Source organism: Lepidothrix coronata, unplaced genomic scaffold (assembly GCF_001604755.1).
Source record: "Lepidothrix coronata isolate B3197 unplaced genomic scaffold, Lepidothrix_coronata-1.0 Scaffold194, whole genome shotgun sequence".
NCBI lineage: Eukaryota > Metazoa > Chordata > Aves > Passeriformes > Pipridae > Lepidothrix > Lepidothrix coronata.
Window position 1 is genome coordinate 592,116 of NW_016690374.1, and position 144,179 is coordinate 736,294.

Consider the following 144,179-nt stretch of genomic DNA (forward strand, 5'->3'; position numbering starts at 1 on the left):
GAAAGCTGAGAAATCAGGGCTGTTGGGTAATGCAGAGGAGAGGCATTACAGAAGGCAGAGGAAATCATAGCAACGGCTTTGTGCTTCCGACCAGGACTTCCAAGCAGTTTAAAAGGCCATCCAGAAAGACTGGATTTAATTTTATTATCAAACAAGTTTACCTGGCTGCTGGGTACTTGAGTAAAGTGAGTGCTTCCCATTGATATTCTCACTACCCCCTGCCAGGAGTTACTGACCTTTCCTGGTCATATGAATTAAACTACATAAGAAATTAACTGAATCAATCATATACAACAGAATATATTCAAGAAGTCAGCTCAAGGATCTGGAGCAAAGGATCTGGAGTGGCTAGGCAAACTGGTCCCCACATTGGTGACAGTGTTGTAACCGTGATTTCTGAATGATGATAAGGGACTGGAATGTCTCGCCACATTCCCTTCAGGTACAATACTTTTTGACCGTCTTGAACACTAGAAATATTTTGTGAAATGTAAATAGAAGACTGGATGGACAGTATAAAATGTGTCAAAATTGACAGTATTTTCAAACTTTTTCTCTGACATTTTGGCATGAAACCAAGTCTATAACTTAAGAAAATTATATTTAAATAACCATTACAAATAATTTTAGAACAGAATTGTAATGGAAAATTTTATATTTACCTTTTTAATAACACATCTTGAATTCATTGTTTAAAATTTTGCAAATTTTTTTAGCATAATAACCTAGTTTAGTTTTCACTCGAGTTCAGAGATGCAGGTGGATACTGACTGCACAGGGGATAAATTTTTTTTTCAGGGGATAAATCCTCATGTCCCGAAAAGACACTTGTTTTAACCAAAACCATCTGGAAATACTTGCACTTATTTTAACTTAGGTTTTTCCTAGTTATCTAAAAAGATCACACTGTACTTGCTTAAACAAAACATTTAAAAATGCAGTTGTCATCTATTCTATTCCTCCTGTAGCTGAACACTTTGTTGTTTTATAATAAACGGTGACATTAGTTCATATCATGTGATTAAAAAGGATTCATCACACATTAGAGCTCATAATCGCAGCCTATAGTCTCATTTTAACATTTCTCACTGGCATATCCTACTTGACCCTGCTTACTGCAGCACTTCTATTATGCTGTCTAAAAGGACAAGAGGACTGAACAGAAACAAAAATGCAGGGGTGAACATTGCTTTCACACTCACAGCTATGTGTTCAGTACTGCTATAGCTCTTGATGAATAGAAAAAATCTGGAGTCTGGCCAACACTGCTCGATAGAAATCTCCATCTTCCAAAAAAAATGTCCTGATGTGTTTAAAATAAAGTGAGCAGTTAAACCAGTGAGCAAGAACTTTCTTTGACAGAAATATAGAACACCACTCAAGACAACCTGATTTAATACAGTATCAGCTTCATACTTTATGCACTATCATCACTGTTTGGTGGTGTTTATTTTCTTTCTTGGCACACTGGTAATGTATGATGAGGATAATCAAAAGATCTTTTTGTCTAGGTTTGTAATAGGTAATACAGTGTTGATGTATTGCTTAGGAAAGAAAGCAAGCTATAATAAAACAAAAGTGTACCTTCATGTCCCAATAATTTTGTTACACATGGCATGCTGATAACATCATGCAAATAGTTTTCATGTCTCTATCTGAGTGACACGAACAACTAAACCATATCTTTCTTGTTTTAGCTTTTTTTGCTATATTTCTTTTAGGAGATGTGTATATCAAAACAATGTGAAAATAAAAGGTAGTGAGGTGCTGTCTGAAGCTGAGCAAAACAGTTTAGCTAGAGCTGAACTCCTGGCAGGTTTGTGCCACGGGCTCTTGGGGCCAGCAGAGGGGCAGGGAGGCTCCTGCTGGTGCTGGAGGGCAGACAGATCTCCCTGCTGGGTCTGACGGAATGAGGGTTTTGTCTCCAGCCCACAGGGCTCCAGCGTTCCCCACACCGGTGCCACAGTCTGTTTGCCTTGTTTTACACCAAGAGCTTACCGGTGGAAATAAGGTGAGGAAGCCCAAGCTCAAAAGAGATCCCAACCTGAGGTTTAGCCTGGACATTTCTGTTTCTCTGCTACTTACAATCAATTATCATTATTCATCATGTCCATACTGCTTTGTTATGGGCTCTGCCACTCACCTCTCTATGGCAAACCTGGTTTGAAGCACTGTGGGCAGTGTGTTCCTGGTGCCTCAGGGCTGGGGATTTGGTCTAGGCTTTTTTTTTTTATTTTGCAGGTTTAGAATAGCCTTAGGAAGTAACAGGTCCAAATGAAAGCTGTTGGCCGAGTGCATGGTGTGGCATGATGGTGAAGCAGCAAATGTCCCTCTGTCCTCATACCCTATTCTGGGCCCCAAGTATGGTCACCTGCACATTTCCAAGCTACACCTCTGGCTGACCCAATTTAACTCATCTTCTGAACTGAATCTTCTCCAACTTTGCTGAAATCCAGGTGCTCAGTGATGGCCGATGTCCACCCAATGGCAGTTCCTCTTCCTGAGGAAAAAAATCCCAACCAATCTGAATCATAACACCTCAGTTTCTTCATTCAAAAACCCTACTCCATGGCATATTACTCTTCTCTCAATTGCTCAACTGTTTTCTTCTGTGACAAAGACACAGTATGTTCTAGTGTCCTCTTTTTTGCTTGGCAAAATCAAGCTAGGCTCAGGCTTTCCTCAAATCTCTCACAGCCCTCAAAAAATTATGTATACAAACTCCCATGGACAGAAAACCCACATGACAAATCCAAGAGTACAAAGTATTTTATATCTCCCCTGGGGGATATCACTCAGGCTTTCAAAATTAAATAGAATCTTCTCTGCTCATTTTGCAGAAGGTGGTTATCCCACCTGGGACTTTTTTTCCCCCATTGTTTAACATATTTTTCATTATATCTTCTAAAGTTTGTTTTCAGGTCTGCCTTACGGTGGACGTCTTTCATTCTTCCTGTGTGGCTGATGATACCATGTCTTTGCATAGCTTTCATGGTCCTGTTGCATTTCAGCTCTCCTCCTACCTGGATCCAGCCCCATGGCCAACAGCTGCCATACCTTTTTGCTTGCACTTAGGCTACAGAGTGTGCATAGGGTAACATGTGAATAGGGTCCAGTGCTGGAATTAATGTGACTATTCCTGCAGCTGTCAGAGGTTCCCTCCCCATGGGAAGGGAACCCTTTCTCAACTCCTGCCCACCAAAACCAAATCCTTTTGCTGGCTATCACAAAGATCTGCTGTTTCTTCCAGAATCCATCCCCCATTGGTGCTATTTTACCATTGAATCAGCATTTACTCAGGAAAAGTAATAGTTAAATAATTAAATTACTGTTTCCAGCAGTATCTAAGCACTTACTTAGAGGTAATTATTATGCTATCCAACCTCTCATACTCTGTAGCACCCAGGCAAGGAAAGGGAATTTGTTTTTGTTTGTCCACAGCCATACAGAAAAGTCTTAGTGCAACCAGCTCAGGAAACTCAAGTTCACATGGGCTATGACAACAACCAATTGTGATATGGCTATTAACACAGAAATATCCCTCCATGATAGCCTCTTGATTTTGACAGGTCAGGATATTATATATTTACATCTATTACATAAAGAAGCAGATGAGATAAAATAGAGACACTGAGTTATTTGTGTTACTTAAACATGTCTGTGATGGGATTCAACTTGTCTAAGTTTAGATGAGAATAAATCTAGACTCCTTTAGAGTCCATACCGAGAGACAGGCACTTCTGCAGTGTGATTGATTCTCCTGATTCACTTCAGACAACCACACTGGGCTTTGCACATCAGAGAGCTGTGCCCCCAAACTGCCTGTTTTCTTACTGAATTTGGAGGGAACCGAGGGGGTAAGTTGTGATGGAGAGGCAGCATCGCAGGAAGGGGCTTCCCTCCTCACAGCCCTTAATCACTGCTCTGTTAACAGAGTAGCTACTGCTGTCCTATCGATTTAAAACACTGAATGATGCTCTACTTCTCTCACTCCAAGAGCCATCTCAGTGTTGTGTTCTGGTCTGAAAAAAGGACCAGAGGTGCAATGGTTTTTCTGTGTATCTTCAAGTCACAAAAAGTATCTGTTATCCAACTATCCTCCACCTGCACGCACAGGAAGCCTGGAGCAAGTGAGGCTGAACCGATGGGTGGATTCCAGCAGGCAGCAAAGCACCAGCTTTTAGAGTAACTTCTTCCTTTCATTCCTTTGGAATGATTTTATCTAGAGTTGTTTCTTCAGCTTTTGATGTTGTGATTGTGGGTGTCTGTGGGGCTCAAACAGAGACAATTGAAGGTCACAAAACCCACAAAGCACCTAGAGTGATCCCACTAGCGTGCACCTTCTTTTTATTGCAATAAAACTCTCTTTTCTGATGAAAAGCATTCCCAGCCAAGATGTGTTTCTCCATAAAACGTAGAATGAAACATGGGTAAGGCTTCCTCTGGCCTTCAGACTACTTGTTCAGAACTCCATGGCTGTGGGCATGGCCAGTTTAGGCCAGGAATTTCTCTTTGCAGAAGTACAATCCCCTTGTGTGTGAGGGAGGATGTGGTGATGCTGTGTACAGGTTATCCCAACTCACCTGTGAACTTTCCCAAAACTGCCACAAAATCTGAGATCACCGTCCAAGCCTGCCCACAGTATGATGCTCCCAAACATGCTCCTGTTCAAATGTTTCGCCCGTGTTCATGGTGCTTGGTCCTCAGTGTGGTGCTCCCATGTAACTGGTCCATTTTTCTTATAATGGCGCTCCTGCAATGGGGTGCATGGTTCCTCAGCATGGTGCTCCTATGTCTCTGCCAGTGAAAGAGAGCTCAGCCCCTGGCTGCTCATGAAGGAAGTGTCATGAAAATCACTTTTTCATGAAGTGGCACAGTACTCACATTAGGCTGCAGCCTTTCCCATTTCACACCCAGTCACCTCGCCCAAGATTTGGTGCTGACTCCCAACCTCTCCTTCCATGCTGAGGGAGTCAAATGTGAAATCATCGCTGCACGAGTCAGTCCTCCTTCAGGCCAGGTACCCACACACCCCCTGGCTGGCTGCAGGTCTCCTGCAGTGCTCTGCTGCCTTGCTTCGTTTTGCTCTTGTCTGTCACACAGGAAAGAAAAATGTATAGTGTAAAATTCCTACCACCCCCTAACTGCTTTATAATTTTATATTTTTGTTTGAATTTGTCTGGTTAACATTGGCCCTGCTTTATTATAGCACACCCATATGATTGGAAACCAGCAGCACTGAAAATGAAGTTTAGGCAAATAAGAGAGTTGAAATTAGGCTACTGTTTTCCCCGTCATTCTTAAATGACATTGATTTCTTTTGCTTGTTAACAATACTATCTAATTATTGTATCTCATTTCACTCTAATATGAAACTCTCTGGGACCTGCATTGTCCATGTTCCTGAGTTTTCACAGAGTTAACAAAAATGTGGTTACATCAAGCTTTCATTGTATGTGGTGTCAGTGATGTGCTGAGGGCTTTGTTAGGCACTGGCTGTGCACGCGCCCACGTGACCGTCTCAGACGCTTCACACAATGGCATAAAAAGGGTCTCGTCAGCAACACCAAATTTGTCAAAAAAAAAGAAAGAAAAAGATTTCAAACAACTGTCTTCTGTTGGAAAAGCATATATTTTAGTAGAAAGCTCTGATGTATCATTTGTATTTAGTGCTTTTTTGCCTCACTGGGAAACATGCAATGGCTGCACAGTGGTCTGTCTTCCCTCATGTATCACCAGCTAATTTGCCTGGCACTGCCAGTGAGATTCTTTTACAGCACTTGGAACACTGAGTACCTGAAAATTATGTTGCAAATTAGTAAAAATTATGAAGTAGCATTATATATAAGCTACCTGCCTGCTGACACATATTGTTTCTTCTGTAAAGATGACAAACTTGAAACCCAAGACTTATGGAAATCAAACCTGGCAGACACTACACAGTATACAGTAAACAGAGTTAATGTTCCTATTTACAGAAAAAAACCCCTGATTTCTTATTGTAACTGAGAAATAGAATTGCGTATGCCCACAGAGCTACTTACAAACCTCATAGAAGCAAATGTCACTGCTTTCCTTTCCTGCAATAAATACCTCCAAGTCCTTCTCAGCAGGGCTGCTCTCCATCTGTTCACCCCCCAGTCTGTATCGATACTGGGGATTGCCCTGACCCAGGTGCAGCACCTTGTATTTGGTCTCACCTCGTGCGATTCCCATGGGCCCCCTTCTCAAGCTTGTCCAAGTCCCTCTGGATGGCATCCCATCCTTCAGGTGTGTCAAACACACCCCTTAGCTTGGTGTCATCTGAAAACTTGCTGAGGGTGCATTCAATCCCATTGTCCATATAATTGATGAAGACATTAAACTGTGGTGGTCCCAACACGGACCTCTGAGGGGCATCACTTTTCGCTGATGTCCATCTTTGCACGTATGCAAAGAAACTGCAGCAGCCCTGCAAACTGCTGGGCAGCAGCAATGGGGAGACTATTTGGTGAAATAGTTTTGGCTAGCAACCCCTTTTTCAGACCCTTTGCTGCCCAAGCTCAGGGTGAAGCCTTGGAGTTAAGAAAACTTGCTCAGGTTTCTGCTCTGTGGCAGCAACCTTGTGCTGGAAAAAGTGTTCACAGTTCCTGTCCTACCTCCTTTCCACTTTGGCTTTCTGGGTTATGCCAAGCAGTAAGGTTAGTGGTAAAAATCCCTGACACACCAGTCAGCAACTGGTCTAGTCCTAAAGGGTCCATCCAAGTGGACCTCAGTTTGGGTGGTGGTCACCAGCCAGTCAATTTGGTTTCAGGCCACATGGGTCTGCTGCAAGGATGGACCTTCTCCAGCAGACTGGGCTCCACCCAAAATCTGCCTATGCTGTAATGTTTTGGCATAGAACAGGCAGAGCCTCTAGGACAGACAGGGAAAGCATAAAATGGGCACAAGTGGGGTTCAAAGCACTGACATAAAGGAGGGGAAACCTGTGCTTTCTTCCCTATTGAGCACACCACTTATGTGTTATATTCAGTAATGGTTTCACGTACAAATTGCATAAGCCTTAAATCAGTAGTGTAACAATTTGGAAAAGTTTAGGTATTTCTTTGGTTTGTTGGCTATTGGGTTCACACCACTGAAAAGAGAGTAGATGTCTTCTCACAGAGTCTATTTCTGATCACCACAGTTCCAGGGAGGGATGTGTACCTACAGGCTTAAACTACCATGGAAACAACTCTAAAATGAGATTCCTTACTTGATGAAGGATGCACTTGTATTTTCCTGAGTTTCATGCATCAAACATCAAACAGCTGATGCAGAATTTCCTTTTCTTTTTTTCTATGTCGTCACAAATTATCTGCAGGGAAAAAATATGAGTTCCTCTTTCAAAATCAGCATTCCTTAGCCAGGCTTTATCCTATTCACACAAGACATAGTTCAGTGTGGGATGAGCCTAAAGAGCTGCCTTCTAAAAACTTCATAAACATGATTATTTTTTCACTTATGCCACATCAGCTAAAGAAATCTGCTGCCTCTTATTCCTCTTAGAGGTATAGTTTAAGATACACTGCTGCAAGACAGCAGCACCTTTGGTGTTTCTACTGAAGAGGAACAGGTAGGGAGTGTGGGTGGCCTGGTGGGCAGCAGAACATCTCCAGAAGCATGCAGTGGGCAAAAAAGCAATCATGACTATGTTCAACAAGCTTTGACCCTTGAGACAGACAAAATAGCCCTTGTTCTCCATCTGAAAGATCTGCTGTGTGCTAGACAGAAACATGTCAAGAGCCATAACCATTTCTGATGTGCCCTCCTGTCACATATTTCTTGCTCTGACTGCAGAAGCTTCCTTCTGAGGAAATCAATCTTTGTTATTGTGCATCACGTGCATCTGCCATTGACTAAGACGTGCCCTCACAATAACATCTATCACTTAGCGTGTCCATAGGAAATCACCTTTCACTCAGGGTCTCTGTATGAGTTGCTTGTGGGCTGAAAATGATTTGTGAAAAGATTAGTTTTCTGTGCCTGAACTCCCTGTTGTACTGAAATAAGGTTTTTCTTAGAAGTTGAAATATTGTCCTGATGACAACACTGGATTTTCTTCAGTTAGACCCAATTACTAGGTACCTTGCTGGGCATTCTGGGATAGGTCCTCCCATTGACCCTGGCAATTTTTCTAGCACCTTTCTTAACTACAGATGGAGAAAGCACAGGACTTCATTTACAGAGTCCAAACCATGACTTGCTATAGTCATGCTCTCAATTTGCAGAGCCAGTAAAGCTGTTTCAAAGGCCTTCACTGCTGTGTTAGTTATCTTCCTGAAACAAGAAGCTTGGATCTTTTGATTCCTCTAGCAACAGTTCAGCAAAATGATTGTCATGAACTAGAAATGACAGGTTATAAATGCTCATCTTCAAAATCTTTTTGAAGAAAAAGCAACTCAAGCCCTTAAAGGCCTCCTAGCACTCTCCCTGATACCTGCATTTTCTGTGCTTCCACCACAGGAACTCTGCAGACAGGGTACAGTGGTCACCCTGTGACACCAGGGTGGAGCTGCCACTGCTTCAATGATTGGGACCTTTTCCCATAGGACATGGGAATTACTCTATTAGTGAGAAGGAAAAGGAGCAGGCAAACACTAGAGTGGGCTGTTAAGGTGTTTCCCAGGACAGGCACATCCAACTCTGCCAGCAGCACAGCACCTCAGCTCCCAGCCTTCTCCACCAGACCAAATACAGCGCCCATCGGTGCAACTCTAGTCCATGGTGGCAGTGAAGATCACAGTGGCACCAAGAAATCTTTTTCCTCCTGGTAATTTTCATCTCAGAAGATGACAGCAGCATGACATAGCTCCCCCTTAACTCAGGAACCTCCTTCCCTATGCTGGTAATGACTATGCCTTTAGGAAGGCAGAGCACAAAACAACTCAGGTGGTCTGGTTTCTGAGGCCCTCTTTGCTCCCCTGTTTCTCCCTGCCCTGCAGAAATCTGTCCCAGGGTGCTGCTGGAGGAGTATAGGGAGGTGGAATATTTGCTTTAAAAAATACCAACAGGAGAGAAGTGTCACTTCCTCACATTTAAAAAAAAATAAATTTAAAGAAGCTATAAGTTATTTCTGTGATGCAAAAATACATCCACCCCTACCTAGAAGACTTAGCACTGCTCCTCTCCTCCAAGATCCCATTCCAGTGGGTTTCTGCAGAGTAACAAAACACTGTGAAGGGACCATTGCTCTTCTCATTGATTTTTGTTTCTTTTGCTCAACAGTTTGTACTGACATCCCTTGTTATTCACTTCCTCCCTACTGAGTTCAAACAGTCCAAATCATTCAGCCCTTCTCCCAGAAAATCCTTTTCACATCTTTGCTAGGCTCCGATTCCTAGAAAGTTCAATAACTGCAGCATGAAAGCTGGCCCCTTGTTAAACTGCGGAGCCACCAAGGAATTTCACGGGCTTCTCTAGTGTTCTGGCAATGCACTGAAACTTAGCTCACTGCTTGCCTGTGGTTCTGGAGGTTCAGTTGATGTGAGGAGTTGCTGCTCTGAACCTCCTCCTCTCTTCATTTGTGGGATTCTCCAGTTGAAGCTGGACAAGAAATCACATTATATCTTGACAAGACACCAATGACGCTGATGAGAATGTCCTCCCTTGCGAGTGAGTGCACTTTTTTAAAAACGTCAAAATACACATTGGACATTGCCTCTGGGGATGAGGTGGGATTTTATTAGAAGAAATACTTTTTGCCTGAAGGCCAGCAGAGATGAGTGCTTCAGTGCAATGTGGTCATCTCTCTGGATGAAGAGTCATACATAGGTATTCTATAGATATGTCTTTGAAGAATATCACTTCAAGTACATTGGCTACAGGAGCTGTCCAAGATACAAGAACATTTACATGAACAAGCCTGCCCATTACAAAAGATGCCTGAGCTCCTATCCTCCAACCAACTCGAAATGAATGGACACACCAGTAGAGAATTCAAATTATCGCCTTTTAAGTTCCCTCAGCTGATATTAAGGCCAAAGACTGCTCTTCCTCCTGTTCTCTTTCAAAGCTTGTCTTTTTTTATTTATAATTTTTTAAAACTTTCACCTTTAATCCTGCTAAGGTCACTGATCCAGCCAGAATTCATCAGAAGGGGGGGAAAGAGGAATAAAAAAAGCTTTATTTCTTAAGTTAATAGAAATCACTTTCTGTATTTATTCTTTTGATTACCACAATAGAGTTGCTACATACTAATGTAGGTGTCACATCTGGAGCTGGAGAAAAGACAAACAAAAAATACTTTAATATGTAATGAGGAGGGAAGATTTTTGGGATTCATTTTTTTCCAAAGGTATCTTCAAGACTGATCATTTTGCAGTGATGGTGGGCACCTTCCTTTGCCTTAGTGACGCAGCTTTATTCTGAGCTTTATTTCTGAGCTGAAGAGCTTCCTCTTCACTTCTGCGTAAGGTATTTAAAAAAATATTAATTGAAGACTAGAAATGCAAATACATATTTGCCTTGTATAATGCATGCTGAAAGCAGGAATAATCTTCATGACTACAAGCAATCTTCATGACTTACTCAGCAAACATACTGTGAAATATTTCATATTTTATACCACTAAAGCACTTTCAGTGGTTTTGCGCAAATGAAATGTCAGCAGTTTAAATTACTCAGATGACAAGGATGTTCCATTTCCTTTCCCAGAAAGGACACAGGTTTTGTGTTTAATAAAACCAGAATTTTAGTGTAAAAACAAAATAGAGGACTTACAAGTACCCAGGCACATTGAACATGACACAACCCACTAATACTCTGATCACTTCCCTCCTCTGTGACTGTGAACCAGGAACAATTATCTAAATAAATAAATCAGCTAATAAATAAATGAAGGAAAAAGTTGCTAATAAACCTAACTCTCCTTGTACTGGGGAAAAGACCCATCCTTGAGGAGTTCTTCTGGGAGAAACCAAACCACCCTGCTCGTGTTTGGGAAGATTTAGCCACCAAAGCCTTTTTTTTTTTTAATGTAAAGACTCAAACCCCGGAAACAACAGGCACAGTTTGAAGGAGCTTGGTTTAATGCTAGGTTTTGTTGTTTCCAGACCTCACAAGTCCCAGCCACTGTCTTCTACTTGACATCCGTGGGATTTGCCTTCCAAAGCCTTCACCTCCTGCACAGCTGTAGGTACCTGGCAACAGAGGGACACACATTTTCAGTATCTGCTCTTCTGTCAAACTCTCACCAATTCAGGCCAAGGTATATATGTTATATTATCATATAACATAAAGATTTAAACTTGAGGAACAATTCTAGGAAGCTTTCAGCACTCACATCACAAAGGAATACAGCAGCTTTGTTGTTACCTTGATGTTGTCCCCAAGGCAGAGTGGCGGCCAGAAATGGCCCTCACCAAGAGCCACTTCTCCAGGAAATGCCACATTTCAGAGAAAGCAAAACTCAGATATGTTTGAGTCCCATGGATACTCACACCCCTGGAGTCTGAAAAAGTACTTGAATAAGAAATCAAAGTTGAGCTGTATCTTGTAATTTTTTTTTCTATTTGCTTTTTGTGAACACCTGCAAAAACTGCTCTGCTCAGAAGTGTTTCCAGGGCTGCCACCAACACGAGTTTACATGGGTAAAACCATGCTTCATGAGGGGAACAGCAGAGTTTGGGCAGTCATGCCATAGTTTTTCCCAGCTATGACAAACAAGAGGGCTACTGTATGGCTCCTTGCCAGTAGCCACCTCTCACATCCTCCTGCCAGCAACAGAGGAAATGACCGATTGTGTCCTTGAAGCATTTTTCCAAGAACTCTGTGATCTTCAAAGATTTTCTCCTTTCAATTCACAAAAAACAAACAAACAAACAAACAAACCAACCCCCAAACCCCAAAAAAACCATAAAAGTAAAAAAGCACACTGGAGACAGAAAAACATTTGATGAAACAATTAGAAGTGCCACAATACCTCACGGGTACCTGGGACACAATACAATGAGTTAACAACATCCTTCCCTAGTGAAATTATGCACTTGCAAATGTGCCATGACTGCTATACCAGTGGCTTTACTCCATAAAGACATTAGTTCTTGGGTGAAGAAGTATTTTCCAGACATCTGTATTTGGAAACAGCAACACATCAATATCCTGAAAATAAAAACTAGTCAGACTAAACCCTTTTAAATACATATCTCATTTCCACATCCACCGACGGCGTACAGCAGTTGCTGGGTGAAAACCTTCGAGCCAGGCTATGTGGGAAGTTGTTAAGAGGTGTCACAAGCTGAGAAAGCCTCACCACAGTACATATTAACCCTGCAACTTTTTAAACCCCATTAGTTGTTCAAAGTGGATACAGCCAACCTTCTCTGTCCTGTCTCCCAGTGAATTTACTTACTCCCCTTGCCCACCACTAGCTTGTATAGTGGTCATCACATATGTCTCCCCCTGCATCCCAATGCTCTTTATTACACTACTGTCTCGCTCAAATCCATTCTGGTATTTTGCCTTGGAGAACTGGGTGAAGAGCTGGGCTAGGGAGAGGGGAGGCTTTTGTAAAGGTAATGTTAAGGTGCAATTATGCCATATTGAGGAATCATGAACTTGGCTCATGCTGTAGTCACACATTTACCACCACAGACCAACAGCAAGGAACTCTGAAGTGATGGGAGCTCCTTGATAGCAAAGGAAAGAGCACAACAGACACCCCATGCACAGTGCAGGTCCTGCCCTGACTGCGAGCAGGAGAGGGGGAGCACTGCCCACCAGTGCCCACAGCGAGCTGGGGCCCTGCCAAGGCTGAGCTGCTTGCCAGTGGTTGCCAGCTCCAATGGAGTAGCGTGATGTGCAGGCACTAATCCCCACATCATCTCTGTGCAGCTGTGAAATGCCTGCCGTGCTCACGGGTGTCCACAGAGATGCCTCATCAGCGTCACAGACACTAACACCAGCCCAAGTTTTGAAGCAATGTGCCCCATTACATGCTGGTTCCAAGCATCTGTGCCATGGCTCGTGTGCTGAGGCTTTCAGCTTTCAACACTTCAAATTCAAAAGCTGCCAGAGGAAAGATTTATTTCTCATTTGAGAAATGGGAAATTCCCACAGTTAACCGAGCCCTGGGTGACAGTGTGTCCTGTGCTGCGACCACACTCACAACCCTCATGAGACACACACAAACCCAGTGGCTTAGTTCTAACTCTAAACAAAAGGTAACTCAATCTTTAATTCTTCCAAAACATCATTAACCTTTGCTGTTATAATCCAGAGACTCATTTCACATATGATGACCAAACACCCTCTTAAGTCTCAGTAACTTAAACTCCCACTCCACTTACTCTGCATCATACTCAGTCCTACATGTAACACGCATGACATAATGCACAACATGAGCATAACAAACTGAAAAGTGAATGTTTAAAAAAATGGAAATTAAAATCTTTAACTGCCACTCCTAACACTAACAGACAAAAACGGGAAAGTGTAACAGCCTTCTATATAATAAAAAAGGTCAGCAAAAATGGATATGAGGTGAGTGCTTATCACCACTCATGCCTTTTCCATCTCGTACACCACCTCCTTTTGGGACTGCAAGGTTTATAGACCACCTCTTCTGTTTTCCCCACCTATTCACCCAGCCTCTCATGGGGCAGAATCATAGATACCAAGAGAAAAAATTTTGCTGCATGATAGAATCCCACTGTGAGTACTTTAAAGGTAATTAATATTGTACACATTGAAATTATACCACAATTTTTTGTTCAATAAAAATTAACTGTCATAATTTATGCTTAGTTCACTAATTACAAAAAGCTCCATTTCCCTCAATGAATGAGCACAATTTCTTACAAAAAGAAAGATGACTAACAAAGTAAATTTATTTTCTGAAAATTGCATGATTTTTTCACTATTTCTCACACTGAACTATATTTTCTGTGTAATTTGCTTACCACTGCTGTCTAATTTCCTTAGTGTTTTAAGGCTACTACTTCACCTGAGAATTGTTCAAGACTCGATCTCAAACCAAGGAGATGCAGAGCACATGCTGGCATGACTGGAGAAATCAGGAAACCCCTGCCTGGACTGAACTGCATTGCCAGGACCATCTGCAGGGCTCTGTGTGGAAAGAGCAATATAGTCCCCACACTACGCTTCTCAGGTGAGCTCTGTCAGAGCTCATGGGGATGGCCAGAACAGCCAAGGTGCCACTTCACACCCTCTTAAGGGGGAAAGCGAGGGCAGGTTTTTGATACACATCAATAACCTGAAAGCTGTGTGCCTGTGTAGAACAAGGCATCAAATACTGTCCTGCATAGCATGTATCTAACTCCTTGGCACCAACCTTATTCTAGTCCAGCTGCTGACAGTTCTTACAAAGAAAAAGTATTTGCCCTGAATTCCTAATTATTATAAAATTGCATGTCTTTATTTTTTCAGAACTAAGGTCTTTTATTGCATTCTGCATCATCATTCAAATAAAATGCATACATTGAACCATGATGCATACTTGACTGCAGTATCTTTGCAGCTTACAATGTTCAATCTGAACACACGAACCACTTGAAAAACATTATTGCTGATGATGGAATAGCTCCATCTTCTGGAATAAAAGTTCTGTTCTTGGAAACCATCTTTATATTTCCAACACGGATCTATATGTAAAAACTTCTATTTCAAAACCTAACTTGGATATTTTTTCCCAGATGAATCTTGGATAGAAAATGGGAGGAATTTAGGACAATAATGTGATTTCTTATAACCTTTAGAAAGCATTTTTTATTTCCTAATGATGCTGAAAATGTCTATACATTCTTCAACATGCCACACTAAAGACTGACGTTACTATTTAAGAAATAGTTTTAATCTGATTTTGAGAACCAGAATTTAAAATTCTGTTTAAGACAAAACACTCAACAAATATACTTAACTTTCAGCTTCCTGTTAAAAGTTTGCAGTTTTACAAGAGTGTATTTGTGGTTAAACACTGTTGTAATCAGGGAGCAATTGAAGCCCCTGCTGAAGTATCTGAAGTCTGAACTGTAGAGAAGGGGCTGCAAGTGATCCTTACTGCTATTTATCAAAACACTTAAAGGTGCATTTAAATGAAGAATTTCAAGTTACGCACATGATGCATTTTACACAGGTAGTTAGTAACAACTCCCATATGTAAAATTTAACTTATGGTCAATTCAGGTGCTAAAAAAGCTGGGGACACCAGAACAAAACAATGACTACAATTCGTGATTTCATCACTTTTATGTATCGTGGGCACATTCTATGGGTGCTGTTTGAAAAAAAAACACAAGTGTTAATGAACTAAGTATTCACTCACAGAGGGAGAAGTGCATTGAAGCTGTTAGTGATCTACTCACTGGTGCTGCGTAGTATTTCTTGATTTCACAGGAAGGGTAATGCCACCAGAAAGAAATGAAAAATTAAACATGTACATCTTCATCTCCATTTGAAATAGTAGTATATCTAAAATTAATACATACTCACAGACACACCAGAATAGCAGAAATTTAAATAAACTTGCTTAACAAAACAAAGCAACTGAAGCTTTATTTCTCCGTATAGAAAGATGCGTCCTTATGTGTAATCCTCTAAGCTAAGGAAAAGGAAAAAGCCATGCAGCCTCTGCAAGAAATTAATGCTCGGGCGGTAATATATATACATAGAAACTTTCTCCTTTAGTAGATGGCTAATGCCATTTAGGAGAGACTTAAACTTATGACTACTTTATAGTAGAATATTCTACTACATTTTTTTCAGTACAATAGCAAACCCATTGCTTGAACCACCATATTGTTCGCATCAGTTAAATAAGAGCAAATAACAAAACTTGAGCAGTTAAATGTGTATCTGGAAATAAGACTACTTATGCAAAGTAAGTACAACAAGAGGACATAAACAAACAAAAGGACTTTTCTTCAAGAAAAATTGTCTTTCGACTTTCTGTAACTTCACATCTCATATGGCTTTTGAATGGAGGCATTAGTTAAGAATTTTCCCACCCATAGTCAAGTATTGCCTGTATTTAAATACAGCAATGCAAGGACAAACAAAGGTTAAAAATTTAGCGTACCGTATTACTTCATGTAATACAGCAGAGAACCCCTTTTTCTAAGGCTACAAAGGACAAATTTACATTAATATGAGGTACTGGCAACTATGATTGGAAAAGTAAAGATGAAAAAAGATTATACAGCATTGTCATCAGACTTTTTTTTCTTTTTCTTTTGTTCCTTTTTTTTTTTTGAGGGGTTTTTGGTTTTAGTTTTCTTTTTTACAAAATACATGTCTTGATGACCCCATGCTCTAAGCTTATATTCATTTATTTGTATATATATTTTTTATTTGTAGGGGCAATTGAGAGAGAGTCACAAATAACGAAAGGACACTAGGGTTTTAATAAGGGCAACAAAAAATGTTTTCACCAGAATAGATTCACATTACAGTACACCAATATTGACAGCATTCTCTTTTGTCTGTTTTTGGTACATAAGATGGAATCTCTCTACATAACCTCATAAGGCTTCAGTAACTAAAAAGTAAAAAACCTATTAGTTTACAATTCATTTAAAAATTCTGAAAGACACAGCAAGTTCTAAACTTTAGTAGTGCTACCCATACACAACCATCCAGTTTAAGAAGCTATTAAAAGAGCCTCCTTTCGTGAGAGCTTCCAACAGCAGAGTTGTGCAACATGGATGTCTTGTACTACAAGGGGGAAAAAAAATACACATGGCACATTCTCATTCATATTTTGCAATGTAAAAAGTTACAAACATATCTAATCAAATAAATAATAAAAAAAGAAAATCTGAAATGTGTTTGTTATGTATCCTAAAACCACTACACAGAATAATGGAAACTTTCACTCACAGACTATTTACATGGTAATACCCACATTAGGGTACACACTGCTACAAAACTCATAAAACAAAGGGTAAACTTGAAATGTTTTCCATAGTAAAGGTCTAGCAGCATGACTATATCTAATGCTGTTTGTTTTCTTGACAGTTTTTTGGAAGTTTGTTTTAATCTATGTCTTCATCCAGTTCATAATTGTCTTTATCATAAATATCTTTTACTAAAAGAACCCGTACGAGCATATTTTCCAAAGTGTTGCGGTCCAGTGAAGTGGCAGTGTACCAGATGGGACTCTCCGCAGAGACAGAGCACTCTGGTTGCAGATAGAACATGTCTGTCCTCTGATTCAGATTCTGTGGGCTACAAGGAGGTTAAAAAAAGGGGGTTAGAAAAACAGCCTCACAGGACAAAACAGAACACTAGCAATTCCAAAATCCTGATCAAACAAAACTTTAACTGCACCTAGGCAAGTTACAGTGTGGAGAAATGCAGTCTTGCTCACAGAAGGAGCCATGGCCAGGTCTGGCCCAAGCCCAGTCAATCCCACATCCTCAGAGCAGCCTCAGAGTCCCAGTTGCCTGGGACTTCGCAAGCATACGAGAGACCACAGACTCTTCCAGCTTTCAAAAATCTGCACATCCAGGACTTGTTAAACCAGGAAGTACTTTCCATAATTTGCAAAGAGGCCCAACACTGACATCAGTAATTGCTCGCACAATCACTGCCTGATAAGGCTATCTCTGAATGTAGAGCCTGGGGTTCTCTTGAAAAATCAAGGATGGTAGTTCTGAGATGCTCAGAAATACAACAAGCTAAAGTTCCCCCTCCTCCTATTTTACTTAAAAGGTTGGTTGTTATAAATCTTAAGCACTTAATTCCTTACCAACTATACTATGGAGTTCGATCCAGCTCAGAAACATCCTCTAAGCCACTAGAAAAGGTTCCTTTAAGGAAATTCTAGCATTTTGTCCATTTAGGCAAGTCTCAGAAAAGAATTTTCAATTCTGTATGTGCAAATGCCCACTCATGCTCCCTCCTTCACAAATGCTGTAGATCTCAGGAGTCAACTCCATTTCATGTTTCTTCAGTAAAATTAAGAATTTTTACCAGCTCACCTTCCCAAACTAGCTGATGAGATTTTAAGTATTGCTCTTCACCTGCTAGAGTAAATGTTGGCTTATTCTGCTCTCGCATAAATCAAATTAAGAGTCAGATAAGAACCAAATATGAATGTTTAAAATATTCTAGTAATATCTGAACCTCCTTCCTACTTTCTTGAAAAGCCATTATTTTTATAGGAACAAGCAATCACAAAATCAATTAGGTTGGAAAACACCTCTGAGATCATTGAGTCCAAGCTATGACAGAACAGCACTGTGTCAACTTGACCATGGCACTAAGTACCACATCCAGTCTTTCCTTAAACACTTCCAGGGGTGGTGACTCCACCACCCTCCTGGGCAGTCAATTCCAATGTTTCATCACTCTTTCTGTGAAGAAATTCCTCCTAATGTCCAGCCTTAACCTCCCCTGGCACAGCTTGAGACCTAATGAGACAACGATATGGTGTTCATAGCTCTGAATGAAAGCATCCTGAAATTTCAGCTGCAGCTGTTCACTGGTTGCCAAGTATATTTCAATCAGCTGGCATTGCCTAAAATTTTACAATACTTTTTAAAGTGTTAAATATTTCATTAAAATTATTTCAACAAAGATGCAAGTTGTACGTTATTAGAAGCAGAACCAGGAGAAGCAGTCTGCTCCTTTAGTTAGCAATGGTGACCAATGTGTGCAAGACAGCATGACTTGAAACCACACCATAAATGACGCTCCAAATGGCTTTAAGTGCATTCTTTTCGCCAAAGTTGAGATGTTTCTAAAAGAAAAAAAGAATTACGTGTTCTCTCTCCCCTAGTGGCTGTGTAACTCAGTTAAAAAATCCATCTTCAACTCTTTAACAACATATCCTCTCCACACCATGACAGTAGACAGTAAAGGCAAAATCCTCCTGCAACAATCAGAATTAACTGAGTTTATGAAAGACAGGTGGTTGCATTAACAGACCACAAGCTACTCTTTAATTGTTTCTCTCTATAACACAACATAATTGCACTTCCACTGATGCTGCGTGTAAGCGCTTTCTTCACCTTTAAGACTAAGATGCTGTTTCCTAATGCATGTTGGGTCTCATACTTCATTTCATTTATTGTGTTGTATATACAAGGCGATTTTATTTCTTTGGTATCACTTGCCTATATTTCCCTTAGAGCTACATAAAATCTACATTAAAATCAGTCACTTGAATGGTTGTTACAAATAATGGAACATATTTCCCAAGGAATCCCATTTTTAAGCTTCCAAAACAATTAGCTACTAAATTAATTCTGTTAGGAGTTGCCTAAGGTTTTTTTTAATGTATTAATTTCTGCTTCCTTCCCGCACAATTAATTGTGCAGATTGGAAGGAAACAAGCTATTTCTAAATTCTGGGTTACCATCCGTAGAACTGTTCCTAGGACAAAATACTACAAACATGTTTTCACACTTGGTATCTCAAAAGCATCTACATTTCAGATTCCTGATAACTTATAACGCAGGAAACCCATTGTCTCAATCCAATTGTTACTGAAGAGATGGGGACCTCACAAACAAAACCCTCAGCAGCAAAACCTACCAGATGCCTTGCTGGTAATTCTCTGCAGAGATACTTGGTGTTCACAGATAAGAAAATTGAATCGTACTGCCATTTTCAGAAGGAGTCCTTGACAATTAACATTGAAGTACTCCACTGCTCCCACATCTTCTGCCCATCTTGTCCAGATACAGAATGGGAGATTTCAATACTTTCATTTCGGTATTTTTCAGATGATCTTTGCTTGACTGCATTTCATGTTGAATCAAAACACTTCCCTTCTGCACCTGGTTTAGTCTAGACCCCTTCTGTACTACCCTGTATCATACTTACCTTTTAGACAGATAGCATTCAAACATTTTCACAGGGCATCTAGCTGGATCAGACGTGTTTTCAATTTGTTCAAATACTGGTACATCATCTTCATGTTTCCTTTTTCCAGTAGTAATTTTATCTTTAAGAAGAAAATCAACAATATTTAAGATATAACTTGAAGTTAGTTTACAATTTTCAGTAAACTTCCCAGTGCAGGCAGCCCACCACAACTATGCATATCTGCAAACTGGAAATGCCACCCACAGCCACAGCAAAGTCACAGCATTTTACAGGGAGAGCAATGGGCTCAAAGGGATCACTTAGTGCAGAGACCCTGTAGTCTCCATGGACCACACACTCCGATTAGAGATCTAGGAGCTGAGAGCTGCTAAACTTTATGCAAAGGTAAAGCTCCAGCTCAAGGCAAGATGCCCAGACATTCCTCAGAAGAACAATACTAATTTTCAACTGTTATAGTACCTTCACTATCAGCTCTGCACAGGGAAGACACTTGATATCGAAGACAAGCTTTGCTTTCCATTGTTAGCGGATTTTTTTTCCACTGTCTAAAAACAGTGCCAAAAGAAAGCCTTAAGTGCTGCTCCACAGTTTTCAGGCCAAAATATTTAGTGTTAAAGTAGAACAGAGTATTCAGAAGAGCAACAGGTGAATGTGATCCTAGCTGTTTAATCCTCCAAAGGTAATCTTCTTCAACTCGAGAGAATATTGATCCTTGGAAAAAAAAGAATATTGGAGAAAATACAATGAATTAGCCCATAAACTGGCCAGGTCCAAAAAATCAAGTTTCTGTTTACTGTGAAATGTAACAAAATGCTCATGACAGAAGCCTCTAATAAACATGTTTAATTATATGTCCATACCCCCAAAACCACCTCTCAAAGACACAGACACTCACTGAGACAGTCAATGGGAAATATCAGTGTAGGTAATTTCACAGGGAACACATTTCTGTTTAATTACAACAGCACTGCTGACATGCAGCTCCCTCATGTTATTACATAAAAATAAATGCTCAAGGGGTAATCTTAATTCCCTCATAAAAAGCATATTTTTGAGTAAATTTTATTCTGCTCAGGTAAGGCCTCCAAATAGCATACTTTCTTATTTTCTTATTACTAATGAATATCTCACATGGAAAGCAGTCCTTGACAAGGATCATTAACAGGGTACAGGAAGGACCCAACACAGAGCCTCTCAAGAGCTATACAGAGAGAAGCCAATATCAAAAAGAGAGGAAAGCATCTGGCAAGGACAAGCCCTCACTCAAGAGAGGATTGTGAGAAAGATGGAAGAACAGTTGATTCTCCAGTTCAGCACCAACATTTATCTGCTGGGGAAAATTTGCTTTCTCCATGAACTGACGATCCTCCTGAGCAGAAGACCCATATCAGAGAGTTCTCCTAATGCAGCCAAGAAAGGCTAAAATATATCACTTGTTAGCCCTACCAACACATAGCCCAGTGCCTGCCTGTCTGCTTCCTGCTGGGAAAAAAATGGACCGAAAAAAAATAAATTAGCTCAGGTAAAAACTACAGGTCAAAGAGCTTATTCTAACTTTCTCTCCTAAAAACGGATAGTTAATTTTAACAGGCAGTGGCAAAATCAACTCTTGTAGCACGGATTACCCAGAAACCAGACAAAAAGAACAGATACAGCCTTAACTGAAATCTTAGATGATATCTTCATAATTCTTCATCAGTTACTATCGCAATGCATAAAATGTTTTTATATACATATATATATGTGTGTGTGCTTAAGAATACAGAACTATTAAGAGATGAAAAACATACATCACTGAAAAGAAAATTACCATCTGGAAGTATGCTTGGTTGCCAACTTCTAAGGATTTTATTTAATTCCTGGACAAACGTCTGGTAGATTGGATCAATAAATATGTTGTCTTTTCGATTGCTTCCATATAAATACTACAGAAAAGAGAGAGAGACACAGCATTTATGATTCCAGATTAGAACAACTCCTGTGGTACAGGGTTCTTTTTTTTATAAATGCGCAAGCATTGTACTGAAAAAGAGTATCTAACAATAAAGCTATGCCACTTTTCCAATATTTAACAGTTAAAAGTTACCTCCAATATAATATATGTTGTAAATTCCTAACTGGATATGAATCATAGTTTAATTACAACTCTAACATTTTTCTCTAAGATTTCCTGTGTGCAACATTGTATCAGTGAATGGGGAGTCATTAAAAAAAAACAAACCACAAACAACTTATTTATCTTTTCCTCCACCTAGGTCTTCAAAGAAGAAAACCCCATACCTAGCAAGAGTTGGCCATATTAAATGTGAACTCCGGACAGTGACAAAAGCATCTTCAACACAAAAGTGGGAGCAAAAAACACCCCATAGTGACATGCAGCAGTGCAAGAAAAATGACAGGATGGTGCAAGGCACTTGCCTATTCTGCAATCTAATTATCTTAACCTTCTTGACTTTACAGACAGAAACACTTTTAAACCTTTACCAAGAATTACTGGCTGAGGGCTATACCAGTATTTGACATTACCCTCTCTGGAGACATTTCTAAAAAAGAGAGGATTGGCTTTTTAAATTTTCCACTTCAGTGTTATCTTTGCATGAACAAGCCTGTTAGTGAATACAATAAAAGTGACAGACAAAAAATGTACTCATTTCTGAAAATGGCATCTATTTCTGTACACATACTTGAAATAGCATTAAAGACAGCACTCAATAAACATTAGGTGGTCACGGTCCAGCATATCTTGGCTTCTTTATTTTTGCACTTAGATTTATAATACGGAAAAATGAATGAATACACTTCCTAGAAGTCTCCAACACAACTCCTTCATTTAAATAACTATTTTATACAATACATTTAACTAACTCTTCAAAGCACACTATTCCCCCAAATGTGATGTTTTTACATATACCAGTACTAGTTTCATAGAGCAATTCTAAAACAGATAATATAGCTTACTAGAAGCTTCACGGAGTCTGCCCCTCCATGAATTTTTGTTTTTCTCTGGTTTGCATTAAACACTCACACTGAATGCTGGCAGTGAAAATGAAATCAGACTGAAAATCAGAACAAAACCAATTCACACAAAAGCTTGTGAGAACTCATCTAAAAATATTTCTGTTTCCTGGTTCAGAATAAGTGCTTGGCTAAACCCTGACATCCCCAGTAGAAATCTGTGAAGCACTCCGGACCAGCAGCACTAGAGAGTCTAAAGAAGAACAGTGTCGTGTAGCAGGGGAGACTGCAGCATAACACTCAACATGCATCTGCAAACCTTCATTCCCACACTGTAACACTGTGCTCTGCTACTCTACTAACTCTAAGGGGGGCAGCAGGATTAGCAAAGGCAGTTCCCACCTAGGATGAGCTCTACCATAACTGCAGCAAAAAGGAAGGAACTGGCTGGATGGGCTTCTGAATCCCACAGAGGAGAAAAGGCTGAATCACTGCCCACAGCGCCTTCAGGCAAACATCTGCCAACTCCATCAGCCTGAATTTTGCCCAAACACCCCCATTACCAGACATACAAAGAAAACAAATCCCAAATTCCAATCTACACTGGGACAAAGAATGAAGGCCATGATGCAGCAGAGGAGCACCAGCATACTAACACCTTTTTCTAGATGAACCCTCTCTACTAGATGCCTGCCTGACCATGCGGCAACCTTTAAGTGTGATATTTTTCAGGATCAGTACTTCAGAGTTACAAGAACCATTATTGAACCACTTCTGTCTGAAAACAGAACACTTTCAGCTGCAAATGAACCTGAACTGAGAGACTGCACTATCTGACTCAGGGACTAGACTCCTGGAACAGATTTTACAATGCTTCCTTCAGGAAAAGTTATTTCACAAAATCAAAAAACACCAACTTAGGTCTTGAAGGCTCCTGGGCACTTCACCTATGCTCAAACCACATTACACCTATGAGGAAAAGCTCCAACCTGCATGTGCATTAAGCCACAGTGAGTGCAGTAATTCTGGTGGAGGGGAAAAGTACTTTTTTTACTAATCTATGGTTCCTACGTTCTCTTCCTTTGAAGAGAAACTTACTCTAAATTAGCAAAGTATTGATGATTTTTGGCACAACTTCATCCTTAAATGGCATCATTTAATCTCCTCTGAGCATCTCCTCAAAGCCTGTACCTTTCATGCAGTAGTAGACAATTTATTCTCTTTCAGGGGTACCCACACAGATGGAAAAAAAGACTAGGAAAATTATAGAAGGCAATGGAGTTTTGTTGTACATCGTGACAACTACATTGCATTTAGTGTATCGCTATCTTGTTTAAACGTGTTTCTTCAGAAGGGTAACACACACCCCAATATGTACAATTTGCCATTATCACACAGAAGATGGCTGCAGCCCTTGACAGTTCACATGCTCACATGTTTCTGTACCTCACTTGCTGTCTGCCTTTGTGAAATGCAAACTCAACACAACAGGGCATGTCTTCCTACCAGTCCAAACAGCAGTGGCACAATTTGGACAACTAATCAGGCCTGTTAACATCACCTGAATTAAACACTGGACACTAAGTATAAGCAATAATTAAGTGACCACACATTGTTCCACTAGTGTTCCAGCATTGTGTATGTGCCACACACGATAATTGTGTTGTGCCACACAAACTATGGTTCTGGAGAGCTGAAAAAAGAAGTTTTACACATAACTAGCTTTCATGACTGACAAAATAGACTATGTCAAAGGCACAAAGAGAAAGGTGAAAAAAAAACAATTTGAGTTTCATTTTATAAACACATGCCTCACTCTGTGTATTGTTTATCAGCTTAACACAAGTATTTTCAATTCAACAGAAAGATACAGAGAGACAGTGTATCATGCAAGTGCAGAAGCAGAAAGCTAGCTGAATTTGAAACACGCCTTGCAGCAATATTGACTAAAAAGCCATTGACTAAAATGAATGATCGCTTATCAAATTTCAACCATGACGTAAAAATATAAATAAACTCTTTAAAATTTTGCGTACTTGCAACACAGAAGAATTAGTGGAGATATTGTTTAAAAATATTTCAATTAAAAAATTTGTTACTTGATTCAAGTCCTCTGCCTCAAGTATGGAACAGTTTAAGTAGGATTGCAAGCCCTGTGAACAGCTTGCTTTCCACATCATATGCATTTTTTATTGCCTTGAATGAAATCTTCTGTGCTCTCAGCTCTGCTTATTCCATCTGTGTTTTGCCTTATGTATCAAAAATTAAGACATCCCCCACTTAAAAGATAAGTTGTGGAATAGCTTTTCTAACTATCTAATGATATATGTTATTGCCTTCACATACATTACATCTAACCTAACTTCCTTCTATCTTACTGTGTGTTAGACAGCCAATATAGCAGTTCCCTGCACTCTATCCTGACTGTCCACAGTCTGCAATATTCAGTAAATTAGACTCTCCCCAAAAGACACTTCAATTAGTTTGTTTCCACTATATGTTAAGTAACTGAATTAGTAAAACTTTTACAGGTCATGCCTTGTTTCATTCTGTTTTTACATTAGACATCTTTAGCAAACAAAATGAAGCACAGCATTTGGAAAAACTATGTAATTTTTGACTGCTAATTACTTGCTTTAAGCCAGCAAGAATATTAAAATTATTACAATATACCAATTTGTATTTGAGTTTTCAGGATGGGTCTGTAAACTTGCTTCCTATACAGACATCTTTCTACAATGTGATTTACAGAGCAGCCTGTGTTCCAGATCATAGCCATATATTAAGAATAGCTCCTAGCCAGTAAATCCATGTTATCGCCATTCTTCCACTGAAATGGGTTACAGTCAAATCAGCAGCTTAATTTCCCATCTCTACAGCCTCTACTAACCTCCTGAATCCCAAGACACAGATAATAGATGCTGTCAGGTGCATAGTTCTCTCCATTTGGCCTTCGAATTTCATTGACAAAATGTGTCAACCCATAGTTTAACTCAGCTGAAGTATGTGATAATAGATCTTCCTTTAATTTCACAGACTGTACTGTAAAATAGAGAAAAAATGCTACATTATACAACAGAATTATCACACAGTGAGGGTGAGATGGGATATTTTTTGGCTGGAAAGTGAGAAACAGGCTTGATGTCCTCTCCACTAACCAGTGAACAAGACTAAAATGTACTAAGTAGTTAAAATGTTAGGTTTGTATTAAAATAAACAAGGCTATCAGAGTAAAGTCTAGTTAACCAAATGCAGTAACACTCGCTAACAAATGTACTGTCATGCACAGCTGAGGATGATACAGAAGCAGCCCAAGATGCTGAAGACAATGGTGTAGAGGCACCTTCAGGGGAAACAGCAGTTTCCAAAGATCCAACAGCATAACACAAGGGTGCTAAGATGCTTGTAGGAGGTGAAGAACAGCAAGAGTAGCAGCAATTTCCCTCTTCTGTCACAGTATAAATGTACACAGAGAGGAATGTTGCAGAAAGAGCAGTAAGGCTCCACAGGATTGAAAGTCACCTTGTGCCAGAGCTCCACAGCCAGGTAATGCCAGCCTTAGATGAAGATCATTTTTCAGGAAAAAGAGTAGGATATCCCTCCCTTGCAATTTAGAAGTCCAGAAATTATGTGAATTCTGAGGTTAGAATATGAGGAAAAATAGGATGCAAACCAAAAAAATCAAAATGGTCACAGAAAGTCAGAAGATCCAGGATGGTGTTGTCCTAGATTGCATGAGAAGTGTGACACCCAGCATTTTGAACCAAACAGGGAAAACTAGAAAAAAAAGAGTTTGGCTGCTCTGTGATAAAATAATCTCAGTCATGGTGGGAACATTAGGGACATGTGACAACTTCTATTAAAAATCCCAGCTGAGAATCATACGAGTAGAGCAATTTTCCCTACCAAATAAGAATCTGGATAGCAGACTTGTGGAAATACTTACTTGATTTCAGTTCCTCTAGTTCTGGAAGCTCTTCATCTAAATATCGAGACTTTACCCAGTGCTTCCATGCATTCACACCGTACGCATATTTGAATGGAAAACTACACTCAGAGTTTTCAGAGCTGTCATCGTGCGACTGGTACTCAGACACCGCTTTCCTCTTGACTCCCTGCCGTGGAAACACAGTGGTTAACACCACCAGCAGTCACCAACAGCAGTAACACAGAACCTGGGCAGAACAAGCTGTAGGCCAAAGTACAAACTGAATGTTCGAAGAAACACACACTTCATCCAGGTGATGGTTTCTTTGTTGATCATCCTTCTACGGACAGCATCTACTTAAGCTGAGAGACGTTTCTAATTCACCTTTGAAACTGGTTCCTAACAGAGACAACAATTTTTGACAATGGAGTTGCTGTATTCGTTCTATTGTATTATGCAACAAACGTATGATGTACCAAATAACTTGATGTATTTATAGGATTTCACTGTGTTAATGCACAAGAAGCTAAAGATGCTACAAATCTATGTCAAAAGCTCAACTTTTAGGTTCAACAGAACCCATCAGTGGAAAAGCCAGCACTGGTCCCAAATTAAAGCATGTCCAGTAGTGCATATGTGGATGACATCCAGTGGATAATACTGAGAGTTTAGAATCCAATCTTAATACTAGAAAGACACATTTGTTCTTAGAAAGCTTTACTAGAAGTTGGCTGGTTTTTTTAAAGCTGCAGTATCTACTGCAATTATTGGAACAAAATCATTTCAGCTTTGTGTCAGGCACAGGAAATTATTTCCTGTTAGTGTCCTTCTAAATAAAAGAATATGGGTAATTTATTTGCAATGTCTAAGCTAAGATTGACTGAAAATAAGATCTGGGAAAATTACAAGGAAATAATTTTTTTTAAACTCTTTTATATAGAAGACGCTATAGCTCCCATTATAAGCCATGGCAATGCCAGAATTCTTCCATTTTACTACCAAATTAAACCAAGACAGCTTCGTTCAAAGTAGAAGGTAGAAAAGCATTACTAAGAGTACAGCAGGTACAGTACAAACTAGCACATTACATCAATAATTCTACCACTGTGAAGCAAAAATGGGATCAGAATTTACAAACCACACTCCTCTTAAATCCAACAGTTATCTGCAACAGACACAGGACTGAAATAATTTTATTATTTGAAATATATCAATTTACATCATAAATATAGGATATTAGATATTAATAGACAGTAACATGTTTTAGAGCGGTATGATAATTAAACTTAAATTTTGTGCTTTTTTGGATATTTTTAATAGCATGACAAAATTACCTTCTTTTTGGACCGAGGCCGTGGCTGTTCCTCATATTCTTCACCAAAAACAGGAGGTAATAAAAACTCATTTTCTGTATCAAGCTCCTCAGTTGCTGAAAATACATTACCAGAAACTTATTTCTAAACATCCTCTGAATAATACTACTTTGAAAAAACCAATGAGCTACATTAGTGTGCTTTAACATAAGGGGTCCACAAAGGCACAAATATAAACATTACCAAAGACTGGATTCTTATATTCAAAGACCTATTCTTATATTTAAAGTAAGACAAAGCTGTCAAAATGTTTATTTCTAAAAAAACCGTAGAGGACACAATGCTCAACACTTTCAAACATTATCTGAAGTCACCATGGTAGCATTTCTTACAGTGGGCTCTTACATAATTTTTTCTGCCCAGGCTGTCTTGGTATCAAGAAGTTTTACTTATGGTGAGAATGAACAGTTATGACTGGAAAAAATACAAATTAGTACATGCACTTCTGTTCATGTATTTCTATCATTTCTACTCATGGTTTATATTTTATAAAGCACATTATATTTGATTAGAAATATTAAGAACCAGAAGGCAAACTCCCTTCAGAAAAACTGGCTTTAGTCTATATTTATACAAGTGGTGGAGGTCTAGCTCATGATGGATATTACAGTGAGTTCGTTAAACAGATATATGGTAATCTGTCCAAATACTATTTACCCAACATTTCATGGGTAGGGTGATGGACTCTATTTCAAGCAGCACAGTGGAATGAGACAACATATGAACGGATTTAATGTTGGAAGTTCCATCTTTATTTATTTTACTTAAGGTGGTTCATCCCTCATTTAGCCATCAAACAATGTCTTCACTCACAATTGAATGCCTTTCTGATAGTCTGATTTTACCACCTTACTTCTCAAGACACCTCTCAAACTGGTGCGGATGAAACAGCACTCACATCCAAAGATTTATGAACTCTGCCCTAGACTAAAAAGCAGTCCTTCTCCTGCTACCACAAAGACTATTATCTCAGAAGCACTTCAGTGTAATCAATCTCTTACAGACTGCTGTTACTATTCCACTTTATTTCTTTTCTTCCCTGGTTTTCCTTTCTCATGTACCAAGCCTCACTTACAAAGACGGTTAAAAATCTAGTACACATCTGACTAGTAAACTTCCTAAAATTAAGGTCAGACTAACCCCCAGGCTTTCTTTTAAAACAGACATACAGCAAAGTGAGAAACCCAGTCTGGGCATCTACTATGGTTACCTATGGCAGAACACAAAAGGAGAGTGTCAACATTAGATACAGAAGCTACCCTGGTAAGGTATCAGTTGTATGTCCAAGAGAAGCTATGTCAAGAGGGACACTAACTGGAGCCAGAAAGAAGCATTCTTGGATCTTGGATTGATTAGGACATGGTGAAAAGAAACAGACACTGTTCCCTGCATTCTGTAGAGTGATAAAAAATGTACTATATAAAACCAAGAGCTTCTTTCAACAAAGGTCTCAAAGTAGTGATTTCGTTGCTTCAAATTCAAAGAATGCTACCTTTTTAAATACAGGTATGGACATTAACAAGATATTAAAATGTAATACAAGTGGTGTGCAGCATGACAATTGTCATTTCTGCTCTAAACCATGGAAATACCTGGCAACTAAAGAAGGCATTCATTACATTTTCCAAGACATATGCCAGCTGACTCCTTGAGTCTTCAAAACAGCTTTCCTAAATCCATGGTCAAAACAAATGATGCAGCCAAGTTCTCTGTGAAAGGTAAATTCCTTTTTTTTTTTTGCATTGTTTCAAATACTGTATTTAGAAAGATAGAAGAACTAATTCAGAAGTCCCCAGTCTTACAACAACATGGCAAAGTTTTACCTAACAGTCGCTCATGTGGATCCTGCAATCAAATTAAGTTTCTCTGAAAGGATGATTAAACAAGGTACAATGGATGCACACAATGTCACAGTATTTATTAAAATCACAGAAAAATTACCTCTTGGAAAGTCTATTTCAATATCAAGGTCTGGCTCATATGGAATATCAGGCAAGCTTATCCGTGACTCTGTTTCTGAGTTTAGTAGACTTGATTCAGCTATCACACTTGCTAAAAAAAAAAAAAAAGAAAAACTCTCATTATTTTAACCAACACAAGTGGTTCTAAAGCTGCTTGTCCTGCTCATCACCATCCTACATTTTGTTGTTATTGCAAACTCAGATTTACTTCTCCAATCTGACTTCCTTCAAACATAAAAGATACTTACTAGCTCTTTGTCCTCTTCATTAAGATGAGTCAGCAAAGCACACGTATTAAAAATCAAATACTGATGAATCTGGATCATATCAACCAATCACAGAACTCAAACAAGCTTGACAAACCTAACTATCTATTTTTCAACTTGATTCTCCCATAACAGAACAGATTTTCAAGTTTCTTTTTGTAGTATCTGTTTAACAAACATGGCAAGCAGGCAGGGAGAAACAAAGTTTGACCTCTTTCCAACTTCTGGCAAAGACAGATTTCTCCAAATTCAGTCCTCTGCAAATGAGTAAGCTCTGATGCCATATATCTACTCATTTAGCTGTACTTCACAAAAGAGAGCAAGGAACTGCAAGTGACAACTTTGCAGCACCACCAGAAATGTGCAGTTGTAGTAGGGGAGTGGCAATAGTTTGGAAAGCAAGAAGCCTCCTGGGACTGCAGCTCCACTGGCCTTTGTTCATTAATTTATCAACATTCTTTCAGACACCTGTTAAAAGAGCTTGAAAGAAACTCACAAAATTTCACCTGAGTGAAGGCAAATTTTCCTGGAAAGATACTAAAGAGACTTGAGGATTGTGGCAGGCAGAGCCAGGAAAGAGGAACAAAGAGACATGTAGACTGAGAAAATATAGTTACAGGATACATAAATTTTTATTATGAGAATAATATTGCTCAAGGACCTTTCAGTTTCACATGTTCTGTCAGAAAGTAGGTGCGCAAGAAGCTGAGAGGGAGCACATCTAGAACAGTTGAGCTGAAGTGTCCAAAGTGACACCCCATACCACAGAATGTCATGTTCAGTATATGAAGGGGAGTTGGCTGGGGAATCACTGAACGTTGCTTGGGGGAGGATGGGCATCTCTCAGCAGTTGGTGATCAATTGTACCGTGCATCACTTAGTCTTCTTGTGTTTTATTCTCTCTCTCTCCCCTCTTCACTGTACTTATTAGTGTTAGTACTACTATTATATTTTATTTTGTTTCAATTATTAAACCGTTCTTAATTCACAAAGTTTACTTCTTTCCCAATTCTCCTCCCCACCAGGTGTGGGGGAAGTGAGTGGCTGTGTGGTACTTAGTTGCCCTCTGGGGTTAAACCACAGGGCAACTTAATATAAGACCTCAGCACAGTACAACAGCACTGTTGTACTCAAACTTCCTCCACGAACCCAATGCTTCGCTTGATTCACACACATCCCCTAGCGCTCCAATGAGCCAAAACCTCACAAGGAAACTCACCGGTCACATCAGAAGCTTCCGCTTTTTCAGCATGTTCAGGCACCATCCCTGACAAGTTCAGTAGATCAGTTTCCAGAGGATCTGAGGGCACTTTTTCCCTCAGCTCTTCTATTGCTGCATTGATTTTCTCACTGCTACCCGGAGTAGTGGGTAAAAAAACTGGAACTGGCACCTGTGCAGACAGGGAGGCAGAGATAATAGAGAAAAGAAAAAAATGCTGCAACAAAGCATCAACAGTAGCCAAGACAGAAAAAAATTCTTCACTCCTCTTCTAAAAGACAGAGTTAATACAGATTAGAAATAAATCACTCAAATGTGAGCTAGCAAAAAGTGTTGACAGGTTAAAAAAGCTCAATATAAATGATTGGGAAGAGAAGTAAAAGCAGGAAAGAATACAGAAGAAAAAAATATGAGAAAATATAGGTCGTCAAAGAAAGAACAGAAGGAACTTTGAAACTTCAAACATGTCTGATTACAACTTCAGACTAACAGTTTGGACAAATCAGCATCCTGTTCTAATAGCTTGTTTGTGAACTACAGAATTTTAGGAAATCAGGGTTTTTTTTCCACCATTTGGATGAGACTAGGTACATAAGTGATAACAAAATAAACTTAAGAGTTATTTTCTTTTGCTGGTACAAGTTCAGGTTTTGGTATTTTTTCCTTTACTTTTCTTCCTTCTGTTTATCCCATGCTGCCATCCCTCCCCAACACAACTTTTTGGCTTCCTCATTACTAGAACAAATCTTGCTGTTGAAGGTTTATTCAGCAAACTCAAAGTATCAGTCAGAAGTGTTCCTTAAAAGTTCAGCAGCACAAGATTTTCACATTGAAAGCAGGCAGATAGGTACTAAAGAACAATCAGGAAATTAAGTGCCGCTGGCAGATTCTAATGCTTTTTCAATATATAGTGCTGCAGCATCCTGCAATGCTTTAGACAGACCAGAACAAGAACAGCCAACAATATGAAGTGGTCCCACACGTGCATGTGAATGGATGCAATTTTAAAATGAAGTTGAAGTCTCACTTACAGGAACAGGAACTGTTGTAGGAACAGGAACGTTTTGACTATACATATTCATAGGCACCGGAACATAGACAGGTACAGGAATAGGCACTGGGATATACTCTTTTTTCCAATCATCTTCTGTTAAAAGAAAAAAGAAAAAGGTGAACACTACCAGGTATTTAAATACATTTTACAACTGCCATTTAGGGAAAAAAAAACCCAGAACATTTGCAATATGTTCAAAGAAAATAACAGTTAAGAAAAATCTGCAATAAAGAAATTCGTAGTTCCAGCACAGTTCAGCAGTTACCTGTCTGACAAGATTTTGTCTGCATATGAGGTTTACAGTACGTGGCTTTTGTCATTGTCAAAGGCTTGCAAAGAACTGCCTTGTTCTTCATTTCTCTGTTAGGTGTTGGAGAAGGTGGTGGTGCTGAGCCCTGCAGACAAGCAAATAAGAGAACGCGCTGTTGTTCCACACTGATTCCAACATGAAGTTCTTGACTTAATGTACCAGTTGATACTTTTCATAAACAAGATATTGAAGAGGAAGCTCACAAAAGCTTAACACAACAGGACCAATTCATATTCTGTAATTTCAAGCTATTCTATATTCCTAGTAATGAGGTGCCACTGCCAGGAATGTAACATTTAGTTGTATTTTACTCAGTCAGGGCTAGCACTATGAATAACAAATTCTGGCTCATTTTCTTTTTTTTTACCCCCCCCCCTTTTTTTTGTTATTATTGTTTTTAAATTTAAGATAAAGATTTTTTTTTTACATTCTTGTTCAAATGAAAGTGCAATTTAAGCACTTTCATAACGTAAAAGTAATTTTAGCTGTAAAAAGAATTCACTATAAGCAGTATAGCAAACTATAGCATTCTTGAATTATGCTACAATCCAAAGATCCCATTTAAAAAAAAAAAAAAAGTACTTCTGAATAAAAATTCTCTAAACAATTTTTTAGTACCTAAAGTACGAACTTCGAGCTCCCCCTACTGGTTTTACAATAGCGACAACAAATACTTGGGGACATCCCATAATGCTCCAACTGCACCCTTACAGTCAAGAAGTAAAAAAATCCCCCTTGTTCCAGACATGGTTTTTGCACCCTAGCACCTGTTTTGGAACCTGATTTAAGAAACAAACTCTCAGTTTAATTCAGTCATATATATATAGGAAGACCATCCCCACATGTCCTTTTAAATACGGAAAGAAAGTGAAGTTCCAAGGGCAGCAGTACACTCTAACAGTTGTACACTTTCTAAAATATATTAAAAAATACTGTATCACACATAGCTTTGACATGGTCTTTAAAAATTTACGGACTGAATTAACATCATTAAACATAAAATACTAGAAATTTTAAACATGACAGTTTAGCCTGTCTGATGTTTCTAATTACCTAAGCAATTTTATTTTCTGTGTTTTTCATAAATATATTTATAATGCCATCAAAAAAATTTCACTTAAGTCTAAGATTTATCTTTAATGCCTATTTGCATTTAAAAGGTGAGTCAATTTTTTACTTGGTAAAAATAGGCAGTTCTGAGACCTTCCATGTGACAAATAAATCAAAACAAAACTAAGTTTCAAACAAAATACCCTAGGTTAACTGAAAACAATATTAATACTTTTGACAAGCTGACAAAAACCGAAACTGAAAATGAAGGCTGCTGCTTCACTGATGATCCCCACTCTCCCAGACAGCAATCCCGCAAAAGGTTAGTTATGCTTCCCTACTCTGCCACCTGCAGCAAAGCCAATCAGACCTTGACCACCTAGAGCATTCTGCTCTTGGGAATTATAAAATTTAAGATCTGAAGCATTATTTTCAGCCTTTCAAAGCTGAGCTACAATCTTCATATTTTAATTGGCCAGTGAAATTCTCTTCCATTTCTATACTCAATAAATACACCCAGTTGGTCTAAACATGTGAATAAGATACACAGTTTGTTGACTAACTTTTAAGCAACTCTTGAATGCATTATAGATGTAAAACAAATGGCTGATGATTTAGTTTCCCAGAAGACATTAAAAAGACGAAGTATGAATATTTTAACTACTGACGTGAAGAAGACTAAAAAACTCTGTAAATTATCATTCAAAGAGACCAATTTTTGTTTTTTAATAGCATCCCCTTAAGTCACCAAGATCTCAAGTTTAAAATATATCTAGTTATGTTTTTTATATATAGATATATATGTATGAGTGTGTGTGTGTTAAATATATGTACTTACCGTTATTTTTGTCCGGGGGGTTTGACAGCCCTGATCTAAAAGTATAAGGAAACATTTTTAGAATTGTTTTTCCCCGTCTTCAAAATCAAAGCAAATTTCAGTAAGCAACTCAAGACAACATCTCTGATCAATATAACATTAAATTAACAGCACTGATGAGCACTATATTGCAGGTGAGAACTGCACCCAAGACTTTTCCTTCACAGGCACCTCTCTACAACGGTACTGAGTCTTACACAAAGGCAAACACTAAATCAATGTTCTAGCCAGGTCTGAATACAAATATGAAAATAGTTATACAAAGAAGCTGTGTTGCCATAATTACATTAATTTAAAAGCTGATTTATATGAACTTTGCCTGACTTGCCCTAATATCATATAAATCTGCACTGAGTGTCCATCAGCAAATTTACACAGTACCTAATACCAACAGAAAGGAAAAAAAGCAGTGTGTTCCTCTTATCTGGATACTTTTATTCCATTCTCTTTTCATTTCCATTTCACTTATTTCCTTTTAATTCCTTTTAATTTATTTTTTTTCATTCCTAGTGCATTTATCTGCTCTCTGTGACCAAAAGGGATTTTGAGAAGTGTTTCCACAGAGCAAATAATGACAAACTGGAGCACAACGAAAAGAGGAAAACATTTTCTGTTCCCACAATGATACAATACTAAAGTTACACTTAACCCGAAACAGCTCAATGATGCCTCTCATGATAACATAAAATACGATAATCCCTAATGCAGTTTATCACAACAAATAAATAATTCATGCAGCTTTCAATTTTTCATTTAAAGGAAGCATCTTGTTCGACATTTATCAGCCATAAAGCAGCACATACCATAGTGTAAGTTCTCAGGTCCTTTTTGGGTTGCCAGATTTGGTTCGTTTTGTTGGCAGTAGAATCGGAGCAAACAGTGCTGATCGCAGAAGTGCTTCATTTCGCCGCGCCACTGCACCTTCTCTTTGAGAGTTCCTTGAGACTTACAACAGTCACACCGTACAGCCTTAATGCAAAGGAAGATTTTGACATTTTTAAACAAGCCTTGGAAAAAAATTATTTCTACATTTTAAAAGTTCACATTTTTAAGAGTACAGAGGACTCATTACCACTACACAGTCAAGTCTTGTTCATCTACAATAGTTATGCTACCTTCTAACTTGTGAACACAGGAACATCTGTTACTTCATTCTTCACTGTTTGCTGGGGGTTAACACCCTGAATAAATCTACTTTGTTTTAGTAATTCTTCACTAAGTTTTTAAAAATTGCTCACTTCTAAACAGTCAGCAAAAAAAAATTAATTTTATGCATCAATTTTAATTAATTCCATTGAAGCATTCTGCAAAACAAGAGCAGAAAGTGACGGACTCCTTAATGATCCTATTGAACTGAGGACAAATAGTTGTTTTTTCTTCCCCTCCAAAGTTTGGTGGGTTTAAGTCACCAACAGAATCACTTCTCTAGGTATCAAATCAGCCCTTTAGTGTAAATAGGTTTTATATTTTCATTATTTTAGTAGTCTGGCAACAATTTTAGATTCCAGTTCTTTAGTTTGTCCAAATTTCTCTCTGATTTATAAACCACAATTGCTCTCAAACTAAAGAGGGCTCCCCAAAATCTAGTTGGCACGTTAACTTGAAACTCGAACATTATCTTTCACCAGTCTACATGGTATTTCACGAGGCATCACAAGACAGATACTGGTTTTCTCCAAAATAGATTCCACTGCATTTAATCTGCCATGCTATAAATTATTATTTGAACAGTGGTGACCCCAGTTTCACATCTTCAACTAAGCAAAGAACTGTTTGCACTACAACTTGCCTCAATATTGTTTGCAACCTCCACCCTAAAGCAGACCTTAAAAAAATAAAAGCTTTATAGATGCTCAGGAATCCAAAGTAAGTCAACCTAATAACATAGCCAGAAGAGGAAGAGGGAAGTTATAATATGCAACATAAAACATTAATACATAAAACCATACACAACATTGCAGTTATCACAAGGCTCTGATGGCTAAAAAACAAAACAAATCAAAAAGAAGTCCAATTGCAGTTTTAGTGACTCCAAAAACGTATGAACAGGCCAATTAGTTCAAATTTAAAAAATAATTAAATGTTTAGTTCCTTCTCTGTACTTGAACAGTCTGGCACCACTCTCTGGCAATGTAAGAAACTAAGCTCTCAGTTGTAATTTTCAAGTATTTAAAGATGATATGTAGAGACTCTATTCTAACAGTACAACCAGCTTTAAATTGGGAGCAATTAAAGCTGCAGCTTCAGGATCACCTCATGCTTAGCATCAGGTGCCCCTGGAAGGGCAGGTATTTCTCCTCCCCCCTCCTCTATGCAGGTGTCAGCAGTAATGCTCGGTACCTGCAGGGCACACAAAGTCAGAGACCTTACAGCACTGCATTATCCCCATCCTCCCTCAAATTTGTTACATTTATCACTTGGACTTTCCACTGATGCTGATCCACAGTTCTTTTTGCAGCAGATATCTTCTCAGTGGGACAAAAGAGCAAGTAAATTGTATTCTTGGAAGGGAGTGGGGAAGAAGATGAAGTGTAGAGTGTTGCCAAAATAGTCTAGACTTATCAGTTCAGGGAAGCTGTGAATTCACACCTTTAATGTAAATGCATCTTCCAAAGCCACCAAAAGACTAAAATACCAGTAGAAAAAAAAATATGTATAATTCACTGTAATTTTAAATCTCAAGCCCACCTAACACTGATTGACAGCTGACCCATGTACAGAAAAGCCAATCTATTCTGACCTGTTGCAAGCTGCTTGACTATCAAAGCACCACTTTTTGCTCAATTTTTTCTCTCCTTCAGAGAAAGAAAAATGGGTCAAATCTTGTCAAATCCAGCAACTACAGCCTTCCTACAGCAGGGCCTATTGTGACAGGACAAGGAGTAATGGTTTTAAATTGAAGGAGGGTCAATTTAGATTAGATATCAGAAAGAAGTTTTTTAGAATGAGGGTGGTGAAACACTGGAACAGGTTGCCCAGAGAGACTGTAGATAGCACATCCCTAGAAACTTTCAAGGTCAGGTTGGATGGGACTCTGGGCAACTTAATCTTATTGAAGACGCCTCTGCTCATTGCAGGGGTGTTGGACTAGAAGGCCTTTAAAAGTACCCTAACCTCAAACTCTTCTGTGATTCTATGATTCCTGTAACTGTTTTCTCCCTTTCCCTGTTTGCTTTAGGCCTTTGTCTCTCCTGAGCTGCTACCAAGTTAGTTTGGTAAAAAAAAATTTTGGTTTGCTTCCCCATGGAAATTACTACTCCTTAGCAAGTTTGAGATTCCTTTGTAGCGATGCCTCATTTTTCATCCCTACATTTGCTCCACCATAATTCTACCATTTCCATAATCACGCTTACAGTCAGTATTATACACCCTTCCACACACTGAAGTTTCCTGCTACCTTCTTGCTCACCCACTGCCCTGACCATGACATTTAATGAAAGTAAATTAATGGTTATCATGACATTCTATGATTTTATGACTTTCTGCTTTTTCCTTCCTTCCCCTTTCCATTTGTTTTCATTTGGAATACTGTCACTATAACTGACTCTCCAAAATACCTGCCTTCAAGTCTGCTCTATCTCTGTTTCCAAAAAGCCCATCTCTACTTCCTGTGCTTCAACTGCATATTAAGTCCTTTGCAACTCATAACTACCTTTTGGTATATTTCTTTTCCTGTTTCTTCAGCATGTTCAAATGGGCATGGTGATTGGTGTAAAGCACTAATGTCTGCCCCAAATTTGGGTTAAAGAACAAACTTTTCATATGTGGGGCTTTTATTTACATTTTTAATCCTTCCATCACCTGTTCCTAAATGTTCTCAAATGGTATTAACTTGGCCTAATCTTAGCTGTCTATTACAACTTCAACTGCAATAAATAAGAAGCAAAAGATGTTTCTAGAGAGTGAATGATTATCAGAAAGGAGATCAACTGTTCTGAAAGAGTACTTACTGGAAATCGAGATGCCATCTACAGAACGGCTGAATTCAGATAAGAGAAATTCCACAAGGCTGTCTTGCTGCCTTTACCGTTTTGATTAACGCTGGCTCCAGTTTCAAATTTTACCACCGCTGACAATCACTGCTATCTGAGCTCACCAGCCACAATAATTTTTCTATGCCTCGCACTGTAGCTCCCCACCCCTACCTCTTTGCTGCAGACATCTGACCTCCACTGAATACACAGTTACCACTGTACATGCTGAGTCTAATCAATTCTCCACTGTAGCCTCGAATGACCTGTGTGCACTTCAGCTGTAGTACTTTCAGCAATGTTTCTCAATGTATGTTTAAAGAAACAGATTTCTGTGCTGTTCTCAGAACTGTATATTCTTTTTCAAGGTACTTTCAATGCTCTAGGATAACATCAAATGATTGAAATGGTCATCAAACATCAGGCTACTAAAGTCATTTATACTGAAATTCCCCTGGCATTTTTCAGATTAATATCTAAACCATTGCATGCAAGTTTAGAGGAGAATGTCTAATAACTTGGGGAGCTAACCTCAAGATACCAACAATTTTACCTCTTGTCTTGGAGCTGCATGGACACCATAGAGCAGAAACTTCCTCAGAAATTGGCACCAACTGGTAACTGTAGCTGCTGCCCAACAGATGATTAGGGCTGAATTATTGTTTTATATTTCAATGCTTCATATTAGTTTGAAAGGACAATTCTAGATAAGTCTGATTAACTTCTAACACTTCTAGATAACAGTTGTTGTGCTTCTACCATTGCTAACTTCTTTTGGCTTTTTTAGAAGAGAATTTTGGCATTCCGGGAAGTTCTCCCATAATACTTGATTATTTCTAAACATTACAATATTTTCCAGCTATTATTACATGAGAAAGATGTGTTCATAAAAAAAAGTAGACAAAGAAGATGGAGACAAACACTTGTTTAATGAACACAATGATGGTGTTAAAACATTACTAGGTTATTACTACTTATTTCTCTTCGTGTATACAGTCATTGAAACTCCAAAATAACACTGAACATTGCATAAATGAGACAAAGCTCATACATATGTAACTATTCTTTTAAGAAGCTAACAGACAAAACAGCTAATGAAGTACAAATTCGGGGAGTGGTCCTTATCTATTCAGTCTTCCTACATTTTGATCATCATCTATTTATGGCTAGGTAAGAATATGAGCTATTGAAGCACTACCAAATCTACGATATCTGGAGTGACTTTTATAAAAGTGGTGGAAGTTACGAGTAAGGAGGTAGAAAAAAAAAAAAAGACAATTTTAGCAAAAGACACAATTTCCCAAAAGTATTATATGTCTTCCCCATATAATAAATCCCAACCTTTTATAACCAAAACCCAACTACGTAAAGGCTTTAAGAAGCACTTGAAAAAAATGACCATCAACAATTCTTCATAATGAAACACTAGTTCCACTAGCAAGTGTAAGATTAAAAAAGTAGAAATATTTAACACCTCAAAATCATCAAAAATATCAAAAGTCACTAGTTACCAGAAAATCTGTTTAAATTGCCTTTTCACAACAGCATATCTAACCTTCCCATAACACTGTACCATCAAGCATTTCTTAAGCAGACTTCATGGGCCAATTATCCTTATCCCATGAATCAGGGTTATCCGAAGCCCAAGTTTTCAAGTGGTTCTCAAAGCTGAATCACAGTACAAGCTTCCATAGAAGCTTATGTACTTATGTACACTCCCAGACTATATTGTTTGCTGAATCACCAAAAGATTCTAAAGCACACCAAAGATTTATTAAGTTCTTCACCAGAAGGCACTTCTTATGCAGGGATAAATTTCACCCCATATCCCAAGTTTTAAGGCATATAGATTTAATCTTATTGTATGAAGTTAACATTTTAGTTAAGAACTTTGCAGCCAAGCTTTCTCCCCCTATTTTCACAGGAGACAAAAGAAACACATGGTCTTCAGTAGTTTTTTTTTAGGAATGTCTAACAGTACCCTACATACATTTTTCAAAATAAAGAATTTACAACATTTGGCTGTAACATTTCTGGAACCAGCCATTCCAAAATATCAGCTACGTCTTCATATTCAGTTCTTTTATGGTAGGTAGATCATCTTGAATTACAGGACTTGTATCTAGCCCTCTAACATTTCAAGTTTTTATTGCCTTCCAGGCTGTGTGCAGAGTTTTGGTACAGTGATGAATTTTGTACTGTCTTTTTGCAATTGCATCCACAACTGAAGTTCTTGTTTTGATATTATCAATGTAGCTTTCCAGGATGTTCACAACAGAGATCAAATATTTTATCCACGGTACTAATTGCAGGTTTTCATCTTTTTTCTTTCAAAAAATGTAAACAAAACCTCTTAATGTGAACTCTTTGCTGGTTGTGCTTCACAAGGTAGTTAAACTTCCAGAGATTTAGAAATAGATGCCATCTGTTTGATTTAAACTTTTATTAGAAATCCATTTGGTCTTGCTTTTCCCTTTGAATAAGCCTCTGCAGTTCAAACTGTGGAAGAGGGAAAAGGCAAAAAAGGAGGCAAAAACAGGAACAAGAAAAACTCCGCTAACCTAGTTTATTGTCAGTCAACTCAAGGTATCCACCTGCTACTAACAGTGTTTTCAACATTCTGAATACACATTTAAGAAGTTTTGACAAGAAAAATGTGGTATCAATTGAGAAAAAATTGGAGTTGTAAAGTAACATATACAAACATAGTAATTTCTTGGTTTTCTGTAACTCAAGACTTCCTTGCCAAATGAATTAATAAAATCTGATGACAGAAATGCTGCTCCTATACCTACAAAAAACTCAAACTAATACATTTGCTTATTGTATAGCAAATGGTTTGTTGAAGTAATCCATATTTGCTGCACAGTCCTTGAGATATCCTCACATGTGCATTTTTGGTTTTTTTAACTGTGGAGCTCTCGTCAAAAATTCTGAGTTACTTGCCTTGTAGTACCAGTCCTGAAATTTTTTACAGCACTCTTCACTGCAGAAATCTCTCACTACACCATCAAGTTCCTTAGTTGCTCCCTTTTTGCACAGCTGTGAGCAGTAATTACAAGAAACACATCTCAGTCCTAACCGTCTTGCAAAGTCTTGTTTATATAGCAGCTTGCAGCCTGGAAACAGATTTTAAACATTAGGAACAAAGTAATTTTTACAGAGAGATATCACAGTTAAGAGTTAAATATCAAAAATTAAATGAATACAACAACAGCTAACAATTGGGGCTTCAAACAAATTCAGGTTGCATAATAAAACTATATTTCAAGACATTTTTACCTGAATATCTTTCCTGCATAACTCTATGGTTTCCTATGATGCCTGCATCTTTTTTAACAAAACCCTATGCTGAACCTTTGCTTATCAAATCCCTGAATAAACAGTCAGGAAAAAAATACATAATTTTCTTTTAATGAAGACCCATACAGAAGCGTTGACTTGGAATTAAATTGCTCAGTTGCACATCCTCAGAATACTAGATATCCAGATTACACTACCTACCAAAGAAATACCTATCTTCATAGATCAACTTAATTTTATTACTACTTTTATTTATATTAATACCACAAATCACTTAATTTTTAAGAACGCTAATATGTACAAGATGACCTAAGAACTGAGGAGTTTCTTTAAAAATATGACTAAAAAGTAAGTAACGACCAGTACTGAAAAAAATTATGCAATAATAGGATTACACATGAAATTAGCGAAGAATTTGTATGCAATTAATGTTTTAATTTTTCTTTTCATATTGGGGTGGGGCGGAGGTGCTGGTTGTGTTGGTTGGTTGTTTTGTGTTTGGGTTTTTTTTCATTTGTTATGCAGTCATAATTTCAAGGTTGCCATAATGACAGCTATATTCTTCCATAATCTGATCCTCCCTCAAGCAAATTGGAAAAGACATTCTAACATATTAAATGTGTTAAAAGATGAATACTGTAGCTATTACTGAATATAATGTATTTAAACTACCTCAAATCTAGTGTCTATTCAGCTGATGCCTAAATCATATACCATATACCCCTGTAATTGTCCTAATTTTATAGAACAGAATGAGAAGACAAAGTAACTCTCTATATTAAACACTGGAAGGACGAGATAACATTTACACAGACCTAAGGTACTGCACCTGTTTTTATGATCTCGCAAATATCACAGGACCACCAAAGACCAGAACTCAAGTCTTCCAAGTGTCCACTCTGCAAGGGCATATGCATAGTCTAACAGATGCAGACTTCTGTACTTCCAGTACATTACAAAACTCAATATGCAACGTACATACCGCACTTCCTCTGCCATACAGAATTCAAAATTCAGTAATTTCAATTAAGTGACTTGTGCTGTTGTCTATTAGGGTTGAATTCATGTGTGTGAAACTGAGATACTACTTTTAAATCACTAAAAGCACAAGAATGTAAATGGAAACTGCAACAGACAGCATCTTCCAAAAGGTTATTGAGGAATGTTAACTTGCAATGCAACAAGCTTTGCTAACAAATTAAATTTGCTAGTAATTTCAAAACAAGACAATTATAGAATATTACACAAATAAGACATGGTAGGTAATAATAGTTTTAAACTAATTTGGATTTTAAATATACTGCTTTGAAGGAAATAACAATCCTAAAGATACCAGTGTGTGCAAGCTATTAGTTAAAAGTACCCATTAGAAGCATGCAAAATTTCTTGCCAGTATTTTTTCCTGCTGCTGTATCTCTTTATTACTGCATGGTACATCAGACTTTTTCCACTTCTTTACAATTCCAGAGATAGTTTAGCACCACAATGTATCCTCCTCTTCAGCTATGTCTTAGAAAAGCCATTCAATGCTGCATAAACGTTTCAAGGTTATAAATTAGTGCTACACCTCTACTACCAATCAGGCAACCCATGTCCACCTGGCTAAATAGTTTACAAAAAGGATTGACAAAGTTGACATTTTTCTTGGCTGCTAAACTAAAGGAAGTAAATTGAAGATGCTGCTGCTGTTATATTAAAAAAAGTTATCAGGTAAGAAATTTTCCATTCTACAGTCAAACATCTCCCACATCTCTGTGACTCATGGGAAAAAAATGAGCAGTGAACATTAAGTAAGGGGAAACAAAAAGTCTAACATTCCAGCCCTTAAGACCAAATGTCTGAAAAACATGGGTTTTTTTCAATACATCACTGATTGTAGGGGTTCTTGCTGAAGGACGCCTCTACAGCTGATAGAAAATCCATCTTTATAAAACTTGACAGTAGATTGTTACAACCGTGAAGACTGTTAAAATGGAAGTACAAAGGTTTTCTTTTGCAACATTATGAGCAAAATTCTTCAGATTTGTCTGAAACTTTTCCACATCTTTGTAATAGGTAACTTAATCTACCTGGCCAGGGAATATTTGGTTTAGCTTCAAGATCTTGTCATTTCAGACAAAGAGAAAACAAAACGCCTCTCCCTAGGTCCTTGGTGCTCTGTGCAACCTAGGATGCACATTTTTATGATAATGCTATGGTTTTGACAGGAATAGTAAGACTTTCTTTGTATGGAAAAAGGTATTTGCCTTTGACAAAACAGGTTCTGAGCTCCAACAACTTGGTCTCCATGGTGCACAATGGAAATCTTGAATCAACACAGCAGTAGCATCCATGATGGCTTTGCAGATATGACTATGAAGTGGGCTTTAAATTACAGTATGTTTCTGATGAGTAATACAAAAAGCACTGGTTGTCTGATCTTTCCAACATCAACACTAAAGTCCTGAGGATTTGGACAGCCTAACTCCCCTGGGGACTTGGGGTTCATGAGTATAAGCACTGCCTAAAACAAACAGCTGACAACCTGCAAGAGACTGAAATGGTTAATGGCTTAAACATTGTAAGATCACCAAAAGACTTCTGTCCACTGTAGCAAACTAAAAAAAAAGAGCTGCTCATCCAGCAAAGCCCACCCCTCCCTCAATATGCCCCCTAATTTGGACTGTGAAAGGACCCTGACATAAGATAAGGGGATACTATTGTCCAGCTATCCCAGGTGCAGAAGGGCCTGCATACCTGAAGCAACAAAATGGATTTCCAGATAAGAGAAGAGGCTGATAAGAGGCAAATCCTGCGGTGGAATATCTTTCTTATCATGCCAATGTCCTCCCTTACATGATGACTCTGCTGTGAAAATCCCTCCAGGGAGCATCGGAAGACATTTCACACCTAGCCTGGGCTATTCATCTGAGTTGATAGACCATAATGGACCATGACTGATGCTGACATAACAGGCAGCTGTAACTTCTTAGAAGGTGTCAGAGACTCATGGCATGTCCCCTGACACTAACCACTGTAAAACTCTCCGCCCCAGGAGAGGTACTAGGTGTTCCCACCTGAGCTTGCAGAGTATGAAATCTTTGAGTTTAGGGGGCCTTCCCCCACCCCCAATGGATCAAGACCATCACTTCAACCAATAGACACTGAAGCTGCAATACCGAGTTTCATCACTGGATCCAGCAGGTGGTGACTCCTTCCACCACTTTTATCCTTTCTTTCTCTTCCTTTCCTTATACATTCCCTTAAGTTTTATTTGTATGCTTGAACATTGCTGTATTATTACAGATGGTAACAACCAAAATGGCTACATACTTGTTTTCCTTTGAAACAAAATTGTTCTAAAATAAACCCTACATATATATATTTACAAACACTGATCATTCAGTGTTGTTTCACTCTAATACACCCCAAGGGATTTTTTAACAAGAAGCTGAGTTACCCTTCCCTTCTGGGGCGGGTATGAACACAACCCCAACATTTTGTACAAAAAGTTATGAGTAAAATCCCAAGTTCCCCAGGATTTCAGCTACAACACAAACACACAAGTTACAGTGTGACCAGATGGAAACCTCTAAGTGCTTTAAAGTGACTGAGAGAAAACAGCTCTTATTTTCAAAGAAAAGTGTAAGCACAGGTTATCTGCCTCAAGCTACATCACTTATGGTCTTTATCAAAGTTCTAACAGACCACTCTGTAAGTCAGCTGTCTTAGAAAGACCACTAAGGAGCATTTTCAGACAAAGTATCTCCAACTCAAAATCTGAAGCAGCAAAAAAGAAGTAGCTGTTTATCTCCTAAATTAACATAACATATCCTTAATTACACTATTAGAATTCTGGCTTCCAAGCAAAGCCCAATACAAAATCCATCTCTTCCAACAGTCCAGAATTTTGGTTCCCCACATAAATGGTGGAGAGAAGATAGGGATCTGAACACACCCAACAGAAGATTACTAAAAAGACAACACCCAACCAGTTCATCCAAACCTTTACCTCAGGTTCTATGTTAAGAGGGCTTCCTTTCTCTTGGCAGATCCAAGAGCTGCCAGGTCCAGCTGTGCAGTTGCCAGCACTGCAGAGTTGCCCATCGTAGGAAACCTGCTTCACTTGACTGACTGCAGACTCAGTGCGAGCAAGCTACTAAGCACCTGATTCTATTCTACCTAGCAGCACCTACCTGAATTAGAGGAAGTTCAGTACATTTCCACATCAAGCAGCTGTGAAAAAGGAATGCTGAACTAGAAATATTCCTGAGTCCTCAACACCAGTCTCTTTTTACCACAGAGAATAATATCTTTTATAGAGAGTAACTGTTCCATCCTAAAAGCAATTGGTTTTTTTACCTCTGAAAGGCTGTACTTACTAGACTATCTTTGTCCTTCAAGTAACATACAATACCTGCTGTTCTCTCACCTTGTAATAACTTCCACTGTTATCCATTAACAACTTCATCTAGAGAAGAATAACAACAGGCCTGTAGCATCACAAGTTAGGCCTTAAAGATTTCTGGAGTTATGTTCCACTCACGTTTTTCTGCTGTACCTCCCTCTGAATTGATTTGCATGCAATAGCAACCTCTTCCATACCCACATTCCCATCATCCGCTGTCTCTGGATTCATAAGAAACATCATTATCCTTAGGAAAACAATGCAATGCATCCAAATTTTGGGTCCTGCTTGGATTACTATTAAAGTAGACCTCATCCTCTTTATGTGACAGAGAAGCTGTTCCTTGCCTGTAGCTTAAGAATCTTTTATCATTATTCAATTCAACTTTTATACACTCTTAGTTTATCCTAATATTTTCTGATAATTAGATACTATCTCCTTCTGTTCTCCTCTCTCCTACTCCCACATAGTTATTCATGTTTTGCTTGTTCTTAAATCTTTCCAGGTTGATTATTCTTTCACGTTAATAAGAAGCATCTTTATCAGCTTTCTTCTTGTGCTCATAATCTCAGCGCCTTAAACTGCATCACCCCTTACCTGCAACAGCCAATTCTTCACTTAAAGAACTACCTCAAACCTCTTTAAAAGGCACAACAGTGGAATTAACACCAAAAGGATGACAATTTAACGAGGACTACTGGTGTCGAACAATGCACAAGATTTCACTTGATACTCTTTACCATGTTAGAAATTAGCTCTGCATGAATAAAAAAAATCTCAAAATTCAGCACAACATGTACTCAAAATTTAAATGACGTTACTTGAACAGTATCAGTGTTCTCCCTCTACAGACAGAAGGAAGATAAACATAATCTCTTCCACAGCATATTTTTCAACTACAAGAACACTACCAGAAATACCAAAATCCAGGTTAACAAGTTAAAAATTTCAAGTAATTTCAGAAGATATGCATCCAACAAGCACTAACTGGAAACTACATCTACACAACAAGACTCTTCCACAAGTAGACTACCACAAGAACAAACTGCCCAGCTCCTCCATGTGTGTTTGCCTAGAAGACATGGAACTACGTTTTCCTTTGGCATGCCAAAAGCCTTCACTTGGTGCTTCTGTTGCAAGGGAACCTGTTAAATATTTCGTAAGGGACTTGTCCGATTTGAATATCCTGTCTCTTTTCCCTTACTCATTTTTATCAGCAGAAAAGAATATTTGAGCTTTTACAGTAACAAAATTTGTTTGAAAAAGCCATTTGCAGCTCAAAGATTTAATACCAGACTACTAAATCAGATGATGTGGTCTGAACAACTGCACTGTGCCATCAGAGTTCCCTAACGAAAACTGTCATGGCTCCAGGGGATGTCAGGGATGTCCCATTGTACCTTCTGTCCACAGCAGTCAAAGGAGGTCATATTCTCTCAGAATAGCTCATGCACCTCAAAATCCCTCCACGTTTGACTTCCCCTTCTCTACAAACCTGACTTGTGGGAAAGCAATATATTCCCTTAGTAACAACATGACTCTTGCAATTGTCAAAGGGCATTTTTATGGATCATACATTTTATAGCATTTAGGACGTGTTTTGCTTTTCATTTGTACCCTTTTGCCAGGATATTCCAACTCAGCACCAAATAACCTTCAAAGAGAGTCACCAGGAAGCTGATATTTTAGGTTAGAATTTATCTCAAGAGAGACATGGCCAAAAGTGGTCATGAGCAAAGCCAAACTCTCTAACATGGTAGGCTACAACTGAAAAAGCACCACAGCAAGAACAAGTCATTTTAACATGGTAGGCCTCTGTCAAAAGCTGCAGAAAGGTGAGGCAATGGCTCTGTGAAGTACAAACCCAAGAGCTAGCAAAAGAAGATTTCATTATGCAAAACACTTAAGTGTGATATGAAATTTTACATATACTAAATATCTTCCCCCCCTATAACCACATTCTATACTACTTACCAATGCTTGACAGCTATCGCAAAGCAGTATGCAGTTAGCAAGTTTCAATTATACCATAAAATTTTGCATAAAAAAGGATGCTTTCCTACAGTCTTCAAAAATTTCTGTATGCTAGCCCAAATACTGTCCATTTTATTTTTAAAAGCTGTATCAGTGCCTCTAAAATAGATAGTTGATAATGTAAACTATTACAAAGATGTGTTTAAACAGTTTCTGTAGCCCTCACTTTAAAAATAATGAGACCAAACATCAGGAACAAAGTGATTCAAGCAGGCTTGATGGCAACTCCCTTCATCTAGGGGAACACAGCAGCTTGGCATAGCTTCCTTGGTCCACTGACCAGAGAAACGCAGAAACTATAACTAAGTCTTAGCACACTTCATATCACATGTCAGTTTTTAAATCAGTTTTTTTCAGTTTCTAATAACAACAAGAATTGCTATAAATTTCAGGTAGTATCTTAATTGGTTGTGAAACACTATTCTGTAAGCATCTGTATAAGATTTAACACACATTTAGGCTAATCTCAATTATCTGTAATGTTTTCATGTAAATCTAAAAATTAATCAACTAATCGTTTAATAGTATACTTTACTGAACAATTCACTGTGCAGCAGTGGTCAGTAAAATCCCACTGTAAAATCTACAATGCTTTAAATGAAGGTTAAAGACATTCTAGACATTCTCAGTTCTATAATCACTTAATTTTCTAAATTTCTTTTTCTACTTGCCAGCTTGACAGTATTTCAAAAGAGGTTATCTCTACTCAGATGAAACATCAGAATTGTCTACACTGGGTTTAATTTGCAGAATCCATAATTCCCAGAAAGTTATTAGCATGCTGTCAAGATGACAGTACAGTTGCTGGTTTCATAGCTGTCTTTTATCTGTATTATTCGTTTGAAAGGAATTCCCAAGCATCAGATAACTGAGTTACTCGACAGCTTATTGACCTTCTCCTTCCAAGAAACAGACTACTGGATATGAATCAGTGTTATTAAAATTTGCATTATAAAGTTATTAAGCCTGTGTTATTTAAATCGTAACACTTAGTTCTACTAAAAAGATGAATTGAATGCAAAATAAGTCTACAAGTAAAATAAAAATTATGGTGATACTCATCATAAAATAGTTTTATTGCTGGATTGCCAAAGATTTTTTGGCCTAGACTCTCAGAAGGGATATATATTAACAAAAACAAACAAACAAACAAGAAAACCCACCTCCAAAAACCCCAAGCCCCAATAACTTTAAGATTTCCTCAGGACTCAAAACTTTCACAGCCTATCCTCAGTTGTCACTCACACAACTATACATACATAAAAATCCACAAGCAACTTTGATTTTCTTTAGTGTACATAATATGCATCTTATTTAATTTAGATACTGGTAGTTTGGAATGCACCATTCTAGTGGCAAAATACCAGGACAGTTTAATTTCCAAAGCCTCAGCACCAGGGGAACAGATTAAACTCTTTCCAGTAGTCCATTCAGGTTGTTCATTCTCCACAAAGCATCCAACTTTTGAACAAAACCAGAAAAAACATACTACACTCTATGAAAGAATTAATAACCATCTTTAGCACAAAATCTAGGTCAGTTCTAATTATACCTTACTGTAATGGAAGTTTCAGCTACTCCCTGCACATATTTTTAAATATCTCAAAAGAAACATATAAAGAAAGAGAGTTGGAATGAAAGTGCACAGAAATACTGATCCCAGAGACTTTAATGTGGTTGCCGGGCTTTGTGTGTAAATACGTATGTATATGTAGGTGTAAAAAAACCCTCAGGTATGAAGAATATGAGCAGAACAATGATGACACCTTTAGTACTCCAGCTAGGCAGTTCTAAGCAGTCAAGAGATATTTGTCATTGATGTATGCCATTATGTATGCTTTCCCATCACTTTGCTTGAAGATAAACAAATAAGTACACTAGCAGAAATTTCAACACCTCTTTACTTCTGCTGATTTTATCTAGGACCCTTTAAAAACACATCCCTGAAATTTCCCAGTATTTTCCCTTGAGAGTTCAATTTCTTCCACAAATGCCAGTAACTTCTGTGACTGAGTACTTTCAGCTATTCCTTCTCAAATAGTGATACATTGTCTTCTGGTGAAGAATAATTGCATGCTCAAAAAAATAATCTATATTGGTGAGGTTTCTTGAACACTTTGCAATATCAAAACCAGGATGGCCTCCATATCCAACAAGTATTTGGTACTTCTACTAGTTTTTCTACTTGACAAACAGTTGGACGTGTGTCTGGGAAAAGGCCATGACACCGAAGACAAACTGGTGGTGTGTAGGTGCCTGGAAAAGGGGGAAGCAGCATCTATCAGCTCTGATGATGGAACTTCTATTTGTTGACCTCCACTCTGTCCACCAGAAGTCCTGGCGCTCTTCTTCCCATGTCAGACCTAAACACTGTTAACTCTTAGATTGCACTATTTCTGTAGCCATTGATGACAATCATTGGTTTTCCTTTAAAATACATGGTCTAGGTTGTTCCTATGGAATTTCTGTCCAGTTCAGCAGATTATTTGCATCAGGAACACATCAGCTCTTTGTCATATGCATCATCTCAGCTACAGCTTGTAGATATGTGCTATATTTATTCAAGTTATAATCTACTTAAGGGTGCTTTTGACTACTCTCTCTCTATTACTCAGTGGTTCAGACCATCACAATAAGCTGATAAAATTTGGTTTTATGATAACATTGCACATATTCACCCTCAAAAAAACAGTATTTCCTCCTAAGCTGGTAGTCCAACACTTGCAAAATTCAAGACTAGCACTAAGACATCTGGCAATAGATTTCCCCCACTTAGTAACTATATTCACACAGCAGAGACTGATTTTATTTCTTTCCTTTCTCAAATCTTCCAATAGGAAACACAAGTCCTCACTTATTTCAAGCCTCCTCATACAGAAGTAGTAATATGGTATAGCTGGCATTATGAATCTTACTAAGTTTGTTGTGATAGTCACCAGGCTTTAAAATGAGGGAGTTATTAATATTCACAGTAATACAAGCATATACTGTAATCGCCAGAAAAGTAGTTTGCTCTTGTTCAAATATATTCTGTGGAATTGTTTAATTCATAGAATCAATTTCTAGCTAGATGTTGCTGAGCACTGCAATGATACACTGTGAAGGTGGGCCTTGCTTCGTTCTTTTTTAACTCTCCAGCTATCACTTTGCAGTCCAGAACACAGCAAAAAAAACTAAGTCACCATACTCCATTGTTTAGAAACAAAAGATTGCAGAGTCCAGAGTTATAAGGGAATGGCATGGAAGGAAGGCTGCCTCCAATCCTGCACTCCACCCTTCCCCAGCTTAACAGGATCCTCCTACAAGTAAATGGGCACATCTACTGTTTAATCTGCTTGAAAGCAGAGATCTTCAGCAGGGTTTATCAATTGACAGTGAAAGCCTTTTTATTATAACTAAAGAAAAACAATATTCACCATATTCTTGAGAGATAGGTCATCCAAACCCACAGTTAAATTTCTAAGGACTTCTAAGATCATGATTAAATACCAGTATCAAAGGAGAGCTCACCAGAAGTGGAAAGGATTGGTCCTCGTTAAGACTCTATTTTGCTGTTTCTATTAAAACCATGCTTTAATGCAACTTTAAAGAATCCTATGCCCATATAGTTCCCTTTTAGTTTGTATTCTTTTTGAAAATTTGAATAATTAGTCAAAAAAATTATAGTGACAGTAATCAATACACATCAACAGGCATCATTCAAGTTATTGGTTAAATAACCATTCTAAGCCAACATAGAACTTCCACAGTTATATTAAATTTTGAAAATACTAATCAAAGAGAAAGTTTGGTATTCATCAGTGCAGTTACTGTTGGTATATACTCTGCTAAACAAATTTTAAAAATTGATTTTTTTGCGCACATGTAGATATGCATGTGCCTACATATGTGTATGTATTTATACACACACACACACTCAAGAGCGTTACTCGCTCGCTCTTCCTTAACCTGGAGCAAGTGGTGAAAAGCTCTAAAGGCAGTTCAGATAAATTAACAAGTACGTGCACTTCATTAATAATAATGATGAAGAAACTTCTGGTTTAGCCTCAAATACACTAGAATAAGTTGGTACCTTAAATTTTAACATTAAATATTATCAAAGTAAGTCAACCACAGTAGAACTACAATGACCAATACCTTAAAAAAAACCAAATACATACATACCTTCACTACAAAAGGGTCTTTTGATACCAGAGAAATTCACCGTCTCATGCAGCGTTTTCTCTTCTTGACAGTATTCACAGTATGTAACTATGCAGTGCAGTTTCTTATAATCATCAGAACATGCTCTGCTGCAGAACTGATACACTTTGTTCTAAATGCAAAGTTGCAAAGCATCATGAATAGGGTTAATGGATAAAATATTAAGGTCTGGATAGTGCAACTTTAAATAATAGTTGCCATTAAGACACAACTTGCAAAGTATACAGAAGTGCGAACACACAATGACTTCTAATGCTAAAAATTACCAAATTCCAATTAAGCTAATAGTGAGTGCTACAAATACTCTTCATTTCACGTGAAAATACTGAACGGAAAATATGCCAATCAATCTTAGCATACCCTCTTTAGATACTTCTCTCAGTTCATAGAGAAGTGCAAAAACTGAAGATGAAAGCAGATTTCAGACTTACAGCTGACCTGAGAAATTACATTTTTCTTTAAATTCCACAGATACTATATATGAACAAAGACTTCTACTTTTATCCATACTGAAGTTAAATGATATTCTACAGAACTAGGTAGATTTTAACTGAACTTTTTAAGCTTCAATACCTTATAAAATATCTACTAGAAAAATTGTACTGGAGCTCAAAGTCTAAACTTTTTAACACTTCATCATTGTCATAATAATACCAAAAAACCCCTTACCTCCCATTCCAGTACTTCTGGCTTTGAACAAAAAGAACTTTTGCAATAATTGCATTTCAACTGAATATCACTGGGAGAGACAAACTGACCATTTGTTGAAGACTGCACACTGAGAGTCTGAAAAACATAATAAATATATATACATACATCACTAAAAAAGAAAGTTACTTCTAAAATGGTGGGTTTTCTCAATTAAGCTTATAGTGTTCAAGAATTTGGGAGTTTATAAATAAACTCAGGAGCATTATGGCAAAAGCATAGCAGGTTAGTCTTTTACCTTAATTCCTTTCCTGTTGTCATCTTAGGTTTTCCAGTTTTGAATCTCTACCCTTGCTTCCACCATAATTACTTTAACTCATGTTTCTTTTACCGTACCTTTCTAATATCTATTATTAAAGGGTAAATAAATTTTTATAAAAATGAAAAAAAGTCTCCACAAACTGAACACCTGTTAATCACAAAACACATCTTTTCAGATAAATACACTTCACAGCTTGCATCATTTTGGTCACAGAAGCTCAGATAAAGATCCAAAATGAAATATTTTCAAATCCAAACGTCACCAAGGCAGATTATCAATATCTTACTTAACCATACCACTTGAAAACACAAATATTAAAGTAAAAGGCTTTCAGTGAGAAACCACACATCTACTTAGATTAAGAGAAAACCACTTAACAGTCCTAGCTAGCCTCAATCACCATGGCAGGACGATGCAATTATTAAATTTTTATACAGTTATTCAAACAATCCAGGCTTTTAAGATTGAGAAAAATACTACAGATTGCATGTACAGGTATGAGAATTTAATTCTGTAACTGAGCGATTTCTTTAATGCATTTCTGAAGCAATCAGTAGATAAGAGAACTCAATTATACAATACCAGTATCTTCCAAGTAGGTCTTATGTGCATACAGAACAGTCTTTTTGCACATTCCCTGCTCAAGCAAGAAATACTGGTGTATTACACATGCCATGTTCAAGAGGAAAAAATCTGAATCAGTAGCAATCACAGACAGTTGAAGAATCCAGAGGAAACATTTCTTACATCTGTCTTCTCAAGAAACTTTCCCACACTGTTTGCTACAAGACAAATATATTTAAAGGCAAGTTCTCTTCAGACAGATTTGTTACTACCTCTCCACCCTGTAACAGTGAAAATTCAAAACATTTCTGCTACAGGATACTTTTCTTCAGACTCTCATGTTAGTAAGGGTTTACCTACACTAAAAAATAAAGAAAAAATTGCCATGAGACTTATTACTGATATAAACCCTGACATAGGTGGCACTGCTATGGGCTAGCTAGCAGTACCAGCAATATCATTTTATGCAGATGCATTAATTCTGTGTCAGGAGTTTGCAGACATGAAGTAGTCATGCACATTTCCTAATCACAGGCAGGACCTGAGAACCAAATGCCATACAGAAGAAAAGATGACACCTTTATCCCAATGGCCCACTGGCCCTTAACAACTTTAACAGAGATGCACACACACGGTATTGCCATACTTTTCCCATTATATCCAGCAAATGACCCTGTGGTTGAGTGAGGTTTGCTACACTTTGGCTGCTCTAAATAAGGTGCTGAAGACTTGCACTAACATGGGAGCCACAAAGGTCCAACCTGTGCCCTTCTGCATTTGCAGGTTTCTTCACAGAGCAAACACCATGCTCAACACAGGCTGTCATATGGGTCATGTAAGCACCATGGAAATCCTAGGAGCTCTAGCTGAAAACTAAAAGCAAGTATACCCACCACCTCCAGTTCAGGAATGAAGGAAATGTAAATAACTAGCAGATGTGGCAACTTGTACAGAAACACTGAAGATAGAGGGAGGAATGAAGATGAAATCCTGCTTATAATTAAGGACTGCTTCTATATAATATTTTAATGAGTCAAGATGACATGGCATACAGTATTTTCATCATCTTGCCTTTCCTTTAACTTACAAGATATTTACAGTATCTTTAGAAATTATGTGGGAGTATTATTACACACAGAGAATAACACAGCAAAAAAGATCATAAATTCATTAAAAGCTTTCCCAGGTCCCCCTGAACAGCAAGGTTTTATTTATGTTGTGCTTGAACAAAGATATCTTTGAAGTCATGTAGATACATTCTCTCTTTTGAGAGCCCGTCCTGAACAACGAGAGCATGGGAAGTGCCAAGCAAAGCAAAAAATCACTGTAAAGCCCTTTTCAGCCTTCAACGCAACCAACTCAAACTGCTTTAAGTTGCCAAATTACTAATGAATAGTAGGCAGGCACAATCCAGGACTCTTCTGAGAAGACCACCATAGCAGTACAGCTTCTGGCCTCCCCCTGCCACCACAGCATACATGGCAGAAGGGTTATCCTTGCTCACAGCAACACAAAATCAAATTGTGGAAACATTTCTATACCTAAGTGTTCATGTGGAAGAACTAGTAGGCTGCCAGACTCTGGTTAGTTTTTTTTCTAGTTGAGAAAAAAAAAGAAGTCTTTGAAAGAATCAAGTTGTTCTTAATGTGAATGAGAGAAGCAAACACGTATGAGGAATCTTTGACATACTGCTATCGACCAGGACTGTTCCACATGCAAAATCAAGGGCATGAAATGAAACACGGAAGGAACTAAACACTCTCCTCATGCTCATGCACACACAGACCTTCCAGCCTGAGCATGGAAGCCTCAATTATTGTTATTATGATCAAACTTAGAAAAGTATTTTTGTGTGTGTGCACATGCGAGTCCAAGAAAGACAGATGTAAAGTATATAATGAAGAACACTTCCAGACAACCATCACAATGCTGAAAGAGAACAATTATCTAGAAACAAAAGGTTATTTGTAAGATAAAATTGTAATCAACCCTAAAGTACTGTGAACAAATTGTGAATTTAAGTATTCCAACCCATTTGTAAACTAAAAGGACTAAAATCTTTGCAGAAGGGAAGAGACACAGCCCTGCAATAGCAACTACTCTATTCTGAGAAGGATAACCCTTGAAGAAAAAATGTCTAGGAAAAACAGGTACGATAAGAAAAAGGAATGAATACGATCACAGCAAATTAAAACAACAGTTATCTCCATTAGGAAACAGTGACAAATATGGAACCCTATAGCAAATTGGACATTTTTTCAACTTAGGTTTAATGCCTTGCATGTCTCTTAGGTATAAAAGAAGCCTCAAGGGAACACCTTCAGTCCAATGCTCACATTGTGGTATACCATCCTTTCCACCTAAACACTGCGTGAATAGAACAGAGAAGCTGTTCTCATACATTAAGCTCTTACCTAATGGTGAATACATTTTATTCTTCTACATGAATATACAAAAACTATCAAAAGCTAAAACCTGACAGCGCTGTCTGAGCAAACCAACTGTAAGCAAGTGACCACCTACCTGTTCTTGGTCTTTACTGAGAAGTCACAGACTGTATGGCTGCTCAAATTAATACAATATTGAAGGGAAGAGATCTACATGCAGCACTGAAACTGCAACAGAAGCGTCAGCAAGGTCTCAGTAAGACCGGAAACCCACAACTAGCATTAACTGATCTGGCACTTATATTCAATAATGTCGTTTAATGCTGACTTATATGCAAATCCAAAAAAGTTTAGGCTGTTATTTGGCATTCACTCATTTTATTTGTTCCAAGAGCTCTTGAGGCCACAATTAATTGTAAGATCATGTACAATAAAACAGATGCTAAATGAGTTTGCAAGAAGTATTACAGATCTGTCACGGCATACTAACAATCTGCAGCTATTCTGTTTATCAGTTCCACTGACAGACATCTACCAAACTGGTTAGGATGGAAACACAGAACATGGCTACATGATGGATATCCTGGATAGGATATATTAAGGAAGCAATTAAAAGGCTGATTTGCTGTCCAGTTGACAGAAAACAGAAAAGTTCAATGGCAAATGGGAAAATCGTGTGTGGGTGTAACTGTTCAACAACACATGAGGAGGCAATTATCAATCATACAGACCACATTTGGGAAAACTGTTTTCACAGACAAAAATTGAAACATTTTCTTTACAAATATTCTTTGATCACCTAGAGATGAATCAGTACAACACATTTCCCATATGCTTTAACCTTAAGTCATATTAAAAATATGACAATTTCAATAAGTATTGAAGCATCTTCCAATGTGCCTATCACTGGCCTTGCAGTTTCTGGACATAACTTGAACAGCTAGTTTCATCCATCAACAAAATGGCTTAGGCTCTAACCTTTCATTTCAGAGACAGTCACTCTACCCAGTGACAGACCTTTACTAGTACTGTATTCAATATGAGAATTCTGTTACCACATTTAGTATAAAAGAGACTAAATTTGTTGATCTTCAATGTAAATTAGCAAGGCTCACCTCTGTGAAAAGGCTGAGGTGATAAAAATAAGATAAGTAGTGATATTGCTTTGTGTTTTCTTATGATATCAAGGAGAAATTGGTTGTTATTATCTGATTTTATACGTTTAAGACAGCAGCCAGTGTTACCATTATGAAACAGTATTTTAATCAAAGAAATTGTTAGGAGCCAGAATTATCTGCTATGTTAATTATAACTCATAAGCACGTATATACAAGCAAGTTAGTTTAATATGTAACTACTTAACACAGACATAGGCACACAAATATTTAGGGAGGAAAAGGTTTAACACAACAGCTAACCTGAAATTTAGCTACACAACTGGAACTGCAAAAGTTGTACAGTTTTCCATCAGGCATTGTGGCTTGATATTGAGGTAAAGAGTTTCGTTTACAAAAGTGGCAAATAATTTCCATACCTAAAAGAAAAACGTAGTTTACAAACAAAATAAACACAAAATAGTCGTGAAAAAAAAAAGTATTACCCTTTCCACTATTTCAATGTAAAAAGCTATGACTTGTCTGTTTTCCAGTCAGCTTCTAGAAGTCACACAAAACTAAAGATCAGCATTAAATATGAAACCGCACCTCCTTCCATAAAATTCACTAGAGCATTTTCAACTTCAGGTTGAGATCTATGACTGCTTTGCATATTGAAGAATATGTGTTTTGAGTTATCTACCAGTTCCTTTCACCTGGATTAAAAACTTTACCTAGACAACATCAATATGCATGGTAACTACTTCCTTCCTTCTCCATCTCTTGGTTGAGGAAAAAAAAATGGGGTATGGTTAGATCACATAAAAGAGAATATGAATTCATGAGCACAAAAACTACACTATTATTCTGTGACATATCAGAGCACATTATGTACAAGCATTTTTTCACAGGAGGTCTTAAGACAGTTGAAAATTGTTTTCAACACCAAGAAAAAAGGCTGGTGGGGAAAATGACCCCTCATGGGTCCATTTGCTAGTGTTCAACATAAGATGGTCTTTTTCTCTTTTGTTTTTAAAGAAGTTAAAACCCCCTATGAAGTCACATCTGCATAGACTAAGCGTAAAATAAAACCACCCACCCCCAGTCTTCAAACTTAAAAAAAAAGTCTACTCTTAGCAGTGATGAAAATCCACCATCCTTTTCACTTACTTTGTGATTTTGCATATTTTGATTTGTGTGTGTTCATGCATACAGTTGAGCAGTATGGCTCCATATATCCATTAGGTCCTATGCACTGAGTCATGTCAAAAAACCTGCACTGAGCTCTGCAGCCAGTACAAGATGTTAATTTGCCACATTTCTAAAACACAAAACAAAGTAAAACAATGATTAGTTAAAACTACGCTTGGCTTTTGACTTTAAATTATGGTCTTAAAAAAGAAAAAACAAACACAGAAAACTTATTTCTGCAACCTGCTCTTCCATCAAACCCTTCCTATAATCAACCACCTCTCATAATCACCCTCTTAAGAGCATTCGGCACTATGGTTGGGTCTCTTACTCCTAGGGAAAAGCCAGCTAAAACTATTCTGTGTAAAGACAAAACACATACACACACACCCCCTTCAAAAAAATCAAACCAACCAAAGTATCCCAACTCATTCCAAATCTCACCATCTGTGAACCGTGATAAGAGTATACAGCAAGTTGTGCTGAGTTGGAGAGTCTGAAAGAACTCTGTTCCTCTCTCCTCTCTGATAGGACAATGGTTGTTAGGAAAGAAACAGGAATCTGGCATGCCAAATATGATTCACAGAATGGGTAAGGTTAGAAGTGACCTTTGGTCCAACCTCCCTGCTCAAGCAGGGTCTTCCTAAGGCACATTGCATAGGATTGCATCATGATGGTTCATGAATATTTCCAGTGAGGGAGACTCCACAACCTCTCCGGGCAATCTGTTCCATTGCATAGTCACCCGTATAGTAAAGAAGTTATGAAGAATAAATAATGGTCCTAAACTTTGGAAAGAAAGTATTTGTACCCTCCAGTCCTCCAGGCAGGAGGAACACATTGCAGAGTTTCTATGTTCCTTATTGAAGTCAATGAGGAACTGTGATCTAGTAACAGACTCAATTTTGACATCTCTCAACACAGCAGTCAGTGCATCAAGTTTTCCACAGAATGGAACAAATGTTCTATAAAAAGCACAGAAAAGCTGCACCAAGCAGAAATACTAATGACGCAGTCAACATACAAAATCAATAGTTCTGATGTGCTACATGTATTACATGTCAGTGGTAGGCAAGTATCTCAAGCACCATAAATCAAGTTTCAGAAAAAAATATCTAGACACCTTCCCTGACCATACAAATAGTATCATGTTTTCGATAGTGATCACAGAAAATTCCTCATTTCAATAGTGATGAGCCTCCTACCAGACAGGTTCTTGACTTAATGAGCACTAGAAAAGACCCTATCATAACTTAGGCACTTTAGATTTCCTGCCTTCTGTTGAGAAATTTTGGCATTACCTCTTCTTCTTTCCCTATTCTCAAGGACTGAAGGGGGAAGCAAAGGCAAAGTATGTTTCACAGGTGCTTCACTTTGATCAGACGAGAGAAGCTTCAGAGGATATCTTTGCTCTTCCTATCTTTAACTACCTACATTTGAGAACTAGCTAAATCCAGTCTCACAGACTGCCAGTTCTATAACATGTCATCTTCCCTATAATAAGAGCATGCGGACAAAAACATACAAATACACATGCCTGTACCACAAACTGGATGTAGCACCTTGCAGAGAACAGCAAAATTTCCACATGCTGCTTTGGTGAAACCTTTGCTGTGGGTTTCCTCCAAAAAAGGGTATCTGTCAAGATATCAAGCTCCTGCCTAGAGCAGAGTATAAAGCACAACTCCGTGATCCTTCCTTCCTATCTTATTTTTTTCTGTGTACCTTTAAACATGTTACCCAGCACCTAATTATCTTCCTAACGAGCCAAAATATTGACGAAATTCACGCTAAGTACCAAAACCAAAATGCAGCAATTATACTGTTCTATGAGTCAGAGATAGTCTGACAATATACATTCATCTCCTCTGACAGGTTAATAGACAAAGAAGGGCATCAAGAAAACTCCACACAGTATCACCAGTAACAATACAGGAGGCTACATTTATAAAGGACTTGACTTCTTGGAACATGCCTAATGGACAACCACTATAAAAAAAAAATCTGCTTGCACAAACATCCTTGGTATCTCTAGAATAACCTCAAACGTAAATCTAGAAGCACTGAAGCAAACATGCTGGCAAATAACTTAACAGAGAGCATTCAGCAATATAATCAGAAAATAATGCACAGGTAAATGAAACTTGCACAAGTTCCATGTCTGAAAGAAAAATCAGAGGCCATGGTGACTTCAAGAAACAGCAAGATAAAAGTACAAGTTTAGTAAATTAATTTATACTAAGTAGATCAGAGCATAACTGGAAAAAAATCGTGTCAACAAACTACACATTTTGACTAAAATTCCTTGAAAGCTGAAATACCTTTTGCTAACCAGCATCTCAATTAATGATGCACACAAAGAACAGTGCAACAGCATGTCAATCACTTCTAAATTTCATACATCTTCAAAATTTGTTTTTTTACCGATTTTTACCGATTTCACTCTAGCTTTTTCAGACTTAAAGCAACAAGAAAAATCTTTATTAATACCTAGTAATAATCTAGCAAATGCAGATCTAATTTATCAAGATTAATAAGAACACAAATTTCCAAAAAACCTGTTAAGGATGCAGAAGATCCTATCAGTGGGTAGAAACAAAATCATAATAGCAAATCTCTCATTTTATTCTTGTCATAGCAACTAAGAAGAGTGTTCAAGCATTCCTGCATTATAGAAGTTTAAACATGCTGTTACACAAGTGAAAAAGATAGGACACTGGTGGAAAAAGAAAATTAGAAAGCCTAAAACCTCTTGAAATTTATTGCTTCTAAAATGTTGTAATCATCGTCTCCTTCAAGCTGAACATTTTTCTTGCATTTTTTATTACTCTTTTTCACAATTCCTAAACTTGCAAGCTTGAATATTAAAACCATTCTAAAGACAAAGGGTACAACACTATTATTAAAAAAAGATTAAAGCATACTTGAAAGTATTCAATCAGTATTAAACAGGTATCTCAAACATTTATGCTTTTTAATAGTCTAACTCAAAGACTTCCTCCTGTCCCATGGTTTTGAATAGCCCTATCACAAACCAAGACTTTTGTCCTGTTCTTATGAAATTTCCAGATGAGACTCTCTCTTCTCAAGGTTCTCAGGTAACTTATATTTTTACTCTCATATTCATCACTTGTTCTCTTCCATCTCTAAGAATCTGTAGTTTTAATTCCTTTCTGTAGAAAAAGTAACATTTGAGAATCCTTTCCATAAAAGGACCCTTCTAGCTGGCATAAACAAATAGAAGATTCCCTAAACCAAAGAAAACTATAGTAATACGTAGGGTCAAAGAACATCCTTATGAGGTAAGGATTTTTGGCCTGAAAACAAGATAACTCAGGAAGATAATGACAGAACCAAAAATGGTATGATGTAGGGCACTATGGATCAACTGTTCAGTGTTTTTCTAATATTAACAACTATAAGAAATCACATTAATATCAACAGAAGTTTCAAAACAAACAACAGAAGGTAGCTCTTCGTGTAACAAACAGCAGGTCAGCAGAACCTCTTACCAAAGAGAGTCATGGATGGAAAAACTGTTTGTATGTGTTCACAAGGAGACTGGACAAGCACTAATTAAAGAGATTCACCAAAAATAGCATACAGGAACATTGCATAAAGTTCAAGAGATTCCCTGACCTCTGGAGTCAGAAGCTGAGAATGCTCAGGGGAAAATATCCTAAGTACCTGCCCTGTTCTTACTCTTCCCTGCATGCCCACTTACATACCACAGGAGTCTCAATCCCTAACTGGCACCAGAACACCTTTCTCATATTCTTACTACAGTACATTTTTAATTTAGTATTTTAACCATCCTCAAGGAAAAGTGGGTGTTCAGAAAAGAAATCAAGGAAAATGTAACGCTGTTTCAATGTTGTTGATTTTACATGGCAGGAGACAAAAAGAACTTCACTGGTAGAGAGGAAAAACAGAACAAAATACCAAAATCTTCATTACTGATTAATTAAAGAGGGATCCAAAACTGCAAAACTTCCGGATTATTTTAAAAATCTCTGCTTCCTTTTTTGTTTCAGGAGTACAAAGTCACAGGATTAAATAGACTGAAGGGGACCTCCTAGATGTCAAGTGCAACCTCTTGCTCGAGGCAGGATCAGAGGTGGTTGTTCGGGACCTTGTCCAGTCAAATCTGAGTATCTCCAAGGACGAGCACTCCAAAACCCCTCAGGAGGATTTCACAACCCTTACAGAAAAAGCTTTTTCTCTAAAGAAGTTTCCCCTTGCTTTCAAGTTGTGTCTCTTGCTTCTCTTTCTTCTGTTCTGCAGCTCTAAGAAGAGTTCAACTTTGTCCTATTCTATCTACTTCCATCGGATAACTAATCCCCCTTTATGCTTCCAAGGCTGAACAAACAGGCTCTCCCAAGGTTGTCTTCCTATGTCAGGTGCTCCAGCTGTCTAAACATCTTGGTAGGTCTCCACTGAACTTGCATCAGTATGCCAATGCCCTTCATCCTGCGGAATCCAAAATTGGCCATGGTACTCCAGACGCAGTCTCAAAAACTCAGAAGGATGGGAGTCATGGGTCAAGAAAATCACTTCCCTTGTCCTGTTGGCTACACTTTTGCTGATAAAGCAGTAGGTTGCCTACATGGGCTGTGGAGTCTCCATCCTTGGAGATACTCAAAAGGATGTGGTCCTGGACAACCTGCTCCAGGTGACCCTGTTTGACTGGTAGGGTTGAGAGGATGACTTCAAGCATTGTGTGATACAATCCAGGACACAGTTGGCTATCTTTGCTGCAACCCTGTTCAACTTCACCAGGACACCCACGTCTTTTTCTCTAAAGGTGCTTTCTTGGCAGTTATCTTCCATTTCAGATGAAGTATTGGCTTTATCTTGTGCTTAAACTGGTATATCAACAGTAAGCAAAAATGACTATAAACAAAACCTGCAGTCAAGCTAGCTTCAGCTTCAAGTGTCCTTCAAAGATGGAATTAACTCAGAACCAAGTCACAAGAGAGAGTATCAAGCATTTTCCTTCTGGGAAATATGAAAACATACACACGTCTGAGGACTGTAATTTTAAGTAAAATTTAAGTAAAAACACTACCAAATTAGTGCAGAAAATTGTATCCATTACTAATTATAAATAAATTAAGTTAAGCCAGAGGCAAAATTTCTAAAGAATAATGGCCAGTGCTCTTTGAGGGGAACCTTGATGCACAGTAGTCTGACTACATGTGTCCCTCAGTACTCCACCTATATTCTGCCTTGAGATGACCTAATTTTTGCTAGCTTTGATTGCATGTTTGACCTCTTCCAAAGCACAGTCCATGGTAGATGCAGAAGTCTGAATATTCTCCTCTTATATTTTATTCTAAACTCATTCATTGTTTTATGACTTGTTGTATACCCTCTTAGAAGCTTAATTCTAGAAATAAGGTCTATTTCATGAAAGGTATCTCATGATAGATAAGACACATTATAAAACAATGTGATATGAAAACTCTTGCAAGTCACTAGATCTAGATACATTTCAAATATTCATTCCATCCACTAGGACGGTGTTGAACTCAAATGGACAACTACAAAAGTGGCTATCAAGATCCATGACAAGACATACCAGATGGATGGGATATATTCCAGAATTAAAAGAATTGTTTCAATAGAAATCCAAATTCCTTGAAATAAAGTTGACTTATAGGGTTTTTGAGGAATTTATATTCTTGCCATTATAACCAACTAAAATTTCAGGAATCTTGATCTTCCATTACATCTTACTGAAAGGAGCATGTAAGCTGTTGCATACATCCTACTAAGAAAAAAGATCATATTCCAAAATAAATGTCAGATAGTCCCATAAATGGAAGTAAGGAGGAGTTTCCAGAAAACAGAAGCAAATAAATAGTAGAAGAAAAGGTAGAACAGGATAGTTTCTAGAAGGATATGATCTGCATCAGAGATGCAAGAAACTTGGAGTCATAGATACCAAGAGGTCTCAAAAAAAATCCCCACACGACTAAGCAGGAAGAAAGGGAAAATAATTATTCCATGGTTGATAAAGATTTTGTCTTTTAACCATGGCAGAGGGTAAAAAGCATCTAACTATCTCCATTTGTAAAAGTGTACATAGTACTAGACAACAGTATTATCAGAGATTACTTAATACCAAACTAAGTATTACCTGAAGCAAACAAAACTGGTTTACCATATGAGGAAGAGATTCCACTATTAAACTATAGTTTGTACTGGCTGAAACCACAGAATTTCTCTTTAAGAGTGACCAGAAATGGGGGGGGGGGAAATTGAAGTCCATATTTCTAATATTTCAATGTAAAGGGGCTGTTCAACTCTCATAATTACTGACTTTGTCAGAGTATTTACTCTTGAAACAGACACTTGGAAATAAGAGTTGATAAAACAGTAACAACAGCAAGAAGCAGTCAATTTTGTAGTTAATTATGAAAAGGAGGACAGGAAGGACAGTTCTGTTTTAGTAGCAAAGAAGCACAGAAAAAGAACAGACACTGCATGGGACAAGACAAAGTTGAAAACCCCAGATGCTTCCATTAAAGTACTAAGTGACAAGACATTCTATCACTGCATTTGGTGGTATTTAAACCAGTAGATAACAATACACTGTACGAGACTAAGAACAAACTCTACATAAGCAATGAACTGTATGCTGCAGAAACGATACGCACATTGTCGTATACAATGAAGGCTCTTAAACCCCTGCACAGAAACAAAACAGATAAAATGAGTTTTAAGAGAGTTTCACAAAAGCAGTTGCTTGGCAAGGAGCAGAATAAGGAAGCACAACTGCCTAGGGTGGGGGGTTTTTTATTGCTTGTAAGCGAATAGCTTCAAGGGATGGCACAGCCCAGTTAGTCTCAAAGCACATTTAATAGCAAGTGTTCATGTAATCAAGGAAGTCAATCAAATGTACTTTCAGTTAGTATGGAAGAAAAATTTTTACTAGATAAAAAGATACTGCAAGCAGCCTTTCCAACTAGTAAAACACTCATTTGACTTCCATTCATCTAGTACTCACTTCAGTCCAGAGCTATTAAAAAACCTCTGAATAAATAGCTAGAGCTCCTTCCCCCCCTTTTTGACAGTAGATGAAGACCATCACTTCCAAAAAGCACCCAAAGAAAGCAAATCCCAGATAATATTCTAACAAGAATTCTAGTTATAGAAACAAAGCAGAAAAAGCAAAGAAACACCTAAAACTAGCAAGGCATTACATGCCTTTCATGGTAGAATCAAGAGCACTGTGGACTGATGAGGTCAGGAAGCAAAGTATATTTTAAAGAGGCATAGACTCAGCTTTAGCTTAGTTGAACAGCTGAAATTTGAAAGGTATGGTTGGTTGCACAAACTGAGTCACGGAATTGCACTTGTTCCCTAGAACAAGTCTGTCAAGTCTGTATCCAAATCCAGCAAATCACAACAGAACATGGAAACTTCCTTGAAAAGAAAGTTGACTAATTTTAGAGAGACAAAACAGAAACACTGAAACAACCTAAGTAGTTGTGGTTAATATGTACTTATGGCAGGCATATTTGAGGTCAGTTCTAATTTGTTGCATAGATACTGTAGTGATTCATTGGAAAATTAGTAATTTTTAAAATGGTTACATTTTCCTTTTAATGATATGGAATGCCTACGCAAAGAAATAAAATATTTCAGCATTTGCACAATTACATGGACATTTCAGATGTAATCTCATTCTCTTCAAGTGGTTTTGTTTTTTTTTGGTTGGTTGGTTGGATTTTTGTTTTGGTTTAGTGTCATTCTTTAAGTTCCTCTTGTTCCTCTACACGTAAAGAGTTTTAACCTTAGTGCAACAGTTAAAGTTTACAACCTAGCAGTAGTCATCATCTTCAGGTTTAAAAAAATATAACCACTTCCAAAAAGAGTTCTGTTGTGACGTTTTATTCAAATTGTTACAGTTACTTAACTTTTCAAGGAATGATTTTATCATTCTTTTCTCTTTTTAAAAAAAGCTTGACTTGCATTTTGTTGTCTTCACAAATGGCTGTTGTCATCGAGAAACTAATACGCTCTTGCATATAACTACAGTGAGCATTAATTAGGTTATCTTTATTAATTTTTTTATTCTTACAGAGATTATTTATAATTTCATAACTTTTTTATATGAAAGACACCTAAGCTCAGTAATCACTTTGAGTTTTAGGAAAGAAAGAACAGCCATCACCTCTCAGAAAAGCAAAACACACGATACAATATTAAAGATTATGTGTGTCTCAGTTTTAAAGCAAGTTCTGAAACTGGTACATAGGAAGCCAAGTGCATCCATCAACTCCAAAGGAGACTTAAGACACTTTAGAAAAAAACTGCTCTCCATCCCAGGAATAACACTGTTTCTTCCTCCCACCAACAGTATAAAGCAGAGGAAAGAAACCCTTCGTAGCAAATGTGTTACTTGCTGTAATCCCACTACTTGCCATTCTGAGAGCCACAGTAATTTTTATTACCCATAATTTCAAATTTTTCATTCCAATAACAAAAAAAATGTCCATGATAAATTATTGAAAATTAATTGTTCAAATCAGTGTAATATTTATTTAAAAAATTGGGATTAAGTAGATAGATAGGTACAATGAGTTTTCATTTATTACTACTACAAAGGTATAGCAATATTGATAGGTGTATGACATTAACAATATAAACTGCTTAATACAAAGCCCATACCAGTATGACCTATTTATTTTACAACTCTTTTTGTAAGAAAACATTTGCTAAAACTGTTAAGTGACAGACAATAATTACTTGTACAACATAACGCTGTAATCAAATGACAACACCAACTTTTTCTATATTATTGATTTCATTAAGTTTATTTCAGTATGTAATGACTCTCCCAAACTCTCTCCTTTACCAGTTCTCCTTTAAAAGCAGAAGAAAATATTGTTACAATTGAACAAAACAACCTACAATTTACTAATTGTGGTCCAGTGGGTTGTCAGTGACATTTTCTGAAGTCGAAATTTCTTTTTTAAAAACAGAATTCCTTGAACACATTCAATTCAAAAAACCTTAATGCAAATAAAAGTTCAAATCGAAATAAATCCCGCTAGACAACTAAATATTCCCAAATAACTGTGTCCTGAGTAACTTTGGACACCTACGGCATACACTAAAACTCCTAATTTTTGAGCAACATAGAATGGTTTGGGTTGGAAGGGGATCTTGAAGATCATCTGGTTCCAACACCCCTGTCATGGACAGGGACACTTTTCACTAGACCAGGTTGCTCAGAGCCCATCCAACCTAGCCTTGAACACCTGTGCCAGTGTCTCACCTCCCCCATGGTAAAGAATTTTTTCCCAATATCTAATCTAATCTAACCTACTCTCTTTCAGTTTAAACCCATTACCTTTTGTACTGTCACTGCATGCTCTTGCAAATAGTCTTGCCCTATCGGGAATTGCTACAGATGTCATTTATCTGGACTTCTGTAAAGCTGTTGACATGGTCCCCCACAACATCCTTCTCTCTAAATTGGCGAGTGATGGATTCTATGGGTTAAGTGGATTAGGAATTGGTTGGACAGTCACAGCCAATGGCTCAGAGTCCCACTGGACATCAGTGAAGAGTGGTGTCCTCAGGGATCCGTACTGGGACCAGTGTTATTTAATATCTTCATTAATGACATAGACAAAGGGATTGAATGCACCCTCACCAAGACTGCAGATGACACCAAGTTGAGTGGTCCAGTTGACAAACTTGAAGGACAGGACACCATCCAGAGGGACCTGGACAAGCTCAAGAAGTGGGCCATGGGAATCTCATCAGGTTTAACAAAACCAAGTACAAGGGGCTGCACCTGGGTATGGGCAACTCCCAGCATCAATACAGGCTGGAGGATGAACAGATCGAGAGCAGCCCTGGGGAGAAGGACTTGGGGGTGCTGGTGGATCAGAGGCTGGACATGAGCCAGCAGTGTGCACTTGCAGCCCAGAAAGCCAATTGTATCCTGGGCTGCATCAAAAGCAGCGTGGCCAGCAGGTCAAGGGAGGGGATTCTGCCCCTCTACTCTGCTCTGATGAGACCCCACCCGGAGTTCTGTGTTCAGCTCTGGGGTCTCCAGCATAGAAATACATCAACTTGTTGTAGTGACCCAAGAAGAGGGCCAACAAGTTGATCAGAGGGTTGAAGCACCTCTCCTACAAGAAAAGGCTGAGAGAATTGTGATTGTTCAGCCTGGAAAAGAAGAGGCTTCGAGGTGATCTAACTGTGGCCTTCCAGTACCTGAAGGGAACTTACAGGAAAGATGGGGCACTCCATCATAAAAAGCCACTAGGTTGGTCAGACAGGATTTTCCCTTAAGAGTTTCTCTTTATATCAAAAATACTCCAAACCCTTAACGCTCCAGAAATATCTGAAACCTAACAGTTAAGAATTATACTTAATCACCATTCCAAACCGGATGCACATGAGCACTCAAATAAAGCTTCTCACAGCCTATTACACTTGCACAGTACCAAATATTTCAACAAAGGAATTAGGAACCTGCTTGCATAAAATCTGCTTGTCAGAGTACACCAAAATAATGTGTCTTGATTTTAAAGGTTCTCTTAAGGATCCTCACAATAATACACAATACTTGACACTACTTGTGAAGGTTCTTGGTACTGCAAACTGCTCCTCCTCCCCAAATCAAACCAGAACATACAACTTGCTACCCATATCCTTCTCATTCTCTAATACATATGTAAACAGAAAATACAACAATATATCTGAACAAATAGAGTACATTCTGTCTTTAAAAGTTAAGTATAAATTTAGCATTCATCCTCTCAAAATTCCATGTTCACTTCATATTCCACGTGCAGTGTATGTTATATTGGTTGTGTGGGAATGTCTCAAGTTCAAAGTTAATCTCAGGCCTTTTTGTTTCTTCAAGACACAGTATTCAATATTTCTTCAAGTCTTTCCATGGCTTCTGGGCATGGCTATGTTTTTAGTATCTTGGAAACCTATCCTGTCCCTTTTGGCATAGCTGTGACAAAAGAATAATGCTTATGTTATGTTTCCAGTTACACCATTTCCAGATTTGCTCTTTACACATAGCATATACACAAGAACAGCCATCCCCAAAAGGATCAGAACTGAATGTCCAATGAGAAAATACAAATACACGAGGCAACATTAAAGAACCTTACAATATTCAGCACTGTGATGCCTCTTCTTCTCTTGGACCACTGGTTTCTTAAAAATGGAAAGAGATGAAGAAAGAACCCCATGCAATGTGCAGCACTGGGGCCACTCACATATTCAGGTTTGATTTTCAAAATCAGAAAAAGAAATTTCTTGCAAGTAAAACAGTACTGTGATATTTGAGAACACTACCCCTATAAACTCAGAGCAGAACATACCAAGCAAAAGAACCCAAACAAAAAAAACTAGAATACCCCAATGGCATATCCTCCCCAGAAATATTTAATATTTCAGAGCTATCCCATTATACTGTAAATGCTGTGGTTAACATTTAAACCTTCCAGCCAGCATTAGCAAGATGCTTCAGAGCTAAGATGGCTCTGTAATATGTAAAAGACATCAGCATCTGTTGTCTTGATTTGGAATTATTTTTAACCACAACAATTATTACTATCTTAACAATCTAAAGAATAAATTAAAAACAAACCAAGTAAAGAAAATGAAGGCAGAAAATTTAACACATGGAATGATGAGAGTAACAATATTTTTTTTAATCCTATGCTGTACAGTGGAGATTAGACAGTACAAGTACAGAGCCAAAGTGTAACCAGTTAGAGTCTTCTTGCAGCAATGTCCAACCTGTATGCTCTGCATATTTTTGAATGTTTCAACTGCATACAAGTGAGCTTTTATATCTAAAAAAAGAACTTAAAGACCAGTAAGCCTCTGTGTTGTGCTTGCTATTAATACACTTCAGATACACCCATTAGAAAGAAATAAAAGTTATTAACAGAAACTTTAATTTCAATTATATTTTCATTAATAACAAACAGGTATCGCTATTACAGCAACATTAAAAAAAGTCAGTAGTAAAAGTTCCATTGCAGCTACTTTGCCCTCATTGGCATTAATTTCATTTTTTGAAGTCTTTGTTACTTATGTTTTCTCATGAGAAGAAAAACTATGTTATTAGTAGCAGGATAAACTTAAGAAGTATTACTGTTTATTTAATTCTAATTTGTAGATAAAGAAATAATTACCTGCTTGTATTCACCAACGCAGTTCTGACAGCAGAATCTTTTTTGCTGACCATCAATAGTAAGAACATTGTTTCCAGCTCCTTTACTGGGCAAATACTCCCCACAGTGCTCACAGCAATTCATTATTAAACCATTTGCCATCCTGTATCTATTGAAGCAATGGTCACTGCACAGCTTATGAGTCATATTTTTAAAGCTAACTTCATGACGAATCTAAAAAATAAAAATAAAAATTATTCTATCACCACACAAGCACAAAGTTGCCTGAAACTAGTAGACTAGCCAGAACTCTTACATTCTAGTACAATAACTAAAACCAGATTATACTAGCTCACTATTTAAGAACAGAGATGCTTGAAATGACCATGAAATCTAGAAATAGGAATGGGTGCCTCTGTTGTCTCCAAAGTTCTATGAAAAAAATCTTGGACCCATCTGCTCTTTAGCCTATAAGGAAAGACCACAGGGAAGGATGTGGTCACTGCATATTACAGCAGGTCAATTTATGCGATTTTATAAAATGGTCAATTTGCAGGCTAACAACACAGCATATGAAGACTGGCCAGACACATGTGCTGTGTAAAGCAGTAGTCTAAACTATGGTGGGCTAGGTAACGGCATCAAGAGTAAATAAACACGTTCACAAGAATTCGAAAAGTACACATATTCTACAGATTTCTACAACCATCTGCGTTATCTTTCAAAAGATATAGTAAAAGAAGTAGGTAATACAGTAAAATCTTGACTTTTTTCCAACAGCAATTCTTCTACTGGGAGATCTGGGTTATAATTACAAGATTCTATGCCTAGTAGAACACATTATCAGCAAAAGGCACTTCAAGTTTCTGAAACAAAAATCAAATATTAACCTCTTGGTTAATATTTCTTCTCTCAGTTCCTCTTCATGAATATTAAGCCTGCATATCTTAATATCTCATAGCATAAGAAAATATTGAAAATAAGGAAATTTAAAATCTTCAGTTCTCTTATTTCAGAATATAAGTGAATATGTAATTATTGAGAAAGATAAGAGGGAAAAAAACCAGTCAATCAGACCTCAGTTAGTTTACCACAGATAGTGCATCTTGATTTATTCAAAGCTCCTTTTGAGGGATTCTGTTTATCTTCATAGAAGGATAAACATGATGTACTGCAAAACTCCTGAAAAGACTCACTTGAATCTACTTGAGCAACTATGGTACCTTTCATTGTTGTTATATCTCTGAAAGACAAAAAAAAGAATTCATGGCTTGTGTATAAATACATACATATATTTAAACAAGAACACTTCATATAAGATTCAATTCTTCCTTTCAATGCTTACATTTCAGAAGCTTATTTAGTGTACAGTTCTTAGTGACAGGATGAACACTAAGTTTAACAATGTTTTTACACTACTCTAAGTACTGCAAGTATGTCTTTACTGTGCAAAACCCTATTTTATTTTCTTTGGATTTGGGTTATTTTTTCCCCATTAAATTATTCTAGCACTAAGAACATTAATGCACCATTAGGTGCAGTTGTGTCAAACTGAATTTTATACAAAAAATTAATATCAAATTTGAACAAGCCATTTTCTAACTACGTAAAAGTTACATACTTAAGTTTCATATGAAAAACTCAGATTCATAGTAAAAAAATAATAAATGGTCTTTACTTCTACATAGCTCCACCATTTCCAGTATTAATCGAAGGAGAGAGAGAGAGTTGTTTTCTCATATTTCTGAAACTTATAAATACAACCAAAAAGTTTAAAACTCTACCACAAACTTGTCCTAAAGTTTTACAATTTAAAATTTAAAAAAGTTAATTCCACCATTAAAGTTCCACAGCACCTCAACAGTTCATGCAGTTGCCCATGAAACTGTGTAAATTTAATGCATTAAACCAGAAAACCAACCATCAATAAAACTAATTTGGAATTGAACAAACCTTTTAACCAAACTTACCTATACCATCCCAAACTATCACATACCATACATTAGAAGTAGCAGAGAGAAGAAATAAAAGCTTCCCCTTTTGCCTTCAAAGCAATAAACCTGCTATTATTGACATACAGGAAATGCCACTGGTAAAAACATATAAAAAAATTGACTGGGCACATCTGGATCACCAGCTGGAAAACACATGCCCAAGACACTCAATACCTATGACCCCCAAAATGAAGATGAGTGAAAAAAACCTAGAAAAATATATACTTGCCTAGACAGACTCCCTTGAAAATAAAATTGTACCGCCCCTGGATATTAACACTGGCAAGCCTGCCTTCTTCCATCAAGGTCAGCATATTTTGGTTTACTTTCTGGAAAGCAAGTAAGATCTGTGCTAGGGAGTGCTATCTCTGCAGTTCTCCAAAACAAAGGCAGAGCTCCCACCTCCGAGGAGCTTATGGCTTCTGGCAGGATTCCACCAGGACTCACACATGCTATTAACTTGTAAAAAAGCACATACTAACTTGCACCAAAGGAGACCAGTGCAAAGTCAAAGAGTGACACAAGACAATAAAAACTACAAACACTAGGGAAAACGCCAGGTAATTCCTATACCTTCCTTCTTATGTAGTTACAAAGGTTCAGAAGAGTGCTAGAAAAGTGGACTACAATAAAATACCTAGGAATTTTGACTTTTCAGATGGAGCTTTACAATTCTTTAAAAAAGTTTATTGTAGGCTTTACTTTCTCCACTTCAAAAATTTAAGTATTTAAAGATACATCTAAGCACAACCTCCAAAAGTCTGACGTGATAACCAAAAGACCTGACAACTACTATCATCTATGCAACCTACATTTGAGATCTGGATTTTCTGAAGTCCTCTTAGCCTCCACTGAACTGCAATCTGACAACATTACGTTTTCTTTAGTAGGAAAAGAACACAGAAGCAAGCATGGGGGATGGTACCTGGAGTGCTACCACCCAGTAGCAAAAAAAGGTGAATAAGATTGAGCTTCATAATGAAATCACACTACAGAGAACAATTTAATGCATATGTTACCTTCTACTTAACAGTAATTAACTAAAAACGGCATAGTAGTGGAAAAGCAAACACCAACATCACCTTAGAAATTGCCAAAGGTGACTTCACAGAGGTTGTCTAGAAATTAAATACAGTAAAACTATTTTAAATAACCCCAAAAGCTGGAAATAAAGTATATTCCTCATAATTTAAAAATAAAGCCTTTTCATTTGGGGCAGTTTTGTATGTAGTTTCTTACAATACACAGATTAAGTATAACTTTATCATACAGTTAGCTGATTATGGTAGTCACCAAATTACTTCTAAAAAAATAATAGTGTATAAACACATAACATGCCAACAGAAGGAGTACAGATTGCTTTTGACTAGCCCTATAGAGGAAAGGGTTCAGAGAATTTGAGTTTTTACATGTATTTTAAAAAATATACAATATGTTAAATCTTCTAGGTTTTTAGTGTACTAGGGTATGAATACACAGGATATCAACAATTTTCTATACTTTATTTTTACTGAGTGTCAAGAAGGAAAAAAAAAAAAAACAAACCACCAGTAGTTTACATCTGATCACAAGCCATTAATCCACCACACTGCACACCAAAGTAAAACTTTTTCACTAGTTTAAATCTGTGATTGAGCAAAGACCACACTCCCCAAAGCACACATTAACAAAGGCAGTCTTTACTGCAAGCCTTCTTTAGTTCAGCAAGAATTTGTCTTTTAACCAGGGCCACCACAGCATGTACCAGACTGAGAACATGAGAAAGTGCAGTAATCAGTACAATGAAAGAAAAAGATAGTACAGCTATTTTGTACATTTAACACTACAAGAACACAGTTACAGAAGACTTCTCTTTGGCAATTTAGGTTTAGCATATAGTGAAAAATTACTAGTCAAACCTAACCCATAACTTAAGAATAAGCCACTCCTAGGTATGCTTGCCACTCCCTCTGCCCACTTAAGGTTTCTCCAGCTACAAAATTGCCATAGTAGCCCCAACTTAGAGTAAAAATATAAGGCTTTTCCTCTCACCATACTGCCAAGACTGGAAGAGCTCCCAAGCTTCTTCCAGCTTCTTCAATTATCAGTTTCTCCTCCCTTTAAAGCCTCTTGATTTTGTATCTTCATCTATCAAAATGAGTGCTTTCTACATAACATAGAGTCCACTTTTTCCATAAAGGACTTCATATATGAAGTATATCTTGTCACAGGTTATACTATAATTGGACACCTTGTCTTAAAAAACCCCAACAGTTATTTTTAGTGTACTGGCTTTTAATGCAACAATTTCCCATGCTCTGAATTCAAAAGCTGGTACATTTTTTTTTTGCTACAGCAGACACAGCAAATTCAACATTTCCAAACAACATTAAAGTGACACTATATAAACTACTTATATAATCAGATTTTATATTATCAACGGAGCAACTCTCACACATGCACGAGTATCTCAAGTATTACTGGATTTAGTTGCTAATGTAAAACAAAATAAAAAACTCACTTTCTGCACATAACACAAAGTTTCTTTGGAGTGGGTTTGTGTGAAAATGATGAGAGGCAGGTAGTAGAACAAAAAAGGTGAGCCGATCCTTTCCGCTGATATGCAGTCTGTCCCTTTTGTAAAGGCTTTTTACAGTTCGCACATGTGACTTTAACCTGTTTAGAAGGCTGTTGCTGGGCAGAAGGCTGGAAAATTTGCTTAGGAAGTGATGCTACAGGTGACAAGGAATCCACACCTGGTTGCTTCTGATTCCTAGGGAAGGAAGCTGACTGAGATATCCAAGAATCTTCAAGACAAAAAACCCAAACAAAAATAAAAGTAAGTGAAGAGACATGTACATACATATATACAGAATAACATTCACAGATGTATGATCATAAAAATCATTTTTCTGTTGGAACTAACAACAGAAGAAAGATATTTTCAATTCAGATTTAAAGTAAAATCCCATTTGATGGTACCATTCTCCATTGTTACCAAGCTTCAGAACATTAACAAATTTCAGGACGGTCCTATATTACATCTAGTGACAAGTTTTGCAGACTTTGATTCACTTGCACTGTGTTTGCAAACTGGCAATTTTATCTTCAGAAAAACAATGCTGCAGTTAGCAACTGCAATTAAAAGATACAAAGAGACCAACAGAGAACATGGAATGTCTAAACCAATGTTTGAGACAAACTCTGCAAATTTGTAAGAACGTGAAGTCTTAAATTTTCATTAGTTACTTTGTTCTAAAGCTGTAACTAGTGACAAACCCTCGAACTGGGGTTCCCCATACTCGTTTCCTAGTCCAACAGCTTACAGCCAGAGAACTATACTGCAGATAGAGTGAAACACGGTGGCTCCACATCTGAGATCTGCATCCATGCCATTGATTCCTGCAAAAGTTTGTGGTTTTCTCAATAACCTTTTCAATGCAAGGAATACCAGTTAATGTGCAAACTTGAAAGGTCATGAGAGTTTCAAGTCTTCCTCAGTAGAAATCAGTGAACCTAGAAAATAATATTTCCTTTAGTTCTGGCAATACATAAATCCAAGACTCTGTGTTCCAGACTGCACTAGTCTTCCATCTGTATTTTTGGAAAATAGGTTACCATGGAACAAAGTCATCTTTGCCCAAACTTCTGTAGCATAACCTGCTACCTGAGTAACTTGCAGAACGAGAATGTAAGCAAAACATTTTTTCTAAAAGAAATACATCTAGAAAGATCATATGTTAAGTTACATGCTCCATATCTTGGCTTGGAGCAGAATATACAGTTCTGGTGGAAAAAGAAATCCCCCAATAAAATTTCATTTCTAGACTGTTCTCTGGAATTTGAGCTTTCATTCAAAACAATTATCACCAGAATTTAGGAATGTTGAGCTTCTGAAGACTGCTAATAATAAAACATTACTTAAACATGAATTAAAACTGAATAAAAACAATTTTGCATTACAAAAAACATTTATACAAATTCTCAACAGTATGTCTGTTATACCAAATAGTGTCACAGCACTTGGGACTTACAGCTTTGAATGTCTCACTGCAGTAATTCAGAGTATTCCTGGACTGTTATTACAACTGGTATTAATACCCAAATATAAGAAAGATGATTTTAAATTCTATGACTTCAGATAACAAAACCCTCAACCTACAGACGTCAGTAACCGACTATACCTCCTTCTTAAGGAACATTATCTTAGTCCATAATTGTTCATTAAGAAGACAGCATCCTTTCCTCATATTATTTTCTGAAGTCCTTTCTTTCCCCAAAGGTTTTATTAACAACATACTCTGATGTGTTACTTTAAAATTCAGTTTGGGGACAAAGTTCCAAGAACCCTTGTTAGTGAAACAAACAACATACATTCATTAGCAGGTAAAAGATAATTTTCTGGTGTGACTTTGTAGCTGTCAAGGATGTCCTAATTCTCAGATATGTAAGACAAGCTAGGAATTCAGCCATTGTAATGCTTGAGGGTAAACAGAAGAGCTGGAATAAAGAGGCGAGGGGAAGAGGAAAAGGTCACAAAAGACATTTCTCTTTAAAGAGGCTTACTTTGGAAAGCATGAGTATCCTTACTGACAAACTAAGACAAGCTACCACAGTGCTTAAAGTTAAAATTCACTTGAGTGCCCTCTTCAAACTTTTCTATACATCTACTACTTCAGATATATATAGCACCTTAACACCTCGAAGTATTTTGAGATTCTCCACCTTTCTCACAGATTTCAAGTGAAAGCACATTGTCTCTCTTATCAGGAATGCACAGCATGTGCAGTAGAGTTATATTTGTTTGTAATTCCAGTAGTGCTCAACTGCAACTCATGAAAACTGGAGTTTGCTGGACTCATTTGGGTTTGAAACTTTCACTATGACTTTCTAGTACCTCATTAAGATTACTTCAATTATTCCTTAGTTTCTTAAGGCTTCAAATGGCCATCCCTGACATTTTGTTGCATTTCTTCTTCCACAAACACACCAAAAGAAAATATTCATTTTTATATTATGCCTTATTTTCACATCTCACTTCTCAACCATGTTACCTCCTCCGCTTTAGATTCTCTGCAAAGATCTGTAAAATCTGGTTTTCATGTCCTTGAACTGAGAAGGTGTATCACACTTCCTTTGTTGATTGCTGATGAGTTTCCATGCCTCACTGCCTTATGTCTTCATCCTTCAGGTTCCTACCTGCAATACTTTATTGGCCAAGTTTATGAGGCTATACAGTTTCACGTTCAACTTCTTACCACAATGGCTTTTCAGGTTGTTCCCATTCTTTCTTATTCATTCCTGCTCTAAACTGCTATAAAATTATTCCTTATTCTCATTTGTACCATTTATTTCCAGAGCCATCTTGCAAAAATGACATCTTTTAAACGAGCTGAAAGAAATGTCATTACAATTTGGGGCAGAGGTGGGGAAGAACATGGTACTGAAGTTTTACAGAGGTACACAGCTCAAAACATTTGCATTAATAACCTGGTTCAGATCAGGGCAATTCTGAAATGCATTCTCAATTTAGGTGTTGGCTCTGTTTCTGAAGCATTTTTGAAGCACAAAAACTAGACTCTATTGAGAGAAACAAAACCTAAGTTCCAGTCCAAAGCATGTGAAACTCATCTACATGGACTTCTGTTCATCTACCTGGACTTCTCCAAGATCTTTGATGTGGTTCCCCACACATTCTTGCTGCTAAATTAGAGACATACAGATTTGATGGACAAGGAATTGGCTGGATAACTGCATCCAAAGAATCACAGTTAATGGCTTAATGTCCAAGTAGAAACCAGTAACAAGCTGTGTCCCTCTGGGGTCCGTACTGGGACTGATACTATTAGTAACTTCATCAACAGCACAGACAGTGAGATTAAGCACACCCTCAGCAGATTTACTGCAGACACCAAGCTGAGTGGTGCAGCTGATAAACCAGAAGGATAGGATGCCATGCAGAAGGACCTTGACAGCCTTGAGGAATGAGCCCATGTGAACATCATAAAGCTCAACAAGACCGAGTGCAAGGTCTTTCCTCTCCATCAGGGTAAGCCTCAATATCAATACAAACTGGGGGCTGAATGGGAAGGCAGGCCTGCAGAGAAGGACCTGGGAACACTGGTAGATGAAAAACTGAACGTGAGCCACCAATGTGCTTGCAGGGTGATTCTGTCCCACTTCTCTGCTCTGGTGAGACCCCACCTAGAGTATTGCATCCAGCTCTGGGGTCCCCTGTACAAGATAGAAATGAGCCTGTTAAAGCAGGTAGAGAGGAGGAACATAAAAAGTGACAGAAGGTTGGAACATTGCTCCTGTGAAGAAAGGCAGAGAGTTTGGAGTTGTTCAGTCTGGAAAAGAGAAGACTGTGGAGACCTTATTGCAGCCTTTCAACATATAAAGGGGGCTTATAAAAAAAGATGGAGACTTTTTAACAAGCCCTATAGTAACAGGGCAAGAGGCAATGCCTTTAAATTGAAAGAGGGTAGGTTTACATTGGACATGTGGAATAAATTTTTTACACGAAGGTGGCAAGATGGCAAGACACTGGAATGGGTTACCCAGAGAAGCTGTGGATGCCCCATCCCTGAAAAGTGTTAAAGGTCAGGTTGGATGGGACTTTAAACCACCTCATCCAGTGAATGATGTCCCTGCCCATGGCAGGGTGGTTGGATTAGGTGATCTTTATATGTCCCTTCCAACCCAAACCACTCTATCAAATGTACTGCAATGCTTACTGGGGACATTAGGTTCTAAATTAATGCATTACACAGAAGTTTTGCTGTTACGCACCTGCTGCTTCATATACAGTGGAGGTATTTAGCCCAGAGGAATAGACTAACACTGAACCTGAAGAAATCCTCCAAACCACATATATAATCATAAAATTATTTAGGTTGGAAAACACATTTAAGATCATCAAGTCCAACCATAACCCAGCACTGCCAAGTCCACCACTAGACCATGTCCCAAGCATCAGATCTATACCTTTTTTAAATACCTCCAGGGCAGGAGACTCAACAAGCTTCCTTGGGCAGCCTGTTCAGTACTGGATAAAAAACTAAGCAGTGACACTGCTAAAATACTTTAATCAAATATTCTATAAATCAAATATTTCACAATTTATTTTCAGCTTTTAAGGAAACATTCAAAATTGCAACTTACCAGGATTATGATGAGTCACAGATTCTCCATTTTGAAATACATCTCCAGCCACATTCATTCTACCAGGATTGAAAGGTCCTACACCAGTCTTGGTCTGTGAAGTCAAAGATGGGGTGTATGTTTGCAAATTAACACCAAAATTACTTGACTGCAGTCCGTTAGATACATCTCCCAAGCTGGCATTCTGCAGTGACGTTACATGTGTAATCATTAAGTTCATGTCATGCCCTTCAGTATTTTCTAAATGACCGTCACTGACAGACCTCAAAGCACCTGTTTCTAATGTAGTAACATTAGCAATCTGAATTTCAGAGTCTGGTTCTGTGGTTATACCACTATTATCTATTCCTGAATTTACCTTACTTCTTGAAAAACTGGAAGCTGAGAATTCCATTTCGTTGGTTCTATTTTTACACTCTGGAAGTCTTCGTTCATTAAAACTGGAAGCATTCTTCTCTTGTCCTTGATTTGTTTCAATGTCTTCTTCATCGTCTATAATAATAGTTTCACTTATACTACCCTTTTGAGAATTTAAGTCTTTTGGAGGAGAAAGCACTTTGCAATCATTCCCTTGAAGTTCTTCATTTTTGGATGATGTAAATGCAGTGTTCCTTTGATCTGCCACCAGTGACGTAGAATTTTGCGGAGGTTGTACAGGTTCAATAAAAACTACATCATCGTCATCTTCTATAGGCGAGTTTTGGAATTTATTAGGTCTAGAAACTAAAGAAGTCTGTGGCCCTCCAAATGTATTTCCTACATTTGCAAGACCTGCTGCCATGGTGGTATTCCCTAGCAGACTAGGAGTATATTCAGACAGGTCTAATCCTCCCAGAGGACTTGTGTCCATTCCAGATCTGCTGTTTGAAGAAAAACGAAGCAAGAACCAAATTTTAGAGTAAGATACAACTTATCAACAACAGTTATTAAAAATAACTACAGAATTAACAGTTCCAACTTTTACTTTATTTTTCCTGAGATAATGTAAAGACAAAACCAAAGTTTTTCTATGCTCTTCTTTGAATGTCTTAACATTCACTTATTTTCTAATCCTATACTAGCAAAAAATACTGCCATAACTAACATTTCACACACAATAGCTAAACATCATTATGTTTAGCAATACATACATAGGAAATAAAATTTTTGATGGTACTTATTACATTATCCTGATATCTCAGTCCCTTTCCCACACCACATGAGCACAAAATGAGCCTTAACACTGCTTTTGCTAGACTGCAAAGCATGATCAAAAGTCAGACATGCAGAAAGAAAATCTGAATTCCTACTGAATTTCATTCCTATTAGAAATGTTACAGTTTCAATATAAATACAATTAGATGATAAAAGGCTGAAGTACATATCCAAGTGCCTAGCAAAAAAAAAAAAAGCAACATCTTTCTTTATATTAACAACTTTGAAATTGAACTGATTTTCCTCCAACCACACACTGCCAAAGGTCCTTAGGTAGCCCCAAGACAAATGGAACAAGGAAGGGATATACGAAACCATTGCACATGACAGGAATAGACACATTATTGAGCAGCAGAAAGTGGATAGCAACCGTTCATTCGTAGCCACTACCACTGGTAGCTCATTTTAAGTCCACGACTCACTAAGTCATGTTCTACTGCAACTTTCAGTAACTTCCTCTCTTTTAACAGCAAGTGATGCTTATTCAGGCTCCTTCCTAACAGCTACTTTGCCTGGAGGGTTTTGTTTGCCTTTAGTAATTGCTCAGTTTGGGGAATCTGTTCTTCATAACTGTCAATTCTACCATGAATTAAAAAAATTATAAAAGTCAACCTGGATATAATTGAAGCTAAAGGACCTGAGATGACTCTAAAAAACATCTGTATCAAAAATCAGTAAGTTAAATTGTACTTGATTTATACGACAAGAAAAATGCAGACATACTTGTGTTATAATCTGGGTATGTCTTGGAGTGTACACTGATGTGTGTCATCAGTGAGCTTTTGTGAAAGGCTAGAAGCAGCTTTCTGTGCTTTTTAATAAAATCTTTATGCAGGAAAGCAAATACAAGAAGGAGAAATGCCCTGCTCATCAATACTTACCCATCCAGAAATCCACTGCAATCTGTTTACCTTAATAAGTTGCTCCAAGTGCTTTTATTTCCTGTGGGGAAACTGCTCTTGCACCAATTTGCTGCCCTTCACAAAAGTAGTGTGTTCTGAAAAAGGGTTAAAACAAATATTAGCTATTCAAAATGGTTTCTTCATCTCAACCCTCATCTACCAACTATGTTCCTTAAACTGACTTCCTTCTAAACTTATAGTTGAAGTTAAAACCCGACTTTCAGTACTATCATCCTACAAAGTTAAAGAGAACATGAGCCTCTTCAATTATTGCTGTGAGTCAAGCAGCAACAGGACTGTTAGAGATTTTCTACTCTCACATCACACTTTGAGAATCCTTTGTTTGATGCTTTATAGACAGAGAGAAAAACTACCATGTTTGGTAAAAGACAGACAGACATAACTGCAATTAAGTAATCAAACGCTAGAATTAAGAAGTATATCTCTAATACAGTATTAAGGAAATAAATGGTTCAAGTAAACTGAGCAACTGAGAATAAAAAATCTGAGCAGTTACATTTCTTTCCTTTCTATTGGGTCAACCTCCTTGCTGCTTGCAGCACAATATACTATGCTAAAATTAAGATATAAAAGGAAAATTATAGAACATACATTATAAATCTGGCCTACCATGCAATATAAACCTTGCATTGGTAATAATTTTCAGGCTGTATATATGCACTGCAGTGATGCTTAGCACAAATTCAGGCATCCATAGCTTATATTAACACATATGATTATTCACATGAGACTGAAAATGTTCAAAGTTCAAGCTACTATTTATTATCCAGGTTTTATAATAGTCATTAGGCTTCCCAGAGTTGGCAGCATTTTTAAAAGAGAGAGTATCAACTTGTGTAGTTATCTACTGTTTGGACAGCCCTTAAAATCCCTGGACAGTAAAAATGCCCAGAGGAATAAAGCTCAAATACTCTTCTACACATTTACAACATTATACAAGCCCTCTTGTCCATTAGCTGAGCAGGAGCAGGGAGGGCAGCAAAGCTGTGAACCCGATTAATCCAAAAGAGAGGCGACCACCTTTTAATTCCTTCCTATGTTAGCCTTACAGCCAAATACCATTATGTAATAGCATTTGAACTGCAATAAAGGTAACACTGAATTGGAATGAAAGAGGTTTTCTTACAAAAAATTGCATTATCAATGCAGTTGGCTTGTACCTCCCTGGAAATCAGTCAGTTACACTGAAGATTAATTTAATCCAATATTCTCTTTCAGGTATCTTACTTTTTCCCTCTAGGGCTGAGTAATTTAAAGTTAGATTTTCCTGCATCTCAGCTTTTGTTGAAAAGAATTAATTCAATTCTTAGTTTCACAGGTTTATTTCATGTATTTTCTTTCTCTACAAGGACAAAAGCATCACAGGCACATAAAGCTTTTAATAAGGTTTTAAATACACCTGAACAGATAGGCGTGAAGAAAAAAATGAGACTATGCCAAGAGTATACTTCAGGCCTGACTCAAACATTTGCTATTCCTATTTTTACAAGTCCTTAGCAGAAAGACAGACTTGGTCTGTATTACAATACACACACATAATAGGTAGCAAAGTTAAGATCCAAAACATGTATATTTTTGCCTAAATCTAATTCTTTTTCTGCAAAGCTCTTAGAAAGGTTTTAAATACCTGTATTGTTAGATATTACAAAAATTAAAAAATTTTGTGTGCTTAAGTGTTACTGCATTTATCATAAGCCAAATCTGCATATATTTCCTTGCAAATAGTTCCTTCCTCTGCAACAAAATTACCCATAAAATCAGAATTATTTTTCAAAAAATGTGCAAAATCAGGTAGCTTATTTTCTAAATGTGGTAGTAGCAAGGAGAAACACAAAAACCACAAAGGCAATGTCACAGTCAGTATTTCTAAATTAAAAACTACCAAAAAAAGAATGATTTAGAGAGTGAAAAAGAGGAGGTTTAGAATGGGAAACTGGGAAAAAACTCACACCTTACAATTGGCAACTGCAAAAGATGCTTAACAACAGAAATACAACTATTAGAACCTGTAAGATTGATTAGACTGATTACTGAATGAGCGGGTGAGATTTTGGAAGAAAAACAAACAAAAACCAACAAAATCACCAACTAGTGAGACCTGGTCTGCAGAAAATGCATGTTCAGTACTGCTGCAGAATAAGCACAAGGCTTTCTGCTGCTGCACAGGCAGCAAAATTTCATCTGGATAGAAACAGAGGCACTGTCAATATACAACAGCCCTTCCTGAACTATGCCTTGTATGTCCCTCTTAAATTAGGCTACATCACTCACCTGTACAAGTCTTTATGCTGAAATAATTTACAACCCCACTGCTATATTCAAGGCTTAATTTCTCAAATAAATAAAAGGCAAAATGCAGGCTCTTGTTTAGAAGGATGGCAACTGCTACAGCTCTTAAGACAGTCAGCTAGGTAACACTCAGGTCAAGTCTTAACTCCATTGTTGAATGATAAGTTAAATATATCATGAACTGCAGAAATTGAGGTGGGGTGTATGACTACCTTAAAAAAAAAAAATCAACTCCACTTTAACAAAAGCAGAAACTGGAATTTAAATGCCTTTACCAAGTGCCATTAGTAACACCCGGAATGAAGGTGGCAGAAGAGCACAGTCATGGTTATGTACACTTGGAGCAAGGATACAAAAACCAAAAGGAATCACTGAAATCCAGCTTAAACTACAGTTCCACCAACATAGAGCACTTGAAAAAGACATCCAAAGTAGGACCAGCATGTATAACTGCTTCCATAAAAAGGCTGTAAGCCTAAAAATAAAAAAAAGAAAACCTAGAAGACTACTTTCAAGATAATACATAACTGAGACATCTTCAAATGTGAACAGATGAATAAAATTTAGGAGACAGTATTACTCTAAGATACAAATACAGGAACAAGAAGAAAGGGACTGATTTGCCCCAGCAAAAGAACACTACTTTCTCCAAGGAAAGCACAGGATCGTAACTAAATTATTTACCTCAAAAGGTACTGTGCTACATTTAAATTCCACATCCAAACTAGAAGAAACAGCATATCAATGGTGTACTATCAGTCGCTTCCATTCAGTGCTGACAGCACATGTGAGATAATGGGAACGAGACCGCAAAGCGATAACTGAAGATTTCAGCTGCCGTTGTGCAGACCAGGGGAAGAGGGCAAACGGCAGATCCAAAAAAATGGGAAAAAAAGCCATCCCCCCAAAACCCCAAACCAATTCATCATTGAACGACGGGGACAAATTTTTACAGCACAGCCAACTGCAACCAGCTAGAAGACAGAACAGAAGACAGAAGGAAAAACAACTCCCGGTCTAACTCTGAGCCATAGTTCACATATGTTAAACATGTAATTACCCAGACAGCACTCCTGAAAAGCGTATTTAAATTCCCAGGGGAATAAAAAAAAAATTAAAAATAAAAAACCCTCATTACTTCAACATCTGACTTCGGAAAGGAGAACAACCTAAGCGCAAGGAACAGAAATGGAGCAGCTACAACAAAAAGCTCGAGAGCACAAAGGCGTTTTAAAAAACTCACTGTTTTAAGTATACAACCAGTCTAAAAAGACCCCAAAAACACTATAAAGACTGCTATCAGGAAGTCTCTGACCTACAAAGATGCTGGAATTGTACTGGGGGAGTATATTTCATATACATTTGCCCTATTTATATGTATATTTCATATACATTTGCCCTATTTATCTTTTGCTAGATGTGGTNGGCTACTAAGCTATGTCAGAGCAACAGTTTGTCTAAAATGCCAATTCTTGTCAATTTTACAAACAGCAAAATTTTCCTAAAGAATACTCAAGAAGCCTGAACCACCGCAGAAAACACAGAATAAACTCTTTCCGTTGATGTTCAGCAAGGAAAAGATCAGGGAAGACTATATCTTAAACTCTCTTTCTAGGGGTCAGGCCAGAGAAAAAAATGTCACAAAGTGCTAACACCAGGGGATTTTAGAACAAATCACTAGGGTCACGTGGCAGTCACTTAAGATTTCTAAAGAAAGGAAGCAATTTTTTATTTCAGTATCTGCAATCAATTACTTAAGCAGAACGTGAGAACAATTACCCAGACTACAATCCTATTTCTATCGGTAGATTAACTAATAGAAACTACAGCTGAATAAATTAAAAAAAAGGAGAAGCGAACTAACATAGATTTTGCAAAGCAAAGGTAACATCTCACAGGACTACTGCAGACATCTTTTGAAGGGTTCACATACCAACCCTGATTAAACCGGTATACACCACGTAAGTCTTCCAAAAGGCATTCAAACACTGTCCTCACTGGACTGCAGTGGAAACTATCTATAATAAAGATTTGAGAAAGGGTTCTCTAGGGGATTAGTAGTTATTTAAAGAGAAAAATACCATGTCTTGTTTGCTGTTATCACAATAAAGCAAAGTTACCAGAAGGGTTCCAAAATAAAATTACATAGGTCAACATACATAAGTCAACCAAAAGAGACAGTGATTCCCAATGTGAGTGGTTCCTAATTACACAAACTTATTCACAGCAGCTGAAAACAGAAACTGATTGTAAAAAACTACAAAAGGATATCACAGTGCTGAATGCTTGGACAGTGTCACAGGCAAAATTACTAGTGATAAACACAAGGTAATGAACAGGGAGCAAAGGGCAACTACAGACATAACAATTTAAGATCCAAGTTGCAATTCTCTCACTCTTTCAAATCAAAGGTACTCAATCATCAACAACCAAAGAGGAAAAACAAAATAAAAGAACAATCATGAACAAAACAGAATATATTTGTCACTATATAAAAAACATAGTTCACCACCATCTTGCTTATCATGAGATGTTCAGGTCAGTCCCTTTTCAGAGAAAGGGAAAAACAGACAAGTTCCACAAACAATTTATACTAAAGGAAAAGACTTATCATTGAAAGAAAAACAACTGAACATGCTAAATCTGCAAGAATAAAAAAAATACATAGAAGAGAGTTGCCCAGTGTCCTATAAGAACAAAAAGGTACCCTGTGAAATAATTTAGTAGCTTTAATAATCTATTACGAATGAAAATCTTTTCTTCTTAAGTATGAGAGTTACTGCTGTAGAAGGCTACAGAGGCTAGAAATGCAACTAGTTTAGACAGGGATTGGGCAAACATGAAATAAATGAACTGATGACTTAAACAGAGTGGTCCAAAGGCAACTCTACAATTCTTAGCCAGCCAGCTCAAAACCAGAACACACCTACAGAAAATATCAGGCTATAACTGAAAAGCTTCAATTCCTAGACATCACTGTTGCAAACAAGCTACTGAATTGGCTATTAATTGAGTACAGCTATTACTGTAACCTAGTAGAGGAATAATCTTCATGCATGCAAAAGAAATATCACTAGCCTCATGGAAGCTCTACCCACTTACCCAAAATCTGAATTTTGGACTATGGCTGTCAGGTTGACTTCAGTGGGAGAATGGGTGCCAACATTTGGGCAAAAATATTGAGGTTAGAGACTAATCTGGACATATCTTGACTTTTTGTGAGGCTCCACGGTTCTAATGATCAGCTCCTGACCCTGACAATTCTTCGACCATAGCATCACTTAATTCCTTAATTCACCTACTTCCAGAAGTTCCCGTCCTTATTACAGAAAATCACTTCTTACCACTTGACTTTTTGAAAGTCTGATGATTAAAAACTCAGTAAAGACTATCTGTAAAGCAGTCATCAAGAAATTGTATGGCTTAATAGTATGTTGCATGTCTTGCTACAACTCTGAACATTCATTCCCTACCCAACCAGATGTAATCCACATATCACAGCTCTCTTGGGGTACGAAACACCAACCCAGTGGTTGACTGAACGTATGTCACAGTTGACTCCAAACGCAAAGTAAACCACTCCAATTAAAAACACCTTGAAGTAGCACTTGTTCACTGCAACTGAGGCAAACTAGTAGCCCAACTATACCCACACATAAGAACTGAAAAGTGCTAGAAAAACGTAACACAAGTAGTCCAACATTTTTAAAGGGTTGTAATTTAAGCCAGCTTTAAGCTAAATCTAAATCTACTGGAGTCCAGTCTCGATTTGGGTATAGTGAATGATATATACTTTGTGTGGACAGACTCCTAGCTCTGCAAATATCAGAAAAAATGCAGTTGCAGGGCCCTTTTGGGTCACCAGATATAAAACTCTTACCACAGGCAACCACACAATAAAACAATTTTTAAACATTCTTACTACAAACATGCAGCAATTTTAGTTGCTAGGGGGGAGGAGGGGTGGTAGAGGTTGGGTGTTGTTTTGATTTGTGGTTTTTTCCTCCTTATATCCTTCCTGAGGGATATCTAGTCATCAGCTTTACCATTTTATGCTCAGATAGGCCTTGGCTACATTGTGGTTCTGATTTACTGTTAACTTTTACATCTCTTAACAAAGGTTTTAACACTTCTGCTTACTTATGCTATCATATGGCACAGCTGTTTCTGCAACCACACACATAACCAGACAAAAGTTGATCCAGCTGACAGAGACTTTCCTGCTGGAGTCCTTTCCAGCCGGGTCAGTTCCCCAAAACAAACATTTCTGTGCAAGAACACTACAGTTGTGCCTGAACATAACAAGGTTGGTGCCACTGAAGCCCCGAACTTCAACACAGAAATGCTTTTAGCAGACAGCAAAGTCATGACAAGTCGACAGCCACAGACTGAACTGCACTACCCTGACAGCAACTACTGTGTAAAACACTGCAATGTGCATGTGCCAACTGACAATGAAGCAAGCAGTGATGGACTGAATATTAAACCACAACAGACTGAATTTTAAAACACATATATATCCACTTGTCACAATCAGTAGGGTATCTGAAATGTGCAAGACTTTAAGCAAACTGAAGATATTATGTTAATGCCACAATGACCCAACTATTTTGTTAATGCCACAATGACCCAACTATTTTATCAGTCTGCCAGCTTCACACACAAATCATGCGAGTTCAACAAAAATACTTGCATGCTTCGGGCTAAACTCAAGTGCAAGTATTCACAACACCAAAATAAAACAAGGGTCTTTCTTAAACTATTATACAAGTTAATTAAAGACTCTGAATAACATTTAACATAAACCTATCAATGTATTTATATTGCTGTTTTTTCAGAACACAGTATCCTGTTCCTGAAAGCTCTTACCTAAGTTTAGGTTCACAAATCTAATTTACCTATTCTGAGTACCATCATTACAAAAGTCTGATGTCTCATTACTTCAATCTTGAGGCACTACTCCAGAATTTATTTTCCAGTAGGTTTGGACCTGCTTTAAATTTCATTCTTTCCTCAGATTTTCAAAGAAATTATACGGATTGAAGAAATTAGCTTACTGAAAGTCATTATGTAACACCTAAAATGTGTTTGTCACACAGATTTCAAAGAATTCAATAGAAAAGCATATGCAAAGACCTGTAATCCAGCAGAGACAGCAAGGAAGAACAGTAAACGGGAAAGATCTACATAGTGAAAGAAATATTTTGAAGCAGTTGAGTCGGTAAATTTTGGTTTTATTCACAAGAGAAACTATTTACACGCAACTAAAGCTTACAAACTCAGGTATCTTCTGAGCATCTCAACTGCACTGCAGTCACCAGTGTTACATATGAATGCTGACAGCTGGTTTCCAGCTGATGCTTCCAGGGACATTTGAATAACTTAACACAGCCTCTTCCTTGAGTGTTCCTACTAAACAAGTGCTAAGAAATGCTCCCTTGTATGCACTAACAGAATTAAAGTTCAGGGTTAACCTCAAACTTGATTCTGTGCAAGGCTATCCAAACCAAGCACCGATCATTCTCAAGATTACTCATCAGAGAATAAGCAATACTTAGCATGGGAATTAAGGACCAATCAAAATCATAATGTTGACTGACAGTGTATAAGTTTTAGGGCAGCCTTACTGACTTGTATCTCCCCCTGTACATACACTTCCAATGTATTTCATGGCTGTTTAATCATGAAAAGATGCTGATCAGCAAGAACACAGCACCATTGCTAGCCTTAAAAACCATTATGTGTAATGTGGTAGAGAGTAAATTTTATCTCTCTAATACTCAAGCAGCAAGACGCTGCTTAAGGATATCCTTATTATAAATGGAATAGAAAGGTGAAACAAGACAAAGAAATAAAGGACCCACAGAGGAAGTTATATATAAATGCTTATCTATTACCTATATCCAAAGGCATATCTATTTCCAGAAAAATAGGCAACACTAGACCACAGCAACAGACTTGAAAGATAACCTAAGTGGAAAAGGAGTACAGTAGCAGTAGAGCAACACCATGCTAAAGATATGAAAACAGGAAAGGGGCAAGTAAAATCCTGAAAAATAAATAGTAGAAAGTGGCATTACTATAGCATGCAAAGAAGTCAAATTCTCATTTGATGTATCTCAACTTTAAAAAATATAACATTTAATTGGAAAAACATAAATACTGAATGGCCAGATGAGAAACAGACCTCAGAACAGTAAAATTATTTAGATGTCTGGCCTGGGCAATAGAATACAGACCCTGACAAATGTCAATGGGTCACAGCACATATTTCAAAAACACGCCTTATTCTTGTTCCCCAGGGAGCAATGAAGATTAATTGAGAATTCAAATCTATGCTAGCTTTTGCTAGCATTTCAGGAGCACCTAATACACACAAATAGCATACAATCTTTCAAATTTGCCAAGTTACAAGACATTGGGGGTACAGCCAATCATATATAAACAAATAAAATCTGAAGAAACAGCCAGAGATAAGAATTTTCCAATATTTGATTATCGTGGCTGTTCAGGATTTCCCTTGTTGCTACTTATGCCCATTATGTGCCATTCTATCAATAGGCATTGCTGAGAAGAGCCTGGCTTTCTCTGCTCCATATTTTCCTACTAATTAGTTGAAGACAGCAGTAACCTGCCCCTCCAGCCTTCTCTTTAGACTGAATACACCCATCCCTCTCAGTTTTTCCTTCTCTGTAATGTGTTCCAGCCCTCTAAGCTGGTGGCCTTACACTGAGCTCACTTCACTATATCTGTATCTTCACTAGAGCAGGGTCTAACCAAAATTGGACTAAACACTGTAGATGGGTTTTCCCAAGTATCAAACAGTAGTGAACAATCACTTCCCCTAAACTGCTGGCTAAAGTCTTGCTTAACTCAATAATCAATAATCGATCACATTCACCCTGCAAGGGTGCACTATTCATGTTCAACTTGCTGTCCAACAAGACTAGTCAAAGCTGCCTTCTATCTCATTTCCTAACATTTTGGAAATGAGGACACTTTTCTAATTGTCAACGTGGACTTTTAATGCTATTCATTAGTGTTGCTTCTTATTTGGTTGGGGTTTTTTAATTTTTATTTTAAACTAGTATTCAGTCTATATTTATATATGTACAGCCCACGAAACAAGCAGATTCACAGGATAACCACCATGCCTAGAGGAACTTCACTTCTCAGTGCCTGTGGCACAAATCTTTTTTACTAATGCTTCTAAAATACTTTCTTTTTACTTTTGCCTGTGCTTAGAAAGAGGAAAAACTGTCATGCCACAGAGTTCATAAATGAACAAGTTTGTAGGTAGACCATTTTTCTTGCCTTTAACAATAACTAACATCGACTAATAGTCGCAACAATATTTTTCAGCCCTGAGAAATAATCAAATATTGGCTAACAACCAATTTTGGGCCTGGTATGGACATTAATACAATTTACTTGCAGTGATTACTATTGAATGCATCTAGTGATTCAGAAAACTAAATTTAAAAGAGTAGGTGAATATTATGCTATATGTAAAAGGGAAACCTATGCAGACTACGGTCAAGTAAACAGCCAATGAAGCTACAGTGCAACAAAGGAAAGAAAAACTTATCACCACAAACTAAAAAAGGAAGGGGAAGAAAATAAAAACAGCCACAAAACAGTTCAAGTTCTATGCTGGGAAGTGGGATCCAAGGCAAGAATAGATACGGTCAGCAAGGCAAGTATGATAGGTTTTCACAGCTGCACTGGTTGGCTGCAAGTTACATTATGCAATCAAGACTCCAGGTTATCAAACTATTTTTAAAATGTAAGAAGGTAGTTTTATTTTTAAGTAAGATGCATATTGTACTTGCTAAGGCTGCAAATCACATGCAGTCTAGGACAGGACTACTCTGGTTTTGAATTCCTACTCCTGTCTCTCACTTTCTCCAACACAACTCTTTCTGCCTTTCTCCATAGCTGTTTATGGGTCATAACAGCAAGTCCATCACAGGAGCTAACACGGTGGAAAGCTAAAACACAAAAAACAGAGTAAATGCCCTACACCTACATAGCTCTTCACCTCCAAATTTCACTGTAATGATTCATGGAGCTAAATTCACTTCCAAAGTTTGGAAAAAAAAAAAAAATTTGTTTAAAAAGCCAGAAAGGGCCAGTGTTGGTACAAAGAGAAGACAACAATGACCAATGACAAACCTAAATCAGGCTGCTTTAAATGGTCAAGCAACCAAGGATATATACTTTAAATTTAAACTCATGAAAAATACACTATACAGTATTTCTTCTAAGCCAATATTTTGTCTTTTGAGTCCAAATCAGCAATCAGAAGTGTATTCCGAGCCTTTAAAAAAAATAATCTATTATAAACTTTTCCAGAAGGGAGCTTTTCAAATCCTCTTTAAACTTTCACCTAAAAAGAAGAAAGTGACGCCTGAAGAAGTTACTCCAACTACTAGTTATTGTACCTGCTGAGAGGCTACCACACTGTTTGTTCCCTTTCTGATTTTGTACTGTTTAGGCAATAAATCGATGCTCAGAAAGTAAGCCTTTAACACTGGGGAGTGACGGGGGGTGGGAAAAGCTCACCCTATATGTTATTGGGTGCATAGTCTCTCCTAGACCAGGATTAAGTCACAGCCTAATCAATTATCTTTTAATTGAGGAATAGACTGAGTTTTTCAAGTCTATTAACAGAAATCATGGTTTCCACTCCTTCTTCAGTCATTCTTGCAGGTTCTCTCCAAAACTTACGGTTCTTCTCAATTATTAGAAAATGCTGGACTTAGTTCACATCATATTTACTGTACTATACATAATATTAGTCAGACCATCTCAGTATTTCTATTTGTTAATTCTTTGGATAGAAGTATATATGTAACAATGGTCAAACACAGTGACAATGGCAATAGCACCAACATATATCCAACATTTGCATCCGATAAAAAACAAACAACCTTTGCTGTGCTCTCTATTTTCCGTCACTTCTAAATTGCAATTATTTTTTCATTACATGTATTACAAAGATTTTCTTACCTGGCCTCTCTAGATACTACTTGGCTTCTTTAATGAGGCACCACTGACCAGAACATCATGTCATTTTCTGAATGAACATTTTTTTCAAAAATAACGTAACGAGCATCACAAGCAAAATTACAACTACTACTACTACTAAACAAAAACCCAACCATGCACACAGAAATACTAGTTATAAATTCAAAAGACATCTGGAAATTCTTCCAGCTTAATAAGAATTCTTAAACATATTCAGATTGGTATATTAATGACCAATTGTTGCTCAAACACCATGATGAAATTATTTCAGGTGTAAGTAGGTCTTCTTCCCCTATCCACAAACACATACATATAAAAAACCCAACACAAAACACTGATACCACACCCATAGATTGCAACTCTTATCACAGACTCTCAGAAGCTAAAGCTATAGACTACATTATGCTAGCCACTGTGCAAACACAGAGTAAGACTGTTCAAAGAGCAAACAACCTAAACATAAGGGGCAACAGATGGAGAGAGACAAAAATGAGAATACAAGGAAACAGCACCACCATAAACAATGGTTAGAATTAATTCTTGTTCTAAGGATGGTATGTTTAAGTCCCAGGGTGACAGGAAAGGTAGTGGTTTGGTTTTGTTTTCAAGCCAGCTTCTTTTACATTAACAGGCTGCAATTGTTTGTAAGGGTGCACATACAGAACTTCTCCAAGCACAAGGAGCACCACAGGAGAACGAACGAAATTGTTTAACTGCTCATGATGTCACTTCCTAACGTGTACTTATAATCTCATTAACAATGACAACAAAAGATATATAGTATCCTTCACAGTTAATTCCAAGCTGTTTGTTTTACAGCCATAAAATACGAGATGCAAAAAGACTAGACAGTCAAAAAAGAAGATTGGGAAAGCATTCTGGTTTAGGATTTTGAATCTGTATCAACAGAGTAGGATCATTATTTTTACCACAACTATTAAGAAAAATTGTTACCACGCAATACAGAAATCAAAAGCATGGTATGTCATGTGATTTATTAACACAACTAACAAACACTTAATTGTCTATTAACAGTTAAGAGATCACTTACTATGTGGGAAAAATCTGCAGTCTGTTAAAAGAGTAGTGTGTGCCATGTTTAAAACAAGGGCTGGATTATGATCTTAAACCAAAGATCTCATGACAATGCTGTCTACAAGTGACAGAGAGCAGAGAGTTTTCCTTTTGGGAAGGAAGGATTGCCTTTGCAAAAACAGCCTTAGCTAAAGGTCAGACATCCACAAAGAGAAGTCAAAAGCACACGCAGAGATCTAGCTAGTATAGAAGGCAACAAGTTTGGAAGAGAGAGAGACTTGAAGGTCATCCATAGAGGGATGACAGCTGAGTTTATGAATGAGATGAACAAAATAACTTCTAGAGAAATTTGATGTAGTACTAGGGGTAAACATCAAGCTGGAGGGATCTTACACAGATCTAAAGAAAAGGAACTCTGGAAAGAAGCAAGGTTTTCATCAAGGTTAAACTTTCAAGGAGAGAAGAAAACAAAATGCAAAAGAAAGAAAGGCACAGTTGCCTCACAAGTGGTCTTTTTAAAGTTCTGTATGGTTATATTGCACAGAAGAGCCTAAAGGAATACACGATGTCAATACAGTTCCAACAGAAGTCTGCAGGAGGAAAACAAACAGGTCCATGTTTCTAGGACTGACTATGAGCCGTAACAGCTCAGTTAGAAAATCATGCACATAGTAAAATCTGGCATAATCCACTGAATGCTATCTTCTTCCAATGCCATCTTTCACAACAAAAGATTAGAGGAAACTGCATGTAGAAACTAATACAAACTCTTCCATAATACCACTGACTTTCCCCAATGATCTGCTTTCTTTCCTGGCCCCCCAGAAGTTACATCAGTGAGCTATGGAGCAAGTATCCAAGCAGCTGTTGTCCTATCAGTGTGTGCCCAAGGGTACATCACCACTTTGTACCATGTTACATAGGGAGAAAGGTGGAACTGAGAGGACACTCTGCTTAGCATGTGTCAGTCTTTAAACTGATGAGTACGGACCATGCCTCAATAGACTTCTGTACAGCACTAGGTACCTAAATTTAGGTATTACAGCTTTCGAAGTTACAGTGATGCTAACAGAAGGATTCTGATAAGTCTCATAAGGGTCAAGGAAACTGTACATTAAGGCTTATAAACCTTTAAAGTACAGAGTGCCCAATTCATTTATTTTAGGTAAAGAAGTAACGTGTTACATGTTCCTTTTTAGAGAACTAAACCCACCATTTCTGCACAACAGCAAGCATCATTAAAGTAGTCTCATCTCAGACAAACTTAAACAAAGCAAACAAAAAAACCATCACAATCCTCTTGTACTACTGACAGTCAGTATGGTCGGCTAGAGCACTGGTAATGCCCGAGTATGCTTCAAACCAGTACTGCAGCTACTCTGTTCAGAGCACTGAACACTTGCTTCTGAGGCCCTGCCTCTGTGATGAATCCCTGCCACCCCCATAAGGTTATTCTCCAGTAGCTGATGGTGGAAGGGGCAGAAGTAAGTTATGGTGAATCTAGCTCCAAAAAAGTTTAAGAAACATGGACAAAAACAAAGCACTTAAGCATTAGGACAAACTTACAAAGTGCAAATGCCCTCTGAACACAGAGCAATTTGAAAAACACTTTGGTGGCAATCATGTCACTGAAAACTCTCAGCTGACCACAAAAATTATTAATCTCTGTAGATTATGTTGGACAAGTAAAATCTGAATTTGCCACCTGTATTACAATCATTGATTGAAATAATTCTGTTCTGACAGTAAACTGGAGTAAGAAAACAACTTTCATCATTGACATGTCCAATCCACGACATACCTCAGTGGACACCTATGATCTAACCTAAAGGACAGTCACTGATCTCATCTATGGCAATTGTTGATGTTCTCATCCATGCACATATAATCAAATTTGTTGTGTGTCTGTGTGCCCTATTGAACTCTATTGGCATTGAGTTTCACAGAATAAATATGGTTATTGTCTTAAAATTGGTAATTTCTGGAAGTTCACAGAAGATAAAAACTCAAATTGTCAAAACAATTTAAGTATAAAAAAGTGGCATTGAAATCATAGAATCATTTAGGTTGGAAAAGACATTTAAGATCATTGCATCCAACCATTAACCCGGCACCATCATATTCACCACTAAACCATGTCCCCGAGTGCCACGTCTACACATCTTTTAATTACCTCCAGGGATGGTGACTCCACCACTTCCCTGGGTTGTCTGTTCTGATGCTTGACAACTCTTTACATGAAGAAACTTTTCCTAATATCCAACCTACACTTCCCCTGGCACAACTTGAGGCCATTTACTCTTGTCCTGTCACTTGTTACCTGGGAGAAGAGACCAACCCTCACCTGGATACAACCTCCTCTCAGGTAGTTGTAGAGAACAATAATGTCCCCCCGAAGCCTCCTTTTCTCCAGGATAAACAACCCCAGCTCCCTCAGCCACTCCTCATAAGACTTGTGCTCCAGACCATTCAACAGCTTTGTTGCCCTTCTCTGGTCACACTCCAGCATCTCAATGTCTTCCTTGCACTGAGGGGCCCAAGACTGAACACAGGATTCAAGGTGCGGCCTCACCAGTGATGAGTACAAGGGGACAATCACTTCCTTAAGAGTCCTGCTGGTCACCCTATTGATGATAAAAGCCAGGATGCCACGGGCCTTCCTGGCCACACTGCTGGCTCATGTTCAGTCAAGCCTACCAGAGTGGCAAAGAATGCTCCTTAGCCATTTCAGTGAGGGCAAGGGATGGAGATCCACATGAGAGCAAAGACACAAAGCTTGTTGATGCATTACAAACCACAGAAACACCCAAGAACGGTCCCACAGAAATTAAGGCCTCTCCCAAAACAGGTGGCAGGATGAATAGCGCAACTCAAGCGCATCTACACCAAAACACACAGCATTGGCAACAAACAGGAGGAGTTGGAAGCCACTGTGCAGCTGGAAAACTATGACACAAAATCAATATAGTCAAAGTGCTAACTGAAGAAGCCATACCATTCAACCGCATTCCAGAAGTCTCACACTGCTCCCTTCTACCTAAAATTTCTCTTAGAAGTAGAAAATACTATGTTAATACTAGCATTCAAATAGAGCAGAACGTTCATATATCAAGTTAGCATCTACTGCCAGCCATATCTGCCAGCAGCACACAGGGTAGGCCACATGTATGGAAGAAAAGCTAAATTTCTTCTGAACTGTAATCTCTCAGAAACCCAGTTATTCACATAGAACAGTTACCTAGTAAGATTAAATCACTGAAACAAAGTTAAAAAGAAGTTGCAAAGAAAGTGCTTTCAACTATGGAGTTAAATGTAGCAATGTCAGCACACACAGAACTCCTGCAGCATACCTGGATTTAAGAGCCTCATGAGGCAACTATTACCTCCAACTTCTCATAGGGAAAACCTTACTAGTCTTTTGAACTCCTCTGAACTCAAATTTCAATCCTTTTCCACAGATAGGCTGAATTCATTGTTATTTGTAATAGAAAAGAGAAACAGTTCTCCACAAAAAGTGATTTTTTCCATTGGTAACAATTCTTGATATAAATTCTTCACAGAACTCCTCTTTCTGCTTTTGTTGCAGGGTGTATTAATTGGTTGCAAACTCAAACAATGTGACTGAACTTCAGTAATTCTGTATTTAGTCCTCAAAACCAAAAGGAAAACTTCTGTAACAACACAAGACTGTTCATGATGATTCTGGACCAAAAAAAAACCAAAACCCAAAACCAACCAAACAACCTCAGCAAAAATCTGAAAGAGTTTGTACCATTTTTGGTCCCACATCCCTCTGCATATTTGAACAAGCTCTACAAAAGACAAAGAAACTTGCTTTCCCTTTTTCACTGGCAAATTTACATTCTTGCTGATGCAAATTCCTCTTTGCATGTTATTCCAGGATAAGCAACAGTAGAATGCAATCATATATTTGGGGTCAAAGAGGATTAATAACAATAATATAAAGCAAATGTAGTAGATAATAAAGCAAATTTATTGCTCTAATTAAGACAGTCTTTTATTAAAACAAGTTATTTAGTTTAACCACCTAATCATGTGGCTGAGGAGTTTGGTTCCTACAGCTGAACTTGCAACACTAAGCACCAAATGTGTTCCAACACACAACAGCGTGGTCCTATGACATGCCATAAGAAGGCTGTACCACCATCATCACAGTTGGAGAAGGACAATGTGCCATCTACTAGGACACTTTCGCGCAAGAAGTTTACTGAGTCTTAGTAAGGTTTGTTGAATCTTAGCTGTACAGTTGTTCTTGGCAGTATTCTCATCTTTTCATAGGCAGCCACACAAAGCTTCAATAATTTTCAAACTAGCTCCAGTACACAAAAGCCTTTTTCACTCCCAACACAACAGCCTCCCTACTTCCAAAGCATTATTAGCCTTGATCACTCTCAGAAGTAACTTTTTTTGACATGAAGAAGCATCAGAAAAAGCAGAATAGCTGTCAGACTGGAATGCATAATGAATCAGAAGTAAAATTAAATGGTAGCCTTACATCCAGGATATGGTAAGAGTTAAAACATTACCATTAAAATTTTTATATTGCAGTAGGAAGTCAAGGTTTAGAATACACCACTTTACTAATGATAACAGGCCATGCAAATTCTTTGGGAGTCTTTCATGTGGTTGGTAATTTTAGATGCTTAAAATAAATCCAGATCTAATACCTTCCTCCTAAGCAATGAGGTTTTGCATTGAACCACTCATTCTTTGTATGTGTAAGCCACCAAAAAGTGACAAAGAAAGTTGCAAGCTTTGCAATTCTGGGAAATCTACCACATACAATGGCGAAGAAATAAAGAAAAAAAAAATAATTCAAGATACAAATGGTGGGAAAGACTGCAATACCTGAATCTGTGCTGTACCCAAGCAAGGGAGTCGGAGTGAAAGACAGGCGCTGCCTTTTTGTTTTGTTCTCGGGCTGCGAGGTCCCCACCGAAGCTGCAGGGCCGCTGCACCACCCACAGCCGCCTCTAGTGGCACAGCCCGCGCACCGCGTCCCCGTTCGGGTGCTCCCGAACCTCTCTATTCGCGTGCCCTCCACCTTACTTGCTCCTTCACTGCACTACTCTGCAATTTCAGAATCCCCCGTGCAGCAAAAAAATAACCCCGTTATTATAAAGGGCAGAAACTAGAGTCAAATTACATCCCAGTCCTACTGATAGGGACTGGCAACCAGGCACTCCTTAGCCAACCCAACAGAGATCACAACCTGCTCTGAAAATCCCACACAGACAAAACACCAAAAATGCTCGCTTACTGAGAAACTGTGGGTTTCCCCAGCGTTCTCCAGCTTTTTGGGGAAGAGGCAAAGCAGTCACAAACTGTGACTGGCACCCAACAAAACCAACCAGGCAAATCTGGGGGTGTAGAGAACAAGTCTGAATGCACAAGAGACACGATGGAGTGCGCTTCACAAATTGTGGGGTGATTTTATACCTCTCATGCCCCTTCTTAGCTTCAAGATGTTATGCAGGAATGGGATTGGAGAAACGGGGGAAAAAATTCAAGATGGCTGAAGGTCTCTTGTCAGGATTTTCATGCACGCTCTAGAACTCTAGAGGGCACTCGAAATATGCCCTCGTCCTCCTCCCTCCTGAGCTGGGTAACGTGAGCGGCGGCAGCAGCCCGTCGTCTGCTTGCCGGAGTTGGTATTGCAGGAGCGATGTCTGCAGCAGCAGCGCCAACCCCGTGGAGGCGCCGCCTCACAGCCATTACTGGGGCTTCGCCCCAGGGCAGCAGCTGCTGGACCCAAGAATTTCCCCACCCAATGCTGGAGGCACCTCCTTCCACCCCTGCCCCCGGGGGAATAAGGGGGATGTGGATCAAGCCCTCCCTAAGCAGGGCTAGCAAAGGCAGAAATAGATACACAAATAGCACTCACAATGGAGCTCCCTCTCCTTGTTGGTCTCTGCCAAGGCTGCACCAAACTGGGCTGGAGCCTAAGGGAAAGACACGGGGTTAACACAGGGCAGGGAAGATTAGGCAGCGCCCCCAAGCAGCGTTTCCTTCGCCTGGCCAGGGCAGGTACCGCCTGCATCACTCACCACTTCCCTTTAATCCCAACCCTTAAAATAAATAAATAAATAAATAAATAAATTCGTTGCCCTCCCCGGGGGCGGTGGGGTACTCCTCAGGGCACACCCACGCCGCCTGCCCCCGCTCAAGGAAAGGCGGACACGGAGCCCCCTCCCCGGGCGCCACCGCACCGGGGCCTCCTCCGCGCGAGTGCTGGGGGCAGAGGCAGCGGCGGCACCCACGGCGGGCAGCAGCGAGAATTACCTGCGAACTTGCCGGAGCAGCCCCGAACCGGCGTCCCGGAGGCCGCGGGGCCCTCAGCGGCAGCGCCCCGGCGCTGGGCGAGCGCCCGCGCCCCCCGCCCGCTCCCGCAGCAGTTACCCCCGGTCTCCGGTTTGCCCCCCTGCAGTCGGCCAGCAGCACTGCCGCCTCCTGTCCGCCATTAGAGGGACCCAACCGAACAATACGGGAGGGGAGCAGCGGCGGTGGCAGGAGACGCGGAGCGCCGCGCCGGGCAGGAGAGTGGAGGGAGGGAGGCACCCGCAGGGGGGCGGCGAGGGCGGTGGTGGAGGACGCACCGGGGCAGAACAACAGCCGAGGGCCCGGCGGGGAAGGGAGGGAGAGAGTTAAAATAGGAGGCGCTAGAGCAGACCCGGCCCTTCCCCCAAATGCCCCTGCCCCCCCCCCCGGGCCGTTTCCCCCCCCCCCCCAAAACCCCCCCCCCTCCCCCAAATGCCCCTGCCCCCCCCCCCGGGGCTGCCCCCGGGCGCTCCCCATTTACCCCCGCCGCCCCGCTCCGTGCCGCGACGGGTACCGGCGGGGTTGCCCCCGGTGTCGCTCGCGCCCCCTCCGCCAGAGGTGGCGGCGCGGCGGCAACACGGTGTACTTCGCCCGGGTAGCCGGGAGGCACGGCGGCTGCTCTCCCATCCCCGCCCTGGGGGCAGCTGAGCGCCGCCAGCCCCCCGCCAGCCCGCCCTGGTGAGGCGCAGCGCCCCGCGCCCCCGCCTTACCCGGCTCCCCACCGCCTGCGGGCACAGACCCCCCCCCGCCGGGGACGCACGCACTCTGCGCTACTCCTCCAGCGCCTCAACTCTAACTCGGTCCAGTCCCAGGCGAAGCGCAGCTGCTGGCGAAGGGGAGGAGGAACCGGGCCAAGCGAGCTCGGCGAGATCCGCCTTCCTGCCCCGGCATTGGCTTTCCCAGAGGGCGGGCTCTGGCGCTGGGCTAGCAGAGTGGGTGCACCGCCCATCCATCAGAGCCGCCCGCAGCCGGTTGACCCTATAAACTGCCAATCTTCCTCCTGGCCACGCTTTGGGTTCTTCCCACTTTGATCCATCAGGTTTGAGGAACCCGGATCGTTGCCCACAGACCGGCTCGTTACCCGCGCCAGGGGGCTGCGCTGGCGTTCCCCGCGCCGCTCTAGGGCAGCGGCAACTTGCCGAAGTTGTGGATGTCGCCGAGCCGCCTGGCCCTATCGGCCGGCGGAGATAGTGCGCTTGCCCGTCCCGGCCGTGCACTCGGTCCCTGCGGGCGCCACCGTTCCGCCCGTGGGGCGCGGGTTTGCCTCTCCCGCTCTGTGCCCTGCCGCCAAGCCATAGGGCTGGGAATGGTCCTACGAGAGGTTCCGCTCCGCTCCTTCCCTTCCCTCACTAGGCGTTGAGCCTGGGGCCATATCCATGATGGACAGAGCATGGGTAATGGAACCGCTCCCAGAGGGAAAAGGGAGAGTTCACGACTCTCAGGGAGGGCGCCTGGCCCGCGCCCCGCAGCCTGCCCCACCAAGCAGCACCTCCTCGCCCGAGGAGGCCCTGCTGCCCCCGCTCTCCGCGGGGGAGGGCGCCATGTTAGCCGCCAACATGGGTCCTGGAGGAGCTGCTGGTGGTGGTGCTGCTGGTGGTGGTGGTGGCAGTGGCAGTGGTGGCGTCCTCCATTTTGTCGGAAGCCGCTGCGGGGAGCTTGGGACCAATTCGAACCGAGGCGCAGCGGGGCGTCCATTTGAAGCGCCTCTGCCCGCCTTCTCCGCGGGAAGAGGGTGCCCCAGGCAGTGCTACGGGGTGGGGACGAGCGGTTCTGCCAGGCGCCGGGAGCCAACTCTCCGCCTGCCCTCCGCCAAAATGGAGGATGCGCACTTTCCCTGCGCGGCTCCTTCCCCTGCGCTGGCCATCGCACTCGCGCCCGCTCCTTCGAGGACCGAGAGAGCGCAGCCGCCCGTCTGGCGCGCTCGTCCCGCTCTGCCCATTTACCCATCCTCCTCTGCCCAGAAGAGGGAGAGAGAGAGCGCGATACCCGCCCTGCCTCCTTTAGTCGGGATCAATCTGTGTCAACCACGCGGAGCAGAGTCCCTCGGAGATATAGAGCCTGTTGTGTGCGCGAGGAGCCGGGTTTCAGCCGCTGGCGCCATTTCCAACCCGGAGCCTCCTGCGGGACAGCCTTCCCCTCGAGTTGCGCAGGAGTCATTTAAGGGCTGTCTCCTTTCTCCACCATCCTTGATGTGTTTGGCTAATAATTTTCATGTGTAGGAGAGACCAGAAATTTTTTATCTTCCATTGTCACAACAATATCTCTAATTTCTTCCTAATGATCCGACCCAGAGACACAGGCTCCAGTCAACAACTCAAGCCAAAATCATCTACTTTCTTACTATATATTGTTGATGGGAATCACTGTGGATTTGGTTTTGTTGTTCAGGGTTGATTGGGTTTTGTTGGTTTTTTTTTCACGACATACTACTCATCAGATGAAGCTGGGAAGGGCTACTTGGTGTGAGGGGGGAGTTACCTCAGGGCTGGCAGCACCTTGCTCATGCCTTCTAAAAAGGATGTGAGCTGATGGCAAAACAGCTCTAACAGTCCCTGCCAAGGAAAAAAGTGCCATGTAGATATATCACCACCCATTTTGAAGGTCTCCTCCAAGTTGCCCTATAAATTGATATTTTGTTCTACAGCATCACATTGTCTAGCTATGTGTGTGAGCAGACAGCTGTTGAAATTTCAACATTGAATCCCATTCACGTTAAGTTAAAATTCTGATGAAGTTCAGAAAGAAATTCAAGAGGGCTTACGCATCAGAGATGGATGGTGGAAAACAAGTGGTTTTCTAATTCATAACACATTAAAAGAAACCTATCGCACTTTAAAAAAGTAACCAAAGGATTACCATTGCCCTAGCAAGAGACATTACCTAATGGTGTTATCTAGGACTATTATGTAGCAATAGAAGATTTTCATTAATGTCTTAGATTATACAGCTCAAAAAAATTTTAATGTTTTTTCTTGCAATTTTGGAACCGTATTGAAATGTATTTATATATAAACGTTTCATAAATCCAGAGAACCCTTGGACCCCTGTAGACATCTAACCCTATTTTTAAATTTGTATGTTCAAATATAGCCAAAAATAATGAAAAAAATTTTCCTTTGTTTTTTCGATTGACATCAGGAAAAATAACAAAAACGTTCAGGCACCTATGTAAATTCCTCTTCATCTATAAAACCATGTATAATTCTGATTATTTTTAAGAATAATCCATATAGAGCAATTCTTTTTATGGTTTGAAAGAGTTAGCATTAGCTCAAACACTAAGCAGCAAAATCTCTTTGTGAACGCCAGAGACCTCAAACTTATGTATTTTTAGGCTCCACACCACTGCTTTCATGGACAGGCCTGATGTCAGCAACTTCACTAAAAAATGTCAAATGTATTGACTGGTGGTAGATAAATTCAACAAAGCTGAACCAACCATTTGTTCAACAAAGAGTGACATCCTTCTATCTGTCATGGAGTAAAATTGCCTCAAAAAGCAGTCAACTGTATTTGAACTGAGAAGGAGTAATCGAATATGTTTTGAAGAGTTTATGTTTGAGCAGAAATCTTAAGAACATTACCAAGCCAACCTTCAAGTGATGCATAGTATGTTCTAAGAACAGGATGAACACAGTTTAAGGCTACCTGCTGCTATCAGCAGTATTTCTCTGTGATAAAGAATAGTGGCATTTGTTCCAGAGTTAGAAGGAAACATCTTCCTTTGACTGAAGGACTTCTTCTGCCTAAACACTGTTTTGGACTGCATCAACCTAATTGTTCAGGTGTCTAGAACAGAGTCTAAGGAATGAAGAGGAAATACTTGAACAAGATGTCTATCACTACTTTATACATGTAACACTTGGAAAGCAGAAGCTCACGAAACCCTTCAGAACACAGTTTATTATAACTGATTTGAAAATTAGCTTGGGAAAAATTGTGTTTGAAGTGTAGATAAAGCTTATGTTTATAGAAATGTCTGTGTGTTTTCACCACCTGTGAAAGTGAAAATGAAGTGCAATCTTTTGTAAAGTATGTGACCCCAAAAAACATGTCATTGTTGGCTTCTATACTGTCCCGCCCCACAAAGTTTGTAATCTCTGCTTTGCACAGTTTGATTTATCCTCTTTATTTTATTCTTTTCTCAACTCTCTTCCCCTACAATTTCTGCCAATATTTCCTTTCTTTTTTGTCCTTAGTCTCACTTTGTCTATTTAGCCTCAATCCTTCTTGGCCATCACAAAGAAGAAAGATGTGGACAAACTGTATTCGTTGATGGAACATGTGTTCTCATAGTCATGGCTTAATGGGATTCTGGTCTACTAGTTGGTTGCTCAACACAACTTCAAGAAATAGTAGTGGATGGAAAACAGATTAAAAGACAAAACCAACCAACCAAACAAACAAAAAAAGTAGAATCTTAAAACACCTATGATCGGTAACACCTTGATCATTTTGGTTTTATTATGTAATATTCCCCTCTATCAGTGTTCCAGTTTGTGGGTTTAATTAGGCATAGCAGCTATTCTTCATAGACTAAAGCTCTTAATGAAAAGATACTAAGGAAAAATTTCTTTATATGGGGGTAGTGAGGCATCAGAACAGGTTGCCCAGGGAAATTGTGGATGCCTCATCCCTGGTGGTGTTCAAGGCCAGGTCAGATGGAACTTTAAGCAAGCTGATCTAGTTGAACCTGCCCCTGCCCGTGGCAGGGGGGTTGGGATTAGATAGTCTTCAAGGTCCCTTCCAACACAATCCACTCTATGATTCTATGATACCATATTTATGTGTGTTTGTACTGTACATAACAGAACCCATACAATTTTAAAAAACGAAAAAATGGTTTGTGCAAAATATTATCTGTGGTCTTCATTATGGTTGTTGAACTACATATACATTTCACGATATTTATAAACAAATCAATATGTATCTATAAGCAGATTGCATTCAGCTGCTTAATTTGCAGCTTATTTAACCAAAAGTGATCTTTCAAAAGATCAAATAATGAGACAATATACACTATCCTGTAAGATTACTAGTAATTTCATAATATAATATGCCTTCAAATGCTACGTCCTATATTTCAGTTGGGTAAAAGTAAATGATAACTTATGTTCTAAACTGGGCAATTTCCCACAAAAGACATTGCAACACTGTAAAAACTAATAATGTAATACCCAAAAAATTATTCCTCTGAAATAATTTTCAGGGAGGTTAAATAAACAACATAATCTACATGCAAAATAATTTTTATTAATTTTTAAACATTTGAGGGTTTTAGTTGGATAAATCTCGTCTTTACCGAGATGAAATGACACTGCAAAACAAAGTATAGGATCTTAAAAGTAGAAGAGATTGCCTCGGTCACTGAGTCCACTTTCTTGCTATTACAGGAAACTGTGTCATTTAATCCCTTCCAGAAACTTTTCAAGCTCCATCTTAATGGTAGTTTGATATGTTTACCCCCTACTTTTGTTGCAAATCTGTTCCAGAACTTCATTGTTTTGGTGGTTAGAAACCTTCTTCTAATTTCCAGACTAAATTTATTCAAGAATCCATTTGGGTTTTGTGCCAATATTCATGCTTTGGCTTAAATAGCTCTTCTCCCTCCCTGGTGTTTAACCCTGATATATTTATAGACGGTAATCATATTCCCTCTCAGCCTTCCTTTTGCTTGACTAAACACTGATTTTTTAGTCTCTTCTTGCTCAACAGATCTTCATTCCACTGGTTGTTCTACTAGCTGCCCCAGTCTGAACACATCTGTCTGAATGTGGGTTCAAATTCCCATAACATCCCATTTTAGGCTGATTACTACCTTGTACTGTACATCAATATTTCCATATCTCCATGAAATATTGCAGTCTTGGGTGTGCAGTTGCCTTTTTGCACAAGTACATTAGATAACCACCATCTCTTCTAGTAGTACCTATGTTCTTTTCTACACTACTCATTTACTGGGAAAGATCTTCATTAACCGCAAAATTTAGCCTCCAAGTGCATGACCTTGCATTTGTGTTATAGCAGTTTGTTTTGTTTCCACTAGTTCAATCACCAAGGTCATTCGTTGTTTTTCCATATGACATCCCACTGCAGCTGTGTTGATGATGCTACCTAGTTTTGTTAAACCAGCTGAACCAATAAGCTTATTTTCTCTTCTTTGCCAAAGAGTAAGATCAATCCCAAGAATAACTCCCAAAGAAATCTACTAGTAGGCACTATTCAATTTGACACCCTCCTGTTTGGTACTACCTGCTGCCATTTCCCTCATTCTGCTCTGGAAAATATCATCTTGTCTATGTGCTTAGCAATGTGTAGCAAAGCTTTTCGGCTAGTCAGTCCCTCTTTCCCTGAAAGCTCTCTACTTAATTATCCATTTTATGAACTCTGTAAGCAGCTGCTCTTCAAAGAAAGAGCAAATGATTTTCATTTCAAACTTCTGACCTCTTCAGTTCTGTTGTCTTGGTTAACTAGATGTCTTAATTTACCAAAATTTGCCTTATGAAATCAAGAGGTTTAGATACAGATCAGCTTTTTTTATTTTCTTTCCATACAATTTACCCCAAATCAACTTTAGGATCATTTTCTACAACGAGTTTTTCTATACTGTCCTCAAACTGTAAGTCCCAGTCTAAAATAGCATCATTTCATGTTGGTTTAGTGATGTTTTGTTGAGAAAAGCTGTCAGCTATGACATTCAGCTATATTTCGGGCCCTGCCACCATTAATAACATTTGTTCTCCAACCTACTAAACCAATTAAGTAAAAAGAAAAGGCGAATAGCTTTTTGCCACCTTAGTGAGTTGAAGTGACTTATGTGTCAGCCAGGTACCAAAGCCCCCACAAAGACAGCACAGAAGAGCATGCAGCCTGAAGGAGGAGAGAATGACTCCATTTCAGCAGGAGGGAGTTATTACACGAACCTAGCTTCTCATGTTACCATAACCTATCTTTGGAGTGGCATCTGTGTATGTATTCATATATATAAAGAAAATTCCCTATTCTTTCTAAATCCAATTTCTTTGTAGATTTTCATTAGAAGATCTCAAAAACTGTTTGATAAGAAATCTTAATCAAGTACTGGATTTGTTGAATCAAACCTTTTCTAGTTTCTTAAACAAAAACTTTCTACTTAAGAGGTTGAAGATCTCCTATGGCGTTTGTAAGAACAGTGTTGAAAGAGCAAGCTTCAGTATACCTTCACCTTTGTTTCTTTCCAGTAAATCTGGCATGTGGTATTCCTTTATTATCCTGGTATTTCTCATACTGAGGGACTTGAATAAGAGCAGGCTCCATGAGGTTTAGTGTATGGTTTTATCACAGGCAAGTTGCTGCATGATAGAGCTGCAGTAGTCCTGTCCTCTCCTCATTGACTGGCTATAAACTTGTGTCACCTTTCTGTGCTGACATGAGCATTCATGCGGCTAAAAATTGGCCAATTTTCATTTGTACCAATACATTGATCTCACTGTATGTGCAATCAGATGAGTGATAGTGCCAGATAAGGGGGTGCAGTGGGAAGCACAGGGGAATAATGTAAATCCCATTTTTGAAACATCACTGATAGTCTGCATAAATCAAAGTGATGCTACATATATGAAAAGGAATGAGTAGGTTTTGACTGGTGATCTGGCTTCTGCCTTATCTCAGTAAGATCCACAATGTAGTTTTTACTTAGTTACTAGAATTGTTTAGAGCTGTCTGAGAGAAAAAAAACAAACTTGAAAACCATGAAATTGTGAAGTGAATTTTTATTTCATAACACTTAAATTTGGTCAGTTTTAAAAACATTTTTAATAAATTTCTTGTAGCAAATTTAATTTAAAATTCAAATTATTTAAGATCATAATAAGATTCTCTTACTGCAAATCACTGTGATGATAGTTTTGACAATATTTTGACATATACTTCACAGGCAAAAATTAGAAAAAACAGTCTTTTTTTGTGAACCTTTTCATTTTCAAAGCAAAGCCATTTTTCTTCAGTTTCATTCAGTGTCTGAGGCTGTTCTAGCAATTAACAAAAATGCTTTTTTAGGCAACTTGTCCTTTCCTGTTGGATGAGGACTGTGCCATAGTCACCACTACCTTCAGATTGGATTATTGCACTGCGCTTTTACTTGCTAAAAGGCCATTTGGAAAAATGAGTTAGGGCAGGACACACTCAGGACATTTACTAGAGGATCTTTCCATCAGGGCTTTGTTAGAGTATAAAGTTAGAGTATAAAGTAAATGGGAGAGTATCCTAAACAGCACTGTCCCTTCCTTGCTGTCCATGACTCAAAATATGTGCCACAAGAGCCTTGCAAATGGGAAGGATCCAACCCGACTTTCCACAAAGACAAGGTTGTGTGATGAGACTCCTTACTGACCTTACCATTTTTTCCTTTAGAAAGACTACAAAATGGAACCTTGACTTGTGACCAGAAAACTAAAATTCTTGTTCTTCAAACATCTGTCATCATACTGCAGTCTCTTTTTCACATACCCAAAATTTTTCTTCTTTTTTTGTTGCATTAACCAGTCCTTGATCCTCAGTTTCAATCTCCTCACTGGTGCACCACCACCTCCAATGATGAATCTGTTGTGGTCTTCTCTTTATTTCAGTGGTCCTTCAAAGGTCCATCATTTCCTTTTAACCTTCTAGCATCCCTTAAGGCACCTTCCCTTCAATCTCTTGCTCTTACTCTCAGATTGTAATTTTCTTTTACAAACTTTTCTTCATTTTGTTCTAAACCATTCTTGCTCATCATAAATAAATAAGTTATACATGAAAAAATAATCAAAGCAATAGTAAGTTTACAGAGTCAAGTGCTTAGAGGTTAGGAAATGCAACATTTCCTACATGCCCATGCAACAGTTGGCTTTTTAATGACATATCTAACAGGTCAAAGGAAATGATTATCCCACTCTACTCTGTACTGGTGTGGCTTCACCCTGAGTATTGTCTGCAGTATTGCGCTCCATAACACAAGAATGATATAAAAATATTGCAGTGTGTTCAAAGGAGGGCAACAAAGATGGTGAGGGGACTAGAGGGTTTGACTTATGAGGAGCAGTGAAGGGTTTGTTCAGCACAGAGGAGAGTGAGGGGTACTGACCTCATTGCTGTCCACAACTTCTTCATGAGTGGGAGCAGAGGGGGAGGTGTTGATCTCTCTGGTATCTGGTGAGAGGACAGAAGGGAATGGCTTAAAGCTGTGTTAGGATAAGTTCAGATCAGATATTAAAAAGTTTTTCACTGAAAGGGTGGTCAAGCACTGGAACAAGCTCCCCAGGGAAGTGCTCATGGTCCCAAACATGTAGGTGTTCAAGAAGGGTTTGAACAATACCCTTACATGGTTTAACATGGTTTAACTTTTAGGTTGTCCTATGTGGAGTCAGGAGCTGGACTTGATAATCCTCCTGAGTCCCTTCAAACTCAGCATATTCTACTATTCTATGGTTCTTTTGACACCTATCACTAGCATGTGACAGCCTCACAAACCTTACTCCATTTACCTCCATTTTATACAAAGAGAACATACGATTATATTAATGTAAAAAATACGTGTTGTTTTGGGTGGCTATGTTTGTCAAGTTTATGGTATTTAATTTAGCACTTCATTTGGCAATCACATGTGACATCAACTTTGCTTGCAGTTGAGAAGTCTCCAGAGCATGAGGCTGGGTACCCAAAAAGTGAAAAATACCTATTTCTCATTGCATCTCCCAAAACTGCATTAAATGAGTTTCAGCCTCACGGGAGGGACAGGATCCCTTGAAATAATACAAAGAGAGAATCCAGTTGCTCAGGAGATATTCTTCTGTCCAAAAAACAGAACTAACTTTTTCTTCTTGAAATCATCTGCCTGAGTCACTGCACTGTGTAGCTTTTGTACTAAGTGAGGAAAGGGCATACAATCGACAGGCTACTTCATGTCTTCTATGTCTTCTTTTTACACTGAACACTAGGTATCCTGTGTAATGGAGTAAGGAATGGCCTGTGGTACAAATAGTATGGGATCTCACAGATAAAAGTATCATAATACATATATTCCAGGAGTTTAAATTAAGTTTTCACAAGCAACCTGAGTTTGAGTGCTCTCTAATTTTTGCATGTTTTAGTCTCTGTATTCTTAAAACTTTCCAAATTACTTTTAGGAGGTAACTTTCTAAAAGGCAATCCAGAAAAACAACCATCAGAAATTCTATCTTGTTGAAGTAAATTTATATATGTCCTAACTTCCAGTTTGAGAATGCACATCCTGGCACATTTGAGGCTTATATCCTAGTCCCCTGTCTCTTTGAAACCTTGTTCTAGCTCCCATCCTTTCCTTATCTCTGTAATCATTCAGTCCCCTCAAGCATATCTTCTCACATTTATGTACTCCAGCAGCTCTTCCCCACTGGGTGAAGAACCCTATCCTAATATCCAACCCAAACCTCCCCTGACACAGCTTCATGCTGTTTCCTTCAGTTCTGTGGCTGGTCACCAGAGAGAAGAGATCAGCACTGTGAGGTCTCCCCTTAGTCTCAGGAAGAGGTAGAACTTTAATGTAGCACATGAGACAGGAAGCTTACAACCAGATAACCTAGAGGAGAAAGTTTCATCTGAACTTGAAGTATTATTTATGATAAATCCCTTTACAACCATGCCAAATGCCATAAATTCTAACTCTATACAGTTTGTAGACCTTTAATTTAATGGAAAATTGTCAACAGATACATGTTACTGGTTTAAAAAATGGAATATTTGACTCTCGTTATGTTACCATCTTTCAGAGGCTCTATCCTGGCCAGTGCTATTTGGATCACAGGGAAATATGATTCTTCAGCACTGTTTTTGTAAGCAAGAGAACCATTATAGTCCTTAGAACAAAATGTTAAAAGGTTCTAGGGAAGTTATATGACAATTGTACTTGGTGAAGTTATGGACCAGTACTGCGGTGACCATTGACTGTTTACAATAGTCTCTGTGCTTACTTATTCTAAATCTCCAGCTTTTGGATGTCTGAAGAAAGCAAAGCCAATCTGTAGTGAGAGAAACCATTGTACTGAGAAGCTCATGTGACTTTTGTTTTGTAGAAATCCTAACTTTATTTAACATTTCTCCCATGGGAAATTTATGCTTGGTAGTACTAGAGCTCCTAAATGTGGAGGTCAGACATAACAGAACAAAAGGTAGGCACAGGCTGCATTGGAACTACTTATCAAGCTTTAGTATGAATTCTTCATGACTACAAATGTTTTAATCACTTTTTTTTCCCCCTTAAAGTTATAATATAACTCGCACGGGAATTAATTCTGAGGAAGTCTGTCATTCTGTGTTGATTAGGCACCTGAAGGTCAATTCTAGATTCATTCAGTAGAGGAGACACAATAGCACTTTCTGGCTTTCTGTCAGTGAAACCATCATGGATACCCTTATTTCAATAATAGGGTCCAGGTAGTTTAACTAGAATAAAGAATTAAGAAGACAAATGGAAAAATATCCTGTGACACTTAAAGTAAATATAGTCTAATCAGTTTGGCAGAGGAAGACAGATGATTTTCATGTTACTGTTTATTTAGATGTGATTATACATAAGTAGATGGCACATCAAGAAACCAGAATGTAGAACTGCTAGAGAAGAGTTATCATCCCTTTCTTGTTCTTCTGCTATAAAAGAAAAATTAAATTGTTCTATATTCATCAGAATATGTATCTTTTTATTTCTTTGGAAAAAGGTGGGATTGTGTCAAGAAATAACTGACTTTATTATCAATTTTTCTTCTGGAGGAAACAAATCAACACCCAGAGTTGTTGGGAAACCCACTGACTAAACAGAGGTATTGTATTTTCCACTAAGCAACTTTGTGTTGTTGGTTTTGTTGTTTGTAGCCATTACATATTTCAGAGAGCTTTGCAAGCGTGACTAAATCCTATTATAAGCATAGCAGGAAAAGCTTGTGTTTTATTTACAAAGAACAGTTAATAGTAGTTGACCAGTTATTTCTCCTGAATCGGGTTGCATTTCTTGATTTTCCTCCAGCAACAAACAGCAAGTGGCTTAATTTTCTTCACATTTACCTAGACGCAAACTCAGATAGATATTTTACAATAACTATTTTACAATAGTTTTACTGGACTGATTCAGATATTTTTGTGTGGATTAATGGGTGCATTCAGAATTTGTTGCAGTTCTGTATCGTCTGTCACTGATGGGAATATCATAATCACAATAGATGTATAAATACAATGTGATGCTTTCAGAATTAAAATGAAACTATTTTACTAGAGGTAGAAGCAGAGAGGTAAACAGGAATTTGGATGGTACAAATTAAATTAACATCAAACCTTTCACTTGTATATTGTAAGAGATGCACTTCTGTAATAAACTTTTCTCAGTATATGGAGTAAAAAAGTCAAAAGTGTTTTAATTTTCTTTCTTTCATTGTCTCAGAGGAGGGTTCAGAAGCTTCACAGAATTCCTACCACTCCCAATTACCTCAGTTCTAGAAATCCTAAAGCAGGTGTTTCTTGGGCATTGATGACTTTTAAATTTCAGACTAAATATGGATAATTTAAAGAAAAATGTAGGGAAATGGCAGCATTTTCCTGTTTTAGTGTTCTCACTTTCCAATATTACTTAGAAGTTGATGTACTGAATATTCCCAGTTATGTCCCAGCTGAGGTAGTGGTTTTCTTGTATGTTTGGCATTGGCCCAGGGAACCATGATTACTCTTCTTTGCTATAAAATGAAGGAATCATGTACCATTTGATAGTAAGTGATTGCAAAATATTCAAGTATGTTCATAATTTAAAAAAATACTCCAGAGAAAAAGAGAATTAGTTAACTTTTCAGAAAAAAAAATCACTATGAAGTTTTCTGCATAGCACAGGACTTTTAAACGTAGGAATGCAATATTGCTTGAATAGGGAGCAGAACTAATCAGGTATATTTTGTATTATAGAGAAAGAAACATAAAAGTTAAATGCTTGGAGAATTCTCCATTTATATGTGAGTTTAATAATACTGTCTTGAGGTCAACCTTCTTTGCCTAAAATACTCTTGAGAAGCATTATTCTGAGTCTAGCAAAAGCCATTGGAAACTGAAAGCAGTTATAAGTACCATTTGAAATTAAAACACTTAAAACCATATATGTATTAATAGCTGAAAATATTTGCACCTACTATTTCTCAACAAGCAATAGAACATGCAAATAGGCCACAGCAAAACCCCCAGGTTTTCACTGTAAGCAAAGAAGATGTTGAACTCAGGAGGACAGAACTGTAAAAGGATTTAGCACATTAAGTAGTCAGTCAAGTGTATGTCCACTGACAAAGATAAAAGGAAGCAAAGAAAATTCTAGTGTATGCAGAGAGCTGGGGTGATCTGGTCAAAAACAAGTGCCACTACTGGAGTGGGAGGGGAAACACTACAGGAGCAGAAAGCAGATCTCAAGAATATCAGTAAGAACTCAAGAGCAAAAGTCAGGATCATGATTACAATTGAAATGCAAAGAATTCCAGTGCTTATGAAATGTATGAGGTAGATCTCCGTTAAATACAGAGGCAAGGTCTATGATCAGCTTCTAACTTGTCTGCTTGTCAAGACTTGCTGTGATCAGCTGCAGAGCTGTTAGCCCAGAAAGTGACTCTCAGAGCAATCTGACTGGAGGACACAACAGGATGTAAGCTTTAACACATTGATGCTACTTGGATTTCTCAGTGGCACAAGTGAACAACAGCACCTCTCAGCTGCATGCAGCTGAGTCTGGTTTTACAGGGAATAGAGCAAAGTGTTTAAAACCAAACAAAGTAGAAGTTCTACTGTGGACATGTGGCAATATTTCCACCTGAATATGAGGAAGAACTTCTTTACTATGCAGGTGACTGAGCACTGGACCAGGTTGTCCAGCGAGGTTGTGGAGACTCCCACACTGGAGATATTCAAGAACCATCTAGATACAACCCTGTGCAATGTGCTCTAGGAAGACCCTGCTTGAGCAGGGAGGTTGGACCAGATAACCAATGTGGTCCCTTCCAACCACACCTGTTCTATGATTCTGCGAATACCACTGAAAACATTAATTCCGTCAATGAAAAGCTGTTTCTAGATATTTTGACTATATAGTATGATTTGCTAAAGTTTGTTTCTGAGAATTTTAGTCATTGAAGCAGCTCCATTACCTAACACAGGAGCAGAACAGCTAAATTCAAATGAAACGTTATACAGTAGAGAAAAAAATGAGTTGGTCTCAGCAGACTGAAGTTTCCAGTTGTCATTACGTTTTTTACTCTAAAATGATCATTTAATATCATAGTACATTTTTGAATATCACTTGTCATCTTCCTCTGGAGGCAAGAAAAGCAGTATTTTTAAATATCTTAGGATGATACTGAAGGCTTCTATATTTTTCAGTCTAAAGCTCTTAGCTGTGTAGAACCCAACCATGTTTGCATTGACAAGAAGTTCTGAGAACTGGAAAAATAACACCTGTATGGATATGGAACACCAGTATGGATATGGAAAGCAACTTACATTATAGGTAACATCTACAAATTTTAATTCTCAGGGTTGGAGATAGCACCTTTGTTGAGTGATAGCTGGATCCAGGTGGCCTCTTTTATCCCCCACATGATAGAAAGAGTCCACCTCAGCAAGGATGCTAATGTGAGACTGGGAGGGAAGCTAGGAGCAGTGCAACATGGACCTTTCACCCTCATCTGTAATCAAAAAAAAAAAAAAGGAATATATGGAATGGCAGGTGTCTAATTAGATAAACAAATATTTTCAAACACTTGGTCATAAAGGTACAGAGATGAAAAGTAATGACCAACAGAATAATGGACTTCTCACACATTTGCCATTGGTGATGGCAGGTGAGATTATCAAGATTCACAACTAGAAGCAGCTCCTCTGTTGTGTATAGCACAAAAGGAATTTGTGGAAACAAAGAGATGCAATGTGAAATCAAAAGTGTGCTAGTGCTGGCTAATACAGATCTTATTATAGTGAGAAAAAGAACTTGCTCAAGTGAACAACTTACTCCATCTTTATTTGCTTAAAATTATAGTTTAGAGTATACCAAAGGTAGTGTGAAGCACCAGAACAGTTATTCCCGGGAAATTTACCACTGTGAGTAGTAAAAATGACAATTATTACAGACATAGCCTAGTATCTATCTTCTGCAAATAGAAACTACAAAATCAAGGAGAATCACAACCACAATACATGTAAAAGAAACTGTCTTGCACCTCTGGGAATGGCTAATTACTCTGCAGCAGTCTGTGCACACTGAGTGATCAGAAGGGATCAGCATGTGACAGTGTGCCATACCAGCTCTATTTAGAACATCAGACAAATATTCTGGGACTTTTCAGATACTGATCAGAGGATGAATAATTAATTCCATTTCAACTACTGTGCATTTCAACTACTGTAGTTTTAGGTGCAAAAGGTGTCTGAAATAGTCTTCAGTATTCTCTGCAAAGAAGTGTAAATAGTGAAAGTAATAAGGCCCACAAAGAAGAATTCCCTGAACAGACAATAGGTGTCAATGGCTCAGTTCACATATGAAGAGTTCCAGCTGCTTTTGGAGGAAACGGTATCGAAGTGACACATCAGCCTCTTACCCTCTTGCCATTAATGGATTAGTGAAATGATTCATTCAGCCGTTTGAGAAAGCAATCTGTGCTCCCATTCCTGCATGGTATTAAGCTAGCTAGCTCAAGATAGTTACCCACATAATAATCTTCTGTCTGTAGAAACATACTCTATCAATACCGTTTGCAGGACTTAATTTAAGACCTCACCAGAATGTCCTAATCCTTAATGTACAGGATACTGAAAATAAATATTATGACTGAACAGTTACAGCTAAAAACATCAGAGCAAGCAGTTTTCATTAGGAAAAAAATGTATTTTGGAGACAATTTGGAAAGGTGGAGTAATTAGGACAGAGACTGATCCTATCCTCTGCTTCACTAGGCTGAAATCTCATAGAACTAATTAGGTTGTGGAGAAGACATGGAATGATAAGGCTAAAAGAGTCTTGTAGCCCATTTCTTTAGCCCAATGCAAAATGAATTATATCTCTAACATTCCTGGACTTCTCTTTAAAACTTTAGCTTGTTTTTAAACAACTTCTACAACCTCATGAATTTTATTCCAAGACTTCAATACCTTCAACATTCAAAAGTTTTCTCTAACATTCAATTTGAATTTTTCTTGCTTTTTCAGAACAAATGTAAACAGACTATATTCCTAATTTCTTTCAGTCTGTACTTTCTGCAGCTCTAGTAATTCTTTTGATTTTCTTTGGACTCCTGCCAATTGATGCATGACTATTTTTTCAGTGCCATGAACACAGTATTGTATCAGAAGAGTCTTCAGAGCCATACAATGTGTGCTTATTTCCTGTGTCTTGTAGACTGTATTCCTGTTTATTCATCCCACTATTGCTAGGGTTTTTGTAACACCATTGTATTTTGGCAATACACCAGGAGTCTCACATTGTTCTTTGCATAACAGTCACCTGAGCACTTAATTGTTCTCCATCCTACATATGATTATTTTTGCCTGAAAGTAGCATCTTTTCCCTGTTGAGTTATAGTCTTTTTTTCCTCCAGATGATTTCTCTCATTTACTTTTTTGAATTCTAATCCTGACTAAACACAGCTAAAATCTCTCCCATTTTTGTGCAAGGTTGGATTATCTGTTTAACTACTCAGGTACTTTTTGAAATAATGAACAATATTGGACCCTGTCCCTGCAGGACACCAGTTAATATGCTGTCCATTCTCCCACTTGTACAGAGAACAGTCAATAACGACACTATTAGTATAGTTTTGCATTACAGTAGTTTCATCTTGGTCATGTATCTCCAGGTTATTTATCAGGCTTTCACATACAGGAATATCAAACTATTACTTAAGTCAGTATACAAAACATCAACCAGTTCTTCATCTGTAAGACCCATTAACCAGACACAGAAGACAGTTGAACTAGCTTGCTATGATTTGGTTTGTGTTGGTTGTAACTTTTTTTCTTTCTGATTCTTATAAGTAGTTTGTTCCAGCATTTTTACAGGAACAGAGTGTTTGGGTTTTATTTCCCAGATTTATCTTTCCCCTATTTTAAATGCTTTCCTTTTTCTAATTACTTTTTAGGATTTGTCAAAGATAGCTGATAAGTACTTTACCCATATCCTAGACTGAGGTTTCTCAGGTTCAGGCAGTTTGAGAGCACACAACTCAAAGTATTGTCTTATCTATACTTTCCTATTCTTGGCTGAGTACTTACTCCTTTAACTATGGGCCTTTTGCTACCATCTGATTGCAACTGACCTTGGTGGTGGAAGCTGATGCGAAAAAAAGGCGTTAAACTATTAGATGTCTTGATAACTTTCTCGTGTCCTGATCAGTGGGCTAATTCTTTTCATGATATTCATGCTATTGCTAATGTATATAAATACTTTTTGTGCACTTTGGCCTTTCTGATTTTTGTACCTTCATATTTATACCATATATTTTTATTTCTTCCCTGGTAATTTGGCCTGCTTTGCAGTTTCTCTGTGTTTCCTTGTTATTTAAGAACTCATGGTTTAACCAGATTGGTCTCTTTGTACATTTACTGTCTTTCTTACACAATAAAAGAGTTCACATTTTTGTATGTACGTTATTAAGAAACGAGCAGTTTGTCCAATGTATGCTTGCTTTTACTTTCTCAAAGATCCTCAGTTCCTGTTTTCTAGTCTCTTCTTCCTAGGTGTTCTCCTAACTTGCCATTTTCAGCCAGTTCCTCCATTGGTTAAAAATGTATCTTGTAGAAGCTTCCTACAAGGTGCTTTCTCCTGCTTTATCAAAAAGTCTTCACAAACTGAACAGTCTGTGTCCCATTCTGTTCTTTTTCCAACAAATAATAAGCTTAAGTAATAATCTACATTGCTATCAAATAGTTTCTCCGGATCATTTGTCTACAATTAGATACAAATTTGGTTTACTGATCTATAATAAGTTCCCACAGTGGTGACACCCATTCATATTTCCTTTATTCTTTGTACAAAGATCTTCAGCATAGGATGTCCCTCTACTACCTGTAGTATTGCTTATTTCCTTATCTGCGTCCTTTTACAACAGGTTTTACCCCATTAGTATTCTAGCTCCATGAAAAACAATACAATCTGTTACTCCAATTTGATCGTAACTTGAATCATGTACTAGGATTTAAAGGCCTTTAAACACAGTCATTTAGAACAGCATTTAAGTAGAAAAGTGAGGAATGGGGGTGTTCATCTCCTAAGCATCAGGTGAAGACTGAAGATTCATGAGTGCTTGTACTAACCATGAACACTCAGGGGTTCTCTTTGTTTGAAGTTAGCCTCATCATCCTGTAAATTTTTATGCTGCAAAGACTCAGAGTTTTCCTTACTCCTTCTTATGCTTCAGTGGGGATCAGCAATTTCTCAGCCTAAAAGACCTGTCTGACAAATCCCAGTGCACTCTCCATACATTTTTGGGTCCCTTGAAGCAGTCAAGGTATATCAGGACAAGGGGTTCCAGTTAGCTTTGCTGTGGGTTCTCTGCTGGAGTAGTGGTGTCAGGTGTTGTCTTCCCCACTATTCTGGCAAGAACAGTATCATAGAATCATGGAATATCCTGAAATGGAAAGAACCCACAAGGATCATTGAAGTCCAACTCCTGGCCCTGCACAGGACAACCCCAAGAATCACACCAAGTGCCTAAGCACCAACTCTGTTACCTACTCCCAGACAGGCCTAATGGGGATCCCCCTCGGGGATGACTTCTCTCAGAAACAATGAAGTGATTACAGGAATACTTATCTCTTTCAGAGAAGCGGGAGGACCAGGAACAGGTATGCATAGACAATACTCTGTAGCCAAGCTATGGATGTGTCTTAGTCTGAAAGAAGTTATCTGTGTTCTTTTGTCTGTTCACAGAGTTCTTTCACTAAGTTGTAGTTTCTGGTCATTTTTCTTATTTAGGCTGGGAGATTACACACCCTCAGTCAGTCATACATAATTCATGATTGCAGTATTTCATTCACTACCACATGACCAGAAATTTGCTTTTTAAATACAAGTCCGAGATTTTTTTTTAAACAATATTGTTCCAGGAGGTAGACAGCAGGCACTAGGATATAATATGTGTGCTTTAATCCTACCCTAGATAAAGTTAAATCTCAATGTCCTAGAAAAACTCTAGAATGCATTATTCAGATCAGGTAGATTTTCTATCATGTTATTTGTTAGGCTAAGAATGAGATACTAAGATAGACACTGAATAAGCAACTGATTTTCAAATGTGATACCTGACAGTTCCTAATGAACTTACTGGCAGCTGTAAATTACTGTTGCCCCAAATCAAACTATATATTTAGAAACTTAAATATGGATAGAAATAGCAATTCTAGATTTCCATTAGAAAACTGACAATTTTGGGGGGATCTATAATGTGACCGTACAATTACCACACACCAAAAACTCCTTCGCCCTGAGATTAAACAATGGACTTTCCATGTGACACGTTCTATTGTGAGAAAGAAACTTTACTTGAAACTGTCCCTATTTAAGTAATTTTCACAGTGCTTTAGCTCAGAATCATTCTTGTTAATAATCTTTATACAGTGCAACTGAAATTGTTACTTGGGTGCTTTCATCAAAACTACAAACCAAACCAAAACATACAAATTAAATCCAGTTGTTGGTTTCTGAAGACACACTTCCTCTGTTTGATTGTCAATGAGCGGACAGAGCGGAGATCCACTTTTTGACCTTTGATGACATTATGCACACAAAGAGGTGCTAGGCAATAGTTCACAAAGGTAACACCCCTCTTGGAGAGTTTGCAGGCTTTCAGATGAGTTACAACGAAGAGGAAGTTGCTCAAAACTTATTCATTGGTCAGCTTGACCAATGCATTTCTGCACATGCCCCAGTTGGTGACTAGTTTATTATACAGAGGCCATCTGATATTAGCATGTCAGGTTCTCTCTCAGGGGTGTAATTTTTACCATGGTAATTAGTCCTAGGTAACCTTTGGGCAACCTTCTCCCCTTCTCCCCCGTATCCCTGGACAGGTGGTGATTCATCTTTGACGTTAACACGCCATTGTCGTTCTTGTGGTATCTTGTGATTCTCCACTTTGAGGACCACAGTATTGGATCAAAACCGTTGAAGTCAGGTGAGGCAGTCCTGAGCTCGTACATCCCCCACCCCTCCACCCCCCGTAATATAGAAATAGATCCCTCTGAAGTAGTGGATGCTAAGATCTAGGTACTGCAAGGTATTTGGCTGTCACACTGTAGTGGCTATAGTGCTATTTAACTTGAATATTTTAGTTTGAAGCAGTTTTAAACCACATGCCAGTGCTGCACCAGGATTTTTTTTCTTCATCATCTGGAATTCAAAACTGGTCTGTCCAACTTTTCAAGTCAAACAAATTTAATAAAAAAATACAGGACTAAAATTAGAATACAGATGAAAGCTTAATTGTGCTGGCAACAGTTCTACAGCTGTAACGGTACACAGTTTCTATAGGTAAGAGTGAACCAATTGAATTGCATATTTACCTACAGTCAGCAACAATGTATTCTAGTGAAGTAATCACAAGACTGGGAGACATGTACCCAGCTCCATCTGAGTAAATGAAGATGTAATATTCTGCCACTTAACAGTCAATTAAGTAACCACAGTTACTTTTTACTTTGCAGTTACTCCCAGTCAGTATCTGAACGGTGAGTAGAAGTGGATTGGTAATTTTCTAAGAAGAAATATGTAACTTTGAAAGCCATGTTGTCTGGAACACTGGTATTTGGGATACTAGGTATGTACACCAGAGTGTCTTTCTAGGTAGATGGATAGTTTCGTGACCAGTTCCATATAGATTTTTAAATCTGCTGAATGGAGACAAATGGAAAGGCAGAACACATGCTCCTATAAAAATGTCAACGTTGACAGCGGCATCTAGTCTCCAAGAAAAAGCAGGCTGATGAATATTCTTCCTTCACCATTATTTCACTGTGTAGCACAACTAGCTGACGATGTAGTGTTGATCTCTAAACCACTTTTTACTGTAATTCTTGTCATTCTACATCAAATAACTTTGCATGTCAAGAAGACCTCTGTAATTTCTGAAGGTATTTTTTCACCGAAAGTTCATTCAAGCTTGATCTCTCTGTACCATTTATCCATTAATTTAAGTTACCTGGAGAGCAAGTTTTGCATTTATATGTCTTTCCACAAGTTTAGAAAAAGAATATTAGTTGCCTTTGATGGCCTTACTGCACTCCTCTGTATAAAGTGAGCTTTCCCCATAATTCTCCAATGTACTCAGTTTTCCTTTTTGTAGTGTTTGCTCCTCTGATCCTCAAACATATCTGTTAGGAAAAGTAAAAGATTCATACCAGAATATGGAATATATATTTTTAATTCTTTAATTAACCAAAACTTTTATCACACTCTCAAAAGGATTTGCATCTGAGGATGCTGGGATAGGTTTCCCTGGAGTGATTTGGAAATCCTCAAATAATGTTTTATAACAGGAAATACAGTGCTTCTCACAGGCAGCTCTTCTCTAGATTAAACATTCACACTGTCTGGATGGACTGCAATCTATGTTCACAGATTTATGTGTATTTTTCACCCATTTTGCACAGTATGGTCTTCTGAAAGTTCACTTGGTGAGAAACAGTTCTTACTAAGTATAAAGTGTGAAATCTGGCAATAAAGTTTTAAATTAAACCCAGCATTTTTCAGCCGGCATTCTGGCAACTGCTGCCTTACTAAACAGTATCAATTTATAGCCAATATTATGTGTAGTCTTACAGACATGTCCACCACCATTTTTTCAGAGCAACACACTCCCAGCCACTGAGATACCAGGTATCACAAGGCAACAATGGATGGGCAAGGATGACTGCAACACCTCTGCTGAAGATATGGTGAATGTGGTCCATAAAAATGAATAAATTGAAAAAGAAATAGACAAATTACATTATTATCTTTCAAATGAATTGTCCATTGGATAAGTGTCCTGTAAGAGCAAATACACATTAGGGAATCCATCCAAGTCACCATCAAGGTAAGTGATGCTTAGTCCTGTTGGCAGAGGGGATCCTGTCTTGGGAGACAGCTCTTGGTCCTGACATGTCCAGGCATAAACAGATGGATCAGTGTAGAGTGAACATCTATTTACTATATACATAAGAAAGATAATATACTTATTAATATTTCAATGCTCTCTTCTTGTGTACAAATCAGTTATAGGATTGTGTAAATCAATTACTTAGCCTACAAGTTAAAACTGATTGCATTGAAGGTTATCTATGCCATGTGTAGGCTTATTCCTAAATTCTGCCCTAATATGGAGATGAGGATTGTTCAGACTCCTGCACTATTGAAAACCACTAGGACCTCTATCACCGCATCCTTCCAGCATCCAGAGGGATGTGCTCTGTTGATGACCATTTCCCAGTACTCCCAGAGGCGAAGGCACACCCTGTGCAGAGGCTGAAGCTGCAGTGTTCAGCGCCCTCTTTAAAAATGGCATCCAGTTCCCATAGTTCTCAACGGGAATGAAACTGCCTTCGCCCCCAGGCCTCCATTTGGAGAGTGTGGCGGCTTTGTGGCTGGAGGGTGGGCTGGGCTTGCCAGTGTGGCAGGACTGTGAGCTTGATCCATTGGGAACAATGGCACGGGGCTGGAAAATGGCAGAACAAAACACAGCCTGCGATCTCAGGAAGAAGAGAAAGCATTGTGGAAGGGATCAATTATTCATGAGTTTCTCACAGGTGACTTTATGTGCCCACCTCTGCTGATGGATAAACCTCCAGCTTTAGTGGAAAATAAAGTAATAATTAGACAAGGAGTTTGATCATGAGTGCTAAATAAGTATTTTAAAAGGTAACCCATGGTAGCACATTTTCTAAAAAAAATGATATGAGATTAGAATAAAAAATGTGCAATGCTATGCAAGGCTATAGGGATGTAAAATAAAGGAGAGAATTGCACATGTTTTGTAACACACACATGAAAATGCATGAAAGTAATTCCCACTTCAAAATCAACCTGGCCACTTACTGCAAGTGCAGCTAGATCTCTTTCTGTTTGTGTAGCCCAGCTCCTCCTCCCAGCTCACCCTGCTGTCCACTCCAATACTGCCAATTTTTGTGCTTATTGCAGCATTTTTTTCTTTTAACACTGTTCATCCTTCTGTCTTTTATGGGAACATTCACTGATTCCTGGAGTGGAGAGTACTCGTCTACAGCCCATGCCAGAGAAAATAGCTTCAGCCCTCAATGTATTTTGGTATTTTGGCCAGCCATCTCCCCATCATCCAGCACTCTGTCTTGGGCATCTCCCACTAGCAGCAGAAACCGGAAGCAGTGAAGGTGATGTTGCCATGCTGATAAATGAAGACTTTCATTCTTTCAGTGCACTTGCTCTGCAGGTTGACACATACTGGTTCCTCACACTGGTCGCTGTAAGAGTAGAAGACCCTTCCATAAGATTTATTATGAGGAGATCAAGGCTTATTTCGCTTAGGAAGACTTTCCCGCCTGGAAGAGGCAACTTTCCCAGAGACAGTTTTAGGTGTTTTCTCCTCCTGCATTCCAGAAGAAAACTCTCCCTGGTATGAGAAAAAGACAAGTCTTTGCAGACATGTTTGAAGGTCCCCACATAGGAGGGGTCAGGGACATTAAAAGCCCTAAGAAGAACAGGGGGCATGTCTTTCCCCAGGCCCAGTGTTTGAAATGCCATTAAGGTTGACGTTCTTTAAGTCTAGTGTTCTTGACTTTGGAAATAACTTTTCCTACAATCCTTCCACTACCTGGCATTTTGGGGGCATCATGATGTTTTCTTACTTCACAGTCATGCATCTTCTTTCTTATTCCTTCCACATAAGGGCAGATTATGTTGCATTTGGTTCTCTACCATCTGTGTTCTAGACTCGGCCTTATCTGTCTTGATAGGTGGGCTGGATGCCACTGTTCTCCAGTTATTTTCCTTTCTATCCCTATTATTGACCTGTATCTGTAGCTTTCTCCTGTAACTCATATGACAGTACAGCTTGGAAAGATGCCTTTTGCCATTTTTCAGTGTAACAAAGTGACAGTTGGACTCACCAGATGCTTAGTTGTGTGTACCTAACATCAGGTCTGTTTCTCTGATTATAGCAGAGTCCCCTTTGCCTTATCTTAATTGAAATATAATCTTCCTGATTCTTCTGCTATTCTTAACTGAAAATAGGGAAACTGTTCTCTAGTCAGTCTTACCAAGTCAAAGCTAATCAAAGCTAATCAGTTTAGTCCCTGAAAGAATGCACCTTGATGGCTCAAAATTGCCTAACAGCACTCCAGGTCTCTACTTAGCATTTGTTATTCAGTCTTGCAGCTGCCTTTATGACCAATTTTGCCTGTGCTCAAATTCTATCCAGTGCAAAACCATTTACATTCTGCTACAATGTATGGTACCTTGTCTAAGTGTGACCACCGGCCAGGTTTAGGTGACCTAGTCCAGGACCAATCATATAAAGATTACACTTGGTCATGTGAGAAAGGAAGAGGAAAAATAAACACAAGGAGATGATTATTTCCTAATTTCTTTTGATCTATGAGAAATACTGAGAAAGGATGCATTATTTGACACAGAGAGCTCAGGTAAAAGTCATCAAGTTATTGAGTTACTATAAGCAACCTTCTCTCACCAGGGATAGCAGGCTCAGGGATAGCAGTATCCCTTCACAGCTGGACCCCAGCCAGTCTATTTTCCCTCTCCATTTCAGGGCTTCATTGATGCCTGACACGCCTTAGAAAGTGTGTGCACATATCTGAGGACACTCTCCTCACTGTGTTCTGCATCCATCACATTCGGCACAGTGTGTCAGGATTGGGCTAGTTTGAGAAAAAGTATCTCAAGGGTTCTGGTTGCAGTTCTCCACTGAGTATCCAACAAATAAGGTCATCTGCAAAAAGCTGAATTAGCGACTGTGACCCTATAGTTTCAAGTTTAATTATGTTCAAAGGAATTGGACACAGGACTTTGGACATTCTAGGAACCTGGAATGCCACTGGGTTCCAGGTGCTTCTGCATCATCACGTTATTTTAAAATTTCATGCTATTTCCCATATATACTAATAGAGGCACTCATCCCTAGCCAGTAGGCACATATCCTTGGCTAGGATCAGGCACGTGTGTGTCCCACTGTGCAAACACCCTGGGCTGATAGGTTTGCATGTAGTTTGCTTTGTACATTGTACATGGCAAAGTAGATTGCATGGACGACGCTTCTGGGAGGCATCAAGTGGTCACGTGAGCTGATTTGCAGAGTTGTGGCGGGGTATCTACATTTAATTTTTTTTTTTTTTTTTTTGTGGCGGGGTATCTACATTTAATATTTTTTTTATTCTTTCCAGTCCTGTTCCTACGAAGCAGTATATTTGGTCCCTTGCTGGATAAAAAGAAATGACCACAGTGTCCCAATTTTTCTCAGAACTGGAACACCTAATGAACATCACTTGCTTTGGGGATTTGTCCTGCTCACATTCCTGCCATAGGATACCTGGGATTTTGTGTGTGATAATATGCTACTAATCTTGGGAATTTATATTTGAAGAGTTCCTTTCATTTGAGAATTCAGAGTGCTAAAAAGTTAATTCATATTACATTACATTACCCTTGTGAAGCAAATAAACATTTTTCCCAGTGAGGAAACGGAGATATTAAGAAGATCAAGATTTTGCAGTCTGTATGCCTTATAGACACCTATATAAAAAATGGCCTTATTTTTGCAGGTAGTAAGTACTTAAGGCTTCCACTGATTTTAGTCTCTAGCTTTTGTCACGTGCTTTTGAAAATAGTCACTTAAATAAATGGCCCTAGGACACAAGATGATGTGTTAAATGTGTTCACATAAAGTATCTGCCTTTGTTTGGTCTGACATACAACCAGAAACCCTAGTTTAATTCCCTTTACAGTCCTTAATATTAGGAAAAAACATACCAAGGAAAAAAACAAACCACACCCCAAAACAAAAAGGAGCTTATATATCTGTCTCATCTAGAAGCTGGTAAAATATGCTGTTTATATCTTAAATTTCTACATGGGAGAGCCCAATTCCTAACAGATTTCTTCACTACTGCGCAACGAAGCAACCTTGCTACACTACAGATTTAACCAGTGACTTGCAGTAGCTGTCATCCAGTGTGAGTAGCACCCAGGACCTGTGGGAGCAGCTTATTCTGCCCTGTAACTAATCAGTCACTGGTGCGGGGAAGCACTCAGGGCAACAGTTCCTTGCTACTAGGCTTCAATGGGATTCCAACAGGAATAGAAGCTGGCTGGCTACAGGAGGGTTGTCTTTAAGTGCAAGAGGTTTTCTTTGAGACCGTGCTATCACTGCAAGGCTGCCTGACTTGCAGGCATGTAGAGCAGTTTATTGTATTTGTTTGCTGAATGAGCTAAACTGCCCTTTCATTTACTTTGAGATTAAAGCTTGCTTGAGAGAATAACCAGGGAGCCTGTGGACTTCTTTATTCTGCTCTGAAAAGAGATAAAATGGGCTGTACCAGACTATTACCAGGCTACGACACTGGGGGGAAAAAGTGGGTCTACATTAAAGTTTTCACTGGGCTAAAAGATTGTTGTTAATTTTACTATCATGACTCAGTGTGTTACATTTCTCAGCTGCCTGCCTGGTAGCTGAGCTACCTTTCTTGACAAGATAATCTTACTTTAATCCTAAAATGAGCTGGGAGCAAGAAATATGTGCTCCTGTCTCATTTGCTTGAGTTTAGACTATTTTAGCTCAAGTCCACTTTGATGGGCAATGTACCAGAAAGCTGGCAAGATTTGCACAAAAGATGGCTGACAGAGGGATAGAAAAATTTTAAACTTCAGCAAAATCTCCTCAAATTCCTCAAATGAGGGTGTCACAGGGACAGACTCTTTGTCATGCTCATGAAGATGGATACCTCCAAATTCCAAATACAGATGGAGATAGTACTTTAAGGAGTGTTTCTTCCCTCCCTTCAGGTGAAAGGAAGCCTCTAACAGATGCTGTTTGAGATGAGGATGGAATGGTAATACCACATTTATTAACTACCAATGCCTGCTAAATAACCTTTCACTTGCTCCTCTTCTCCTTCTCCCTTTATTCTTTTAGCTGGATCAGTTCTCCCATTCTGTTCACATGTGGCTGTATAAGCAGCAGAGTAACGTGTTAAAAAAACCCTGCAGTAAGAAATAAAACAGGGACAATAAGAAATGTCAGGGGAAAGAATGGAGCAGAGGTTCTACAGACCATTGGAAGTGCTGCTGCTGGGCATAGCCACACTCATACAACCTAGATTCTCAGAGTTTTACAAAAACAATAAATATCTAGCAAATGTTAAAATCTGATCTATGTATGGTATAATTTTAGACATACACCTGAACTAACGAATACCAAATAGCAATTATAGCAAGTTAAAAACAACTTAATGACAGCTTACATAATATGAGATTAAACTTAATTTTCTGATATCAATTTTAATTTATCAACATTTAGATAATTGAGATTTTTTTTTTGTAACAGTAAAACTGTACATCTGCTATTTACATCTACTTCCTAGACAGGTCAACACTTTTCTCAAAAAAAATTTGGTATCCACTACCTGTCAAAGATAGTACAATGAATGAGACAGGCCTTGAGGCTTCTCTGTTATGCCAGTTCCTGAATTCCTGTGTGTTATACTACAGACAAACCATATTCTACCTTAAAAAATAATAATTGAAGTTAAATATTAAAAAGTGTGTCAAAACAATGTTTCAATTCACCAAACTTGTTCATTATTTCATAATTTTTGATTAGGTAAAATTTTTAGGTTATTGAGTTTTCAGGATGGTAAAATATTTTGACCTGTAGAAAATGCTCAAAGATTATAAATACTACTTCTTTTCTAGCTGTAAGAATCATTGACAGATATGAGTGAAATCAAAGAGGTTTAGGTAAAAGTATTACATGAACTACTGAAAACTGAGTTCACACACTCCCAATTCAGTTTAAACTTCTTCCCTTGCCAAACACAAAACCCAATCCTAGAACTGGAAAGCAAAAATAAAGACCACAAAAAATGTTTCATACCTTTCCAGATCATAGTCACTCTTCAGATTACAGAACATTTTCAGCCCCAATGGCATTGTGGAAGAGTGAGTCGATTCACAGAGAAATAGCCTTATGTTCCAGTCTGAAAGGAAAATCAAAAGAAGAAATTACTGCACAAAGAAGAATCGTGTAAGAAAACTTACAGAATATGTTAGCTAATCGAGAGGATACAAATAATCAAATGCAAGAAATGTATTTTGCTACAGATTGTAAGAGAGATGATTTGAAGTAAAAGACAACAAAAACCCCAACCATTGGCCATCTACCACATCCTACTGAATCCCCAATTGAAGCTCTATTGCCTGATGTGCTGACAGCACATCAAATGATTGTTTAGAGATAAATTAAGGGCTGAATATATTTGGGGAATGCTTTAGGGCTTTAACTTCCTGCTTGCCCTAGTATTTAACTGTCACTCTTGCACAGAATAGGCAAAGACAATATGCTGAAAAATATTCAAAAAGGAATGCATTGTATGCTTTGGTTATGTTAGTGGAGAAAGTAGCTTTGGAAAAGTCAGGTAAGTTTTATTGAGCTTAAAAGTCCATCTGGCAAGTACGCCTTCACAGACAAATCTGTTTTCATGTATTTTCAGTCCTTGTTTCCTTGAGACCAATGTTGTTTTAAAGAATAATACTGACTACACATACACGGTTAATTCTGAAATACTGGTCTTAATTCACATTAAAAAATCTATTAATATGGCATGCATTTAGGTGGCTACTAACCATATTAAGGTAGGATTTATAGATTTTATAAATGTGATTCATATACACTTCAATCCATGTAAAAACAATAAATCTATGTGGTTGAATTATACTATTAAGAAATGAGGACAGAGAGAGGAGGGTTTCTCATCAAGTTTAAAAATAGAAAATCCAAGCCGTGCTGTCCATCTGGGACCAATAAGATAATATTATTGTAGGGTTTTCATCTTCATTTTCGCTTGGATTATTCTATTAAAGTTCTAGTGATAATTCCAGTATTTGTCACCAGATGGCACTGACACGACACTTGTAACCACTCTTAATACTCGATTAGTAACATAATGAGGTCATCTTCAGATGATTACAAAGTATGCATCACTATTTCAGATTGCATTAAGCAATGTTCCTCCACACTGCTATGTTTATACCATCACGCTCACTGGCACAGCTATGACAGCTTGTATTTTTAATATTCTTAGCCAACTGAACCTTGTAAGAAAAGCTCAGTAGTGGAGACCAATACCTACCTAGTGTGGAATTTGTAAACACTCCTTGCTCCTCCTATTGACTTTTTTATAATACACATGAATTTATGGTTGTATATTTAGATGGTTACAGCTTTTATTACTAATCTGATTTGGAAATCAGTGTTTGAAAACCATGACAATTTTACTACATGGCACTGGCAAAAACTTATCAAGCAGATAACTTCACATCTCCCTTTTCTCATCTACTGATGAGTATACCTCTACAATGCATAGCCACATAATTTCTAACATATATCTCACTCCCTTTACATGTTTACCCATTTTAGAAAGTTACTGGTTTGTTGTAAGTTAGTTCTTTTCTGTCTTAACACTTGTTATCAAATCCTAAATATATCACAAACCATACCTCTTTGGACAGTCAAGATGAGTAAGCTTTAGGGACTTTAATACCTCCCTCATGTTCCTACACTGCCTGACTTCCTGCCTTTGCTGAGTAGATATCCTTCCTCTACTGATTTTCAGAGCTTTAAATCTAGGTTTAGCTTGATGCCCTACATCTGTGAGTCTGCTTCAGGAAGAGGTGGGCTGATAAAGCTGGGAACTTGTTTTTTTCAGGGTCCTGGTACAAGATCAGAGACAGAAGGAAAAGAACTGAGATCTTTTTTGTACCTCAAATGGAAAAACAAGACAGAGGAACTGAAATATTCTCCAATAGACAAGGAAACCCCTGAGCAACAGATCCATGCCTGTTGTAGAATTAACTTGTTCTTGAATATCATGCTTAATATTGGTTTCTCCAAAGGACAGTATATGCCATGCACTAGCTGAAGTAACTATTAACATCATGAGATCGTTTGGACTTTTTCAGTGCTATCATTGTACTAATGAAACAAATAATATGGTTATTTTCTCCTTAAGTCTTGCTCTACTGGCCAGGAGTTCCCCTATGTGATGCAGTGCTACATGGACACCTAAAGTGCTTATGCTACTGTGTTAGCAATTACTGAGCCAAGAATGGATTATCAGGCTTTCTATGAGGCAACTAGCAAACTAATGAGCTCTTTGTCTGATGAAACTATGCTCCCATTGAACTACTGTTTGAAACACACAGATCAAACCAGGCAGCTGGGCATCTCGCAGGTGAGCAGGAGAGCAAACTGTAGTCTTGTGCTGCAAATGAGAGATATATGTAGTCTTTGCTACAAGAAGGGGTGCTTGAGGAAGGATACATTTGACTTCACACCTCTCAGAAGAAAGTCATCCCCTTTATAATGAAAACTGTTGCCCTGTAAGAAATTGTTCCAGAAGCAGCAGACATAACAAGCAGCAGACAAGAGGTCTCAGAAGACCTCTCTTCACTGAGATTCGTCTCCTACATCTGCCTCAGTGTACATTTTTCCTGTCCTGTCCATCCGCAAGTCCTCCCATGCTCCACTGCAGTGCCCGGGTGGTCCTTCCTGCCCTGCATCAGAAATAGTGTGGCCAGCAGGACTAGGGAAGTGATTGTCCCCCTGTACTTGGCACTGGTGAGGCCACACCTTGAGTCTTGTGTCCAGTTTTGGGCTTCTCACTACAAGAAAGACATTGAGGTGCTGGAGCATGTCCAGAGGAGGGCAATAGAGCTGATGAAGACTCCAGAGTGCATGTCCTATAACGAGCAGCTGAGGGAGGTGGGGGTGTTTAGCCTGGAGAAAAAGGAGACTCAGGGGTGACCTTATGGTTCTCTATGACTATCTGAAAGGAGCCTGTAGCCAGGTGAGAGTCAGTCTCTTCTCCCGTGCAACTAGTGACAGGATGAGAGGACACAGTCTTAAGCTGTGCCAGGGGGGGTTTAGTTTGGACATTAGGAGGAATTTCTTCACAGAAAGGACGATTAGACATTGGAATGGACTGCCCAGGGATGTGATGGAGTCATCGTTCCTGGAGGTGTTTAAGAAAAGACTGGACATGCACTTAGTGCCATGATCTAGTTGGCATGTTGGTGTTCGGTAAGAGGTTGGACTCGAGGATCTCAGAGGTGTTTTCCAACCTAAGTGATTCCGTAATTCTGTGATTTCCAGGGCTGTCCCTCCAGCCGCCTCAGCATCTCTCGTGTCACGCCTGCCTCCCTCCTCCGCAGCGACCAGACACCCCACCAGGGCATCTCACCTCCCTGCCTTTCCCTCGGGAGAGAGACCCCATCGAGGGGCTCCTCTGCCTGGGGACCGGCTGAAGAGACCATCGCTCTAATATAACATGGCTGCGCCGGCGTCGGCTCTCCGTGCGGGCGAGTCACGCACCGAGGGAACCTCTGGGCGGGTTACCCCCCTCAGGCAGCGCAGCCGCTGCCACGCACTTGCCTCTGCGGAGTGGAAGACGGAACGCCGTGAGCCGTAGGCGGCAGCCGTAGGCGCAGCCACGGCCGTGAGCGGGAGCGCTGCCTCTGGGCGGGGCTTCTGCGGGGACTTTACAACTCGCCGGGGCTGGCGGCGGCGCCATTTTGAATCGGCCGAGGGTCGGAGGCGGCGGCTGCGGAGCTGGGTTCCGCGTCACCCGAGCGAGAACCGGCGAGGAAGGAGCGGATATGGCCGCGAATAGGAACTTGAAGCAAGTGCGGATCGAGAATAGCTCCCCAGCGGCGCCGCTGGGCATGGTGGGGGGTGGCGGCGGCGGCGGAGGCAACCTGAAAGGATTGCGGGGCCTAGAAACGGAGAGTGAGGCGGCGGCGGCCATGGCGCTGGCGCCGAGCAAAGAAGGTGGCGGAGATGAGGAGCAGGAGGGTGGCTTCACCATCGATATCAAGAGCTTTCTCAAACCTGGAGAGAAGAGCTACACTCAGCGCTGCCGGCTGTTCGTGGGGAATCTGCCTACGGATATCACCGAGGAGGATTTCAAGCGCCTCTTCGAGCGCTACGGGGAGCCCAGCGAGGTCTTCATCAATCGGGACCGTGGCTTCGGCTTCATCCGCCTGGTGAGGAGCCGGGCGAGCCCCTGTGGCTGCCCCGTGACCCAGGGGCTGCCTCTGCAAGCGGGACGCTTCGGTCCATTGCCCCCCGCCCCCTTCCCTTCCTTTTCGGCGGGTGTAAAAAAATGGCAATGTCTGCCTCTCATTCTCTCTGCTCGCTGCTAGCGCTGGTCCCTCCCCCTCCTCTTCTTTCTCCCCCTTCCCCTGTTACATGCAAGCCAAAGCCTTGCGTTCTGAGTAGCCCTCCCGGCCCCTGGCGTTTCGGACCCCGCCTCACCCGTAGGCGCTGGGCAGAATTATTTCGAAATACCGCTGCTCACACATCGTGAAAACAGAACATACAATCATGGAATTGCAAAGAATGGGGGACCTTGGTTTATTTAAATCACTTGTGCCCACATAAGACTGGATTTTTAGGGGTTGAGCATGCAAAAAAAGGAATCATCCGGAAAGTTTATGATAATGTATTTAAATGTCAATTTAATATGCAGTTTTGGTTTTCATGATTGCCGTGTCTAGAATGCTCCTATTTATATCATTCTCAGAATAGGTTTAGAGTTCCTTGGGTGTCTCTAAATATGATTTTTTCATATATTTTACTGGCTAGCAATTTTTTTCTTTTTGGTTGTCATCTTTAAATGCTTGTGGCATTCTGCCATGCATCTTTTACCCTGAGAGTTCCCTAGCCTGAAATAGCAATTTTCTGGAGGAAGTGTGATGTATTTACATGCCATTATTCAGTTTTGTATGTAATATAGATCAGATAGAGCTTTTATGTGAACTTCCCTTTTCCATTATGTTCAGGAAATGTTTATATATATATATATATATATCTATTAGCTTACCTAGTCAGTTGAACTGTGGAGAAAGATCTTAAGAATAATTTCTTTAAGGGATTGCAGGTATCAAACTCGGTGAAGTGAGGAAAAAAAGCAGTTGTTCATGCACACTGTCTCATGGACGTGGGTGCAGAAAGCCTGTAAATGTGAGAAGATATGAGCAGAGAAGGTGATTTCATCATTTGTTGATGAAATTTGAATTGGACATCCATTGAGAGCAAGTGTGATATTTTCACTTATGAAAAAGCAAAACAAGAAGCCAAACCAAAACACCTTAGGTGCTGTAGTGTAGTCTTTGAAAATACTGTTCCTGCTATGTGGAGCTAGGAATGAAGAATATAAACATCTGAGTAGGTAAATATGAAAAAGCATCAAGTTTTCAGCTCTACTCAAAGTCTTTATGGGGCAGCACTGTCATAATGGAAATTTGTTAAGTCCTCAAATGTGCAACAAAGATTAGTGTGTGTGTCATTTTTTAGAATAAATCATAGGGGATGACAGATGCCTTTTTTTTTTTTTTTTTTTTTTTTTTTTTTTTTTTTTTTTTTTTTTATGATTGGTGAGGGAAAAGGTTGAATGACGCTGATGCTAGTGTGGTCAAGTCAAAGAAAGCAACTTTGCTCCTTCTTGAGGGGGGACACATGAAAGTGGCATCTGTTGTCTTTGAAAATAAAATCTATGAAATATTTTCTGTCTTGATAAAGGAATCTAGGACCCTGGCTGAAATAGCGAAGGCAGAACTTGATGGTACTATTTTGAAGAGCAGACCACTTCGAATTCGATTTGCTACACACGGAGCTGCCTTAACTGTCAAGAATCTTTCACCTGTGGTTTCTAATGAGCTGCTGGAACAAGCATTCTCTCAATTCGGGCCAGTGGAAAGAGCGGTTGTTGTAGTAGACGATCGTGGCAGAGCTACAGGAAAAGGTTTCGTAGAGTTTGCAGCAAAACCTCCAGCACGAAAAGCTCTAGAAAGATGCAGTGATGGGGCATTCTTGCTAACAACGTAAGTTCCCCAGCTTTTGTTTGAATTTGTGTGAGTGTATCTTTCTGCTGTGAACAAAAGCTGCATTCATGGGCATTTCCTAGTTCTTAAGAAGACTGAGATTCTGAGATTTTGTTTATAACAATAATCTCTGGAAAACTTCTATTTCTAGGGCAAGCAAACTTACAAATTGCAGACCTTCTCCTACATCTCTTATTTCTGTAAGTGCTGAAGAGGGTCGTTCAGTGCTGTACTTCACCACATTCACAAGTGACATTTTCAAATGCTTTCTGAAAGACTATTTGAAATGAAAAAATAGTAATTTTTTTTTTAATTTTTATTTTTCTGATTCTCATTTGGGAAAATAAGACTGTGCTTTCACAGTCTGGAAACTTGCTGCCATTGAATTGGGGAACGTGTAGTTCTTTTCTTACCTTGGCTGTGCTGTTGATCTTTTTATCTGCTTGAGAACTTCATGATATTTCCGTAAGCCTCTTGTGCTTGCTAAAACAACAGAAAAGCATTCAGTTTTTCTTGGGCTCTTTTTGGTCTGTTTAAACACATGATGGTGCTTGCTAATGTCAGGTGCAGGAGAAAATGTTATCAGAAGGAGATTGCAGGTGGGTAAGGGGTCTGGAACTCCTATTTCTTGTGATAATCTCATAAATCTCGTGTGCCACTGAGCTGATTTGGTTGCTACATAGTAAATTCATTCTGAATAGGTCTTTACTGTTATCAGGAGGTGCCAGCAATTTATTCTTATCCCCTGGGTTTTCTTGGCATTGGTATTTGAATGGAAGCGTGGTGAGCCAAACAAGGGAACTAATCTATTCCAGTGTTACATGAGTGTTATTTTTGGCGTGAGAGATGTGGCAGGGGGAAGAAGCCAGGATATGAGGGGTAGTAGTCTTGTTTTACCAGCTGGATAGATTATTTGAATTGACCATCTAACTGTGGCCTCGGTGAATAAAAAGCTCTTGATCTTTGCCTTGCTTAGGTGGCTGACATGTTCCCTAAAGCACAATTGCAAAGATAATTAACATGAATCTGGTGTCATGATATTTTTAAGTTTTGCTTCAGAGTCTAAATCACATTTATTAGCTGAAAACTCTTTGCCTGATGAGAAGAAAATCTTTAAATTCATGGGTTAAATGTATCAAAACTAGACATCTGAAACAACGATCTATAGATTTAAAATTGTTTTGAATCATAACTTGTTAGTGCCACAGTTCAGTTGCGTTTAGCAACTGTCATCAATTGCCATGCAGATACCATCAGAAGAAACAGTTGTTGAGTTGTGCCCTGTGATTCCAGACTTCATCTTTTTAATCTAGACTTGATGCACCAAGCGGTGGGTGATGATCTGCAAGGTGAAATAAAGGTGTGGAACATAATAAATGAGTGCTGGTGTTTCTAGCGGTTTAAAGTATGTTTTGTAGGCACTGCTCCCCAGACTGATGCAGAGAGTTTTTTACACAGTTCAGGATTCTTATACTGCTATCTGTGGCAGTACTGGCCAGTACTTGCCTCTAGTTACTACATTTCAAGGACGTGATTTTCAAAGATAAATTAGGATTCTGATTTGTGAGTGTATGGTTGTTCAAAGAATGGGTTTTAAATAACTTAAGCAGAAATGTCTTTCTAATTATCACTGGAATATTAATGCCAAATTACCAAGGTGTTTTCAATTGTAGAGAAACTTTCAATAATAAGTTCTAAAAGTCTCTAGAAATATCAAATTAGGTTGTGTTATTCTGTTTTGAATTTGAGGCTTTCTCAGTATAATCATGGCCCCCCTGTTGCCTCACTGATAGAAACAAAAAGGTAGTTCCTTCCTAAGTATGTTGTAATTGTTGGTAGATGGTTTTGATATTTTAAAAAATCTTTCCTTCATAGCAAACAGAACTAAGTCAAGTAAGTTGTGGTTTCTGGGCTGAACAGCTGGTTTTGGGCATAGAAACAATTATTTTCAAAGGTAATTCTTAAAATCAGGATTCATTGACATTCTATGATTTAAGGCAAGATACAGGAATTATAGAGTACGTTTTAGCTTTCTGGAATGTTTCCTCAGAATGCTAAAATAACTGTAACTGCTTGATCTGTGATTCAGTTATTAAATTGGAAATGTTTTCCAGAACACCTCGACCTGTTGTTGTAGAACCAATGGAGCAATTTGATGATGAAGATGGACTCCCAGAGAAGCTAATGCAAAAAACACAACAGTACCACAAGTAAGTTGTGATTAGCTTTATTTTATAAAACATGATTTATGTACTTAGTTACCTTGATAAATATACACAGATTTTTATTTTTGGATTTGAGTAACAGGAAGTACTGTGTTGTATGTCATGCTGTTTTGTGTTAAAGGATTAAACAGGGCCTTCCCAGAATTTTCTAATCATAGTAAAATTCTGATTTGGCTTGTTGGTTTTACATTCTGTGTGGTTTTTAAAGTAGAGAGATTCTTGACCTACACTGCAGTCAGTGGGAGCCTGTTGCCAGACAAGCTGTAGTCTTTTATGGATTAGGGGTGTGGTCTAATCCTGCAGAGATTTGTGTACCCTCAGATTTTTATGTTCTCTGAACAGTCCCTTAACTGTTTGCAAACTCAGTGGGTGGTACGTCTTTGCAGCTTCCACAGTTCGGATAAAACTTTGAGCGTGACATGAAAAAGTGAATCTTGATCGTGAGGTAGAGGAGTCACCTAATCTGAAAATACTTATTTTTAGTATTGTAATTTGCCATTAAAAATCATATTGCTTGAAACTAAAATCTGTATTCTGGTAAGGCTGTAGAATACCACTTCCTAAAAATTGGTGACTGTTAGGTACAGTATTAGTGTTAGAACAGGAAATAAAATGTTGACACCTTTTAATGTGTACAGATTCTGGTTAATATTCTGAGCTGTCTAATAAGCTTTGATAGTTATCTAAATAACTGGTTTTATGAATTGACTGCTTGCTTTGGAAGGCTGAACACAGTTAATTTGGTGTTGTACCTTGGTATTTTGTACTGGTGTAAATACGAATTTTTATCTTAAATAAATTGGGCAGATCTTTATTGGACAATTTTTGGAAAACTGTCTCTGTTACTTTGTTACTTGACTTAACAGCCAAATTAAGCTTTATCTGGTTTGGAATATAGTCATCTGACAGGTTGATGTAGGGTCAGATCTGCACTTGAAGTTATTGTTTATACATGCTCTGGCTGTTGCAGCTGTTGATCTAAACGTGTCCTTCTGTACATTTTAACTGCAAAATTTTTATTAGGGAAAGAGAACAACCTCCACGTTTTGCTCAGCCTGGAACGTTTGAGTTTGAGTATGCTTCACGGTGGAAGGCTCTCGATGAGATGGAAAAGCAACAGCGTGAACAGGTCGACAGGAACATTAGAGAAGCCAAAGAGAAACTAGAGGCAGAAATGGAAGCAGCTAGGCATGAGCATCAGTTAATGCTGATGAGGCAAGGTAATATTGGATAATCTACTAGTATTAAATTTGTTTTGTCACAGATTTTTTTTTTGTGTAGCATATCATGCTGTATGTTATACTTAAAGATTTTGCCAGCCACTACTCAATGAAATGCATTTAACTGAGAAAAAAGAGGTAATATTTCTCCTTACACATGTTCTTAAATGATTTGCAGAAATGAATTAAGAAACTGAGAAAGGGGCAATTGTCTAGGTCTATTTTCTTCACTTTAAATTTGTCTAGTTACATAGTTTGTGTAAAATAATTGAATAGTAGCTTCACATTCATCAGTAAAGATTATTTTCCACTTTTGATGTTCCTTATGGTACTAGATAGGACTGAGTACTATTTGCCGGTCATGTGCAGGGAAAAATAAAATGATGGCTTGTACTTGTAGCTGTTTTGTACACCTCTAGTATGATATTAAATGTTCCAGTGGCTAATGTTACTTTTTTTCCTTTGAAACCCAGCTGAGAAGTCTGATATGTGCCTAGTATTATATGTATGTAACAACTCAAAATAGCACACAGTTGCCGTGAATTTCTGTTGTTGTTCAAATTTTAAGATTATTTATCCCTTTTTTGTAATTATTTGAACATCTTGTCTTTCCTAATTGGGGCAAAAAGTTCTTTAGCAATTGCTTTCAAGCCTTATCTTTACGAATGGAGCAGGGTGAAGCTTGTGTTTCTTGGGCAGAGAGAACAGTAGCGGGGCAAGTACTAAAGGTTTTTGTTTTTTAAATCTAAAGGGAGATCATGGCTGCCTAAAAAAATTTTTATCCCTCAGAGTGTTAGATCATAAGACAGTACAACAAGCAGTTTGATAGACTGAATAAGAATGCCTTATCATTGTGACGTGATGTGAACTTGATGAGATTTTAAGTAGTGGATGCATTTCGAAACCTAAACCCAATTTACTGGCAGAAGTTGTTTGCTGCAGTTACTTGGCTTTACTTAAAGCTTACACTTACAAAGGGACATTTTTGTCAACAGTATGACCTCCCTGTGTGGGACTGGTTTCTTTTAATTTTTTTCCTGCTTACTTGGAGGCAACGTTGAAAGTATATGAGGTAGATTAGGTTAGTCACTAGACTGGTGGAATTAGAGAACCTAAATGCTTGAATATATTGCATGTAAATGCAGAGTCTTCTAAAATAAGCTTTAAAACATTTTCATAATTGGGAAGGAGTTTTAAAGGAACGTACTTAATTTTTTATATAGTATTTTTAAAACTACTGCAACTGAAAGTTGTCATTAGGAAAAAGTTTATTTAGCCTTTTTTTCCTGACTAGGCACAAATGCTTTCAGTGTGAAGCCATGCTGTTTTTATAAGGTCTTATATAGAGCATAATTACTAAAACCATAATTTTTATATATAATAACATATAAAGCATAAGATCTAATACAGAGCGTAGTAACATCGTAAACTGTTTTGCAGCACCTGAAATGACAACTGTCATGTTGTTTCTTGGTTTACTTTCCAAGAAAAGATGTTAAAGTGTTTAGTTTGTGTGTAAGCATAGATGTATCTTACAGGTGAAGAATGTGCATGTTAATAGGATATAACAGCAATGCCTATACTACACCATACAGCCCTCCCTTTTCAATTAGACATATATTTTTAATTCTGTGTGTATATGTGATAGATATTTCCTAGGATGGTTCAGTGCTGAAGATACAGGTTGGATAAATTTACCATTGACTTACCTAATTGCTAATATTTAACAGTGTTAATGGTCCAGTTCTAGAACTCATGCTCTTATATTTTCTCAGAATTCATTCACCTGTTGCCTGTATTTGAGGGCAAGATTAGGGATTGCTTTTTCTTAAATTATCACGCCTTAATTATGTTGAGTGAGACAATATGACAGTAGCCTATTTATTAAGATAGAAAAGCTCTTGATGGTAAAACATGGGAAAGCAGCTTAGATGTGTTTTGTAGATACTGGGGTTTCTTTTAAGTACAGTGTGAAGGAAAAGATATTCCTCTTTTGAAATATCTATTAAGCCCTGCTTTTATATGGAAAAGGAAGAGAATTACTGCTCCCATTAAAGAGCCACTAGAACATAAATGCATTTGGTGCTAATATTCCAGTGAGGAAATGTGCTTTCTGTTAGTGTGGGAGGAGGATTTGTTTTCCCCTCACAGTTCAGTTAGCAGAGTACTTTCTTGGTACCAGATAACTTGGAATTTTGTTCAGCTAATTAGATTTCTGCTGATTCACCTGCAGATGTTTTCCAAGATCTAGGGGTTAGTAAGTATTCCTTCTGTTTTAAGCTCAATTCTCCAGCTTCAGTATGTATGAAAATAAGGTTATGTTTTTGTTTGTGATTTTTTTTTTTTTTTTAGAGATTAGCTGCCTCTAAATGTTATTGGTCTAAACAGTGTCTGTGGGTCTAAGTTTATGCCATGCTGAGAATATTAATTTTATTAATAAGATTGCATCGCAGGGTTTTTAAGAAAGATGCAATGAAACTTCTAAGGCATCAGAACCTAGAATTAATATTTTTGTATACCTGATGCACTAAGTCAGATTTAAAGATGTATTAGTTATTATAAAATATGAAATGCAATATTTTAATTATGTAGGAGCTAAAAAGAAGATGAAATAATGAGCTTACTGGTCCATATACTCCCGCAAGTGAAGGTTTTGTAGAAACTGCTTTATGAGAGTTAGCAGGACTTGAACTCTAGAATGTGTTGGTTTAAGTACTCACATTTTTGTGGTGTGGTATTAATGCTGAAGGTAGATTTCATTCTTTTGATATGTGTAATTTTTCACTTTTAAGTGTCATGTTTTGACAGACTGAGTCAGAAGTAATTTGTAAAGCAGAATACGTGTTTCCATGTGTAAGTAAATTACGTGATATTTCTGGTCTACATACTGTGGTATGTGTCAAGCTTTTATAAATATTCTCTCATAATGATGGTTAAATAGATTATGAAAATATTGGGAAGTGTGACTGAATTTAAGCAGAAGCTTAATTTTTATATCAATTAGTGGAAGCTTGGCATTTATTTCCATTTTTAGAGCCTGAAAAATCAGCAGCTAAAACTGCTTAAAAGTCTTTGTGGAGTTGGTATTCCAACTTGTAGGATTAACTTCTGAGATAAGAGTACACTTTTACCTTCTTCCATCTGCTGTGTGGAAGGATGAGGATAAAATGAAGATGTTGTCCTTTTAGAAGCACAAGAAAGTGCAGAGGCTTTTTGGGTTTTTTTCCACAGTTGGTTTACTGCAGATTTTTTCAGTTCGGAGAAAGAGCCCGTGTCCAACATATGTCAGTAAAGAATTACCATATTGCAGAGCTTTTAATACGGATGGCTCTTGTGCACAGCCCAGACCTGTATATCAGTATTTTCCCTTGGCTCGTAAGGCTTTGTGCCAAGATTCTGCTGTTGTCAAATGCTACTGAATCATGAATTGCTGTGTTGAACTTTAAAATACTAACAATTTCAACAAAGGCAATAATCACAGCTATACAATGGAAAAAAATTAAGAGAACAGTGGGAAAAGTAGTGTGCTACACCTTAAGAGCAAAGGGCAGTAATGATAAATTTGTAGCAATTACTAATGGAGAGAAAGTAGGAAATCCTGTGCCAGTGTGCACGAGAACTAGGGAATGCTACATAAAATTTAAAGAACAAAGAAATGAAAAGGAAACATCTATTCCCGCAGTGGACAGAGTATAGAGTGGGTCAGTTCTTAATCTCTGATACCCTGAAGCAACCTAAAGGTTCATTTTAAAAGAAGAGTACACTTGCACTCTGAAATATTCTGAAGGTTATTTAAAAGGAAAAATAGTGTGCTTGTGACATTCCTGAAGTATCAGGATAACAGTGGCCAGGCCTTTTATGGCAAGCACTGTTGGAAAGAAGTGGCCCTCAGACTTTGTGATTTGAGTGAATCTTCGATGTAGTCATATTCTGTTCAAGTGTGAAGTGTGTTAATTTTGCAGAAGAGATTGGAAAAGCAATCCTGCAAAATGTGCTTGAGAAAAGACTTCTCATGTCAATAAGGATGTTGTGAGAGTAAAAATCTGATAATCTTTGTTAGAAATGAAAACAAATACATGATATTTGGGCAAAATATACTGGTCATTGTAGTTTCGGGATATCAAAGTAAAATTTTAAGTTATAATAATTTATGTTGATGCAATTTTGAGGAAAGTGATTTGCATAGCTAAAAAGATTATTTAATTAGTATAGTGAAGAAACACATAGAGAAATGTGCAGAATAGTTGAACTAAAACATAAAAGGCATATAATAGTTTGTATGGGTGGAATGTTCCTGGTGGTGTCTATAAATAATGTCTTGTGGCCAATGTACTCTGAAGATAGAAAAGACAAAGAACTGCTTCCTAACAAAAGGTAGAATTAGTATTCTTTGAAGAAAGGATAAATTTCCAGGCAGGAATCAATAATATGACTGGTCAGCAAAAGTAATAACTATGAGTTGTGCCTTGCTGTTTAAGAGCATTTTAAGTGCTTCTAAAGAGGCTATGGCTCTTCCTTTCTGGTGGGGGTTAAAATACGAGTAATTTCTAAATTGCTATAGAGTCATGTGATAAATCTTCATGGAGGTTTGAATTTCATGCACAGAAATTCATATAATTTTTTTTTTCTGACGTGTGCCATTATAGTGGTCTGCAACAGATAGTGGAGAGTATAAGTAAGTCCATATATATTATACTGGTAGTGTACTAGGTGTAGTGCACTTCATACTTGGTAGTATGACTTTAGCAGTATATGGCATTGTGAGAACATTGATGCCCTGCCCCAGGATGTGATTTAAGGGATTGTGAGGTTTTTCTACTTTTCTCTAAGGACTTTAAATTTCTGTTGTCATAACCTGCTGTGGAGACTTTACCCATCCTGTAGCTTTCTGCCTTTGTGAGCCATAGATCCAGTGTGTTTTTTCATAGCTTTATGGGAAGAAATGAGTTAAATGCATTGATGAATTTGTTTAAAATTTGAATGTTATAACTGTAACCCTACAAGAATAACAATTTTTATGTTGCCACACTATTAATTGACAGCTTTTATATTTAAATACACTTTTAATCCCGGTAGATCTCATGCGTCGTCAAGAAGAATTGAGGCGTTTGGAAGAACTTCGAAATCAAGAACTTCAAAAACGCAAGCAGATACAATTGAGGTATTTTGTCTTCTACTGTGCAAAAGTGTGGCATGCAGCTGCTGTAGGCCTGTGTGAATTTAGATACTTCAGCTTGTCGAGCTTGCTATTGATACCAAATAGAAGTGTTTCTGCTGCTAAAAATTTGCTTTTCAAAAGCATAATATGTGCCGTTTCTGATAATGTTAATATAATGCTAATGTAAAAGAATGGTTTCGAGTTTTCCTTGAATTTTTTCATTTGTATCAGCTCTGCTAGTTCTGTTGTAAATTTCTGAGATTTCTAAATAGTGTAGAAATGTTTTAACATAGTTTTTTTGTTTCATATTTATTTTAACCTTGTCACTGCAGCTGTGATAGATGTGAACATGCTTCTAAGATTTATGGGCAGGGGATCTGCATATAGAACTGTAGCATTGCAATTTTATAGTCTGACATGGCATTTTGGAGGGTGATTT

The 144,179-nt window shown here is 38.5% G+C and overlaps 2 protein-coding genes across 24 annotated transcripts in view; one reads left to right on the forward strand and one right to left on the reverse strand.

Annotated features, from left to right (window-relative positions):
- Window positions 1-16,356: 16,356 nt before the first annotated feature.
- On the reverse strand, window positions 16,357-103,133 carry ZMYM2 (zinc finger MYM-type containing 2). 15 transcript variants are annotated; one of them, XM_017831625.1, is made up of 26 exons: window positions 101,785-102,178; window positions 100,587-100,644; window positions 82,286-82,401; window positions 80,569-81,067; window positions 80,211-80,304; window positions 75,568-75,853; window positions 72,151-72,316; window positions 71,095-71,307; window positions 58,886-59,036; window positions 58,040-58,155; window positions 53,370-53,486; window positions 52,662-52,812; window positions 41,720-41,892; window positions 35,606-35,771; window positions 34,764-34,798; window positions 32,831-32,960; window positions 32,543-32,658; window positions 31,512-31,683; window positions 30,007-30,117; window positions 28,027-28,121; window positions 26,711-26,879; window positions 25,655-25,806; window positions 21,620-21,734; window positions 20,269-20,520; window positions 19,807-19,927; window positions 16,357-17,202 (listed from the first exon to the last, which is right to left on the reverse strand). In XM_017831625.1, the coding sequence occupies exons 4-26, from the start codon at window positions 81,058-81,060 to the stop codon at window positions 17,010-17,012; spliced, it is 3,786 nt and encodes a 1,261-aa protein (XP_017687114.1). In that variant the 5' UTR covers window positions 81,061-81,067; window positions 82,286-82,401; window positions 100,587-100,644; window positions 101,785-102,178; the 3' UTR covers window positions 16,357-17,009. The 15 variants fall into 15 exon arrangements, with proteins under 15 accessions (XP_017687114.1, XP_017687113.1, XP_017687105.1 ...); XM_017831624.1 differs by having other exon boundaries at window positions 80,569-81,070; XM_017831616.1 differs by lacking the exon at window positions 101,785-102,178 and adding an exon at window positions 103,007-103,133 and having other exon boundaries at window positions 80,211-81,070.
- Window positions 103,134-132,799: 29,666 nt separating this feature from the next.
- Window positions 132,800-144,179, forward strand: part of PSPC1 (paraspeckle component 1) — a 62,128-nt gene continuing 50,748 nt past the window's right edge. For 8 of the 9 annotated variants that reach the window (XR_001877552.1, XR_001877554.1, XR_001877553.1 and 5 more), the window contains exons 1-5: window positions 132,800-133,298; window positions 134,836-135,137; window positions 137,252-137,347; window positions 138,386-138,582; window positions 143,659-143,743. Coding sequence is in view for 6 of the 9 variants with exons in the window: in XM_017831642.1 (XP_017687131.1) it covers window positions 132,912-133,298; window positions 134,836-135,137; window positions 137,252-137,347; window positions 138,386-138,582; window positions 143,659-143,743 (1,067 nt within the window). In the remaining 3 variants the exon portion in view is untranslated. The remainder of the gene's footprint in view (window positions 133,299-134,835; window positions 135,138-137,251; window positions 137,348-138,385; window positions 138,583-143,658; window positions 143,744-144,179) is intronic. The other variant, XM_017831638.1, reaches the window with a different exon arrangement.

Bases quoted from the DNA above. Each gene is read 5' to 3' on its own strand.
- ZMYM2 (XM_017831616.1), bottom strand. From the start codon at position 81,060: ATGGACACAAGTCCTCTGGGAGGATTAGACCTGTCTGAATATACTCCT. The intron at 30,118-31,511 runs GTGAGTTTCCTT...TTTTTTTTTTAG, and splicing joins GGAAGCTTCTGATGTGACCG to CAAGTGTGATAGCTGAATCA. The intron at 19,928-20,268 runs GTACTATAACAG...TTCTTCTTAAAG, and splicing joins GTGCAGAGCTGATAGTGAAG to ATAAAATTACTACTGGAAAA.